Here is a 121,896-nt window from a genome sequence, read left to right as displayed (position 1 = left end):
ATATTACATTTCATATTTCACTTATAACAGATTCAAAGTTTTGATTTGATAACATTTTTTTAAATTGGGAAAACAATCAAGTGTGTTATGAACCTTTTTGAAAGAGAATTTTGGCTTTTAGACTAATCTAAAAATGTTTTTAAGCATTCTATTTTTGGTAGAAGGTTTAATATTATGTTCAAGGAAGCACATTTTCTTGGCCAATTATGTTTGCCTCCCCCCTAAAAATAGCATCAGGGCCCCCTATCATGCAGTTTGTGGTCTTTCTCCTTTAACGTCTAAGGAAATAACCTGTAATAGTAAGCAAATAACAGGGAAAAAACATTGAAACTGTTTGTAACACAGAATTTCTATTTTGACACACACCATTACATTAACATGTACATAGCATCATAATAAATTAGAAAACTTCATTGTATACATTTTGCATAACAAATGATAAAAAATATTTAAACAATTTCTGTAGCAAATACCATAGTAGTTGCTTTAAATGCAATAACAAAATACAGTTATGAAATAGTCTGTTTAATCTCAATAGGTGATGTTTTTTTCAATGTACCTAAACAGTAAACATGATTTATAAAAAAAATAAAAAGGTAAAACTCGCCTTTGTAAGGTCTGTGATGATTTTTTTAATGTACCTGAACAGTGAACACATCTCTTGAAAATGTAGAATGTTTTCTGTAAAATGAGTTATGATTTTTAAAATAAATTAAAAGAAATAATCTTCCCGATTTGTTCCTTTTCATTATTTTATTTTATTCCTTTTATTGAAAATTAAACTTTGGCTAAGACATTAACTAAGAGTTATGTGCAAATGTTTATAATAATGTAATTGACTTCATATCATCTATATGAATGGCGTTCTAAACTTTTAACTAACTATATGACCTTATTTTTCCACTTAAATAATAGTAGTATGTTTGAGATATTGTTTATTAACTAAGATTTATTTATTATGTTGTCTAATGGTATAGAAGGTAACTTGTTGACTAGATATGTAGGTATGGCCTCTTAAATACTGATAAAAGTTACTTAATTAATCAGTCGAAACTTAAATAGAATAATGAGTTTGAATACAAAAATCATAAACGATCTAAATAATTGTTAAGTTCTTTTAGAATTAGAAACTAATGTGTATAATTTAAAATTTTTGTATAGATGACTTAATCATCTATTCATTCTAAAGAATAACAATTCATACCATTTATAAAAGTCTTCCTAATACTCTAATATCTAAAGAGCTTGTATAAACTGTACTATCAAGTAGATTAATTTTTGTTTGTGTGTTACTGTGCGTGAGTTCTATTTAACAAATTATCATTTAAACTTACACAAATAAATAAATCAACCACATTCAGCATCATTTTCTGTAACTTTACTAAAGTACATTCTTTGCTTACTTAAAGATCACAACCAAAGAGACTAGAATAGAAGGGTATCACCTATTTCATTTCATACTTTCAGCTATCTCTTAGCTTCTGTGACTTACCTAGTGAGCCTTCTTCTGTCCATAAATATAGTATGGTATATTAATCTGATTCCTTGTAAATTGTAATTTTAAAATCCAATCAATTCATTCTGAACTAGAAGAAAATATAAAAATAAAACTCCTAGTATCATATTGGTTGTACCTTTGATCACATACACTACAAAATATAGTTCAGTTTAAATTGCAGTATACTAGAATACTTTATGTAATTCTTTTCTTTTAATTCTTAACACAGCAGAGAGATAAATTTATCATATGATTACATTTTTCTCTTATTGAAAGGTTAATTTGCTTATGCAAACAAGTGTTGGTTTCAATTAGTTTAGATTAGGGGGACTCTACTGTATTAAAATACTTTAAATAAAGTTAAGCACATTTCTTTGGTTATTTTTTCAAATTTAAAAACTCGACCACCATGATGATCAAAAGTTTTCCATTTTCATAACAGAGGTTTCTTTATTAATTCTCAAAGGTTAATTTATAATGCATTAGTGGTCTTGAAAAAAAAACTATAAATGTCAGCTCCTGTAAAGTTAAAACAACAGAGTGGTGTTGTTTGAAAATTGTTTATAGATTCCAAAAAATATATCTTTTAGTCATGTATGTGTTTTAGTCATAACTATTATTTCTGTCAATTACCCTTGATAACGAAATAACGGTCATCAGATGAAATAACTATCAAACAAACAGTTATGTTCTGAGTAATTCTACTCACAAAGTTTCCCAAAATTTACAGGCAATACTCTAATCATAAGATAAAGCTGATATACACATATACGACAGTGTTTATTTACATAAGACACAGAATCCAAAGGAATTAAATCTGCTAGTTAGTCCGTTTGGTTTATCACACGCTGGAGGGAACAAAATAGAGTGCTCACAAATCGAGTACCGTGTCTGGCAATCATAGAACTGAGCACTTCCTATAAAGAGTTCCTTGTTGAGAAGTACTCGCAAAAATTCAATCACTTAAATTGTTCCATGGATGCATTCAGTAAACCTTACCTTATCCATATTCATTTTATGTTAGTGATTTAAAAAAACAGTAGATGAGTCAAATTTGTTTTAATGTTAAGATTGGCTTTTTGGAACAAGGTACCGCTGTAAGATACCAGGAAATATAAATTACTATTCTAAAACTACAAAATACTTTTTTTTCAAAACTGAGACCTTTAAGTACATTGTGATTTGTGGGAAACTGACCCATGGTTAAGCAAAGGTTTACTGAGCATCTTTCCACAAGTCATCCCTACAGAGGGAACTCTTCCAGCACTCTATTTCATTCTCAATGTTTCTCCGTTTTGACAGACAGGCTGGACTGTCCAGGCAGGGAGAGATCGGTGGGAGGTATTAGAGGCCCCAGAGGTCCAATGGGTCGTAGGGGTACAGGCGAGGGTAGTCCTCTAGCCTTGAAAACATCCAGTCCTGGGGGGAAGAACCTGGGAGCCAAAGGCTGGATGTTGGGGGCCGTATCTCAGTAGCGATGAGGTGCCTCGCCCAACCACGAGTCAGGGCTTGGGGGGAAATCTGGGTAGCCGTGGGTGGAGCTTCCGTCAGACATCTCTGAGGGCGGAGGGTGCGGGTGTCCGGGACCTGGTGCAGAAAGAGTGTTAGCAGGAAGAATAACTATGGGTTATGGTGGTGGTAAGTGACTGCTATAGAAATATCCTGGGTAGAGAAAACGCTGGTCTTACTCTGTAACAAAAGCTGAAGCCTGTTGCGTCCACTTCTTAAGTGACAGTGGTAATAGTAATGGTAAAATAAAATAGTATATTTTGTACCTAGGGCCGAAAATTAGGTTTTACCGGCTCAAGATAAAACGATCAAGAGCTGCAAAACTATTTCAGTCCACGGTAGGAATGCTATTTTTCACCACACTATACCCTAATACCACTATTTACCACAATAATAATGCACACTCAGTCAACACATCTACAACTTAAGGTTGTGTGAAGAAATGATTTAAAGGAATCGACAATAGTAATAATAAATAGTTGCTAGACAGCTGTGACAATAAAACAAGTCTATTACAATGCTATAGATACTGATTGCGTATTTAATATGCAGCTGATTTTGGCCCTAGGGATGTAAAAACCTGCTTGGTTCCAAATAACAATGACAGATGGCATAGACAGCACGAGCTTTCGACCTCTAATAAACCTAAAGACATTGTAGTCTGGTAAAAAAACACTTTCCTGGGACCAATGAGTTAATTTGACATGTTATGGTTCTATTTATTTCCTAACACTGTTAACATAGTTTGTAATAGCAGCGAGGTAATAGTTTTGGCTCAATATTCAAATTCAAATTCAAATAATCTTTATTTTAAGTAGCATATAACATACATAAATAGTGTCAAAATACAGAATAGCTACTTAGGAAACTATCATTGATACTGGTTTTAATGGTTATAATAGTCAAAGGTTATACTCAGTAAACTTAAACTGTAGTGTTTTTGTTGTTTAAGTTTTATTGGAATATGGATTAAACAAAAAAAAACTACAAATTAAGTTTACTGAGTATGAATCATATTTTTCAACGAACCAACTAAAGTTTTGCCTGCTAGTCAATTAAGAAAATGATTTGTGTGTTGAAAGAAAGATAATTTTGAGAACTAAGGAATGTTGAAGCCATAATTTTAGTTTAGGGTTTCAGTTTTTTTAGAAATTAAGTTTTAAATTTTAAAAAGTCTAGCAGCCAACGCTAACAATTTACCCTAGCTTTTGATATGATACCATTTGCTTAACATAACAGCTGTAAACTTTCAGCGTTATCGACATAAATTCAGCATTTGGATGAAAATAAGATGACATATGTAGAATTGACTTATTTATACCATGTGTAATGCTATAATCATTGATTCGTTAATTTATTCGGTAAGAGGATGAGAGATTATTTAAATATACATAGTAAAATACTAGATGTTCTAATTAATTTTTTGAGCAGTCTTAAAATATTTAGTTTGTTTTAGTGAAATATAATTTGTTATAACTATAACAGCTGGTTGAATAAAAAAGTATTCTATAGAACAATGAGGTTACTTTATTTACTCTGTGATTTTGTCATTGATTATAGGAAATAAGTAAGATTCTATAACCATTGCTGTATACAAATCGAAGCTCATGAATCTTCAAAAGAAATCTTATGAAAATTATTTTACTACTCGACTTTTTGAGGAAAGGTTGGGAAATTACAATGATCACATGTTTTAATTCATCTTGGCAGCTTTTTCTTTACTATAAATTTTGAACTGCTTAAACTATGCTTGAATAAGTAATAGAAACACTATATACAGTTTTAATGGAATACTCGATTCCCGTACGTAGGACAGGCCAACAGCTCGTAAAAGTAAAAGTAAAACAATAGTATGTGTATAATTATAGTCTTACCTATAGGTGGGTAGGGTTCACCAGAGTATGGTAGGGGATGGGATGGAGAGCTGAGGTATGGAGGAGTAGAAGTGTCCCCATGGAGATACCTAGAGTGAGGACTCGCCCCTTCCCCTTCCAGCGCTAATGTGCCATAACTGTCATTACTCTCTAGATCTGGAACATACAATAAAAGTAAATATATTGTAAACACTAGCATCATACTGTCATACTATGTAACTTTGGGTTGATCAAAATAGGACAGGAGTAACCTGTTGTCAACAGATTGCTTCGTTCAAAGAACTCGCTCATGAAACGATACCCACAGAGAAGTACGTAACAGATCAACTCCATGGTACACTTAAGTGGTGTCTAGCGCTAGTGCTGGTGTCTAGGGTTAAGCTCTCAGTGGAGGAAGACCCTCTGTGCCATAGGAATTTCCGCACAGTGCTCACCGCTCAAGTATTTTTCCAGCACAACATACCAGTGAAAGGGCTTGGTTGGCCCTTTAGTAGTGTTTTCTCTGTACCTTCTTCTCTGTGCAAACAACACTTTTTGTTTATACTAAGTCATAGGTAATAAATAACAAAACTATAAAGGGATCATCCCAGGATTTAAGTTATTTTGTTTCCATTTACATAATACTTTAATTATATTTTTGTTTCTGTTGTCTGTGCCCTCACACTCACATTTCTAAGTGCTCAGTGTAGTGTTCACAACTTAACTTTTAAGACATTTTTTTATAAGTATGATCTTTGACTATGAAGCCTCAATATGCTATAACAACATATATAATAGGTCTAACAAATTTTGTCAAAAACATCTAAGTAACTTTTTTGTGTTTGTTATCTTTAATAATGATTATCTTAGAGAAATAAGTAGCTCAGGACTAATGCATAGATTAGTTTTAAAACTATAACTGATAGTAAAAGTTAACAAAAATATAGGTTACTATTTTCATTTTCCTCTACTAATTAGGCGTTGGCTACTACCTACTACCTTTGACTATTACCCTTTCAGGACACTTCTTCCTTTATGGTATTTCAAATATTAGGCATCATTAAAAATCATTTATTTAAAATATTGGCTTTCACGTCCCTTATTTTCTTTGTATACCCAACCTTGCTTAAACAACCCCATAAATAAATATTTCATTCCATTTAAAAGTGCAGTTCTTTGTTATTAATAATTTTAAAATATCGTATTCACATTTTCATATTGGAAAACTTATCGTAGATAGTCAATACAAACGGTTGCGGTTGTTTATAGAATTGGCATTTCAAGCTCTTGCTGGCTTCATTGTACGCTACGCAACCTGCAAACACTAAAGTGTACTGGACAGCATTTGGCTTGTGCAGGCGTTTGTACAATTTAAAAAACAATACTTCGCCATCGAGTATTATCATCTGTAAATAGTCCATGATTTGTTTTCAATTTGTTTGGGACCCCATTGGCCCAAAGATATGTAGAAGCTTTGATAATACTGTAGCACTGCAGATATTTGTTGATAGTTTATTGTTAGCTATTACCTTTGACTCAATAATCAATGCTATTACCCATTTAGCGATGTCTCCTATTTTATTACTTGTTGTATCAATGTTTATCTTTGTCTTATTTATCTCCTTCCGTACTGTTTTATTATGTTGACTGTTCAGCGAATTAATAAACGAGTTTGCAAGTTTGTGTGGATTGAAATAAAGAAAAATAAAGGAATAGAGATAGTAAAGAAAGGCAAAAGACGTTACTCTCGGAAAATCAGTGAACCAAAGCTGAGAATCCCCTTTTCCCCTCTCCCCTAGATCAGCGGAACTTCCCTCGAGACGGTAGTTGATTAAAGATGGCGGCTGAGGGGGGGGGAGGTTGGGGGGACCTTTGACTCCCTACAATAGCCGGCAGCCCTGATTACAGGGTACAACTATTCATCTGTCCGGCTGACTCGATCCACGAGACTTTTCATCTGGCTGAAAAGCGAAACGCCAGAATGGGGAAAATGCATTGAGCAGGATCCTAATCATTACGGAGGCGAGTTTTAGAAAACCTTGCTGGCTAACATTAAACATTCTTCAGTTATATTTAAATGTCACTCTTAAACGTATTGTCATTCATTCTTCCGTGAGATAATTTTGATTTTCAAAATGTCGGTTAAAGATTTACCCGAATTGATTCACCCAAAGATTTACTTATTTGATCGAAATTAATATTTACGTTGAATCAATATTTAAAAATTAGGTGTTACAACACGATTTTCCTGCGATGGAAATGGAAGAAAGTGCAAAGCGCAGGCAGTAGATATATTTTTATCACTTCTTTCGCCCTTTCGGCAATTGTGGTCCTTTAAAAAATCCAGAAAAAATCATTTAACTTATTTTAATTACATTAATTAAAACAATACTTTATATTGACAAAGAGGTTGGTATCAAGGATAAAATACTTAATTCGGCAACAATAACTACCAAAACATCGTTTAAAAAACGAACATCACAATTTAAAACAAAATATTGATGACATTTTCAAAGTGACATTTCAACTCTGCCGCCCGCGGGAGAAGCCGCATAGCCGCGACAGGTGGCCGATGCGATGAGTGAGGTCTCGTCACACGTGCGGCACGCGTGCGAAGCGTGTTGGGGCACTCCAGCTGATTGTGGCGCTCGTCACGCACCCTGGGGTGATCGCTATCAGTCATCCTACAAATGGCGGTGTAGTGCATCTTGTAGGCTTTTACCATAATTACTGTGTTCTCTCTGTATTGGATGTGTCCCGTATAGTAATGTACGTTTCAATAGTGTTTGTGTGTTAATTTTTGAGAGGGAATGTGTGTTTTTTACGTAAACTAAATATACTGACATATTTCACCTCAACAGATTTTTAAAACATAAAAATAATGATAAAATCAATTTTTAGCACTAACTTATAGTGTTTGTACAGTTTCATAACGAATGCAGTCGACTCATGAAAGTGATAATGTCATTAACATAGGTATCATTTTTCTCTGGTATCTCAACATTATATCTTTGCTTCTTCATACTGTACCTACACAATCCATTTGTGACCTAGTATTTCTATGCACAATCTATCCTTTCATATAAATAATCCTAGGACTAGAATTTTTGTGGCAAATATTTCCTACAACAAGTCTTAATAAACAATACTCTGTTTTGCAGTATTGCAGTGCTATATACTCATAAATAGCCAGCTAGAGATGCTTCCATTCCATCTTATTTTGCTCAAGGCCTATAAAGATGACGGGTGTAGGCACATGCACCAGGCTTAATCCTCTTAATCAAGGTCGGTTGACCTGTCAGTTCTAGGTTGGTGTCGAACGCTTCCGCATCATACCGTGCATAGCCGAACTGTTCGCTTCAAATTGTTAGCTCTATTACTGTCGCTGTCATAACGTATCGTTTGTCGGTTAAATTTAAATTTAATTTAACTGTCATAACCTAACCAAACTAACCAAACTTGCTGATAATTAAAAATCGAATGAAGGTTTAATAAAAAAAATAGTTCTGTTCATAAAATAAAACTAAAAATGCCTAAAATTCAGTTTTATAATTTTTAAATTATTGTAAAATTAAACTGTCATAACCTAACCAAACCAACCAAACTTGCTGATAATGGAAAAATCGTGCAAAGGTTTACTAATCGAAAAATATTTCTGATCATAAAATTATAAACGCCTTAAATTCTAACAAAAGATGTACAGTTAAGAAGTAATCGCAATCTAAGCGAAATCTTTGACAAAAAATTAACGCCTCCGGTTCGATTCCCCACCCCTCCTCCGGTGACCACTACCCTCAGGCCACAAATCAGGGGATTAACCCAAACAAAGATCTGGGACGCTGTCCGTCTCCCAAAGAGGACAATGTGGCAAACCTTTATGATCCAGTCACATAAATATAAGCTCTAAATCAAATCGTATAATAGCTATTTACCTTACAAGTGTAGTAAGGGCGTTTTTACATCACGCAGGTGAATGTTGTGCAACGAGCGGAAGCGAGTTGCATAATTTACCGAAGTGATGTAAACACGCTCTTGCGTAACGTGTAACGTACAAGATTTTACCTGACCCGACAATATACAGGAGGTTACGAACAATATTTTTCATTATCCATTTCACTCATCTTCTAACAGTAACGTTTATTTACAAACAAAAGCTAGGTTATGAAAAATCTTCAAAACATAACAATAAAATTCAAGCTCACAGCTGATTTCTAGCGTTGTACGTCGTTGGCTCCATAGAGGTATAATTTTTAAGTTAACCACTCAATGTTATTTAAATGGGTTTCATTACATCACCGAGTGAGTTTTTTTCAACTTTACATCACTCGAGAAGTAACGAAGTTATATACATCACGCTTGGGATAGGGAAGTTTAACATGGTGGGTTAGGTAAAATAAAAAAAATTTGGCTGCATTACATTTTCTGAAAATACAAATTACAACATGGCAGGCTTACTTGATACTTGACAAATTCGACGAGAATACCAATATAATCTCAATCCGAACACACATATTACTCGTATCAATTTTCATTCTGTTGTCTATGTACGTCTAGTGGTAAGCAGTAGTACTCACCGTGAGAATGGCTAAAGTTCGAGTCCAGATCCACTTTGAGTTCATCCTTGGGGTCGTGTCTCGGTGACCCTCCGCCCTTCATGGACCTGAAGTATTGACTCCATCTCGTCCTGCCAGCGTCCTTCTTTAACCGCTTCTCTTTCGCTCTCCTGTGGAAAACGTAAATCGTCAACTATCCCTGCAAAACTAATGTGTTCCACTCCTTGAACTATAACAGTGGTGGTGCATAACTGTATGTGTTGATACAAATTGGTTATGTATTAAATACAGTTAATACGAATAAAGCTCCCGAATGAGAATTCTTCATGTTTTACGATGCTAATTTGAAGTGATCAACAAATGTGCAAGGTAAAGTGGTAGAAATAGAGAAGTATGGAGGTAAACTGTTAAGGTGGAGGTAAGAGAAGAAATTGTGGCCGTGGAGATGAATATGCAGGTAGAAGTAGAGATGGAGGAGTAAATCGTGGTAGATAGGGGTGGATGTGGAGGTTAAGAAGGAGTTGAAGGTGGGACGGTGGAAGTGTATATAAAGGTGGAATCGATGATTGAGATGGAGGCGGAGGAAGAAGTACGTAGGTGCAGAATGAGATGGCGTTGAAAGTGTAGGTGGATATGGAGGTGGAGTGAAATTCAAGGTAGAGGCAGGCAGCCTGGACTTGTCATTCAACAGACTGACAAACGTATTGAAGCAGGTGAATGTGCAGTGGACTGTGAATGCAATGATCACCCAACACAATCCCTCTTGTAATCCCTGTACACCTTTGTGACAGAGATCATGCCTTCGGTCAAGCAGGGGGGAACAACGAAAGGCCGTGGGGGACAGGAGGGCAGGGTTTGTGTTGAAACAGCTGTTGAAGTGAAGCCCTAGCTCGCACACAGCACACACTCGCATTGGCTAAATCACTGGAGTTTTAGTGTTCCTGACAAATTTTGAAGTAAAGTGGTTGTCTGAGTAATACTTGTAAGTAATGAATAAAATGAATCTGAATGTATGGAATTGTTACAGTTGCATTGAGACAATTAACATTATTTATTGGAAAGCATGTTTTTTTTGCCTAATACACCTTTTACTGTGACTATCTACTATCTGAAATTTGTGAACAAATATGAAAGTAAATGCCTCTGCTTGAAAATCTAAGAATGACGTCACGATGTATATGGCATCAAAATAAATGTAAAAAGTGTATAAGCAATTTTAAGGCGACTTGCCTGTTCTGGAACCAGACTTGCACGACCCTCATGTCCAGACCCGTGTCTTGACTGAGCTGTTCCCTGACGTGTCTGGCAGGTTTGGGACTGTTGTTGTAGGCCATCTTGAGTGTCTCCAGCTGCTTGGCAGTGATCGTCGTCCTCGGCCGCTTGTTGGGCTGATCTCCGTCCAGACAACTGCCGTCTGTAATGTCAACAGTCAAAATATAAGAGAAAGCCAGTTGTAACAAAATGAGGTGTGGAAACGCATTATACAGGGTGATTCAAAATGAATGACCCAGTTTTAACGCTTTATAACTTTTATACTATTAAACTTACCGCTATAAAATACACATCAAACGAAAAAGCAACTCAAAGAGTTTATGTCTTCCAAAGACACATCATTTAACAAAATCGATCCAGCAGAACTGTCGATTTAATTGTACAAAGTTAAAAAGTAATCTCCAATTTTTTTTTTACCACTAGAAATTTGGAGGTTACTTGACGTTTTTGCAAATAACTTTTAAATGGTGAGGAAATCGACCAAAGTGGAGGGTAATATCCCGAAAGAGAATAAAATTTCCTACAATCTACTATTATGCATTTCTTGAAAATACTCAATAAATGTAGCTTAAATTTGGCTTAAAATAAAAAATTGTGAAATTTGATGTTTGCTATGTTTATTGTCTACATTAAAGACGGGGATTTTCAATTTTTCTTTCATTTTGAGGAAATTTTTTGTACCTACCTTTCTTAAGTATTTAAAAAAATGCATAATAGTAGATTGTAGGACATTTTATTCTCTTTCGGAATATTACCTTCCATTTTGGTCGATTTCCTCACCATTTAAAAGTTATTTGCAAAAACGTCAAGTAACCTCCAAATTTCTAGTGGTAAAAAAAGTTGGAGATTACTTTTTAACTTTGTACAATAAAATCTACAGTTCTGTTGGATCGATATTGTTAAATGATGTGTCTTTGGAAGGCATAAACTCTTTGAGTTGCTTTTTTGTTTGATGTGCATTTTATGGCGGTAAGTTTAATAGTATAAAAGTTATAAAGCGTTAAAACTGGGTCATTCATTTTGAATCACCCTGTATAGTTCTAGAAAGGGATGTTAACTTTAAGAAACGTGGGATGGGTAAGAAAAGGAGATGCAATACCACAAGGTGTGGATATAAGAGAAAAACCATTAACGACGACACAAAAGATGATGAAAATATAATTACCAAATCCTAAGCCAAGTCTAAAACAACTGTGGAGTTACGATCTCTAACACTTAATATGGATTGAGAAAATGCTACCTATAACGAGGGCCAGTTAATATTGAAAGGACTGTATGACTATTTATTTCTGTAACCGCAATACTTATCCGGACAAGAAGCAATTGACAACGTTCTAACTGGCCACATTATAAAATCATGTTTTTCCTCGTACCCCAATGCATTTATAGGCAAAATATGATTTACCTTTCGTCTTGGCAGCCTCGTAGTCGGGTTTACACACGAGTTTTCTGTCTTCCATCAGGTAGAACTCATCGCCGGTGTTGAGTTGTCTGCTGCACATGACGCAGGCGAAACATTGAAGGTGGTAGACGAAGTCCTGCGCTCTCCTCACAACCTGCGTCGGCGGAATGCCCAGCTCGCAGCCGGCGCATTTCGTGCCGAACCTCCTGTAACAAACGTTCCTGAAAATCTCCGAGATTCAACCGAGGCGGAGAAGAAAGTCGAAGTTGTGATGGGCAAGTTTAGTTAAGAAGTAACAGGGGTGGCCAAGGATAATTGCTTGGGTTGGAATAATGTTAGAAATGGATCGGTAACAAGGTTGGAGTGGTTCCAGCATGGTAGGCTAATTAAAAAATGGTTAGTGGTCAAAAGTCAGCCTTTAGGAAAATGTTAAAAGATCAAATGGACAAATATCCTTTATGGCCAGACATAAACGATGTAATGACTACGCTGTATGCAATAAGTTGAGAAAAAAACAATAATATTTTGTTTCAATTTTTTAATCGGTGAGTCGGTGGCTCGGTTAGTACACTGTATGACGGGCTGCAAAAGCAAGGCAACGATGACGTGGGTCTGCGTCCAAGTGTCTCTGTCAGTACGGCTCATAACACTTGTACTATACTGGCTCACTCCTTGCGTTGCTTTACACGTACCACGTCCATATTGGGTATAGAACTATGGTGTTATGTCCAATGCTTTGAGACACATGTGGACCGGCAAATGCAAAATAGTCCACAAGGATAACCTTTTCAAAAATTAGTTTGATTTTCACAATGTTGTTCCATGACACTGAAACCACCAAGAGAGAAAACATTCCACATTTTCACTCAAAAGGCAATTTCGATATGTCTGTTAGGCTATTCATACTTCATACTTGTAATATTTTATAAGAACAAGATAAAATCTAGTGTATTCACTTTATTCTCCATTTCAATCACAACACAATTATTATTGTTATTTACAAAATTAACAATCAGAACAAAACAAAAGTCTTTAACATCTGGAATGCAACCAACATTATAAAATCAAATGCTGCTTCTTGTACAATTAATATAAACATATATTACACTCGCCAACACTTAAAATTTGCATGGCTCATAATACTTTAAAACTTTAAAATTTCTTCTGACTCTTTGGCTTCTCAAACTTTATAGATCCAATTTCTCCGGCTTGTGCACAGTCCTCTGTGATCTCCTCAAAACTGTAGATGGACTGTATTGTACACCCCGTGGTTTCCCAACATCAGACTTCAATCTAGGCAAATAAGGTGAAGCATCATGTCTTGATATTGATGGTGATGTAGACTCCTGAAGAATAGGCAAATCTCTATTGAATTCTTGTTGATGTGCCTCAATAGTCCTTCCAACTTCCTCTTTCCGCACAATGATTTCGTCCTCCTCTACCTCAGTTGGCCTAAGATGGTCTGCATGGCAAACTCTTGTTTTGCCAAGAACACTAACCAAATAAGTAACTGGACTTTTACACTGTAATATACGACCTGGAACCCAACTAACTTTCTCCTGTCTGACTGTTTTAACCAACACCTTCTGATTTTCATTAAAAAATCTACACGCACCTCTATGCCTATCTGAGGCTCGTTTCTGCATTTCCTGCTTCTTCCTTGACTCGTCTAGTAGATTAGGTTTTAACATAGTCAATTTTGTTCGAGGTTTCCAACGTAAGAACAGTTCAGCCGGGCTCACACCGGTTACTGACGATGGAGTATTACGATATGCGAAAAGAAAGTTATCCAATTTATACTGCAGTGATGTCTGCTGAGATGATTTTTCACCCAAAACTTGCCTTAACAAACTTTTCTTAACTTCTTGAACAGAACGCTCGGCTGCTCCATTGGAGGCAGGGTGATATGGTGGAGAAAATGTTAGTTTTACACAATTTTTTCTAAGAACTCCCTGAATTCTAGACTGGTAAAAGACGTGCCGTTGTCACACACCAACTCCTCAGGTAAACCATAAGCAGAAAATAGTGTACGAAGTTTCTCAATGGTCTTCCCCGTGGAAATAGAACCCATTAAAAATACTTCCATCCACTTTGAAAAACTATCCACTACAATCAACATTTGCTGTCTGGTGGTTGGATCTTCAGCAAAATCGATATGAATTCGGCGCCATCTCTCTGAAGTTAACGGCCATTGCTGCAATGGAACTTTTGAAGCAGCATTTCTTGTACTTTGACAAATCAAACAAGATGACACAGCATCCTCAATTACTTTTTCGATCCCAGGCCACCACACGTGGCTGCGTGCCAACAATTTCATTCGAGTAATTCCAGGATGTTGTTCATGCAATATCTGGATGACTTTACCTTGCAATTTCTTAGGTATGACTACTCTACTGCCCCATAAAATGCAATTTTTATCCACTGACAATTCATCTTTCCTTCTCTGAAATGGAATTAACATTGGGTCTACAATTTCACGCCACCCATACAACACAAAATCCCGAACTTTAGACAACAGTGGGTCTTTATCAGTCAATTGTCCTATCTCTAAAGAAGTGATTGGAGAATCGTCACTCCCCGAATTGAAGAAGTTCATTTCTCTTACACAAGATTCCACATGAGATATATAATTTTCATCCAACTCCAAAGTTTCATTCTCGGGTAGTGGTAAGCGTGACAACGCATCAGCGTGAGGCAAACTGGAACCCTTCCGATATTTTACCTCAAAATTGTAGGCAGACAAAATCAGGGCCCATCGTTGTAGGCGAGCAGCAGCTAAACTAGGCACCCCTCGTTTCGATCCAAAAATAGCTGCTAGTGGCTGATGATCACTTTGTAAAATACAATTGGTACGCCCATAAATGTATTTATGGAATTTCTTCACTCCAAAGATCAGTGCCAACGCCTCCTTGTGGAGCTGTGAATAGTTCTTCTCACTGGCACTCAGTGTTTTTGATGCAAACGCTATAGGTCTTTCTTCTCCGTTTATGATATGGGACAAAATGGCAGAAACTCCTTTAGGACTAGCATCACAAGTGAGCACTAAAGGTTTCAAGACATCATAGTGTACTAAAACATCAGAACACAGAACCCAAGATTTACTTTCTTTGAATGTTTGAGAACATTGCTCGGTCCATTTCCATGGAACATCTTTCTTTAACAGTTCATAAAAACAATGAATTTTAGCAGACAAGTTTTGAATAAATTTTCCATAATAGTTTATTAAACCAACATAAGCCCTTAGCTCGTCTTTACTAGTAGGTTCGGGAGCTTTTTGAATAGCTTCAACAATACCTTGTTGTGGACTGACTCCTGATGCTGAAATGACGTAGCCTAAATATTCCACTTCAGGCTGTAAGAACTTGCATTTACTCCCATTAACTTGTACTCCAAATTCCATAAGACGCTGTAACAATTTCTCCAATCTATAAAAGGCTTCCTCTCTTGTTGAGCCGCCAACCAAAACATCATCTAAATAGGCTACAGTACCTGGTAATCCGTTTATAATTTGATCAATCACAGCTTGAAATATAGCTGGAGCTGAAGAAAGTCCAAATGGCAGACGTCTTAGTCGAAATAGTCCCTTGTGAGTTGTTAACGTCAACAGAGGTTGTGAATCCTCCGCAACAGCTAATTGTTGATAAGCATTAGTGAGATCCACAACTGAAAAATATGTACAACCAGACAGAGAAGCAAATATATCCTCAGGTTGAGGTAATGGATAATGTTCCGTCTGTAACACCGGATTCAATGTTACTTTGAAGTCTGCGCACAATCGGACACCATTAGTCTTGGGCACTGTAACTAACGGAGTAGCCCATTCTGAACTAGAAACTCTGTACGCTATACCATCCTCAACCCACCGATCTAATTCTTGTTCTACTTTTTCCCTTAACGAGTAAGGCACAGGCCTAAATTTGCAAAACTTAGGAACAGCATTGTCCTTGAGAGTGACTTGAGCCTTAACACCTTTTATTTCTCCTGGCCCCCCTTGAAACACTGCATTGTATTTTTTCTTTAACGCCTCTACTTCAACCTCAAGTTTGCCATTAGGCAACACAACTTCACAATTAGATTGCTTCAATTCACATGTGGTAACATTCACTGTAGACTTAGATTTAGTACCAGTAGTATCATACGATCTTGAAAATACAGCATGCCAATCCAACTCTAATTTTGCTAACCAGTTCCTTCCAAGCAAAATAGGCTGGTCTTTACGACAAACCTCAACAATCAATAGTGGTAACACTAGGTTCTGGTTTTTATATAAAACTCTAACCTCAGCTTGACCTAGAACAGGCACGTCACCACCTGTGTAAGTTCGCAATTTCATAGAAACAGGCTTTAATTCAATATGAGAAAAATGTTCATTAAAAACGTCTGAAGGACAAATTGATACAGCTGACCCGCTGTCAATTTCCATCTCCACCAGAACCTTCTCTATAGTTAGCCTTACCTTGTAAGCTGCCATACCTGTGTTTAATCTAAAGTTGTACAAACACACATTATTTGAAACTTCATTGCAGCTTGAGCTAAGCTCATTGACATCATCTTCGGAGATTTGATGGACTCTATTAGCACATGACTTGTCCTTCCTTCCAAATTTTGCAACTTTACTTTGGTTTCGGCAAGCTTTTAGTAGATGCCCAACCATGTTGCACCCATTGCACTTATAATTTGCATATGGACATTCATTGGCCCTATGTTCAACTGAACAACATCTGTAACACTTAAATTTAGCATTAATATTAGTCATACCAGCACCAATAGCTGAATTGAAATGACTACCAGTCTGCCTATTTTGATTCACATGTGAAGAATCGGGCTTGGAATTTAAATGACAAATTTCCTGTTTTGGATTGAACAAACTTGTCTGTTTTTCAGCCTGCTCTAATCTGAGTGCCAAACTATAAGCTTCATCAAATTCTTGATCCTCAGACAATAATTTTTGCCTTATGACCTCATTACTTATTCCTGAAATAAGCTTGTCTCTAAGAGCCTCTTTTAAGAATGTGCCAAATTTACATGAACTAGCTAAATGTTTAATCGCTACAACAAACTCTGAAATACTCTCACTAGGTTTTTGCACACGAGAATAAAAATTGTATCTCTCAGCTACCACCAATTTCTTTGGAGAAAAATAGTTCTCAAGCACTTTAACTAACTCTTCATAACTTTTGCTATCTACAGCTGCAGGTGAAACTAAATCAGACAAAATTGTTAAAACTTTTGGGCCTACAACAGTTATTAAAACAGAAACTTTAGTATCGTCATCAATCTCATTAGCTTTGAAATAATGCTTAAGCCTCATTGCATATGATTCAATGGACTCATCTTGTGGGTTAAATTCACCAATCTTACCTATTCCTAACATCTTAGTCTTTAAGTTTACCTCCCTTTTTTTTTTTTGAAGTTTATATTTATCTTCTTCAGAATCTGGTATAAAAAAAAACTTTACTTTTACTAGACTTACTATCACTCGGAACGAGGTCCGTTTAATTTGACTGCGCCATTGTAATATTTTATAAGAACAAGATAAAATCTAGTGTATTCACTTTATTCTCCATTTCAATCACAACACAATTATTATTGTTATTTACAAAATTAACAATCAGAACAAAACAAAAGTCTTTAACATCTGGAATGCAACCAACATTATAAAATCAAATGCTGCTTCTTGTACAATTAATATAAACATATATTACAATACTTAACTTATTCCAAGTGCTTACTTAAAGAAGTCCTCCTTGCAGAATACCATGCCGTTCCTCGCGAAGCACTTGTCGGTCAACTGGCCTCCGCACTCTGAGCACTTCAAACACCGCGCGTGCCACGTCCTCTCCAGCACCTTGAGGATGAATCTGTCCAAGATCAGCTCGTGGCAACCTCCGCACTTGGGTATGCTGGCTGGAAACAGAAAAAAAAACCTGTAAGTGAACTGAAGATAATCTATACAATAAATACTACAACACCAACACACTACGAAGTGTAGACAAATCTAAATACAATATTATGAATACAACAATAACAGGCACAGATGATTCTTTGGCAAGAATTATAGAATAAAATAGCACAACTATCATAATACATACTATACATACTATATCGGGTGTATTGCAAATAATTATGCAAAACTAGGTTAATTTTCTGTTTGCCTTGATTAAATCGCTGAGCTAACCATAGATTATGTTTGTGAGTTTGTTATGATTTGACTATGTACCTATTGTCTTGACTACATGATTAACTGATGGACTTGTTTTGTTGAATGGTTTCTTCAAAGAAATAAAAAGCGCATCGTATGTCGGTAGCTGGTTGGAACTGGAGTCATTGTGGCTGTTCAACGAAACTTCCTCACCTATGCAGACTGGGGAGTATCCACAAACTTGAACAGAACTGGCATGGATCATAAAAATAAGCAAATTACGTTTCTTGCCTAAGTGATAACACCAAAGATGTGCGGTGTTTTGAAGTGCTATGTAGGTACTTTCAATGATAGTTTTTGTTTTCATGACATTATTGTTATTTGGACTTAAATTTTCTAAAGAAAAAAATTAAACAGTGTCTCAGAATCAGAACTAAATATATACGATTACAATTTTAAAAATTTAGTTTTTAAAAAAAAGATTAAGAAAATTTTTTTAAACAAATTGTTTTATTTATAAAGACAATTAATAAAAAGAGCCATTTTATTGTAGATGATTTTTATTTTTTCGTGTAACATTGCTCATTCAAATTGATTTTGATTCATTAAAATAATTTGAGCGGTATTCGTAAGTAGTCCGGATAAAATATTTACCAATGAAAACTATGGGTTCATATACTAACTACCAACTATGGGTTTCATATGGGTTCATGATTAAACCAATTACCGTATCTCATATTGTAGTACGGGAATTACGCTTTAGTCAAAACAATTAGTCTAAAATTAGAGACAATTTGATTGCGCATGTCTGTAGGAAATCACTGATTGCTCAGATGCAGTCGTGATTGCGTTCCCGGTTACAGTATAATTAACAAGTCTGTAACGAGAGTGCTGCTCAGCTCAATGCTCAATGCTCAGTCGGCGTAGTCAATTAAATTAACTTTATACGACCAATCAGAGCTCGATTCGGTTTTTATTTGCATTTAGAAAATCTCTTAGTGGAGAGATATTGATTGATTAGTGGCTAAAAGTTGTTTGTTGTTATCGGAGTTGTTCGGAATTGCGTTAAATCTGAGCTTTATCAAACGTTAAAGTGTAAATTTACGTTAAACGTCATTCATATTTTTTCTAACGAGTGGTTCAAATTATTTTATGATTCAAAAACAAAAAATATAATTTTACAATTTTACCTCAGCACAGAATCAGAGACGTTTACAAGCAGACGATAAGAAATTTTACCAACCATCCTAATAAAGATACAACTTTATCATTGAATCTTACTTTTCTTTATTTGAAGCCCATGTGGTGAAACAATATAAACAAATATATTTGGCTAATGTAATATCAGCCACAGGTAGTTAAGGACTACAAAATAACATTTACATATCTACAGGCTACAAAACTATTAGGGGGACGGTTAAGGGGTTACACAAATTACGAAAGCATTAACAATTGATAAGAAAACATAAAGTGATCCTGTTTATTTTTGTTTTGTCATGTTAACTGTTGTCGTCTCTTGACAAATAGCACGTTTGTCAATGCCATTTTTGTGGTGAAATGTTGGTTTTAATTTATTTGTAAATAACTATAATGAAATTTAATTGGTCATACAGTTTTGCTTACACCATTTAGTGATGAGACCACACAAAACATTGGATGTGTGGATGTGAACGATTATTTTGATGAGCTTTTAGCTATTTACAATGTTCATATAGGTGTTTATGGATGGTTCATATAGGTAACATTTGATTATATATACAGTAAATTGTCCTCTACTGATCTCTCGAGACTAATATTGCGACTTTCAATTAATTATTATTGTTCAGTTGAGATGACATTTTTTTTCAATCGCTAGCATACAAAGTCTTTCAAACTGTAACCTAGATTGTTGTGTGGTTTACTAATCTATGTGATGCTTATGGTTAGAAATATACTCGTAAGTTATTATTAATGAGTATGCTTTTCACATTCTTCGAACCAATAGCAAAATAATAAGCTACCAGTGCATCAGCGTTATGTGTAACGGCAGATCGATGTATATAGTTATCGTTATATAGTTTACATAGGTATGTAAATAGACTATACACATAATCTATTAATCATCAAGTTCACGTTAATTGATCTCGTTCATATGATAAAACTGTGTATTTTCATCATATACTTTTTACGTTAAAATGTCATTACCTACCTGGGGATCCATGGCTCGGTATAGTTTATTTCGATTCTATAAGCAATATAAAGGAAACTCACGTGTCATTTACAACTAATTTAGGCTTTTATTATTTAAGATTCAGTGGATTTGCACTTTATTATGATGGAAAATTTAAATTGAGTTAACGCCGGTGCACTCAAACGGCACCAACACGAAACACTCATCAACACTTGTTCTATTTCCTATCGAGTAATCCTCAGTGTAACCTTTGCTCAATAGTTACAACTTATGTTTTCCCTTTGTACTGTATTTCGTAATCAGCTAGTATACGATGGAGTGGATGACTTGATATAATCACCTGTTACAAGTCTTTCGTTTACTTTTAGCGAATTTCCAGGGAAGCAGCTATTACCGTAGGTGGCACGGAAAGTCCTAGACTCGGGGCCGATTTACTGTTTCAGTTTGATGTCCCCAGAGGCCAAAAACACTATTCTTCATATTTTTTATATGTACTGTACTTTGTTGTATTATGTGTCCGTGAACGCGATAACTTGAGTAATTTTGTATGATTTTGATAAAATTTGGCTTGAATGTTTATGGTGGGATAAACTTGAATGAGTTCACGAACCAGCAAGATCGGACCATGGGACCGGGGTTTTACGAGAGGTTTTATGGGGGGATGGAAATGGGTTTCTCATTTTTAACCCTCAAAGCCCCAAATTTCCCATTTTTCTCTCTAGATCTCTATGAAGAGCTTAAAAAAACAAATAATTTATCATATCGGAGTGTTTTGTACGGTTATTGGTTACGGAGAAAAATAAAAAAATTAAAATTCATAATTCCCATGTTATCCTTATGGAGAATATTGTAAACTGTTGTAGTTTGCTTGTTTATGGATATATTTTAATCAAACTTGGCAAATTTATTAGCACATAGTAATTTTTTATTTAATTTTAAACTTTTATTCAATTGAAAATTAGCTAAAAAAATTAACAACTCGAGTCTACGCACAGACCACTGAAGTCTATGTAGACTCATTTCCATTACCTATTACATTAGTTATTGTTCTAGCCGGAGCAAACATATTTCAACTAGTATTTAAGTTTATACTATTATAACTTTATAAATTTAATTTTACTTGAATTATTTTACGTAAACACTGTACTGTATAATGCTTCAAGACTACTATATATATTCGTATTGTATTTTTTGAAAAATTGTAAATTCTGTATATATTGTGGAAATAAAACTGATTTGATTTGATTTATTAATTGTATATTATTAAGCTATTTTTTTATAGAGGGCCAGGCTTTAAGTAACCATGGGATTACAGCGCAGCTAGAATAGCTTAATTGTGCACATACTAAGCTATTAATATTTTACTAAAAAACACACTTTGTTAGTTTCCTTGTAGCAGCAAGTCTAGGTACTCATAAAACCTAATGTTTATTAAATAAATTGAATTGAAAATCAATTCAGGCAAATGGGAATTCACTTAGTCGGCAGGTTTGCTGCGGTGGGGGTATTATCAATTGGCTTGATTCTGTTCAAAACTTAAAATTGTTTTTAAAAACGTGTTTGCACCAAGGTCTTTCGATAACACTAACTTCAAAAATGCCCAAAATTTCATAATTTTAGTTTACCAATTTTATGTAACTTACGCTATTACATATTTGGTATGGATTTAACCATGTTGGCATAACCAATCTCATTTTTAATTTCTTATAAATATTAAATAGGCTATAAAAATGATGCTGGAGTAATGAATAAATGAAGAACGAGATTACTTTGTGTTTTGCAGTTAACAAGTTCAACGCATTAGATTGGCTAATAGTTTATTAAAATATTCAAAAAAATATTCCAAATCTGAAAAATTCTCTAATGAAATTCAAAACAATTCCTTAATTACGTTAATGACGTTTCACAAATAAAAATCTATAAATTCCAACGCAAAACGCATAAAAACAGTTCATCCAAATCGGAAAAATTCTCTAATTAAATTCGTCCACCTCATGATATTCACGAGCCACAGATTGTGTATTGAATGATAAATTAAGGTAAGGTACAAATATTTCATCTAACATCATAAAATGATACTAAACGTCACAAATACTCACACAGAAGATGGTAAGGGTATTTACTGCAGCCGGACAGCAGGTCGACGGCGGGACGTTGCACCGGGAACTCTATCATACTTCATGACGTCACTGTCGGAGAGTTCCTACACTTATCAGTTATCTAGGAGGTCACTGATCCACAAATTAACTGAGACTCGGCCAAAGGTCAAAGCTGAGATATCGGACGTGACGACGACGTATCGACGTGCGCGCAAGCCCACAGTCAGGGTAGTACTGAGGGTGACATAGTGGGGGAGAGGGTGGTAGTATGTAACAAGGGTTGCTATTGGTCCAGCTGAGCAACGCCACGCCCACTCAGGGGTGCCAACGTGACACGCAGTTTGCAATGTTACAAGTCGAAGTATTTGTTATTGGAGTCAATTGGTTGTCAAAAATAATGTAAAATTATGGATCGATAAGTATTTTAGCTTATTGGAATATTTATGCTTGAACGCAAGCAGGATGCTAATGAAATACGGTAATATAGTAGGCCTACAACGTCTGATTGAAATTTAGCAATATTTGACGCTAATAGTGCCACAGCATGTATGTTTTTGACATCAAACAACAGTCAGTTACCATAGAATACTGACCTGTGCCATGATCTAACTAAACAACAATAATACTACATTCTACTATAATCCTTCCAAGTCAATGCTGCAACACATCCTTTCATCGATAGGCAATGATAACTGATAATCAGTTTTCTTTGAAAGAGCTGGAGCTTCAAGACATGTTGAAACGGAATACTGTACACTATATAGGAATAACATTATTTATCTATACTGTGAAACAAGTTTTTTTTTAATTGCTAAAAATTGCACATTTTGGTAAAATTGCCCACAAGCCTGTCTTTTTTTCTATCTAAAATATAGGCTATAGCATCACAAAAACCACATACTTATAAAATACTTTAATTCATTGGTCCAAGTTAAAAACAGGGGGATTTACTGAATTGTCCTTGGCTAAGGGCAAAATCCTATCTAAACACAAAATCTTAGTCATTTTCTTCTTTAGATTTTATACAAATAACATTAAAATTTTTTAGGTAGCCTACTAGAATTCACTAAAACGTCACCAACTGTAATAATAACACAATTTTCGTTTGTATATGCAAAATTATATCATGACCTTCTGTTTTAACAAAAATGTAAACTTGAAAAAGTTCAGATGATTGACAACATAATTTAGCTACTCTGAAATTTTAAAAGCCTATAGGACGAAGGGCTTTCATGCAGCGAGCACAGAATATATTTCTATTCTGTGCTCTCTGCTTTCATGGGATATCATCCAAACCCACAAAAGGTAGTACATCTAGAGATGATAAGAGCTTTAAATTGATACCAAAAATACCTAGAAAAATACATATTTAGGGATCGATTTGTTGAAAAAAGGTTGTTACTTGTTGATCTGTGAGGCGCTGCCTTGATTTGTTGTTTAAGTAAAATATCAGTTTATTTATTTATTACTATTGTTATATTTTCTATTGTAGTATTATTATTGTTATATGTTATTGTCATTATTCGTTCCTGTTGTTATTTATTATTGTTGCTATTGTATTTGATGCTGTTGTTGTTTGTTGTTGTTGTTGTTGTTGTTGTTGTTGTTGTTGTTGTTGTTGTTATTTTTGTTATCTTTGTTGGTTACACATTTTTATTCAATGTTAATTATATCAAAGATTTATCATTGTTAGTCAACATTGCTCAGATTTTAGTTGTTGTCCTTGTTGTCAAGTTCTCTCTATAAGTAGATTCTTAAGCCCCTTTGCATGTTTGGCTTGACCCTTAGTTATAGGAACATTGAGTAAGCATTATATAAAAAAAATAATTGTAAATTGGTTTGTTTGGACCGTTGGAAGCAAAATAAAAAATAAAATACAAAATCCAACAAATTATTTTAATCATATAGATAGATACCCGTATTTATCAAGTTGAAATTTTAGCCCCGCATTTGTTCATTTTGGGGTTTACGCTTAGCAGCTGTGGAAACATTTGGGAATTAACAACCGAGAAACTGAACAGGTGAGGCAAATATAATTTTGCCATACCAAGAAATTAAAATACCCTTGCCGCAGCAACCTGCATACTAAGCGCATCTCCATTTTGCTGATAATATATTAAAAAATAGGTTTAACAAGTACCTAGGTTTGCAGCTACAGGGATGGTAATAAATTGTGTTTTTAGTAAAATATTAATAGTTTAGTATTAAATAAATACATTTTTCAAGTTTAATCCAAATATATTCATAAACAAGCAGACTACAAGAGTCTACTCACATTTTTTAAATGTTCTTCGTAACTAATAACCGTGGGAAACATTTTAATATGCAAAATTAAAACACGGTTCGGAAAGTAATTACAAAATTTATGGTCGTCAGGGTCAAAAATGGGAAAAACCAATTGTTACCCCATGAAATATCCCGATAAACCCCTGTTCTAATGGTCCTGATTTATATTGTACAATTATCAAGGACAACGCTGTCTTGTTCCAATTAAAAAGTATATTTATATTTATTTCTTTATAATTATTGTTTTTAAATTTTGATTAGACTGTGTTTGATCACAGAGATCTGCTATTATTGCCAGCCGAGCAAGAATTGTATTTGGGACAACTTATTTTTTAGTTCTTATTTATATAAGTGATGTAGTGGGGCGGGAACGCATGGGAACGGCGTTTCTACCCTTCTTTTTCCAAAAGCATATATATTAATTAATAGGAGACCTGTGTTTTTTCCGAGGCAATGGTGAGCATTTCCAATCTGGAAAATTTACTACTACACCACTAGAAACATCTTTAATTTACAATAATTTTAAATGTATTTAATAAATTACCTATTCTAAATTGTTTTCTTCAGATTCGCACTGTCCAACAAAGGGCGCTGGTTATTAATCTTTCTTTGATGTTTTTCCATGTTCCTGTAATACATACATAACTGCTACTTTAATTAAATTTACAATTGTCAAGACCTGTTGGACCCTCTTCTTTATACATGGTTCGCGCCCATATTAATTTTTTCGGGTCAAATTGTCGATCAATTGAAAATCTATTACTTAATAACTGCAAGAAAAATGTTCGGTCAGAAACATTCAAATTCGAGACAAATAACGTTTGTAGATACGCCGCCAAAAGTGAGCGTACGAATGGCACGTAATTGGCGTGGAGACTCTAATATTCACAAGCAATCTTACGGTCGGTGTCTTAATAAATAACAAAGATGGCGGGCAAAAATAAGGGGGAGAGGTGGAGTAAATCGTGGCGGTTAATGAAATTTTGACGTCCCCTTGAGGGAGGAGGGGGGAATTTATGGGTCCTGGGTCTCAGATTGTACAGTTCTTTGCTTTACAGTCTCATCTTCCCCTTGACTCCGTTTTCATTTTCTTGGCCTTCATGCTTACCCGATTTTCCTCATGTGGGCGTGAACTACCCTTTGAGCGTGACAAAACTATACAATTGAATAAATCAATTGCTTTAATTTGTTTCTGTTTCTAGGGCCATTTTCGAAAATTATCTTCATACGAAATACAATCATTTGACTGCACTGTGAATTCCAATGTCATACATGCCCCATTATTAAGGTAATGTGCAGGATACATTCAAAAATTCAAATTATATCTCCGCTATACTTATTTCGAACAATTAAACATTAACATTTGTTTGCCTGAAAATATAAAAAGTTAATAATTTAAGTTAAAAAGAAGGGGATTTTCTTTATTCATTGAAAATATTTTAGAACTGATTATTTTTTCTTCCTTGAACGAATTCTATATAGGGAAATAGAGCTATTACATTAACATCGTGGCAGACAAGGGGTGCAAGACCCTTATCAAATAAAGTACTACTGTGTATGTCAAAATATTTGTTTCCATTTTCATTTACATAATACATGAAAATTTGATTGAAATTACAACTAAGGTTTTGATAATTGTTATTTTATAATTGTGATGAAATAGGGTAGTAAGCCTAACCGTTTACAAAAGTGCAAAAAGTAGGCACCGGCGAGATTCGAACTCACGATCTCCTGTTTACTAGACAGGCGCTTTAACCAACTAAGCCACGGCGCCGCTGATCATCGTTGTAATGCAATCTATTGCCGAGATTAGCATATGACTAATCAAATTACAAATGATGTATTAAAACATTGTGCAATATAAAGTAAGTATTCAATGTGAAACAAACATATACGTGCTTTACTGCGGTTGAGTAGTATTTTTTATACCTACCTAATTTGTTGTGTGGGTACCAGAAAATCTTAACACCAAAGAAATGTGCAGGCCTGTTCAATGTTGAAGAACAAACATAGCCTTTAAGCTCACTTAATTCATAAGCCAACTCAGCTTCCTCATTGCGGAATAAATAGTACCTATGCAAAGAAAGAAAAATACCTGTGTCCGACCTTATTTGAAAATTACTACGTACCTTTACGTACTACATACAATCATACACAATCTTACAGTCGATCGAATGTGTTTCACAAAACTCAAACAGATGTGCAGGTTTGATGTAATAAGACCAAACAACCACAACTTTTACCCAAAAGCTTAACTTCCTCATACGGTACAAAGGATATGCAAAATAAACATTTACCGACCCCACAGGCTACCCGCTAATGGTAAAACGCAATACTACAATCATTCGAATGTGGTGATTTATTGTGGACCATCTGGCGAGGAAGGTGTATTAGAGCGAGAAGGGGTGTTTTACCAAAAACTGAAAGTCATCCCAGTTAAATGGTGTGAATAATAATATCGGTGGCCGGCAAACAGAAAAACACCCTCCGTCGACGGCAGGTGGCGGGATACGATTGTGGTCTTCGTGCGATTTATCACTTTTATCCGAGGCTTAAGGGAAATGTTTGTCCTAGCGAAATAATTGTAATGGGAAATTGTGTGCATCTGCCCTAGTGTCTGTTTAGGGAAGAGTATGGAGATAATGGGGTGTTTGATTTTATGGGCCAAACACAGCTTTGGGAGGGCCGTTTGCTGGGTTTTAAATTATTTTTCCCAAAATTATATTTTTTATTTGTACAATTTTTCGCTGAAGATTTGTGTATGTAATCAACTTATTTCAGCAAATAAGACAAAATGCTGTAAATAAAATCACAACAAAAAGGTCAATAAGCCGATGAAAACCTAAACTAATAATGAATACGCTACAAACCACAGTCTTGAACAAATTCAATAAGATAACACACAATTTAGGTGTGTACGAAAAGTTCCAAGCATATATTGTACATAATATGACGTGACGTAAACATTACTTCAATTTCCTAACATGTAGGTCTCATGTATGTAGCATATATAATCAAAATGTTAGTCTAGAAGTTGGTAAAATGGTGTAAAACTAATTGAGGATTTTAATGAAAAGCTAGTTTTGGAGCTATGTACAGAATGTGAATGTATCGTTGTAAAAGTAGCCAATTGACAGGTCACTTATATTGGATGTACCTACTTCTGTATCACACCAAATTGTATCTATTTCCTTTTACAGTATAAATTCAAATGCTTAATCTTGAGTCAAATAAGCGTCTACAGTGTAAACAGCCAACCAGGTAAATATTGGGCCACTTGTCAAACAATATAATCATAGTGTACTATTCAGCTGATAAAATGACATCGTCATCAAATTATCCAGGCCCATAAATCCGTGGCTTAGTCAGCCGGAGTATGACACAAGTGTAGAATGAATTGATAATGATAATGATATTCTGTCTTTTCGAGGTCTAAACCCATAGATTATACATATTTAAGGCTTACGAAGTGCTAATTAACGCAAAGAATGTATTGTAGCCTTACGAACTGCCAACAAACAAAATATATCTTAGCCTTACCAATAGTGCTAACGCACTCGTATTATGGCCTTACGAAGTGCTAACGCTAACACAAAACATATCTAGCGTTACGAAGTGCTAACGCATACAATATGTTCTAGCCTCACGAAGTGCTAACGCATAAAATATATTCTAGCCTTACGAAGTGCTAACGCATAGCATATATTCTAGCTTTACGAAGTGCTAACGTATAACATATTTTAGCCTTACCGAGTGCTAACGCATAACATATATTCTAGCCTCACGAAGTGCTAACGCGCAAAATATATTCTAGCCTTACGAAGTGCTAACGCATAGCATATATTCTAGCTTTACGAAGTGCTACCGCATAACATATTTTAGCCTTACCGAGTGCTAACGCATAAAATATATTCTAGCCTTACAAAGTGCTAACGCAAAAAATATATTCTAGCCTTACGAAGTGCTAGTGCACATAATGCAATCTAACCTATCGAAGTGCTAACGAATAACATTCTAGCCTCACGAAGTGCTAACGCATAACACATATTCTAGCCTTACGAAGTGCTAACGCATAACATATATTTTAGGCTTACGTAGTGCTAACGCACAAAATACAATCTAGCCTTACAAAGTGCTAACGTATACACACCGACAAATCACCAGGTCCGCATTTGTGGAAACTATGTTTGGGAATGAAACGGCCGGGAGATTAAAATTTAAAATTCATGCGGTTTGCTTTTCATTTCTTTCAGTTCAAATACAACTTGCTCCTCGGGGAAATCACGCTTCAGCAAATTAGCATTGCGTGCAGCTTGATACAATCAGAGGTGAAGCCAGGTAACAAATACAATGGTAGGTATTTATACCATTCTGTAGTTGGTTAACTATACTTTTGGGTCAAAATGTAGAGTATTTTGTATACTATATAATTTAAAGCAAGCAAATTAAAATTGTTGTCATCCATTTTAGAAAATGTTTTAGTAAACGAGGTATTATATACTTAGGATTTGTGCTATCTACTGCATTTAGTGTTTTGCAGACTTTATGATTTTTTTTCAATAAAAGTTCAAACTTGAAATATTAAATTGGTGTACAATCTTTGTAATGGACGTGGAGACCGGAAAGTTGCAAATGTTATTAGTGTTAGAGTATAATTATTAATCACTATAGCATGATGTAAAACTCACTGTTTGTCAATTATTGTAGTAATGATTTAACCTCAAAGTTTAAAGCATGTACTGTAAAAACTGTGATTTTGCCATAAATAAATACATATTGGTTAAATAGTTTTGCCATGTATTGTTTTTAGGTTGGGATAATATGATAGCAACACCATTGAGAAATTTAGGCTACTTGCACGTGAATTTAAATTTTTAGCTTAATAACTCGAATATTTTAAAGGCTATATCAGGGTCTATAAAATAAAACAAACCCTAACAATAAATAAATAGTTGGGACAGATTGAAATGCTGCTACGTAAAATGACACGTGGACGAAATAAAACTTTAGGAGGCACGTGTGTTTCCTACATACAATTCAATATTTAGGTAACCCACTCAGACCTAATAGAGTGCAACGTATAAATATTTAATGTATCATATTGGTTCAATGTAATAGTTTGTTTATTGTTTGTACGGCTAAAGAATAACACCATTTGCACTTATGTGTACAAACAACTTTTACAAATGAATACAAACGCTAGACAACACCAATGAATGATAATGAATGAACTGTTAATTAAATAACGAATTACTCACTATGCAGTTTGCACTCACTATATTTACGGCCAATAATTACTACTTGTTTACAAGAATACAAACTGTTGTTTCTCGTAGTGTTTGCTTTTAATCATACTTACTCCAGTGTGTGTTTAACTCATTCTACTACAATAGACTGGAATCTGCGTTTGTCCACTAGGCAAAATAAACAACCATCGTTGTTTAGGCTATCTTTTCATTCCATGTACTTAATGAAATAAATTATTTGGTATTTATGCAGTTTTATCTAAATGATTTTAGAATAAGTATTTATTGGTTTTATTAGTTTGTTCGATATAGATTTTCTAAGTACTCAACCTTAAGTGGTAAGAAAAGTTTATCATGTGTTGCTTTAAAATCCTTAGTGGTTGATAATAAATAATATAATTGTAAAGCGATTGAAATTGTTTAATGCAACGATTTGTTTTTCAATCGAAAAAACAGGTTTATATACTTTATCCTCAAAAAAACTTTATTCTCCACTACCAAATACAAATTTTAGAATTAAACTTCGATTCTATAGGTATCTGGAAAATGTATCTAATCTTTATTCCATTTTCTCCATTTTCTAAGACTGAAAATTTTACAACGAATGAATCCATGTAAAATTTAGATTGCTTTATAGGTATTCTGTCTCAGAACTTTTTTCCACATGTGCCATTGGCAATTACCAATTTTAGACTTTTGCTTCCATTTCTGTTAGATTTGAAAACTTTAATCTGTAGCCAAGCTAATCTAAAACTTTTTCTTCCAACATTACGAAAGATGTTCCGGGACCAACTTGATGTACTTTACCAACTTGTAAAGTATTAAAGTAAAGTATACTTTAATACTTTACCTTTGAAATAGCGAACATTTGAATGTAGGTATTTTGAGCCAAGTATGAATGGATGGAGATGAGTATAGGATGAGTGACGCAATCTTGTAGTCTTATTAGTGACTAAGACCGACACATTCCTTAGACACAGCTGTTAATTAATTAAATCTCACTAAAAGCCACCCTGACTATTCCTAACATTCTTCACCCCTATCAAACTCTTTGCCGAATTGAAAAATCCGAACAGTATCCTGACCGGACAAAAATTGATAGCCTAATTCAAATTCAACACTCAACTTAGTAGCCACTTGCTGTTAGGGTGGTGGCTTTACTCGCTCATTCGGGTGATTTAATGCGAACCGGGGAGGGCTTAAAATGATTTGTCGTCTGCTACAATGCCACTTTGCACCCCCTCCCACCCTGGCACCCTGGCCATGAATAGTAATGTAGACAATGACACAGAATGTTAAACTCGAGCCTTTACCATACACTTTTATACCGAGTGAAATGATTAAGTCAAACCGGTAGAACCGAGACTTGTTTGCATTACTTGTAATGCTTACAGCAAATTGAGTGGAGCGAATGGAAAAGGATGCTGATACCATTGATTATACATCTCTCAAGATTCTCCTTTGAAAAAAACAGACCGTCAATGTTTCAAAATTTCATTCTACGCTCAAAGATGTAAATTATGAATCTCAATTGCACATGACGTGTTTTAGAAGCTATAGTTTTAAAGTTGGTTTTCCATTCACCTGAATCAGTTGGTCTCAATGTCTGTAGAAATAGCAAAATCCAAATAAATTGTTGATAATAATTTTTTAATTCATAATTAGTCCGGTGAAAAATGTTTCTTACGAACTTGCGTACTGATTTCGCGTCTGTAGCAACGTTTGCAAGGATGCCAGGAACACGGGTCAAGAAGTGTCACTGTAGTCCCTCATCTACTGTATCTGGCCTGCAACGTATCTGTAATGGAAACTGCAACGTCTCCGAAACGTCAGCATTATAGCACTTTTAGCTCAGCTCGGCCACACGCCCCAGCCCAGAATACGATTACAGTACTGTAGTATGAAATAATTATACGGGGATTATCGCGTTAAGATTTTGGATTTTTACGAAATATATAACGCAACACAACTTACTACGTTACTACTTACTAAAATATTAAGACAACAGTTAGAACACTCGTAATATTCCCAAAGATAGATTTGGCTTATTTCATTTACTGTAGTTTACATTAATTAACTTTATATTTGACGTAGCTCGGTAGCACAAGAGGTTATAGTGGTTACCTGGTAAAAGGTCGTCAGTTCGATTCTGAGAAAGTCAGAAAACAGTAGAGTGGTTCGAATAATAATAATGGTTACTATATAAATAAATAAATAAAAAATAAAATAATAAATAAATAATAATAATAAACTCATATCTCCTTACTCTATAATAAATGCCCCTGACTAGAGAACCAGCTGATTTTAGTCAGTAACAAAGATATAACGTCATTTAATTCTACTATCATTTATTTAAAACCCCTTATCTTTCACTCAACTTGACCTTACCATACAAACACACCCTGGTATGTCATCGCCTAATCAAATGCAATCTAGTATTTACAACGTTGTAACCTCTTTAACAGGTTCTGCTACACTTTGAGAAAATATTCTATGGAAAAATAAAGCATATGTTTCCCAAACACATTAATCCATTGCAGAACGTTCAAACATAAAAAATCAACCCTTGGTAAACCAGTTAAGATTACAAATCCTCAAAATGCCCTCCAAGTTTCCAAGGCTCAGTACCATTTCCCAGGTGATCGTAGAGTCGGCGAAAGTAAAAGCCGACTTAATTATGCATCCTTTGCCGAGATTAGAGGCTAATAGAGCTGTTAGAAGGTGCGGCGGGCGCGCTAAAATATTAACGCCCATAGAAAAGTGTCGCCGGGCCAAATGGGCGGCTAATCCTCATGCATAAGGGATGGGCACTTACCCTTCCTCCCCACGTTAATGGCTACTGTGTCACTTTACGTGCTTTATACGATGTAGTAACACTTCGGCCCAGTAACATTTCGGCCAAACTCAAATTTCATAGAAAAACAGTATCACTTCGTCCCACTCGCTTTTACAGATGATTAAATAAGCTAATGGAGTAACATTTCGACCCGACGAAAAATTGACAAGGGTTGAGGAACGCAGTTCAGGTAGTAAGAGGTACATAACCTGTATACTTTGCAACCACCCTCTGGTGGAATGTCGCCCAACCGTCACTCCTTGCATCCTCTGACCTCACATGACGGAGAATCGGTGGAATCTTACCTTACCTTACCTAACCTAACCTAACCTAACCTAACCTGTCAAATATTTTGTTGGGACGAAGTGTTACTAGTGGGCAGGTAGAGAGTTGGACCGTAGGCCACATCTGAGGGTTTCGGGCCGAAATGTTACTGGGCCGAAGTGTTACTTGGGCCGAAGTGTTACGACACGCTTTATACACCATACACCATACCAGCAATGGGTGGTTTAGGGTAAATGTGTACACAAGGTTGTTTGAAACGGTTGAATGATACACCTTTAACATTACTAAGTTTAACATGATGATGATACATTTTTTACACGTGCAACATGGAATTTTTAGTAGGGTAAATTGAAGGACACTGCTTTTCATGGTTGTTCAAGTTATATTTAATTTTAAATTATTAATCTCCTAAAATAGAGATTGTGTTAGGCACAATGCATACATATATTTTGTAGGATAAATTTTTAATTAGGCTCTGCATTTATTTATTGTTATGAAAATAAGAAACTATCGAATATGTGTTTGATGCTAAAATTGTATACAGAGATTGGTAGTTTGAATTTAGAAACCCTTAAGATGAAAACTAAAAATTGACGTTTTACGTATGCTTGTGGATTGTAGAGACACATTTCCTCGAGAGAACAACTTAAAGGGGAAAGAGTTAGATTAGAAGAAATAAATATTTTTAAATGTTCATCAGATTCAGTTTATAAGTGAATACGCGTGGTCTTCCAGTGGTCAAAAACTCGACCAAAAATATTTAATGTACATGCTTCTCTATTTTCATCCCAAGCTGTAAATAAAACATGTGATTGGAATTTCTTCAATTTGTTTTGATTTTCTGTTTATATTTCGTTGTTAATTCGTCACCAACATGGCAACCCACAAGGCCCATGTAATTTTCTTAAAATTAAAATTAATTTGTTGTGCTTATTTTTTATCCTATTTCAATTTAAAAAAGGATTCTGCACACCTACAGTAAAATATTTTTCTAACAGATTCGTAGATTTTCCATGTGATGCACACGAGCTGAGAAAAAGGTTTTAAAGAAACATGCTTGCCAATCTATATATATAAAAGGAAAAACCCTCACTGACTCACTGACTCACTCATCACTAATTCTCCCACTTCCCATGTACCTAGAAAGCTGAAATTCAGTACACCGATTCTTTGGGCATTAAATGGGAAAACTAAGCTGTTTTTATTCTGATCGGACTCTCGGGCTCCGCCCCAGTGGCTCTGGAGTTTCTCATGTTAACCTTATGAGTACCCATATTTAAATTGAATTAATAAATCTTAACAGCTGTTCCAATTAAACAAGTTACTTCTGTTCTATGATGTTCAATAGCATTAAAGTTACAAGTATTACCAACAGGGTGCAGCACTATTATTTTTTTTAATTTATGACAACAGCCAATTTGCAACCAAAAGGTGAGTGAGCGTAGCGAACGAACTTCAACCAGGACGTGATTGAGCCATGCGAACGAGCTTACTTATGAAGTTAAACGGGGCAAAGCCCGCGGGTACAGCTAGTTAATATATATAATAAAAGGCAAAGCCCTCACTGACTCACTGACTGACTGACTCACTCACTCACTCATCACTAATTCTCTTACTTCCCATTTACCTAGGAGGCTGAAATTTGGTACACTGATTCTTTAGACATTAAATAGGAAAACTAAGCTGTTTTTATTCCGATCGGACTCTCGGGCTCCGCCCCAGTGGCTCTGGGGTTTCCCATATTAACCTTATGAGTACTCATATTGAAATGGAATTAATGAATCTTTACAGTTGTTTTAATTAAACAAGTTGGTTCTGTTTTATTATGTTCAATAGCATTAAAGTTACAAGGATTAAAAAAATTGAAAGTTCTGGGAGACAGTATTTAATTTTAGGTCAGTATAAATTTCGCTATTATGCAAAACTGACTGATGGGACATTTTCTTGGAGATGTTGTACCAAAGATTGCAACAGTTGGGTTAAAACGGATAGTGATAAAACCCAAATAAAATCATCCTTTTAATTGTTTGTATTCTAAGACAACTTCCCTTGTATACATTCATTAGTAGATCTATGGTATGATATAGTCGAGTCATTGAGAGTGTTTTTGACAAATGAAAGTACGACTGTACAGTCTGCTAGTCAGGGGTGCGATCCCGACTGAGTGAGCATGCACAATAGAGCACCAAGCACCATCTGTGCTACTAGGGGACATGACTACTGCGTACTGCAGGTAGCGCACAATACCACTTGTCCGACGTCTGTCAACCTTTTATTTCGGTCCGATTGTCCCTTTATTCCTTTTGTTTGCCGACTCCAAATAGTAAACAAAGCTATGGTCCAATGGTTATAGTTTGTAAACACAAGATGGTTATTAATTTTTTTTATGGGTAGTAAAATTTCATAAATTTACGGTGTTTGCTGACACTATCGATAACCTCACCTGAGAGCGGGTTAAGGAGATGAATTTGAGTTTTGAATTTTAAAAACAGAGTTAGTTTTTGTTCATAATGTATTTTGGCTAATTGAAAATTAATGCTGATAAACATTATTTTCGTTTCAGAAAATCAGTAAAATATAAAAAACAAAGGTAAATATAAAATAAACACATAATTATGATATCACAAAAATCATTGTAGACTAAGCGTAGAGGATTTGTGAGATGATCTTCTATTGCTAGGAAAATAATTTTAACAATACGGATACTGGATAGAAAACTGAACACATTATAAAAGTAGTCATTTAAGTTATCAAAAGCTTTGAATCATCCCCTTAGAAAAAACAACAAAAAACAGTAACTGAACATGACTGTGTTGTAAGACTTTTGTATTAATTACAAGTCAGATAATATTGTGGATTTTTCTTCCTTAATTTAACTTTACTATTAAATATTTATGTTTGACATGTTTCATGTGTACGAGATGCTGTATGAGATTGATATGTCCGACCAACACTGTGTACATCTCCGGACATAGTGATGTTTCTTCAACGTGTCTCCTCCATCGATGTATAGCGGTCTCCTCTTGTCTCCTTCCAAGACTTGGCACAATAACGACAACAACAACGCAGGACCATTGCAATTGTCTGGACTCCGATGACGTCATCATAGTATCGGATTGTAAACGCACACACGAAACACCTCTGATTGGTTTCAAATAAACTGTCAATCAGTATTTTAATAGCGAATTCTATTGAATTGATAAAATATTAATAATAATCTAGCCACAGCAAACCTGCAACTTGAGTGGATTTTTCATAATTTTGTCTAGATTTATTCCCTTTTTAAATTGTATTAAGGTGTGTTTTATTTAAATGTAAATGCCTTTCATTGAAATTAATATAATTGCCAAATTTGATCAAAATATTTTTATGAACAGTGAAACTTTGACAGTTGATTTATTCTCCATAGACCAGAATACAATAAGACAATTTTTATTCTCATATTTTTCGCTTCAATATACACAATTATTTGCTTTTAAGATACTTAGATACTGTATTAAGGTCATATTAACTAACATTTTACGACTTCTAAGCGGATTATACAGAGAAATCTGAAGAGCATCCCCGAAAGGCACGCTAACGCCCAACGCACACAACCATAAGTCAGCATTAGACAACACGAGGGCGGACTTGTAAGTTGATTACGTTCCCGCCAGAACGGTGGTCGCGTGGCGGGAGATAGGTCACGTGACTACCAGCTGGGACAGCCTTTATTCAATCAGCTGATCGGCCGCCGAGGCCTTAGAGATGTCTCTGATGTGGGGTTTCGCCGTCAAAACGAGATTGAATGAGTTGGGGCTTTTCGGCGTCAATCAATATTGAAGTTGAAAATCGATCATTGCAATCGTAATGGTGAGAGTAAGACATTTTTGCAAAAAAAAAAAACAAAAACATCTATATCGTGGTATCTGGGAAGCTCATTGCCTTTGTTGCCTGTCTGACAACCAGAAAGAAGGTATAATCCTAAAAACGTCAGTAGCAATTTAATGGTATAAAACTGCTGGACCTAGCTTTCCTTGATCATTGAGGTTTTAATGTATGGCCATGGCCGAATAAACAGCTGATCTCAGGCTAGAATAGTGCATCGCAAATCATCTCATTCTTCCCACAGCCATTTTCCAATAATATGTTTGTTAAACACAGCTGGATGCCCATATAATAAAAGTAACATAGGTAGGGGTTGGTTCAGGTTTCGACATTGAAAACAGTTAATACAAAGTTAAAAGTAGTTAAAAGTGTTTACTAATTCTATATTACCGTGGAGATCCTTTGTCCAATACCCATGTTGAGAATGTGAGCAGTTTTATAGTTTTGGAAATTTTAATACATTATCAATTATCAATTATCAATTATTTAAGATGGGGACGCCACTATCCGTTATACAAATTTTCGAGCGACAAACGTCATTTCAACCTACTGAATGTTCAACTGTGGTATTAATTTTCATGAAAGTGCATTTTACACCCTTTATAAGTATGACATTATAATGAGCAATATATCCTATGAATTAACGAATGTTGAATTTTAAACTCACCCAAAAAGTGATAATCAACCCCATACAGTTTAGAACTTACAAAACACTAATTTACACACAATTCAACGCAGGGAAAATTCAGCAAAAACCTTACACCTTCTTCCCCTTCCACCCTAATGGAAGTTTAACGAGTGTTTTCAACGTGGGAACTCGATTGTGTGTAAAATAACAGACTTATTTGATTTTACCCGCGAGCGCGCGCTACCCGGCTCTGGTTTCGGCTCCCATGGTTATCATTTTTAATCATCTCCCTCCTCGGCCACGCGCACCCCTCATCATATTTCATACATAAACTGTTTATATTATTTTTTGCCCCAAACATCTTGCCCCATATTAAAGTATTTAGCGAGGGGCGTGCGCGTGGCGAGGCGAGGCCCGCCCTCAGTGGCAACAACATTGTAAGCTTTGTGAATAATTACACAGAAGAGCTGTAATCGCCGGAGTCGAGTGTAATCTCGGTGTTCGTCCTATTACAATGCAGATCTTTGTGGAGTGTATTATAATGATTTAGTACTCGTGTATGTACTGTTTTGGATATCGAAAATGTTATAGTGAAAATAAATTAAGAGTGCTGTTTTTGAGTTTTTAAGCCAATGCCATTATTATAAGCTAAGTACGCTTGTACATTTAAGTGACGGTTACAAAGATATAAACCCTAACCACAATTTCGATAGTAGTTATCTATTCAGAAATTAAAATAAACGGGAATTGCATACAAAAAATACATGAAAATAACACGTGGAATTTATACAGCAATGGCGTTATTTTTTAAGCGGTTGTCATTAATTTTATATCCGTGATTTATACGGTTAGCTATTAATACAGTACAATGGCTTGCAGCGAAAACTACTACTCTAGTGCCCTAATAAGATATTATTTCCAGGCTCTTGTTTGTTTGATTTTACTTTATTGGAATTTGTTACATTTTTTATATAAAATCGTCCAGACCCTGGTATAGATAATGTCTTGCATCGATCTTTTGTTAGACAGTATTATTAATTTATAGCTAAGACGACAACAATTGGCATCTGGTTCCAAGATGATCTTGCTAGGAATAGAAACGGCTAGCTTCTTTTTTGCAATACGTAATAGTAGCCTACTATACATGTATATGCTACCCAGATAATTGGTGTTAACAACTAACTTGTTCTTGAATATTGTTTGACTACATTACTGTGAAGTACCAAAATACTGCGTTAATATTGTTATCATGCATACTTATTACTTATGATACCTTACCTCGTTACATATAGCTTTTATCTACGACAGTTTTTTTTAAGTAGCCGTTTCAGTTCAGTTCTTAGAATCGAAAAGTTTCACATAACAGCATAGTTTTACTCATAACATAACAACACGGGTAACGGGCCAATGAGGTTCAAGGATTGAGAGAAAACAAGTAAAATTATTGTAATGTTTCTAACTTCAACTTATCAGCTGTTTAGGCCAATTTAATTGTTGATTGGTGCAATTAGTGTTTGGTACAATGTTTCGTTGCATCACTGTCAGTGGCAATTAAATGTTATAAACGAAAACATAACCTCTCTTAGAAGTTGTGAGTAGTGATTTTCAGTAATTAAAACACTGTCGTTTCATAAAGTTTAGTGTACGATAGTCGCGTAAATAACCGACACTCGTATAAATTTTCTACTCGTGTCTTCACGCAATCGTTGCATAAACTACTATAACCTTACGAGTTTACACCATCGTTCAAAAGCCCTTTATTTCGTATTTCGGCAACGATTCCTTCAACATTTAAAATAGTTTTCCAAAACCAAAAATATTTCTACTTACCCTTTTATTCCATGGCTGACATATGGTAGTAATTATAAACAGTCAAATCACTGTTAACCACGTGGTGGTCAGTTTTTGACTACGTGACCACAAGCGTGACCAGACCGGGTCACGTTCACCCTTCCGTGACCTGGTCACACTTCCGCGCCACATGTCATCCTCCTTGCCCGCCAGTCTATGTTATTGCCGATTCATTGTCACTTTCATTCCGTGTCCAAAAACAGATTGCACGGATTTTTTACTTGAAAAAAAATGTTCGAAAACTGAGACAAAGGTGATGGGGTTATATCTGTGAATATGTGAAAATCTTAGGCAATTAAGGGTAGTCCCATTCCCATGTTAAAGTGGTATAGGTTTTAAAAATGTATCCAGTATTGTTTCCAGTTATTAGACTTATTAACTTCGTTGAATTTAGAGAACGTTGATTTAGGCCTACATGATTTATATATGTCGAACCTATGTTTTATACATGGTCGAAGCAAGCCAAATTATTTACGAACCAAACTGAAGCAAAACTTGTAATCAACTATAGCATCTTTCGTGTCACACAAATAAGCAAAGTAACAATAATTAAAAGTGAAGGTAATACTACCAAGGTTAAGTTAGGTTGGGTTATACTGAATTTGGATTACCCAAAAATCGTTATTTTCGGCACTATTTTTTACGACTTTGCAAACCTGGTTTTCTGGATGAAAACGGCATTTGCCGAAAATGTGACCGAAAGAAAAATTGTTTTAAATGACCTAAATAATAAGAAAAACAAAAAAGGAAAAAACATTTTTCAAGCGCACAAAATTGTTGATTTCTAGCGCTTTTCGCGAAGTTCAAACGCGATTTTAAGGGTGAAGTAGTCGTTTCCCCCAAAAGTTCCAAAGTAAAAAGTGCTTAAAATAGCCTAATTTTGGTAGATAATATAAACAATGCAATATAACATAAGTAGTAAGTTACCAGTATTACCAAAGTGAACATCGAACTATAGAATATCTATGAGTATTGAGAACTTTTATAACAAACTTTTTGAATAAAGAAAATAATGAAATAACACACTCCCTAGCAGTAACAGGAAAAAATGTATCACCCTACGACAATATAGTGCATAATAACATGATTTAAAAAAAAAACAAATAATCAAACACCTATTATTCAATCAGCTATACGTTCTAGTTTGAAATGGAAAAGAATTTGGGTTTTATGGTGGTTCAGTGGTCATCTATAAGCTGTTACAGCTATATAGATTGAATGTATCCAAAAGTCAATGGTAAGCATTTAATGACGCATGAACTGCAAAATAGACTTCGAATAACAGATAGTAAGGATTGCAACAGTACATACAAGAGAAGAGATGTTATTTCTCTTGACTAGCAGTCCTGTTATCATACTCACCTCACAGACACTATAGTAACCTCTAGTACGACATTTAATACTTTTCATTGAAATGGCGACCATACAAAGTCAAGTTTAAGCCATGTATGAATGGAGATGAGTGTAGGTGCTTATGTAGAGAAAACATTTTAGACCCTAGCTACTAACGGTAGCAAATTATCTACGAGTACATATGAGGTATCGGGGCTGTAGCCCCGATGAGGTATACTGGCGCTGTCCTTACCTGTTTGGTATTTTTCCGTCTACTGATCTTAACCTAACCTCAACATATCGTTATAAAGCATCATTGATAGCCGGATAGCAAATGGAATCATCATACGTCACTTTCATCGTTAAGAGATCACACGAATATGGTTAGATAAAAAAAATACTAGTGTAATCAGACAACATTGCATCAACCCTAGACCATTTCCATGTGGTCTCGCTGCATTATCTATACCAACCAGTGACGTCATTAGATCACGTGGGATTAAAGCCAAAATATGCTAAACTATTGAGACAATCAAATAATATCTTGGTCACACAACACTTTCTGTGGTGACACTACTTTCTATATAAGTTTAGTCAGTATTTATCTTGTCCATTGAGCCAATTATAAAAATACTCGTCACAACTACTAAAATATTTACAATGAGAGTTATCGTAAATAACACGCTGTTTACACAGTTTTTCCATAGTTATGGGTTCCAATCGGCAGGCCCCACACAGGTTATTGTGGGCGAGGTTTAAAATTGGCAAATAACCGGCGGTTAGCAATTCGCTAATTCGGTCACTAGTAATTATTGCTGAGCCAACAAGGGGTTGCTGTGGGAGGGGGGGGGGTGGTTTAATCAACGAAAGTGCGACGCCCGCTTTATGCATACATGAGTAGCGGACCACGCTATGGACTGTAGTGGTCAAATGGTTGAAAGCGGAAACGGAAAAGTTGGGTAAATGTGTGTTTGTATAAGGTTGGTAATATGTATCCACGTGGTTGGTATGAGGTGTAATTGGTTAAGTTTCAATGATTGAATTGGAATCATTAAAGATTTGTGGCAAATGTATAATATGTATATGTATAATATGTATGCAAATGTATATGTATTTGTATAGTTTGTATAAGGTTGATGATATGTATCTACGTTTAGGAATAATTAAAGATAAGTAGCAAATGTACAGTTTGTATAGAGTTGATGATATGTATCTACGTTAAGGAATCATTAATGTTTGGTAAGGGAGTATGTTTAATCTATGGTACTACTGTACATAGTACCACCATGGTACATAACATTTAGGTGCCAATTGTTTGCATATGGTAGTAATCAGCGAGCACATAATAATAATAATAAGTAGTAATAACCAACATCATTGCAAACGACAGGTAGTGGTGATAAAGTAATTCGCACGATAATAAAAATAAGAAATCACTGTAATGGACTAAAACTGGGGGGTTTTCATATAAGTGAATCCAACAGCAAGAATTATTTTGTACTAACATTTTTAGAAATGTAATTTTTTGAATAACAATTTTTTGGACCCGAAAAGAGGTTTTCTACGTCTCGTCATGCACTTACATCAACAGTTTACCCAAGACTGCTGAAGTGCTGAGTGCTGATGGTTATGTCACTGCGTCAGCATCCGCTTACAGCAGCACTTATCGTTATCTTGCCACATCGCTACGTAATAGGGAAATACAATTCCTAAAAAAAACTACTAATTCCTAACAAACACTGGATTGAGTAAAGGATCGAACAACACTGCATTGTTTTATTGAATTAAGATCCATGCTGTCGATGATGGTGTGTAACACTGGTTCAGAATCGGCTTACCATCGTGATTGTGATTATATATTTTATTTCATTGCATATGCACTCTAGTTGTTTTTAGCTCACCAATGTGGCTGATGTGTTTATATATCATTGAACGTTTGATTGCAGGAACATACTTGACTGGGACGGGTGGCGTAGTAATCCAGCTACTATGAGGTCACAAATTGTGGATATTTATAGGCACGCACTGTGGATGCGATATTCCCTGTTGTGGATTAACGTAATCAGATCCGCAGTAATATCTGATATTAGACCAATTCGTTAGTTACAAGGCAAAGATGTGTTTCGGATTCTACTATAAACTGTAGGTCCGTTAAGGTTGCTATTGGCTGTATGATCTATTAATTAACAGCTTTGTCTAAGGAACATGTTGACTTTAGTCACTAACAAGGCTACAAGATCGCGTCTCTCATCGTACATTCATCCTTCACTCATATTTGGGTTAAAATAACTACATTCGTACGGTCGCCATTTCTTAAGAAAGTATATCACAGGAGTATTAAAGTTAAGTAAACAATATTTTAACTATTGTTTGGTTTACGGACTAGTACTGTAAATACCCCATACACTTTTAAACCAAGAGATAAAGGGACATTTAAAGGCGCGTCTCTAGACACAATGGTTTAAAACTCCCTCTTAACAATGTCAGTTCAATCGATCGTAATACTTTGCATAGATCTGCATTCACATACACAATTCAACTTTTAGACTTAAATTAAACTTTGACTAAACTGTGAGTAATTATATGACTTGTCAAACTTATTCCCCAGTTACACTTATCCTCTCAACCCCTCTTCACTCGTGACAAGTCCAAGGGGGCGATAATCCTCTAGGGTCGGGATCCTCGGCTTTCGATAAATTCGCCGTGACATTTTGCAACTTGTCGCGATTTGGCCGGCTTATCGGCTCGGAGACATTACCCAAAGTGAAACATTTGGATGTATTTCACCAGCTGATTAGTGCCGGCCCCCCGCCGCGCGAACCCCTTCCCATTAGTTTCCAACAGCCCCATTCGCCATTCAGCCCCATTCGCGGGTCTTAAGTGAATTGTTCGCTGATGTGTTCGCCCGACTAAGAAATCATCCGCCATCTGCCTCAAATACGCAAAACAATCACATTTGCTGCCTTTGCGCGGTCCCGGGCTTTGTGAGGGTTGGATCTTATCGATTTGTCCGAGAGCAGACAAAAGATTGGAACATCGGGATGGTGGTAAAAGCCTTCTTATTACAACCATTGACTATGGATGGAACTACGCATTCGATTCCCATGAGACTATAAATAATTAAATATACATAAATCTAAATAAATATAATGGCTGTGGTAGTGAGGTACACCAATGCCACTACGTACCTTTGTATGGTTTTCAATTTTCTTAATATTACAAAGTGACGTATGATAAAAATCAAATTGTATGGAAATTGGTACTTTCAAAGCATGTTAGCTTCAAAGCACTGAGGCAGAGTCTAGGAATTTTCAGATCATCAGGAACAAGACAGACACATTTTTTAAAGGAAAATATGAATTTAAAAAATGATCCAAGGAAAACTTAGATATAGAATTTTATTTTGTATAACCATAAGGTATAGGTATAGGTGACATTGAGTTTGAAAAAAATATGAGGAATTACCAACGATCAATATTTTGTCCTGAAATAAGAAAAAACATATCAGTCAACTGATTTTGGATTTTTGGCTGTTTTTAAAGTTTTAATACATCTTATGAGACATTTCCACTTGTTAGAAACACATTCCACATTTTTAAACATGTTATTTATGAAAACCTTCCAATAAACAGATCCAATAAACAAGCAAGGAAACAGTAGACAATATCGTCAAAATAACGGCATTTTAATATTACTCTTTAAACTCATCCTCTCATTGCAAAAAACCTGTAAACTGATGACAATTGGTGATTGCAAAACACCATTGATGAAGAGGAATATACGTTTACTTCAATTTCGTGAATAGTATTACCTATTGATTCTTAAGAATTAAACTAACAAAAGTATATGCAACACAATAACATGCAATCATGTTGGAGTATTTATTCACTTTAGTAAAAAAAAAAAAACAGATTCTACAATAAATGTCATTCAAAGTAAAAACACTAATCAGTGGAACTAATTGCAAATGTGAACTCAAAGATTTTTTACCAGTCCTAATCGTCAGCTTCTGAGTTTTGTGAAGTGGTACGTGGCTTGCCACGATTGAATCTAATGATATAAATATTGACTGAGTTGCCTAATTTGATCAGACCCCTCCGGCGCGCGGCTGGGGCTAGATAGGGGACGTCGGGTGGAATACTTCAGGCGTGGATTTTAGCTTCTTTATACTGTATTTGTATAGTCTGAAATGTTTTTCAATACCAATTGACTTAACTTATAGCATAATAATAATTCATACAAATTCAAAAAATTGTATTAATGAGAGTTATTTTTTAGCAATAAATACTATATACGGTGAATCGTACGATTGAGCAAATACTATGGGCATGTTAAGACTGTTTTTATCATACAGTTCGTAAAGGTGTTAAGAGTTTAATAGTTTCACACAGTTATTTTATCAAATACTGTGTGAAGTATAAATCTATATAAATAAAATTAGAGTTTTGTCTGTACATTGCTCAGAATCATAAATTTTTAGGTTATTTTTACGTTTTATACATTAAAGAAGCCGAAACAAGTCTCATCTAAATTTCTGTCTGTCTGTCTTTCTGTCTTTCTGTAACACTCAAGATGGCATTTTACGCAATCTTCTCCAGGAAAACGAGAGTACCTATCCAAGTCATTTGTATTCACTGGATTGGCGAGAGTGTCTTTAGCCATTAAAATATGGCCTCCCTAGTTTGTAATTAAAATTACGGACGTTCAAAAATGCAGTTTTGTGCGATTTTTGTCAAGTTTTCGTCCAATTTTTATCACATAATCATCTATGAAATAACGAACAGCTGTTCGGATCAAGATTATTTTTTCTAGCTGTCACTGAAATGTTTACAAATGTTGTTTACAAACACCACAACCATTTCCGATCACGTTTTGAAGGCAAATCCCATCCAAGTGAGATTAAAAACGTTTTTCTTACATAAAGGATTTAATTAATCGCAAGTGGAATAATATAGTGTAACCGTAAATTAAATAACTAGGCATCATCCAGAGATTCTTTGTGTATAAAATTGTTCTGGACTTTTGATAACAAGAAAGAAGACATTAATTCAGTGTTGTATACGGCTGGGAAACATAAATTTATTAATGATCGTCGCCAATAGCTTAGAAACAAGGTTCCACCATCGACATATAAAACTAAGTTAGTTTTACATGTCGATGGGTTCCACTCACTGATGGTGCTTCAATGGCGGTTGTGTAAAGTGAAAAGTAAAAAATCACAACTGCAGTGGGTGATTGTAACAGAGGTTTACGAATGATGCTAAACTCGATTTTCCAATGTGTCACTTTCTGTTCCTACCATTGACTATATATAGTCAATAGTTCCTACTCAACGTGTGATGCAATCGCTGGACCATACAGCCAATAGGCCCATAGCCCATCTCTTGGGTACGTAGGCTCACCATAGATTAAAGGAAGGCTTACCCAATTATTTATAACAACCTTTTGACGACGATCCTTGATACCGGTACTTTTCCCTAGAATACACGGCCTACCTAGGTACTTAAGAAATAAAATTACAAACGTCCAAAAACCAACGTTGTGTGATTTTTGTCACATTTCCTTATAATGTTAATAGATATACCAATAATTGTTTAGAGAATACAGACAGAAAGTTGTTGTATAAGGTTGTTTTTTTTTCAAACTGGCATCTATAAGTTTGCATTAAGAGTTGTGTAGGCCTACAAATAAAGCAATTAATGGGAAATAACTTTGATTGCCGATAACTTTTTACGAGAAAATCCAAAACCAAGAGATCAATAACCTTGATTAGCCTTGAATAACCTTGATGGGCATATAATTGGTCGGATGTACAACAGTTCATAACTGTAAACGTTGGTTTTTGGTACGGTACTGGTTCTTTTCCTTTTAACCATTGGTAGCAGCAAGAATCATTTTTACGTACCAACACATCACAGTAATTTACAAAATTAGTTATCGTTGGTGTTGCACCTTATTTATTACAGGCGTATTCAATTTAATTGATGTATTAGCTGTATAAGTTTTGCTTTTTCTCTCTGGATTCCAAAATGTTAGTTTATGCTAAGAAAACGATAACGCATTTTAGTAAAACATTTATTCAGCAAACCATCATGAATTGTTCAAACGCTTTGAACGTTGTTTATGTATTAATAGTTCGTGGCCTATTTTGGTAATTTTTATTATAAATTACCAATCTAAATCGTCTACTGTACTTTCTACTGTACTTTCTACTGTACTTTTCTGTCTACTGTACTGTCTGTAGTACTGTACTTCATTTCATATAGCAAACCGATTCAGATAGCATTTCGACAGAATTTCGGGTCATCTCCGGTCCAAGCAAATACTGTAGGCTTATAAATTGTTATGATAAAGTTTTACGACATTAACAAAGATTTCAAATGCTAATTATATATGTAATTTGTTATGCTTAAAGCGTAGCAAATTCCCTAATTAAGTTCTGTATTTTTGTGTGTATGTCTGTTGGTAACACATTAATGTCCCTATTTCTCAGTGTTTCACGGAAAGGACAAGAGCACCTTGAAAATTTCAACCCGAATAAGTGTTAAATTATGAGGTTATGAGGTTGAGGTAGTACCTTAAATACTTTAACCATTATGTTATAGTCCTTTAAATTCTGAACAAAATTGTACAAATCCCATTTCCGTATACTTACTCTCACCACTTACACATGATAAGGTTGTTGGCAAACTTATGGGAGAAAGTATGTGTCAGAATGCTGATACCGTTTATTTAGTTTAATCATTGGATTTAACATATGGACCAACAAGATCCGGGTGACATTTAATTGCGAAGCATTAGTTTTGGCTGGAAACTGTCAGATACTGTATTTGCGAAGGAATAGTTTTGTCAGCATTATCTGAAAGTATGCAAACCAACTGCTGTGCTTTATATAAGAAGGTTTTAACTGACTATGATAAGATCCCCGTGCGTAGAACGGGCACACAGCTAGTTGTTTTATAAATGTATTACTAGTTATTATGAAGTAGCTGTTACCTTTGACTATTGATACAACTAGACATTCCATCCCCATGTAAAATTTGTAGCCAGTTTTTTTTTTACCAAAATCGTCGTAGGTCTGTTCATTCATGTAGACAGGAATTCAGAAACTCCGCCAAAATTATTTTTTTTTTATTATTTTCTGTTTCACTACTGGGCGATGGAAATTGTCACCAATAGTCTTACTGCATGAACAACAACATAAAGTCAAAATCATCATCAACGAAGTCGAAACAACTTTACACAAAACATAATATTTCGTTCAAGAAGTTCATATTCAAATGCAAAAGACAGTTCAGCCAAATAAAGTTTTTTAATCTCTTTTTTACGATATTAAATTTATATCAACACACAATATCTAAAAATACCATAGATAAAAGTAAATCCAATTAAATTCGTGCAGTGCCAACTATAATGCATTCCCTCAAATCAGTTTATTGAATTTACTCTCGAACCTGTTCAAAACAACCCCCGCAATAGCCCCAACCCTTGTCAATATTTGGTCGCTAGCCGCCAGTTTTTTCTATTTGCTCTTTATTATTTGAAGTCGCTCCCCGCATATCTTTGCCGATATTTCAATTGATAAAACCAACAGGGGCATGAACCACTCTCCCCAGAGACCACAAGACTAGCTCTGCACACAAATTAGCATTGGTAAATACTCGCCCTCCTCTCCAATAAGCTTGGTTATGTTTCAGTACACAAAGAGAAAAGAAAGTCATGGAAAATTCAAAACTCGCGTTAGATTTAAAGAGGCCTTTTTGTGAATTTATGCGTTTTTGAGTTTATTTTCGTTTTATTGACAAGGTTAATTGGTTACAGCAATGGGGGGTTGCACTATTTTGTTTAGAATTATTTGGTCCATAGCACATTAATATTAAGAAACCCCGGCGTTTTTTTTAAATCATATTTTTGTTATTTTATGGGTTTTTAATGGGAAAATAACATAAGTTACAATAACTTTTGAACCGCAATTTTACGGAAATGGGATTAGTAACATTTTGTTCAAAATTTAAAGGACTATAACATACTAAATGTTTATAAACATCGTTTTGGACATTTTCAGAGAATCCGATTTTTCCGTTATTTTATGAGTTTTTATGGGAAAAGTCACCATTAAAAATAGAAATTTAAAAAACATTTTAAAAAAATACCTGGAGACACTATGGATTAACACCTACATACCAAATGTCATCAAAATCGGACTACAGATTGTTCCGTAGCTCTGTACACATCCACACACACAGACATAACTTTCAGGGGGAATGAAAACGGATATATCCACTCAAAACTCAAACTCGAAAATTTTGACGAAAACAATACTTTCTCCATATACTATGGTATAGGGGGAGAAAGTAAAAGAAAGGTTGAAAAAGCGTACAAAAAAATATTTTGAAAAATGTTGTTTTAAATGGCAATTTACGTATCGGAAGAGTAGGATAATGGCTTATTCCTAATTTATTTTAAAATTTCCTATTCCCACTTCTGTCCTGTATACTGTTATAATTGCAATGAACAGTCACAGGTATATCAGCCACCTTCTTCTAATAATTGTAATTGTACTAAGCTGCCTCACTGCTTCAAGCGTGTCCATTCAGCGTACTCAATACAATACAACCTCTAATGTTCACACTGCAATTTGTTACTTCAGCATTTCGACACCAATATTGTTTGTTTAGCAATCTGATACCATTGTCTGGTAAATAGAAACTTGCCAAGTTTAGGGTCAAGTAACTACCTCTCCCGCTACAATTTGTTATTTCATCATTTTAATTCCGCTTATGAAAAGATTGTTTGTGGAGCAATCGGAAACCATTGTTGCGCTGTGGTCGCGTGGCTACCGGAAGTGACACGTGCCCATTGTTGCAGCTTCCGGGGCCTAAACGGCCGCCAAAGCGGGAAAATTTGTTGATGTTCCTAACAATGGGGCGCCCGCCGGCGCATGTAGTACATTGTCTAGTGCGAAACTCTTTAAACCGTGTTTAGGTTGCCATCCCGCCGCCCGCCCACTAAATTACAGAGGGTGGCTTTCATCACTGTTACTTATAGCGTAAACAGTTTTTGGAGTTTCACGTGGGAAAGAGTCCGAAGGGTGAATTTTGTTGTGTGTAATTATACTTTTGCCAAACATGCTGGCACATTATTTCTAGAAGGAATATATGTATATTTTACAGTGTAAGAGGGTGATGCTTCAGTTTATATTGTGGCGTGATGGATAAAGGTTTAAATTATAAAACAAGATGTAGTAAAAATTCGATCTTTTTAAAGTTTGTGATAACAAAATCTAATATTGACAGTTTACTATTGCATACATTTCTATCACAGAAGGTAATAATTATCAATCTTTTTACGAACATAGGTAGCCAAACAAGCGAAAATAATAATATTTTACGTTACTGCATTTAACTGTTGTGGTTCAGATCAAGTGTTTCATGCTAGGTTGGTCTTAACTTGTTTGGTCTTATGGAATAGTTTCTGGTTAGGATGAAAGAAAAGAAAATACATGTAGGAACCAAAAATAACCAAGATGTTCAGGAAAACAGCATGGAAAATGCTCTCCGACTTCAAACGAAGTGTATCGAAGAGACTGTGCTTCAGAAGTAAAATAAATAAAAGGCAGTCTAACTTGTGTAACATTTTGTCACCAGATGTTACTGCTTGACCCGTTCCTCACTGGAGACCCTACACTCTACCTTCTGTGCACGTATTACTTTCTAATCACCCGTGAATCAATTCCATCAAAAGTTAATACCCAGATTATAGTGATACCGGGGGCAGTGGCAGATGTGCAGATGCTATCTTCGCCGACACCCCGACCCCCATAGACGGCTATGGTGATACCGACATTGATAGTCACTCCCCGTGGTCAGAGTGGATGATTAGTAGTGGACGATACTCTCAAGATGCCGTATGTCGTTACAGATAATTCCGACGTCAATTTGCGTCATGGCTATTACCACTCGGATAAATATGAACAAAGTGAAAGTAGAGGGTCACAAAAAAATCACTGAACGTAGAAACTATGACGTACACATACCCAAGATTATCAGGTCATAAGCATTCGTATGTTAGACGTTAAGAATTTCTACAGTTTCTCCAAGGGAAATTTTTTTCTGTAGCTATACTCTACAGCAAGGTAGGCCTAGAGGTAAAGCTACCAGTACTTGTAATTCAGTGTAGAAGGCATAGTTTCAGGTATAAAACTATTGTAAAAACAAATAATTATCTCATTGCGACTATATCAGCCCTTTCGTATTTTGAGAAAAGTGTTTTACCACAGACAATGGAATAAACCATATCAGGGTGATATACACTTTAACAACATGAAACCTATATAAAAAAAGTTATAGATTTGACTATTTTACAATAGGATGATAAGTCTACTTGCAGATTAAAAGTTCATGTTCGAGGGTCCCGTAACAAACACTAGATCAATAATTCAGAGTAGAGAAAGCATATGATGTCGACATTGATATATAAAATTTAATTTCAATAATAAGGCGGTTGATAAAAAGAAACCCTTCATCAATACACCTAAGTTGATTCTCTATCACAAATGGCACTTTATTTATAGTTGTCCATTCGTCAATATTAAATGTTTACCTTAGTGTAGCGAATTGATAAAAGGTTGCAATTGATTGCTTCACGAACGAGCATGACAACAATCAAGGTTCTGTGCAATCTCCATAACCATATGAATAAAGTCCAAGATAAGTAGAAGGAATGAAAACATCGGGCAAATGCTGAAACTGCATAAGATGCCATATGTTATCATGCTACTGCTTGGCTCGAGTTCAATATATCCACGAGTTTATACATTGAGCGATATCACAATCTCCAAACTAGGGCATTGTCGTTTTAGACTGTTTCTTTCATACAACAGCATTCATCGAAACAATAAACAATTTCTTCGTGTTTTGGTTTTTTTCACAACTATACAAATAGGAAATAAAACAAAAGTGTAATTGGTGAGTATTCGAAGGCTAGCATCAATAATAAGTTAAAAGTAGTGTACCGTAGTTACCAATCATACAGGCATTGGCACTCATTTAAAATTTTACTTTTTATTATACCACAGCTGGTAAATAAACAAACCATGTTTGAAGGTATAAGAGGGTGTTTTACAGCTTAGTTTACAAAAATATACTGAATCTATAGTTGTAGCCTATAATTAAACCGTTAAGTAAAAATGTAAAAACCCTCAATTGACGAAACCTTCAAATTATATTTCTCCTCAATTTACATACAACGGATATACTTACATATGACGAATAATCAAAACACAATATCTCAACATAGAAAATTCGATAAATCAAATTTCAAAAGAAAGTAGGAGAATATTTCAAATTCTTTCAGCGAGCAGCAATAACAGTTATTAGAAATGAAAGTAAGGAGATGAAAATTAAAACCAACAAATCATTGGACAAAATCACTCTTAAATTTCTCAGAACTGTTTCATGACAAATTTATATGAGTTTTAGGGCATGTGTGTTCATACAATAATACAAATTATCAAACCACCACCAAAGCAAAACAAAGGTAAAACTCTCATTAAAAACACACCTTCGATTTTGCTAGTTTCCCTTTAAATTTTAAAACCCCGTGCCAAGAGGGGTTATCTCCGAGATGACCTGATTGCTCGTCAGCTGTCAGCTGTTTCCAGATGACGTCATAACCAGGTGACCTCCCAGCTGTTACATTAACTTATTGATCCCCCTAGGAGCCCTGTGTGTATTTCTTGATTACCCCCTAGGGCTATCCCATTTATCTTACACCCACCCATTGACTGGTTAAAACTACTAGTGTTAATTAATTTACTGACTTACGTCAACTTTACGGACCAGCAAAAAACTCGTGTACGTTGTAACGTTAGTTTTTTATGAGTCCTCGTATATTATGCCGCTTGTTACTTACAGTAAAACCAACTATTTAATATTTTCAAATGTTTATCACACAGTTAGTTACCTAACACAATTGACTTTCAATAGATTTGGTGTTGAACAATACATTGAAGGGATTAATGCCACATCCTTCTCCAATTGTCTTTATGTTATGTTAAGATTGCATTGATATAGATAATGTATGAAACAATACTTCTCATCCTACTGTATTTTAAAATTTGAATTATTTTTGTACTTGTTTCAAATCCAAACAATCCATTATGTACTCGTCGACTAAGATTTTGTTTCATTTTAGTGTATATTTTACAATTTGATGCTTTACTGATTGGTTGTAATGCTACAGGAAAAGCTACAGTTTCAAAATTTTAACAACAAAACGCCCTTAAGCATAAATCAGACAGTACGTAATTTCGAATCGTCTTCACCTGATCCACAACTTCACAAGAATCTCAGAAGTTGCCTATGTTCAAATTTTGTTGAAACTAAGTATTCAGTAGGCTACTGACCCATACGAATCAATCAAAATGATAACCTCCTTGCATTAATCATTTTAAAATGAAATTGCAAATCAATTATAATTTCATTCACGAATTTGACATTTATCTGCAATAATTGACTGAAATATGATAAACTGGACTAATATTGTGAATTTACGTTTGTTAACGTACGAATTTACGTTGGATATAAAACTTAAAAGTATTTGATTTTTCGTCTATAAATAGATCAGTGCGAATAAGCGCGGAATAGCCGTGATCGTCTAGTGGTTAGGACATTGCGTTGTGGCCGCAATAACCCAGGTTCGAATCCTGGTCACGGCACGCTAAATTTTTAAACTCACATAAATTAACAGGATTATCATCCCAGATTTTGACCAAGACATATATTTTTGTTTACGATGCATACCATTTCTGTTCTAATATTCGTGCTTTTCATCCAAACCCTTTTAGGGCATATACAAGGCATATACAAGGCATATACGAGTTAGCTAGGCGCACACGAGCGAGTATTTTGAGGCGATTTTTTCATCGGCCGATCTGTGCATCATGTATTAGAATAGAAGCGCGCACACAGGCGAGCAAAAATTGCGCCGATTTTAAAATCTGCAAAATGCTGCAGATTCGTAGGCGAGGCGATTGTCGCACATGCTCGACTAAAATCGGTCAGTCGCTTGTTCTCCACTTTTTGAATAACACATTAATTTCTATTGAATAAATGTGGTATAGTGTGGTTCAATAATGACTTACCTAAGAATTACTGACAGCCTTTCCTCTGATGGAATAGGTAGTTGCATTGTGGTACTTTTGTAATATATGTTGTCCAACAAATAGTAACATAACTTCCAACAGACATTCTATAGTAGTTAAAACACTTTTTACTGTCATCACGTAAACAATAAAGTCTCCGACTTACTATCGGTTGAACCCGATATTTACGTTGTCTTCTTTTTTCGTTGATCTAATTAGAAGAGCACAAACACAGGTTAATTCAACAAAGACCATTTTAGGATAGCTTAACACACTAAAAAAATCCATTTCTCGAGTAAAAAATCGCCACGTTTGTGCGCCTCTAGACATATAAATCAAGGGCGATTTATATCTACTTAGTGCGCTTAGTTGGCTTTTGGGATTGTTGTTTGTTTTTGCTTATTTTGAGGATCACAATTTTCATCACGTTTAATATAACAGGGTTAATAAACATTAAAAAAAACTTATCCCAAATGTCTGGGAAACTAGCTGTAACAGCTGGTTTGGACGTTTTTAGGGAGTTCTTCTAAGCTACATCAAGGCCACACTAAAAAACAGGCTGTAATGCTCGTCAATCATGACGTCACGATAGAAGACTGCAATGACGTAATGTTTGCCGTTTGTGGTCAGCTGCTTGTTTTAATCTTTCCTTGGAAAATAAATAAATAAATACCTATACGTCATTGCCGTCTTCTATCGTGACGTCATGCTTGACAAGCATTACGGCCTGTTTTTTTAGTGTGGCCTTGGCTGCATAGGTAGGCCTACTTATAAATACATGTATACTTTCGGTCCAGTGACGTCATTTATTTTACGTTATTGATACATACAGTTTCTAGTCTAATATTCGCGTAAACTCCAAACCCTCCTACTATCTTGAAATCATTTTAACACTTCTTCAAATATTCTTTTATTACAATTTGTAAACTTATTGTAAGCCTATGATACCATTACGCTAGTTACAAAATCATTAACCAAATTATGAGTTTCTTTCATTAGTGTCAAACTACATTGGCATTGTTACGTCTGGCTTACATAATCACATTGTTTGAACAGCTGACATAATCAACACCAGTAGGGCCTACAATCTTAACCTTTCAAAACAAGTGTTTAAGAATGCTTCCATAGATGTATTCTATAGCCCCGAGATTAACCACAGCTAGCATTTGGCTTCAGTTACGTTTTAATAGTTTCAGTAACGCAAGTAAGTTGGTTAAAATCTATAATTGGAATCAGTTTAAAAAAAATATTCATGATTAACTTAGTTGAATGCGTTGAAATTGTGTAAATTATGGACCCGGAATAGAGAAATGTAATTAAAACTACAAGTTACGGTAAAATGATACGAGTGATACTTTTCATTGAAAACTATTTGTTTAAAAAAATGTTCAAAAGCGTTTCGAGCTCCAAAATTACTTCACTCTTCACTGCAAGTACGGTATCGTGGTTCTACCGTTGATTCTGTATGCCTTCATTTATGTAGTCTATAAATACACAGTATATCTGTCCTATCTGCCTAGTCACTTGTGATGCCACCTAACGCTGGCAGACATAGTTAAAGTCACTTCCATTGATTTTCTGTGTTAATTCTTAATTTGATTCAAAATCGATTATTTTGCTGCATATGATCAGCATTTGCAATCATTCAGGTGAGATTTGTGTTCATAAGCACATTCAGAAAGAAACCCCACTACTTTTCTACACTCACAGAAAATGCTGATAAGACAATTCTATCGAGTGATAGCTACGCGACGGTGCAGCGCTCTAGTAGAGACAGCTTCAACTACCCACACTTTCTCTAGATGCCGAACGCAACTCTCTCCAGCCACTGTTTGGTCCGCAGGGAAATCATGACAAACCATTGATTGTGCGAAATAATCAAGTCTGAAAACAAATCATGTCAAATCTATGTTTGTCGGGCGGGTGAATTATTGCTCTTGAACACACTACGTGCGCTGGGCGGGCTGCCCTTTGTACTTGATTAACAGAAAATCCCCCCTTTGACTGAATGTGTGTATAATGTGAATGCAATGTGTTTATTTTAATTATGAATGCGTTTCAAAGGTATTTTCTCCGGAATAATATTTATGGGACGAAGATGTGAAACCTGATTACACATTTTAAATTACAGTTATTTAGTTTAGCATGTATGAAAGGTCGCTCATAATTTTTATGTTACTGCGGTATGGTTTAAAACCAAACAAATGATTTATTAGGATTTATTAGTCCATCCATAAGTCCACAATTCAATCAAAAAACTTCGTGAAAAGTATGTGTTCAAGCTGTTTTGGATAAATAGATAATTATAAATTCTGTAGTTACTTTAAATAACGTTATCAGGAAAGGAATTACTTAAAGAAGACGAGTAAAAAGAAGTTAAAATATTTAAGTGAAATAAATTAATTGTATAGTACCATAGATTAAAGAGTATACCACTCTCTACTCTTTAATCTATGATAGATCCAATTGATCTATGTAGCATTACGATCCAATTAGAAACGTTGGTGAACACATATATTTCATTTTAATTTGTAATGTGAGCTATGACCACTTGTATGTCATATTTTTTCCAGGGGAACGACCCGAATCCTCTTCTCGGAACTGTCGCCAACAGATTATTATAATAGCCCAATAACTTCAAAATGTTTTCGGGGGTGTCCAAAACATCAAAGCAACAAAAATAATCAATTTCAGAGTTTTGAAATTAATTTTGAATGTGTTAACTACATGACAAACAAGAGTAAAACTACATTGTTTAAATTTTCACTAATTACATTATTTGTATCGTTTAAATTTGCATAGAGTTGTTAATTTTATTCTGCTACTCAGCCAATAGAACTAACCATAGAGAATGATATAAATAAAAGCTGTACGATGAAACTTTCTTTCTATAATCAATGGCGGGTGTTAACCTAATTCTGCTGTAGATCCAAAGAACCACATTTGACCCATTCTACGTTGTCAATCCATTGGGACTTTTTAGCGAATTTCCCATATAGGGAATAAGCTATTACCGTAGGTCTCATGGTAAGACCTATACCCGGGACAGATTTACTTTTTCGTTTTGAGGTCCCCCGAGGCCAAAAACACCATCCGTTCAAATTCATATATATACTTAATATATACTTTTAATCTAATATATAAAATTCTCGTGTCACAGTGTTTGTCTGCAAACTCCTCCGGAACGACTTCACCGATCGTTATGAAATTTGGTGTGTAAATTCTGTAGGTATGCGAATCGGACGTAAACTATATCCCGTTTCGAAATTCTTAAAAGGGCTCCGCCCCAGTGGCTCTGGAGTTTCCCATGTTAACCTTATGAGAAATGGAATTAATGAATCTTAACAGCTGTTTCAATTAAACAAGTTGGTTCTGTTCTATGATGTTCAATAGCATTAAAGTTACAAGGATTACCAACAGGGTGCAGCACTATTATTTCTTTTACATTAATGACAACAGCTAATTTGCAACCAAAAGGTGAGTGAGCGTAACGAACGAACTTCAACCTGGAGGCGAGTGAGCGTAGCGAACGAGCTAACCTGAAGGCAAGTGAGCGCAGCGAACGAGCTCCAACCTAAAGGTGAGTTGGTTCTGTTCTATGATGTTCAATAGCATTAAAGTTACAAGGATTACCAACAGGGTGCAGCACTATTATTTCTTTTACATTAATGACAACAGCTAATTTGCAACCAAAAGGTGAGTGAGCGTAGCGAACGAACTTCAACCTGGAGGCGAGTGATCGTAGCGAACGAGCTAACCTGAAGGCAAGTGAGCGCAGCGAACGAGCTCCAACCTAAAGGTGAGTGAGCGTAGCGAACGAGCTCCAACCCAAAGGTGAGTGAGCGTAGCGAACGAACTTCAACCAGGACGTGATTGAGCGATGCGAACGAGATCATCTTAAAAATTAAACGTAACGGTACTTTCTTTCCATCGGTCTGTCTTAGGGGAAACCTATAACTTAGGCGATACGAAGTTCGCCGGGTCAGCTAGTATATATATATATTTATATATGTGTCCGTTAGCGTGATAACTCGAGCAAAAATGATCCGATTTTGATGAAATTTGGTACAAACGTGTAAACCTACGTTTATTCGAACGAGTTCGCGAACCAGCATAATCGGACCATGGGAACAGGGGTTTATGGGGGGTTTTATGAGGTAAAAATGGGTTTTCCCATTTTTTAACCTAAAAAAAAAGATTTTGTATTTTCTTTCTCAACCATTTTGTAGAGCTTAAAAAATAAATAATTTAGTATATTGTAGCGCTGTTGTATGCCTAACGGTCACGGAGAAAATTAAAAAAAGTGTAATTTAAAATTCCCATGTTATTCTTATGGAGAAAATGAAAACTTGTAATTTACTTGTTTATGGATATAACGTTGATAAAATTTGGCAAATTTATTTATTTCATCTTATACTATTGACATATTAAAAAAAAAAAACACTTTTACCTTCCCCGAAGCAGCAAACCTAAGGACTCGTTAAATCTAATGTTTTTTTAAATGTTATGGAAATATATAGCTTATGTTTTATTTATGGGAATATTTTAGTATAAATGTAATCAGACAAGTTGAAATTCGCTTAGTCTGCAGGTTTGCTGCGGCGGGGGTATTTTATTTCGTGCCGATTGAAATTCACAGCAGACGGTGACTGTTTAATCGGTCGCGGGGGTTTTGCCTTGAGAGCCACTTGGGTAGAATATGTTTGTAGTCCCGCGGGGTGCGCAGTTTGTATCAGTTAGCGACACTCGGGGCCGATTTTGAGTCCCCCCCCCCTCGGGGCTCTGTGGGTGTCAATTACTCTTAATGAACAGGCTTTGTTTGTATCCAAAACAGACTGGTTGACTGGCCAAGTTGAATATTTACATCGACGGTTGAAACACAGGCGCAAAAAAGAGCTTCGAGTTGTCAATAATTGATCTATAAATCTATATCTGTCTGAAGAGGACATGGTCCTAGAAAAGCCTCAGTCCAGTGAAGTTTCGGCTCCGTGGACTGAATCATTGTGAAATAACGTCTACAAACTTAAATACTGTAACCTATACAGATTTTGAAAAAAGCTGGCATGTACAGTATAATCATTTACGTCTATGTTACATACATAGTTTTAGTGTGAGCATTGCACTACATAGTGCCATTTACTATACACAGAATATGATAGTACTAATAATAGACGAATTCCCTTGACGAATGTTTTCTATTTTGGACAACACACTTATGAATCACGAGTTTTAACAGGAAGCAGTTTGGAAATGTATCTATTTAATATTTTACATGCATTTTCTTCATGCTATGATTTAGAATTTAATTTTCTCAATATGAGTTTTCAGTTTCCGTATGTAACTATGTGTATGTAGTTTTTGTATGTATGTAGTGAATGGCGTGTAACTATTTACAGTTTTGTATAATTTTTATGACGGTTCGTAGTCTTTTTATGTTTAAGTGTTTTGCATGCTACGGTTATTTTTATCGTGTCTATATTAGTGCTTCTGTTATATTAGTTCTGTTCCTATCTATTTTGAACTTAGGTCTTAGGTGCATTTGTAGTACAGTTTGGATTTTTAAATTCAAGCAAATAATGGCCAAACCACTATAACACATAAAACATACACAAATATTATTTTTGAGAAACTACATAGATATAAATTGAATAACATGTTTTTCAAAGTAAGCGAAAATGCAAGAGAAGTGAAAAGTCGACATTATATTACACAACCCTTGTACAGTGAAGCGACCGAGGTAGCGATAAAGTGGAAATCCAACGAGCAGAAAAAACTCGCCCATGTGAGCCAGTATATGGCCAGGTCGTTGGACCCTTGAAATACAGTTTAATTTGGCTCTGTTTTTCCAGCGGGTGGTTTTAATTAAGCTGGATCCGGGGGAAGAGGGTTGCCGTGGAAACGTACGATCGTGAATCAACCCTCCCTTTCCCCCTTTCCACAGTTCCCCCGCCCCTCTTCCCCCATTGTCGACAATGAGGCTCTGTACCAGAATACTCTGATCAAAAGACTGTCTCATAACTGGGAATGAATGCCTTTACGTCAAAAGCCGAATTTCTCTGGTGAAATTCTGGTCTTTGTAAAGGCCAACCCGTGTTTTCATCAGTCTGTAATCGGAGTTTGATACGTTTTTTGGACCGTTCAGTGGAAATTGAAATGTCAAAGTTGGGAATATATCAATTGAATCACTAGTTGGTTACAAAAAGTTTGAAGTTATTGTATTAATATATAGTAACATCAAAATACTCTATACATTTTATTGAAACTTGTGAGTATTTGTTATAGCCTGTCAGTTACAATTAGCATACCCCCTCCACCTAAGCCCATGATATAGAAATAAGGGTGCATTGAGTGCACCGTGTATCTTTGGTAGGATAAACAACTGCAGAAAAAATAGCGTTTGCATTGACACAAGAAATACTTAGTGATAAATAAACAAAGGACAGGAAAACAAACAACATCGAAAGGGCAGTTTATCTTCTGTGCCAACCCTAGGGGCGTACGTCCTGGTGGTTGCTTTGATTTAAACTGCAAAAAGAAAAAAAAACTCCTTATTTCTTCTTAATTGAATTTTTTCTATGTATCGAAAAAGGTAGTTAATTTATGAAATCGAACTTTTATCAATTCAATTCTTGTGCTGCATGTTTGTGAGAAAACCTCAATATGCGAGCTATCAAAACAGGTTAATTTTTAAACCGAATTAACTCAAATAAATGAAACATCAGCTTTTGAGAGGCTGAGTAAGGAACTTAAACGCTAAGTATGAATGAATAGTATGTTTTATCTATGACTAGCTGGCCCGACAGACGTCGTCCTGTCCTATTGTGGTTTTCTGTCACATGCTCGTTCATTTTCAAGATGAGCTCGTTCGCATGGCTCAATCACGTCCTGGTTGAAGTTCGTTCGCTACGCTCACTCACCTTTAGGTTGGAGCTCGTTCGCTGCGCTCACTTGCCTTCAGGTTAGCTCGTTCGCTACGCTAACTCGCCTCCAGTTTGAAGTTCGTTCGCTACGCTCACTCACCTTTTGGTTGCAAATTAGCTGTTCTCATAAATTAAAAATAAATATAGTGCTGCAACCTGTTGGTAAACCTATTAACTTTTTAATGCTATTGAACATCACAGAATCAAATTATTTAGTTGCACCAGCTGTTAAGATTCTTTAATTCCATTTAAATATGAGTACTCATAAGGTTTACATGGGAAACTCCAGAGCCACTGGGGCGGAGCCCTATTGACGGATCTGCACCAAACTTCACACAAACCATCCTTGAATAATGCTTAATAATGCCTGAAAGTTTCATTACAATCTGTCGAGCGGTTTTGGAGTCCATAAAGGACAAACATACAAATATACAAACATACATTGGATTTTATATATATAGATAATAATATTACGTTATTTCCCACCTCATATGATTTTACAAGGCAGTTTTAGAAATCTATTCAATATAATGCTGTAAGCGAATCTGTCCCAGGAAATATCTCTAACTAGGTTAAAGGTGGCATGGCTGTTGAGGGTTCATTTTGAAGCTTAAAGCCCAAGGACAGTGGGAAAAATATAAGAAGTGTCAAATATTTCCCATGCTCTGCCCCACAGGCTGTCAAAGATCCAGTCATTTCCTAATGAAAGTACTGTAGGCCTACCGTGTTTCTAGAAGCTGTTTTAAATATACCAGCTGATGTAAACATTGTGTATTTGTTTGTCTATTGATTTTAGTGTTCTGTTTTATGGTTAGAATGGTAAAACAGTGTTAAAATTTGTCGTGTTAGGGGAAGACCGCGACTACGAAGGAGAGTATTTAGGAATAGTGCACAGCATAGGGAAGGCCAAATTACAACGGAGGTAAGGACAGCAATTGCTGCTATGGGCCCCTAGTTAATAATTTAAGCGTTTCTGAAAATAAGCAAATAACCCATCGATACATACATAAGTTCGTTTTAACTCAATTTCGGATCCTTGTATTTTCGACTTTTTAAATACTTTGAACTTTTCAACGATTTTCGCTATTGCTCTGATTACTACATGCATTGTCAAGGTTCCAGCTTGCCAATCATGTAGTTGGGGTGTTAATCCATGACAAATGACAAACATACTAACGGTTATCCCGACTTTCGTCATGCCACTTTAATCTATCTACCGTGATACTGTACCGGTACAACTTTTAACGGTATATCGATATTGACTTGAAATAGGCCTACAGTGGCTGACAGCAGTTCCAAACGTAACTATCAGCTATCAGCATAGACAAAACATACTCATTGCTTGAATCATAGCTATGATCCTAGCTATTCCTATCAGGGTTATATGTGTTTCGGCAAGACGCCATTGTCAATCACAACTATCAAAGAATACACAAATCCTCAATCCCAGGAAGGAAGAATGTTCCTGGGAACATTCCTGGGAATAATGTTGCCTGCAGAAGAGGACATGGTCCAAGAACAGCCTCAGTCCGGGGGTTCGGCTTCCTGGATTGAAACGTCACGAAACTAACTAAAATCGGCTTGAGTAGCTTCGTTCATGAACACACTTGACACGTGACATTTACACCAACAGGTTTACTGCTAACACGATGGCATATCAAAACACTGCCGCTTCCAGGCAGCAGGAACTAACGTCACGTCGGTGGGTTCGTCGTTCAAGTGTGGTGTTGAATTTTGAACACGACATCCCGCCGAAACACAAATCATCCAGATTGATATGGTTGGAACTGGAAATGAATCACAGAAAAGGCCTATAGAGTAGCCACTCATTTTAGTGGTATTACAATACTAGTTGTCTCCAAATTGTCATGACATTTGATAGTATTGGAAAGTATTTAAATGAGTGCTTTTTTATAAAACTACATTAGACAGTCAAACAATTGCAGATAACTCTACTATTTTCAGCTCCTACGTTTAAACGTTAATTTAATTACTTTGACAATCTTATAACATAGAAATCGAACGTCATTTAGCAATCTGACAGCTCTATGTGGAATCTGAAGTAGCGTCAGCATCTGCAATTTTGGCCTTGTAGTTTCTAGATTAATTCAGTATGAGTTTTAACATCGATATTGTCATGTTGAAGTCAAGACCTACCTTCCAACGTCTTGTTCCTGGCTAGCAGCGCCAGTAGCACGTCTGGGTTGGGTGTGTGCGGTGGCGCTGGGGCGTGCGCCGCGTGCAGATGGTAGAGGAGGCCTGGTGGCGCTGGTGGCGCCCCCTGGTGTACGGCGGCGCACATGTCCGCGGCACCCCACCAACCAGAGTACCCGAGGATTTTCGAGTCGGTCCTCAGGTCCTGGGGCGCCGGCCCAGCGGAGTCAGCGATGGCGTTAATCTTCGAGTCCTTACCGAGTCCTGGAGTTCGCAAACGATCTGCCACTTGGGTTTATATCACTCACGGTTCACACACTTATGGGTTGATCCATTGAGGATTGTGGGTTATGTTTTGAAAAATCCTTTCAAGGTTCTGAAATGTTAGAGAAATTGTATTTACTGAGAGTTTTGTACAAGACTTCCCATCCATATGGAAAGTTGGATTTAGCAATTTATTTAGTGTGAGTCCGGGTCCTAGCACGACACAGATTGACTGAAATGTCAGCTGATACACGGTTTGTTGTCTATAAATGACTATATTTATGTGTTACGTATACTTCTGTGGCCGTAAAAAAGGTAAAATACAACTTGATTCGCGTTCTATGAACTAACTAATAAATTCCTTATTTGTCCTTCTTTCATAACCTTCATTTTAAGGTTTTGAATAGACTGGAGATGTCTCCATATATGGAAAGCTAATATTTTCCATCCAGTATTTGGAATGATTTTACGTGTGAATACGGATTCATTCATTAACACGCATTGGGCAATCAGCTGATTTAATAATAATATTAGTTTGTATTTTATTATGAAACAGGCCCAAGATGTATTTTCCCTCTTATTTAGTGATATATTATGATTACGTATATAGAAACTATGAATCTCGTTGTTATAGTTGAAGTTGACAATCAGCTGATTTTGCAGCCAACATTTGTCCTGCTGGAACTCTGACCTACAAAATTTGGCTACAACTTTCACTACTTCTGTGGCACATCTACATGGCATGCTAGCTTGTCTCAGTTTGGTCACAGAAAACATATTGTAGTATGTTTTCTGTGGTTTGGTTTAGTATAATTATTTTTACAATGTAGCAATAGCTTTTTAGTATAGCAAACACGAACTGTTAAACATGTTCTGCAGTAATTTACACCAAAGATCTTCCATAAACGTACGATAATAGTATTAAATGAGAATGAGTGATGTTAAATTGTGCCTTGCGACGGCTTTACGGAATGAAACATCTCTAAACCCAACGATATTAGCTAAATTTGGTAATTATTACAATTATTTTATTTCCGCTTACTAGCTTACACATTGTATATGTTATATTTCCATGTTACACTCCAATTCATGAAGAAAGCTCGTTTTATATCAGCCCTAAATAAAAGGTTAATCCTTACTTTTGGAAAATTTAAAGGATTAAATACGTCGGAAATGAATAATAATTATAACATTTCTTGCTATTTCTGGCTTTTCTGTAGTGTAGGTACTTCGAGAGGAAAGATGTGTGAAATAGAAAGTTGCACCGACAGACGAACGTGGCTCGGTGGTCTAGGGGTATGATTCTCGCTTAGGGTGCGAGAGGTCCCGGGTTCAAATCCCGGCCGAGCCCGCTATATCTTTTTGTTAACTTTTTTTTAAAGGAAATTAATTTGTATTAAATGGACATTCTTTTCAGTAGATCTTTTCATTATACTTCATGTGATTTCCTACTGTAGTGCTGTTAGATCGTTTAAATATACCAATAAATATACAAACTACTCTAAGTCTATACCTAGGTTGGTTAAAGTTGGTTAGAGAGTTTGATCTTCCAAAATCTAAATAAGCCTGTCTATTTTATAGGATACCTAGGTGACTATTTTATGTAATTGGCCCAATTTTGTAATAAAACCTTAATTGAAATCATTCGTGCAGATGCAGAATGAGAATATAAGGTCCATGAGAATATGTATGCTACCGAGCATCATATTGTATAATTTTTATGTGAAAATCCCCTTATAATTTTGACATCTTTTCTTCCATTGCACTAATTTTACTATCAACTTAAGCTCGATGCTAAATTTTAAAATTTTGGCCAAGTTTTATTTGCAATAGTAAACAATGTGTTTATACGTAGTTTATGCATATATCCCGTTTTAAATTTATTACTGGTCATAGTGCCTACACTGTAGACAGCAACATAATATGGTAGTTATCGAAATTGTAGAAAATATAGGTGAGGCATATTGTACTATAAACTATACATAATTATTGCAAACTATCACATATCCCATTTACATCATGTAACTAAAACGACGAATAAATAAACTTTTGTTCAGCTAGTATTACATATTTACCAAGTGCTTATTTACCGAACACGGTATAGAAAATAAATATATTCGATGAGCCAAGGATACGGCATTTTTTCACTTCATAAAAAAGGCAATTGTTTTAGACTATAGACATTTTATACATAATTGTGATACTTTTAGGGGCCATACTGAAGGGTGGATATCGTATCCTACAATACTTTTCAAATAAGCAATACATTAACAGTAATAACTCATTCAAAATGCGAGATTATTTAGATAGGTAGGCTACATGTTAAATAGGAACCAATCCATAAACAACTAGTCATAGCATGGTGATACAATTAATACACGTTTGAAACATTTAATTTGTATTTATTTCGTGTGTAGTAATTTTTAAAAGTATTGAACCAATTTTGAATTAGAATGTATCTATTTGCCGAAATTTAACCGTGATTCCATATAAGTTCTATTGGACAAAATCCAAAATGCAAATTTTTTTGATAAATCTATGTTTAACCTAAATGTAGAGCTACGAGTTACGTATTTTGAATTTTGAAATAAGTCATCACAATAACTAAAAACACAATCTTCTTAGTTACCATTAGACCAAAATATTACAAAATGGGATCGGAAATACGAATTGTTGTAAGATTGAGGAACAACATGAGTCAGTATTAGAAAAGGTTTAAACTCATTTACTGTACTGTAAGCTTGTAAACTAATGAAAGTATTTATGCTAAAACACATAACTACATTAGATAACTAAAATCGCTAAAGAAAACACGAGGCACAAAGTAGCGTGCTTGAGTATGATCATAAAATAGGGTTGTGTTTTAAAATATAAAACTCAATCATATAACTTCTTGTGGAAATTATATTTATAAGAGATTCCCTATAGAATTTCTTACATGTAACAATCTCAATAAGTTTATAAACTAAAAAATCGCAACATATTTTTTCTCTAATTTACTACTGAACCAAAGAGCGTTTCATAAGTCAATTACCTTTGTCAATTAACTGATACTGCAAACTCCTTATCGACCTTTACAAAACGCATTAGGTAATTAAATCCCAATAGAACAACCCTTTCACCTCAAACCTTTTCCTGGTACAAAAACGTCGGCGAACCGCACGGCGCACACACGTCAATACCGCCTTTCATACAATCACCACACTACGGGAAACCGCACTCGGGAAAACTGAATAAAATTACCGCAATAAAATGCGGTCGAATCACATAAATAACATCAGAAAGAAGCGGACGGTCGAAGGCGGCTAGAATCGTCCGTGTTTAATTTGCTAAGTGAGTCGCCATCGCGGTGCATCAGTAGATTAGCGCCGGAGTGCGCCGGCGTCGCCAGGATCGATGCTGGCACGTGATTGGTCCAGCGTGCCGACGCCGCGCCGCGAGTACCCTACACTCAGCGGCTTCTGCGGATTTTACAGAGGGATTTTTGGTTGACATTGTATTACTTGTTCCGCACGTTGTTTCGATAATTAAAGGACGGTCTGTGGGTTTCACGGGTTTAGAATGTTTGCACATTTCAATATTGGGCTGTCAACTTGACCCGGAATTAAATGTTGACACCAAGTTGAGATCAACGAATCTCTGGGCGGAGTGGCCTGAAATGGAATTTGATTCGTATTCGGAGTATGAGGTTTATATGGGAAATGTTTTAGAAGGTACTACCTCAGTAAGAGACCTGTAAACGTTATAGGTTAGTTGGTACTTGGTGGAATCCTTCAAACAATAAATAGGCTAAGATACTGGAATTACAAGACTAGTATTTCCAAAATTATTGACTACATGTGGCCGAGTCGCGAGTCTTTGGTGAAAGTATAGGTGTTCCCATAGGAGACCCCGAGCACGACTAATAAAAAAGCATTCTAATGAGAGAGTGACTGGATTTACCTTAAAAGAGTCGAATCGAGTGTATTTGGAATGTCCAAAAAAAAACCTTATCTGACATTTACCAATGAACCGGTGATGCACTAACCATCCTGAATGATTCATTAGTTGGCTTAAATGACTACACAGGATATTACCATTCAATGTCCACATGTTTCATGCACTTTCCTGCAATCAAACACAATATCTCGCCAGGTTAAATGACTAAAGACTAAAGCAAAGTAAACTTTTAGTGTTTTTTTTTTACAAATTGGCAATGCTATATGATTTACACCATGTAACTACAGTATGTTCGTATTTTTCACGATTGCTTCAAAATAGCAAAACAGCAGCAAGTTGAGCAAAATCCTTTAGGCTACATCTGTAAAGGAACACGATCAGCAAACATGAATATGCCACTGAGAGGGGACTGTCATTATACGAGTAATTCTAAATTCCCTTTACGTTTGTCACCAAAGCAGGGTAAACGAATGCAATTATGTTTCACGACGTTTCTTTTTTTAATTTCTTCTCCGGGTTATTATAAAAAACGAATGAGTTAAGTACAGAAAGAGAAAGGTTGATTGCGCCGTTAAACCACGTTGGCCACATACAGATTGGCCAATGGTTTAAGGGTCGTTTCTAACATACAGATTGACCAAAGGTCCTAATGAGTAGGGGCAAAAAATGGGGGCGGAGCTTACAGCATTGATGTCCCGTGGGGGAGGAGCTTGTCTATTCAAGTCAAGTGTTTGTTGACGTTTTCTAATCTTACCTGTCACAGAGGTGGCCAAGCTCAAGAGACGAATTTTACTTTTTAAAACACTAAGTTTTATGTAAACTGTTAAGTAAACAAATAAGGTTTTTAAATTCAACTTTAGCATAAACAACACAGTGCGGTATTCTAATACAAATAATAAGCTGTAAAATATAACTAATTGCTTATTAACTCACTATCAATTTCTTTTCAAGTACACAAAGTACATTTTTTGGGAGGTCGAGTTGGTTACGAAATTGTTTTACCTAGTTATAGCAATAGGGATAATGTTATCATTTAAAAGTCCTGAAGTGGTTTTTAAGATTCAAAGCATAAGCATTCTCGTTTTTATGTGTATACCCGTTGTTTGAAAATTACCTTGAATATCTGTCTTAGTATTTCGCACACGATGTTCATTATTTTTAAGTTCACAAAATCAATCTAGCAATATTCATTATAGGAGTAGCATTTTAACAAAAGTTCAAAAAAAGAAAGAGATATTCTATTGGAAGTGAAATAACCTGAATAAAATGTTCTACTACCACAGAGTATAAAAATCTACTCACTTACCGTATTCAACATTTATGTAAACCAAAAATTAAAATTCTAAACTTCAAATAATTTTTAACATTTTGCCTTAAAATCCTGAAATAAATAACAATTTGTTATTAATATTCAGTCAGATACATTTTCAGTTGCCGCTAAAAGAAAATAATAAATCCAAATTGGAGGTACTGTATTATTCCGTTTGGATGATATCCCGTGAAAGCATATAACCTCGTCATATTAGCTTTTAAAACTGCATAGTTTGTGCTGAATTCTGTTGTCAATCGTCTGAACTTGTGCAAGTTTACAATGAAATTTTGTTTACATCAAAACATATGTCCATAGTACAATTTTGTTTACATCCATACGAAAATTGGGTTATCTGTAAGTCGGTGATGTTTAAGTTAAATCAAGAAAATGTTGTATTATCTTTACTACAGTATTATATAAAAATCTAATGGTGTCTGTCTGTATGTGTGTTACTAATAGGTGCAAAAACTACTGAACAAACTGGGCTTAAATTTTACAAAATTATAGCTACCACAACAAGGAACATTATTGGACTATTCTAGTAGGCTTTTGCCCCTTTGGCTTTAAACGTTCTGAGGTGAACATTTTAAAAGGACAGTAAATATTGATTGGTCTCAATGGCTGCAATGAGAACACTAACAATGTTTGTTTACATTTGCTTTGACATTTAAATGTAAACAAGAAGAACTGCTAAACTGCATATTTCACAATTTCAGACAGCTGATACAAAGAAATTAAATATAATAGTTTCCATAATTATGAGGTAGGTGTATTTTAATCTAACATTTTATAATGGATTATTTATTATAAAACTATGTCAATGATTATAGAAAAGAAAAGATTCTATAACCGTTGCTGTATCAACTCCGGCTCTGCTTTGGATTTTTTAAAGCGTCTCAAGTTATGAAAATAATGTTATTGATATGTTTTCACGGAAACAGTATGAAAATTACAATGTATAGATGTTTTGTATGATTTTGGAGGCAACGTTAAATAAATTAAAACTGTTTAACTTGTGTTAGATTAACTTAACATAACGTGCACATCACATTGTTTTTTATATGTATATTTAGGTAAATTAAGTTATTGTGTTTTGCTAAACCTATGCTTAAATTAAACTAAAGAATATTATCATCAATAACTAAATTGTACGTCGTTGATTTTTGTTCTAAAATCTGTTGTATATGTGTAACTATATTTAATTATCAAATGGTAATACAAAATACTCTTTTTTATCTTAACATAGCTTTCAGTTCACATTTACTTTATTTGATACATTTATTATTTGTGTTTTGCCACACCACTGATTAAATTAAACCAAGGAAAATATCATAAAACTAAGCATTACACAGTGTTCTTTTGTTTCTAAAATCAATGAAATATCTGTTACTATGTTTACTTAATGGTAGGTGTGAAAATGTAAAGGCAATGGACGATGGAACTGATTAAAAGAACTGGTTTGTACTGTATATTAAGTTGTTTGTTGATATTTTTTATAGAGTAGAATCAGACTTGCAATGAAACATATACTGTATTTGCTATTATATTTTTTAGTCCTTGATGCTTTGATAATCATATTAGTTTTGTCTGCTGTCTTTAATGCTGAATTATTTGTTTAAAATTTGTTATAGTACCTATAGATATAGTTTCTTTAATATTTCAAAAGACTGTATTGATAAGGCACAGCAATATTTCTTAAGTTTATAACAGCTGACTTAGTTTTGCTAATGATTTATTGTGAGTGAAGAAACAGAAGATGGATTTGTGATCTAAATATATAAAAGGCAAAGCCCTAACTGACTCACTCACTCACTCACTCACTCACTTATCACTAATTCTCCCACTTCCCATTTACCTAGGGGGCTGAAATTTGGTACATTGATTCTTTAGGCATTAAATAGGAAAACTAAGCTGCTTTTATTCTGATCGGACTCTCGGGCTCCGCCCCAGTGGCTCTGGAGTTTCCCATGTTAACCTTATGAGTTCTCATTTAAATGGAATTAATTAATCTTAACAGCTGGTGCAACTAAACAATTTGGTTCTGTTCTATGATGTTCAATAGCATTTAAGTTACAAGGATTACCAACAGGGTGCAGCACTATTATTTCTTTTACATTTATGACAACAGCTAATTTTCAACCAAAAGGTGAGTGAGCGTAGCGAACGAACTTCAACCTAGAGGCGAGTTAGCGTAGCGAACAAGCTAACCTGAAGGCAAGTGAGCGCAACGAACGAGCTCCAACCCAAAATTGAGTGAGCGTAGCGAACGAACTTCAAGCAGAACGTGATTGAGCCATGGGAACGAGCTCACTTATAAAGTTAAATGGGGCAAAGCCCGCGGGTACAGCTAGTTTGATATAAAGAAGAGTGAAATTTAAAAAAAGTGTTAATTTAATTGAATAGGTAATTAGTATTTTTGCAACTTCAAAATTGATATTTAAAATGTCAATAGTAAATTAAAAGATATTTAATTAAGGGAGATGAAGGTAAATCATGCATGTCAAAGTTGTATTCAAAGATTTTGTCAGGTTTTCTCATATCAGCCTACACAAGATTTAAAATTAATCGAAAACAAAATGGTGCTATCCGCTACTTAGCAGTTTTAAAAGTTATAACTTAAACTTTTCTTTCAAGGCCATAAAAGTTGAACTTTGTTTCTAAAAGCGTTTGCGGATGTGTAACTATTATATACAACAGAGGTAAAGATTAAAATTAAAATGTTTCTATTTTGTGTCCTCTTCCCGTTGCAAAGCACGGGTACAACAGCTAGTTTTTTGGTATAAAATGTAAAGAAGAAAATGGTTTACGTTAGATTTTATCGTTTTCATTGTATGTGTCATTAGTATTATTAATCTTTCTGACGTTTTCTTTGAAGAGATGGCGCACGCAATGAAAATAATAGAGATATGATGAGACATCATGTTTTTACCCTTAAAATCTACAATATATCGTAGTACTAATATTGTGAAATTTTGTGAGTTTGTTCGTTTGTTTGATATCCAATCACGCATTAACTACTGGTCGGATTGGGATCGGATTGGGTTGAAATTTGGTATGAAGATAGCTCACATTCCCGGTTAAAATATCTAGACATATTGTTATCCCAAAAACCATTTCGGGCTTTGCCCCAATGGCTCAATAGTTTCCCATGTTAACCTTATGAGTATTTATATTTAAAATGAATTAAAAAGTTTTGTCAGCTTTTTCAACTACACAAGTTGGTTCTACGATATTCAATAGCATTAAAGAGACCACCTCTGTATGTGGTAAGATTAGAAAACGTCAACAAACAGTTTACTTGAATAGACTAGCTCCTCCCCCACACACATCGCTGCTGTAAGCTCCGCCCCCATTTTTTGCCCCTGCTCATTAGGACCTTTGGTCAATCTGTATGTTAGAAACGACCCTTAAACCATTGGCCAATCTGTACGCGCGCACCACGTTAAACCCTGGCCTTGAGGGTTAATCCAGGACTTGCTCTGAATCGACTTGACTCTTGTCAGGATATAGCAATTCAGTGTAAAATTCAATCATGAAGAGTTTATGTTTTTCGTAAATCAGTTTCGATAAGTTTTTGAATAATGTATATTTTCCAGTGCTGTAGATAGGGTAAATTACTAAGGCGTAATCTGTCTATTATGGTTTTAAAGTGATACGATAAAATTTTATGTAAATGGTAAAATTAACCGTACACAAACCATTGACCAAATAGGCATATGGCACATCAAAATGAAGCTCTGAGTGTGTAGATTTGCCGAAAAGTGTTGGTATGAACGAATTCTCTTAGGGCTCTGCCCCAGAGGCTGATCTCCAAAGGGCCTTACACGTTTTAGAAGTTAACGTTATTCGATTAATTTAGTGAAGAACAGCTGGTCAATACAATTGACATTAGTAGTTTGTTTACATTTTTGTTTACTTATATTATTATCTACTTTTAGCGAATTTCCCTATAGAGAAGTAGCTATTACCGTAGGTCTCATGGTAAGACCTAAGCCCGGGACAGTAGATAGATTTGCCCGAAGAAGAAAGTTCCGGAAAAGACTTGCCCGAGGAAGAAAGTAAAAGTCCAATACGCGGCTAAAGCTCGATCTGTTGGGATAGGTCGGCGGCGACCTTGTGCGGTCGAGCTGCAGTAAATTGCGCATGACTCGGCGAAAAATGCGGTCATTGTATGTCTGCGTCTGCGCCTTATGTAACGCAAAACCTGCTTGTGTATGACGTTGGAGTATTACGACGATTATTCGACGACATAGGATTTTTCGACGATATAATAGTTAATGCTTGTCATTAATATAATGTATTGTTGGTTAGTATTTAAAGGTGAAAATATTAATTTTGTGTACGACGTTGGAGTATTACGACGATTATTCGACGTCATAGGATTTTTCGACGATATAAAAGTTAATGCTTGTCATTAATATAATGTATTGTTGGTTAGTATTTAGAGGTAAAAATAATAATTCAATGTTTTCAGGAAAAAGAAGGTTTATTCGTTCTTCCAAATCTTTACATCATATGAGGAGCCTGACTTCCCTAGGCACCTCAGACGATAAGTATGGGGACGCGTTAAATCTGCCAACTCCTCATTTGTTAGCCCTATGGCAAACCGTTTCGGTAAGAACGTCATTACTGCTCCCCCATCCTTTAGAAGTTCTACGGCAACCGCCTCTCCAAATTTCGTGTTGATTCGTCTTGCGGCCGTGATCGGATACCCCTCCTCGGAGGTAAGAGTCCCGAGATTCACTCTAGGGACGTGGGGAGCTGACATGAGAGTGTTAAGCTTGTTTGAGAGGTCCATTCTGAAATCGTAAAAATGTTGTTAGAAGATAAAAAACTGCAAAATATGTGTTAAAAGTACAAAAGCAAAGTAATATGAGGACCCAATGGAATATTACAAATTGTAAACTGTCTATTTGTAACTGGAATATATACCTGTCAATAATACACATAGGATATGTACAATGTCGTTTTTGAAATATATCAAACGTGTACTAAATATCATACTAGTAACCCAGCGATGTAATACAAAGCTAGTATTGTTCGATTGCAAACCAGTGGTGGACGAATGTCTACTGGGTTTGTAATATCTCCTTTTGACGAACCTCAAAGAACCTTACAGTCTAAACCCAAGTGTTTTGCTGATTTTATGCTATTGCACAAGTAGCCCATTGACACATTATGATGCCAATCTAGACTACGTAAACTGAATTCATAGTTTCTACTCTAACGTATGCTGTGGAATAAGGTTCAGTCAATATGTGTTGTAAACCCAAGACCTGGGCTACTGCTATTCTAGTGTATGATCATACTATTATGTCATAATGTCTAACCAATATTTTAAGTAGTTTAATCTATACAAATTTAAGCAACATCCTACGCTATGTCTACTTCATGGGTACACTACTGTGTTGTCTAATTCATAGTCTAAGTAATCTTATGCAATATCTTATGTTATTTTTACATCATTGTATGAGTACACTATTGCGTAATAATGTTAAGCTTAGTTGCGATAGACTATGCTATCTATTGTATGAGTATATCGCCGTGGTCTAAGTAATCTAAAACTTATGCTAATTTTATTCTATTGTTTGACTATACTACTGCGTAATAATGCTTAATCTATATAGTTGCGAACACCTATGCTACCTTTGCTCTACTGTACAGTGCTATGTTAAATCTAATCCATAGTCTAAGTAGTCGTAAGCGATAACCTATAATACCTTTGCTCTATTGTATATTGCTATGTGAAGTCATTTCATAGTCTAAGTAGTTGTAAGCGATAACCTGCGATACCTTTTTGCTCTATTGTACGTTGCTATAGTCATTCTATAGTCTAGTCGCAAGCGATAACCTATGATACTTTTGCTCTAATGTTAAGTCTAATCTATCGCCTAAGTGATAACCTATTCTATAGTGAGTGCACTACTGTATAACAATGTAAATAGCTAATACTATAGTCTAGCTTATTGTATACTTCTTCCAAGTACTACTATGTCTGTACTGTGAATACCACAGTCTAAGTCAAAAATATAACGATATTCTACTCCTGTTGTGCTAGTAAAATCTACAGATAGCCTACAGTGCCGACAATATCAAGTGCAAAAATATCAAGACTCTGGAGTGAAATGTTACTATCTCTCAAAGTAAAAAAGAGAAATGTTTTAAAAGCTAAGTTTAATTTGAAAACAATGATGTTTAGTGAAAGGGTACTTACTTCACTGGTATGGAGTTCGAGTGCAAGTGATGCAGGTCTCTAGACGAGCTGGGTTTATATACATGCAGTCGACCGCCTTTCACTAACTACGCCCAAGTCCTTTAAATAGCCAGCCTGTGTACAGAGTCGACACACACACTCATCACCTGCAGAGGTACACACACCATGCGGTACTACCAGTGCGGTAGCTGTAGGGAGGCTTATTTTTTATCTGCTGACTCCAGAGATAGACACAAGCGGATTTGTGCTGCCATTAAGAACTTTTTCTTTCTGGAAACTCCTCCTGACTGCGATCAAGTAACTCCAGCTCCGATTGACTTGAGTATACGGACCTCTATTGGCGCTGCTGCTGTCACCAGACCCATCCCTGATGCTGCTTCAAACCCTCGGACTGTGGCTACTTCGAGTCAACAGACTGCTGCTGCTTCGAGTCAACAGACTGCTGCTGCTTCGAGCCAACAGACTGCTGTTGCTTTGAGTCAACAGACTGCTGCTGCTTCGAGTCAACCGACTGCTGCTGCTTCGAGCCAACAGACTGCCATTGCTTCGACTTCGAGTCACCAGACCGATGCTGTTTTAAGTCAACGGACTGCTACTGCTGTCATCCCGTCTCACAGAGGTGCTAAGATACTACAGAAGATTGGAGGTGGACATGTTATTGAGCAACCCAACTCACAACCATCAACACAGCCTGTGAAACAGCTCAAACGGAAAACAACAGAATCGAGTCAAATTTCAGAAAAAAGACTCAAAGTAGCCAACACTACTCTCAGCTATGAGCTTAGAAAAGCACTATCGAGTGCCAGGGAGTATACAATTCGAAACCCTGGTATGTTCATCGACCTCAGACCCTTTCTAGAGGAAGCGCTACTTGTGGTGTCTGCTATTCTACATGACGAACTTGATGTTGCCACAACATTCAAGTACAACCTGGTCCTCGAGGCGGAGTATCACCATCCTGAGGGGCCATCCGAGGTGTTCAACTTTAAGACGTCCACTAGAATGCTGTCATCTGCTGATGAGCTGCTAGACACACTGCAAACAGACGAGGACAAACTACTTCGAGAGGAGGCAGAGTTGCAGACCAAAGGCAGTGGCTGGAGTCTGGTCGCACCAACATCCCTAACCTTAAGGGTAAGTCGCTTTAAGTACAAGCAACCATCTGGAAGTGCTCATATAGTCTTACCCAAAAAACTTGAAAACCGTAAAGCTACTATTAATGTGTTAAATAGCGATGATAAATGCTTCCTGTACTGTATGTTAATTAAACATCTGCCCCGTACACACACTGGCACGATAATAACTGAGCGATCGTTTGATAATATAGATAGGGAATGCTACGACTTTACTGGAATAAAATTTCCTGTATCGATAAACGACGTCAGAAAATTTGAAAAACAAAATGTGAACTGCTCGGTGAATGTTTTCGAAAGTGGACCTGAAGGAGATATATTTCCTCTAAAGGTTGTAGAGCGCGAGCTAGCTGATCATACAGACCTTTTGCTATATAGAGAGCCGTCTGGCAAATCGCACTATATTCTTATTACGGATTTCGCCAAGCTCATTCGTCCACAAATTACGAAAGGAACTCATAGGATAGTCATATGCAAGCGTTGTAGTACATACAAAGAAACACGACGCTGCAAACCTGACGCAAAATCATGGCTTGAAGAGCACACAAGACTGTGTATAAAATACGGACCCACTCAAATTCGTTTGCCAAATGAAACAAATAATTGTGTTAAGTTTGAAGCATATGAAACATTAATAAAAGTACCGATTGTAATACTGGCGGATTTTGAGGCTACATTACTCCCAGCCGCTAGCACGAACAACACGTACCAGTTTCATGAAGCAAACAGTTTTTGCACCCTAATCAAGAGTACACTTCCTGAGGAACTCCTTAACGAATATGGACTTTCAACTGAATTAAACCTTCATAGATCGGACAATGCTGGTCACGAGTTTCTTCATCAAATGAAACACATCGCGGAGTGTGTAGAAAAACTCTATATCCGACAAGTACCGCTAACAGCGATGACGGAGGAAGAAAAAAGAAGACATGATCAGAAAACCGACTGCGACTTGTGTCAGCAATCATTCAATGATACAACCAGTAGCAAAATATTAGACCATTCTCATATTACTGGCGCATACCGGCACACTCTCTGTAATCGGTGCAATCTTCGTTGTCGGACACCAAATTTCATTCCTATATATGTACACAACTTCAGCAACTATGACCAATCGTTTATCGTAAAACATCTGGGAACACTTAAAGGATGTGAAATTAAAGCGATACCATCTAATTCGGAAAAGCTTATATCAATTTCAATAAAAATTGGTAAGATATGGCTTAGATTTCTCGATAGCTACCGCCTTATGGCGGATAGTCTTGGAAGACTGGCAGAAAACCTTTCACTTTCAGAGCTTATTGAAAGTTCCAAGTTAGTTCCAGCCGAGCACTTGAACTTGATAACTCGTAAAGGAGTCTATCCATATGACTATATAACCTCGTCACAAAAATTTAACGAGACAAGTCTACCGCCTAAAGATGAATTTTATAATAAGCTAAATGATGAACATATTTCATCAATAGATTACAGTCATGCACAAGCAGTTTGGGAGACCCTTGAGATGAAAACGTTAGGTGATTATCATGACTTTTATCTTCGCCTCGACACCTGCCTCTTGGCAGATGTATTTTCCTCGTTTCGAAAGAAATGCATTGATACATATAGAATCGATTGCGCTCACGAATACACGGCCCCAGGACTGGCGTTCCACAGTATGCTACTAAGCACAAAAATAAACCTGGAATTAATCACGGATGCTGACCAGTTTTTGATGATTGAATCGGGTATGCGTGGTGGTCTGGTGCAGTGCAATATAAAATACTTTAAAGCAAACAATCCACAGTTAGAAGAACAATCTGACTACAGACCAGATGAACCGTCTAGTTATCTACTATTTTTCGACTGTGTAAACCTATATGGACACATCATGGGAAATCATCCGCTACCAACAGGGGACTTTCGCTGGATCGACTTGGAAAACATGCCTGATTGGACGAATCTACCGGCCGACAATCCGTATGGACTAATAATGGAATGCGACGTGGAATACCCCCAAAGTGTTCATGATTATTTGCAGGATTTGCCACCGTTACCTGAAAGTCAAGTACCACCTGGAGCAAAGAGCAACAGCAAAAAGCTTCTTGCGACTCTTGTCAATAAAACTAAGTATGTAGCTCACTACCGCGTGTGGCAGCAGGCCATTCGACTTGGACTAAAAGTGACAAAAGTGCATAGAGCTCTTAGGTTTTCTCAGTCACAATGGATGTCAAAATTTATACATCTCAACGCAACACTTAGAGCGCAGTCTACAGACGAATTTTCTCGAGCTTTTTACAAGCTTCTCAACAATGCAGTTTTTGGCAAAACTATGGAGTCTGTGCGCAACCGTGTGGACGTTCGTTTTGTCACAACAGAGGCGGCATTTCAAAAGTTGGTTCGTCAGCCCAGATTTAAGGAGTATAGAATTATTTCAGAAAATGTAATCGCCGTTCAAATGCGTAGAAACTCTGTTTTACTAAATAAACCGATTTATGTAGGAATGACGGTACTGGATCTGTCTAAAACACACATGTATTATTTCCACTATGAAATCCTAAAGGAACATTTTAAGTCGCCTGAATGCGAACTCGAACTGGCCTACCTTGATACTGACGGGGGCATTTGGACATTAAAGACTGAACGTGACATTACTGAAATAATGCAACAGCAATCCTTTGCAAAAGTGATGGATGGATCTGTATATCCTATAGGACACCCACTTAGATCTGACGTCAATAAAGGGAAAATTGGAACATTTAAAAATGAAACAAAGGGTCGTGCTCTTTTTGAATATGTGGGCCTACGCCCAAAGATGTATTCGTATAGGTTTGGATCAAATGATGTGCATCCCATTGCTAAAGCAAAAGGAATTAAAAATAAGTACGTATCAAAAATGTTGACGTTTGATAAATACAAAGATGCTCTTCTAAACGGACCAGTCGAGAAAGCCGAATACAATTTAATTAAATGTAAAAGTTTTAATCTTACTTCACAAACTGTATCAAAAAAGTCCCTGTCCTCGGAAGATGACAAGAGACAACTATTGAACTGCAATGTTAAGACCCTTCCGTACGGTCATTACAAGCTTGAAACTATCGCTGAGGAGGACAGCAGTAACGACTCAACATGAATTTATACAGCTTGGCACTTTTCGAAACTTGTCGTGTCTTAGATGCAGTGGTCAACGTAGATTCCATTGACGAGCTACCAGTACTATGTGATCTTCCGATTCCACTTCAGCGTGATGTCCGAAAAGAAATGAAAAGAATATGGATAAAAAACTCAACACCATCTGAAAACCCATACTTATATGAATACCGTGATTTAAATTTTGATTCTCTAGATAAGCTTGAGTTTATAATGCTTATGCGACATCCAAGAAATTTGTATCCAGACTTTTGGCCGTCGTACAATGGAGTTGCCCACCTTACGACTGACTACTATGAACACCACATTGGTTTCCAGAAACCCTTTTTATATTGTCGGCCTTGCTTCATGAAGCTATGCGCACCTACCTATGACGACGACATCGACCATCAAGAATATTGGAAAAGTATGAATTGGCGGTTTTTTCATGTTGTTAGACACTATGAAGTTGAGCCCAGATGGTATGTTTGTAATATTTTAAAGTCAAGAAAAAGTTGGTGCGACTGGTGTATCCTTACACCATTATTTCAATTGTATAACTTTGATGGTTGCACTGATAATACACACTTTCATGATGACGACAGCAACAATAGTGATGAGTCTTTTGTAAGAGTGTTTAATACCACAGAGTTGTACAGTCCTTATCACCATTAAACATGTTTGTCTTTGCAGACATTCTATAAGCTTATCCCTATAGCTATCGCACTGGGCCGCCAAAACAATCTTATTACGTTTCTGTAACATTTTTCACAATGAACTCTGTGTAAGTAGCAAATATACTCGTAAACCACTAAGAACGTTTTGTCAAATGTCTTTTTGAAAACCCACCCTTTTTGTGAATTCTACTGTTTGTGTATTGTTCCATACAAAAGTATCGTCAATGTGTTTGCACATTTCAAGCTAGTATTGTATAATATTTTTACTTTGACTTCTTATGCAATGTACGTATCCTAGTGCAACTAATATTGTATTTAGTAAAAATTTGCGTTGTAATTTCAAGTGTAAACATTGTAAATAAATCGTTTTCTACTAAATGTACATGTTTTACTTTAAACTATGTAAAATAACTCTATGTCTTTGTAGAACAAACTTTCTCGGTGGTAGTAAGTGTTTGTAAATAAACTATTATTGTGTATTTTTTCTACTTTAAACTGTTTAAACTGTTTTGTAAAACCATAATTTTATTCAGCCATTGTCTTTATATTTCAAAGGTTTATATTGTACACCTATTTTGTTAAATAATATTTCAAATAAACCATCTTAACAGACCAAAATTATCTTGTACTTTAATACACCTTCCTTCATTAGTTGGTCTTGAAAAACTACAACTAAGTTGATGAGCTTACAGACTTATATCTTGTGTGATACACACATAAAATATTAGGTCTTTGTGCCACCAGTATGCAAGTAATAGAACTTTGTTCACAAAACCAATGAGTGTTTTGCAATAACCCATCTCTTGTAGTCACTGTTAAAGTGCTCTTTACTCTTCAAGAAAATTGAACTCTGTTGTTGACACCTTGGCAAAAGGAGAAAAGGAGATAAATAAAAAAACAAAAGATTATAGTAAAGATATATTACAATAAGAGACATTCAATACACCAGTTACCATTTTGACAAATATTTCATGTTCTCCAATACAGCCTCTATAATGTTTGCTACACAAAAGCGGCGAACCTCGCTATCAATCCACGGCAACATCGATGTTCTGAGTGCTGTCCGTTCATACCAAAAATCTTGAGTCTCTGCAGGCAATCTTCTTTCATTCAAGTCAGAAAGTAATCGTGGCAAATCACTTGTTATGTGGCGAACGAGTTGTTTGTCCAATGACATTGAAGCTAAGTCATTTGTAGTGTTTGAAGACAGTAGGGCCATTACCTTATAGTGTTTGGTAAAATACCGTGTGTAACGAGAGATCAGAAACTGCACAGTTGGGTTTATTTCAAGTAGGATATTAAAGTAGCTCTCAAGGGATGGGAACAATCGTTTTAAAGAAATCCATCCATCATTTTGAAGAACCACCCTGGGAGTCTGTCGAATGATATCAGATTCACTTGAAGGTCTTGAAAGTGTAACAGAATTCAAATTGTGATTGACCGGCTTGTTTCTCAGACGATAGTTACAAAATGATACTAATCCATTTGGTCTAGGTTCCAATATGACTGTATGTAGATAGAATGCATTAAATGGAATTTCATCGGAGTAAAACTTGTTGATAGAGTGGTGAACTGAAGAGCTTTGCAGACTCAAAAGATCTTCAAATGTCAATTCAATTGAGGTTTGATTGTTTACCAAACAAATAGAAGGAGAAAAGTCTTTAATTGAATCAAGACCAACAGCTGCATGAGCCTGGTTTGCAACTTTATAAATCTGTCTAAGTAAGAGATGTGGTTCCCATGAGTTAGGCTGCTGATCAGAACGCACAGCTGATTTGTGTGGCTGGTGTATACTATGAGAGTGACTCACCACAGATGTCGGTGTTGACGACGAAGACGTATATGACACTGAAGACGACGTTGAGGGTGGTAATGAAGATAACTTAGCTGTTGATGTATTCTGTAATAGTTGTTGCGAATGTTGAGGTTGTGGCGGCGGCGGCGGAGGCGGCGGCATTTGTGGCAAAATTGAGGTATGTAGATTACCTTGATGATCTTTCTGGCGAAAAACCTGGCTCGACCTAGCACGTGTGGTAGATTTTGTTGTTGATGAGTTGGATGGTGTTTTCTGATGTAGAATTGATGGTTGTTCTGGCCGGTACTCTTCCACATCCTTTGAATCCTTGTCCTCTTCCACTGTGTTACCATTTTGGCTGTGAACTGTTGAGCACTCGCGAGTATAGTAATTTGTTTGGACCGCACCTGCTGTTGTGTGTACGGAATCAGATACGTCTTGTAGAGTCTCACCAGTTAAAGATGCAAGAAGCTGATCAATGTCCATAGTATTTACATCAGAGTATATAACATTATGCACTGGAGGAGCTTTAGTACGTCTACGTTTCACTCGCGAAAGATCTTTACGCGGAACTGGTGCCGACCGCTTCACTGTCGCTTCCATACTGGCTAAACCAGCAAACCAGTTCTAGGTTTTATACGGAGTGCTTATACAGGTCTGGACATGTACGATCATCGACCTTGTCATGCAGATGGCGAGCGTCAAGGACAAATCCATTGAACTGAAAACAAGTCTTGACAGGTCGCGCGCACATGCTGGATATTTTAAGAGGAAGATAATTCTGTTGTTGTAAGTAATACAGTAAGCTTTGCGTCAATAGATGTAAGAAATTTTAAAGTTTTAATATCTGATTCATCCAACGTGTTTATCCTTCTATCATAGGTTTCTAATAATTTTGATGTTTTCTCATCTGATTCTTGCAGTTTCTTTATCTCGTCATCCAAAGATACCAACGATTCAGATGTTTTCCCATCTGATTCACGTAGCTTTTTGATTTTTTTATCCAAAGATACTAAAGATGCAGACGTTTTCTCATCCGAGTCTTGTAGCTTCCTGAGCTTATCATCCAAAGATACTAACGATGCAGAAGTTTTCTCGTCTGATTCATACAGCTTTTTGACTTTTTTATCCAAAGATAGCAAATGTGTAGACGTTTTCTCATCCGAGTCTTTCAGCTTCTTGAGCTTATCATCCAAAGATACTAAAGATGTAGACGTTTTTTCATCCGAGTCTTGTAGCGTCTTGAGCTTATCATCCAACGCTGTAATTAATTTAGATGATTTCTTATCTGATTCTTGTAAGTTGTTTAGTCTATCGTGATAGGATACCTGTTTTTCCTTTATGTCGATTAGGTCGGTCTTAATAGATTCCTCTATGGAGACTATTGATTTTTTTACATCCTTAACTGCTTGATGGAGCTCTTCGAGGCTAACAGCAAATGTCTTTAACTTTCCTTCTACCTCTTTCAAATCGTCTTTGTTCACATAGAAACGATTTAAATAACCTTTAGACACCTTTTGATGTGATACATCAGGGTCCACTGCAGCTCTGAACCTCTTGGTTCCATCATCACTCAACACATACGCATCGTCGTCTTCATCATCAGATAAGTGACGCTTCTGTTCTTGATACAAAGCGTGTCCAAACTTGTCTATAACGTGTCTTCTGATCATAGCTTGTACAATATATGTTTATCATAACAATATCCAAACCAGAATGGTGAAACGAACATGTTATTAGCCTATTTAAACCCACTTAGGAAAAACCAAGGCGTTTGACATAAATCTTGATCCTGTCAGACGTCCTAGCTAGTTTGTGTAGCTCGTTTTTACTATACCCAAGAGTTGAACCGAGATGGAAATCCCAACCACTTTACGTATATTTTGTTTCCTTTACGTCTGAGTACTTTTTCAACAAGAAATGTGTTGGGATAGTTAGTTTTTTGTAGTTCAGGCTCGTAAAATGCGCCCTTTATATCGTTTCCTTCTTCGTCTTGTAAGTAGTATACAGGGGGAGATGACTGACGTACACGAACTACTTTAAAAAGCTCGGTACTCCAATTTGGAGTGTAGCCTTTTTCAAACAACGTTTTATATTTTGAGATCCTCACTTTGTCGTTTACTTTAAACTTAGCGACACTACTAGTCTTAGACATATTTAACTTTTTTACCAAAAACTGTTCATTTTGTTTGGTGACGTCTTTTGGTTTCATACCTATCGATCTGTGCACCCTAAAATTGTACTTTTTAATCAATTTAGGAAGTAATTCTAGCCACTTGTAGTTACCCTGTACGCTAAATTCTTTATACATCCAGTTCTTTATCGTTTTGTTCAGCCTTTCAACGATTGAGGCCTTTAATGGACTATACGTACTATAGTGGTTGATACCATGTTTTTTCATTAGTGTTTTAACCTCTTTATTGTAAAAGTCAGTGCCGAGATCACTTTGAATGTTGCGTGGTATCCGACCGCTTCCTTCAATCACACTTTCCAATGCTGATGCAACCGTTTTTCCAGCTTTGTTATTTAACGCCACTGCCCATGCATATTTTGATAACACATCTATCACCATCAAAACATACTTTTTCCCTCCATTTATCCTAGCATAAGGAATCATTTCTATCAGGTCGGCTTGCCACAAATCATCTATACCACGTACAAAAACCTTTCTTCTAACGAATTTCTTTCTGGCTTGTCTATGCAGCTCGTTGACAATTCCTCTCTTGGATGCCGACAAAGACTCCTTAGTTGATCTGTCACTCATTGTGTCAAGCTATTATTCCGTTTAATTTTAACAAACCTATTATATATTGTATTTCTTCACTGTGAGCTGTGTGACCTGCTTCTTTCGAGAGAATTAAGGTCTTAAGTCGTTTTACCAGTAGATTGGCATTGCTTTTATACGGTTCAATGTTTTCCACAGTTATTCCACTCCCAGAGGGTGATGCCGATGTTGCCACACTGTACTTTGGTGGAAACAGCACTGAAATAACAGTTGAGTACTTTTTACCTCTGTTGCTATTTATAGGTTTTTCTGCGGAATACATTTGACGATGGGCGTTGGAAGCTTGCAGTATCTCCTTATAAGACTGTAGGTCTTGTTGTGTAATGGAACCTTTGTCGGGAACCTGCATGAAAAGAAGTTCCAGGAGTCCTGGTGTGGCCTCGTAGCTACGATCTTTTACAATTACATGCGAGTTGGTAAACTTTATCCTTAAACTGCCAATGGTCATATTACCTCTCCCATCGAGTTTAACTCCATATGTGGAGTCTATTTTGTCCTTATATGAGGGGCCGGAAAGTCGTTTAAGGTATTTTTGTACTTGACTAAGTGTAGGTGTTTGTGTAGACATGTCCATTGACTTATCCGCTTCACATTCTTCATTTTGTATCTTTTCTATTAAAATGTTTTCTTTTTTTACATCTTCCGGTTCTTCCTTCTTAATGTATCTATAAGAGTCATTCAGACGTGTTTCCAAAGTCTCTTGTAGGGGTTTTACAAGCGGTTTGGCTTGGGCTTCCAACAATTGTTCTACATGCTCAGCATTGTTCCTTAGTTGTCTGTACTTCTTTCGAACGGAATCGGTCAACCTCAGCAGTTCTCGTTTGATCGCCTGTTCTCTACTCGGTGGTCGTTGGTAGGTTTTCAAATTAAGCTTGAATTTTTTACCAACCTTCTTCCTAGGGCGTTTTCTTGTCGGGACACTAGTATATACGTCCATTCTCTTAGCCAATCTGATACTGTTATAACATGTGAAGGCAAGCAGTTGACCTTATATATCAGTAATGAACGTGTCTATACCACACCTATAACGACCTTTGTTTATTTCACAGTCCTTATTGATGGTTACAAATCCATACTTTTGCTTTTGCCAACAAGCTCTACAAAGCGTTTTAAATTTTTCAAACGTCATATCGGTGTTTACGTGATCTTTGTAGACATGATGTAAGTTGAGCTCATCCTGTTTAAACAGAATTATGAGATTTGCATTATCTCTAATTAGATGTTTTGGCAAGCGGGTGTAGGTTTGTATGAGATAGAATGTGTCTACATTTCTATGTCTACCCATACTAAAGTATGCTCTCATGTTATCTTGCTTGTCACAAGCCACGTCGTCAAAAATCATTATCGAGTCCTGTTTTGCCTCTCCTGGATCCGGTACCTCTTCACTGTTGTTAAATGTGAAGTACCCAATATATGGAAGATTACTAATTATTTGCTCTAACAGCTTATACTTTGGTTGCAATAGTGATTTACTAAACACATATATGTTGGCATATTTTAGTCCATTCGGTTCAGTCAGAAGGCTGAACATTAAGTTGGTTTTACCACAGTTTGACGGTCCACACACAATAGACCTAATGGACCGAGGAAGGAGGCTGCCATGTTTCTCAACTTCACTGTCATTGGTGATCAGTTTGTCCACTGAGTTGTCCACAGTGAACGTGTCACGTTGCTTTTGAAATTTCATCCTTACACCACAAGCGTCACACACAAAGTGCTGCTGTGATATATAAGGATTCAGTGATATATCACTAGCTCAGTATGATCAGGATCTCGAGAGGTCGAGGACTACTTAATCGCGGGATAGACTCTTTGCCTATCGAACTTCACTTGCCCGGGTATCAGTACTGTGGTCCTGGGTCAGATTTGAGGAAGCGTCTGGAGCGTGGGGATCAAGGAATTAACTTGTTGGATCGTGCATGTAAAGAACACGACATAGCTTATAGCAAGAACAAAGATCTCCCTAGTCGTCAAGCTGCAGACAGAGTTCTTGCTGACAAAGCTTGGACACGTTTTAGCTCTAAAGGTGTACCGTTTGGTGAGAAGCTCGCCTCCTGGGTCGTCGCCAGTGCAATGAATGCAAAGTTGAAGCTCGGTGCGGGTACGGTGAAGAGAGGGAGAAGAGCTCGCAAAGCCAAGTCTGGAATGGGTACAACCACTAAATGTAGAAGGACCGTTTGCAGAAAGAAGAGGAGAAGTGCTACTAAGAAACTAACCTCCAAACCTTTTACCTTTTCCGACATATTGCGACGGGCAAGAGACGCTGTACAGGGCTCAGGACTGAAATTTTATAAGGAAAGTAAAGATGGAGGTAGACGTCGTTTGAAAAAGGCCGCCACGTCTGCTCTACAAGCTATCAAGTCCATGCGAAGAGGAAAGCGTGCTGCGTTTGACCATTTGCGTCGTAGAGAACGTATTCTCGCATTACCCAAGTCAGGAGGTGTGTTGCCATTATTGCCGATTTTCGCGGGTTTGAGTGCACTGGGTAGCTTGGCAGGTGGGGCCGCTGGTGTGGCTAAAGCAATAACTGAAGCCAAAGATGCAAAGAAACGCCTGGGAGAGCTGCAGAGACATAACGAAACCATGGAAGCTATCGCTTTACGCAATGGAAAGGGTTTGTTTTTTAGACCTTACAAAAAGGGACTCGGAATTTACATGGCCCCATACCAGAAGCAACCAAAAAACTTATAAACTTCTTGCCCAAACGTGCTTTATACGATTTTGACTTGGTGTATTGGGCAAGGAAATTAAAGATTCCACACTTTAGAGGGGTATTTATGCGGGATAGACTGCCACAAAGCCCGTGGAAAAATGAGTCTGCAATAGTGAACTTGGACGACAGCACTGGTCACGGCACACATTGGGTCTGCTACAAGAAGAATGGGGAGTTTGTAAGGTACTTTGACAGCTACGGAGATCTTACACCACCATTGGAACTTCACAAATATCTGAAGGGGAATTATGTCTCCTACAACAAGACTGCTTATCAGGATGTAGACAATAAGAGTGAAAACTGTGGGCATTTGTGTTTATATTTTTTGTCTACAACCTAATAAATATCTGTTATAAATAAGATGTTTTAGTCCCTTCCCGTCCAGTCATGTCTCTGACGTTTGTGCTTTCGGGTAGGAGTTCTACACTCTCTGTTGACTACTTCCCGCCGGTTGAGTTGGATCCAAATTGTGAGTACGAGATTGGCCTTCTTAGCTTTGAGACTTACAACTCGATACCTAATATTGATGAAACCAATAATATGTTTCATTTTGACAATGGGAAAGTGATTAAAATCCCTACCGGCACTTATGAGGTACAGGATATTGAGAGCTTTATAAGGGAGAAGTTTAAGCTATTACCACAGTCGTCTGAGAAAAAGTATTGGATACGCCTAGGGACTAACAATAATACTTTACAGACCTCCATGAAGAGCACTGTACAGGTGGATTTCTCTCAACCAAACTCTGTAGGATCTCTTTTGGGTTTCCAAAAGGAAGTTGCAGAGCCAGGGAATGAAATTTACTCAAAGAACGTAGTAGATATCTTTAAAATAAACACAATAAGACTGGAGTGTAATATATCGAGTGGGTCCTACGTAAATAATCGACAAGCGCACACCATCTATCAGTTTTTTCCCTCTGTACCTCCCGGATATAAGCTGGTTGAAGTTCCAAACTCCGTCATTTACCTGCCGATCACCACTAAGGTCATTAGTAACATTACGCTTAAGATTGTTGATCAGGACGAAAGACTGGTGGATTTCAGAGGTGAACGTATAACAACCTGTTTACATATTAGAAGAGTCACAGGATTGAAATAGACAATGGGTTATGTTTATTTCCCACCCACACCTTCAAAGTGTGCTTCTAATCTGCAGAGAGAGAACAAAGGCTATTTATTGGACACCCGCAAGCCAAGGGTAAACAGTGTTAGTCAACCACCCAAGCGGTTAACACGTACTAATCAACGGTTTTTACGCTCGTTGGGATTTCAAGTACTTCAGTAATGGATATATTAAACATTTTGGGAAGTGTTCCATTTGATGATACAATATCACACATGGAATACCACACACATTTCCCATATGCTTCTAGCACACTTGAGAACAACGATGAAATTAGAATACCTATACAACAACAAGATCTGTGCGTTCTCCCTTCAATGAGCTATTTGTACATCGAGGGGAAGCTTCTTACTAAAGACAACGCTAAGCCTGCAAACACTGGATTTACAACAAACGCTTTTGCCTTTTTGTTCGATGAAATACGATATGAAATCAATGGTGTAGAGATCGATCGTGTAAAAAATCCTGGTATAACATCTACACTTAAAGGTTACGCCTCATTAAACGAGATTTCGTTGAAGGGATTAGGGAATTCAGGCTGGCCATCTACAGTTGACCGATTGTCATCAACACTAGAAGCACATGTAGTAGATTCCGAAGGAAATTTCAGTTTTTGCATACCACTGAGTAAACTTTTAGGGTTTGCAGAAGATTACAGAAAAGTAATTGTCAACTGTCGCCATGAACTGGTTCTGATCAGATCCGCAGGCGATAAGAATGCAGTTTTGTGGACTGCTGCCAGTGCCAGTGACACAACTCCTGAAGACGTTAAGGTTAAACTTGAAAAACTGTGTTGGAGAGTCCCATACGTTACACTGAGTGACAAACAAAGGATCGCCTTGCTTCGCCATTTGGAACGGGGTACAAGCATTCCTGTAGAATTTAGAAGCTGGGAACTCTATGAGTATCCCTCCCTACCTTTGTCTGATAAACAGTCATGGTCAGTAAAGACTGCTTCTCAACTGGAAAAACCTAGGCATGTTATGGTAGCGTTCCAGCAAGGGCGCAAAAACAACATCAAGAAGTCAGCAGCATGTTTTGATCACTGTAAGATATCCAATCTTAAGCTTCATCTTAATTCAATAAATTATCCTTATGATGATTTAAAACTGAATATCAGTAAGAACCGGTACGCAATCTTGTACGATATGTACACTCGTTTCCAGGAATCATACTACAATATTCCTTCACAACCACTTTTGAACGTTAGCAGTTTCATAAATCACGCTCCTGTAGTTGTAATTGATTGCTCGAAGCAGAACGAATCCCTCAGGTCTGCTCCGGTCGATATTCGTTTGGAGTTTGAAGCCAGTGAAGCTTTTCCCTCCAATACTACTGCATACTGTTTAATCATACACGACAAGTCTTTCACATACGATCCTTCCACTAATTTGGTTCGCAAAATAATGTAAGTGTGGAGGGGGAAAGGCTATATATCCCACAGCTTCCAGTTAGTTCACTCAGACGTTTTCCTACAGTTGGTGCGGGCAACACAATCATGATTGCTAAGGCAGTAATAGATTTCAGTGCTTTTGTCGGAAACAACAAGAAGGTTATAATCAAGGAGCTTACAATTTTGGACTTGGCTTCTAGATGTGCTCAACACTGGATATTTAAATTACCTAAGGACACAAGCACATCAGTATATACTGGACCTCAACCTGACTGTGGTGAATGGTACGCCTCGGCGTTTGAAGGACATAATAGGTGGCTGAGCAAACACTATCACGGCATCGGATTTGACACAGGGAGTGTCGAATATGAATCTCTACTTCCTGCACTGCAAGACATTTGCTGTAGTACACAGCTACTTTATGCTGCTTCAAATGAGAAGGCAAAAGTTTTAGAAGAAATACTGGACCACCAACGAGCGGTGATCAGTCTCGAGACTTTGGGATGTCCACCGCTTTCTAGTGACATTTTAATACTCCCACCCGTTGATGAACAACAAGCACATCAGTGTTTGTTTCATCATTTGTATGCACCCAGTTTCTACTGCACACAGTCCAACGCTCACATTCTCGCTGATTGGTGTTCAAAAAACCCTAAACTAATAGACATAGACGATCCTGCAGTGAGGGAGAAAACATTTACTGACTGGAAACTCAAATCACCTTCAGCCAAACATCTTGCCGAAGGAGGCTTCATCAGAATGGTCAGTTTGAAGGATACTACCAAATGTGTCTATTGCGGAGTAAGACTTTTCAAATGGGAAGAAGGAGACGATCCCATTGGCGATCACAACTACAACTCACCGTTTTGCGCATACCTTCGCTTCAGAGATCAGCAGAGATCAGAAAAGGACGAACAACAACGTGGAGATATTCCACCAGACCAAGACGTCACTGGTCGATACATCTTATCTCCAGAAGTAACTCATCAAGATCTGTTAAATATGTGTAGGGCTTAAGACCAAAATATATGTTTCTTACTCAATTTTTGTCTTTAAATACAATACCCCATATTCACAATCAGCAGACCTATTCCAGCTCTCTTGCAGCATGTCTCACAAAAAGGAACTCACCTTTTCGAATCCCCTTGACACTACGTTTTACTTCTCCAACTACGAAGATCGGAGGTGTACCAGCTTATTGGACCGATATCGTTTCAGACAAAGGATTCTTCAAGTTGAGTCAGTTTTACACCAATCGCTTTTACTCAAAATACAACATATTAACCAATGTTCTCTCAATGATCATTCTATGTGCTTTAAATTAATAAATACTTGTAAACATTAATTTAACTGTTTATCACTACTCCTGTTCTTTCCAAACGTGTAATGCGGTCCCTCAGACATGAACAACTCACTGCGGCTCGACCGCACAAGGTCGCCGCCGACCTATCCCAACAGATCGAGCTTTAGCCGCGTATTGGACTTTTACTTTCTTCCTCGGGCAAGTCTTTTCCGGAACTTTCTTCTTCGGGCAAATCTATCTACTCGGGACCGATTTACTTTTTCATTTTGATGTCCCCAGAGGCCAAAAACACCATCCGTTCAAATTTATATATATATATATATATATATATATATGTGTGTGTGTGTGTGTCCATCCGCACGATAACTTGAGTAACTTTTGTCCGATTTTGATAAAATTTTGTTTGAAGGTGTAAGGCGGGATAAACTTGAATGAGTTCGCGAACCAGCATGATCGGCCTATGGGAACGGGGGTTTATGGGGGGTTTTATGGGGTAAAAATAGGTTTTTCCCATTTTTGTCGCTAAAAACACAAAATTTTACAATTTCTTTTTAAACCACTTTGTAGAGCTTAAAAAAACAAATAATTTAGTATATTGAAGCGTTATTATGCGCCTAATTGTTACGGAGAAAATTCAAAAAAATTGTAATTTTAAAATTCCCATGTTATTCTTATGGAGAATAAGTCAACTGTTGTAGTTTGCTTGTTTATGAACATATTTTGATCGATTTTGAAAATACTTTTATTTCTTACTAAACTATTATCATTTTATAAAAAAATCTTTTTTACCCTCCCTGTTGCAGCAAACCTAAGGTACTTGTTAAACTAATTCTATTTAAATAGAAAATAAATGTGCTATTTTTATGGAGGCACTTTAGTGTAAATCCAATCAGGTCAATGGAAATTCGCTTAGTCTGCAGGTTTGCTGCGGCGGGGGTATTATGTAGAGGTGCGGTAAATAAACAGTGATTCTATTTCTAGCTGTTTGATACAAGTGAGTGTTTTAGGGTGTTTGAAATAAAATACTATGGAGATGAACAATACATGTCTGTTGGTCGTCCAAGAGGCTGTCATCGATCTGTACAGGACATCGTGAAGAGGACACGGGGTTCAGGTAACAACCGTAGGCCTATTCACATCAGCCACTTCAGTCACATGTATGAAGGTCTGATGATGATTTCTCGAACTTGGGACCTTTAAATGAAACATAAGGTAAAAATTATTTTAATTAATTTAATAGTTGCTGATGTACACCCATGAATTCTCGGGTAGAACCTCTTGTATTTATATATTACATGATAGGATGAGATGAGACATTGAGTTGATGTAATGATATGTAGTTCCGTTGGGCTTGAACAGTTTAGTCAATAAACACCATCTCAAAAGAAATCGTTCCTTGTATTTGTTGGAGTAAAAAAAACACACAGTGGGTTATCTACTTTGTTATAATAGTTACAATGCAAATAGACTATACAGTGACAGTGGACCATACAGGTTTAACTAAGCCAGTAAACCTAGTATGATTCTGAAGGCATGGACGTTTGGTTGTTTGGCCCTTTACTCTCAGCCACTGTCATACGTACAATTACAAGCGTTTATTATTCAGCATTTTATTATTTGTCAAATAAATACTTTTACATCCTGATAAAATTATACAAACAAAAACCCAGTCACCCAACAAAGTGGGGTTGTTTCTTGCACAGAGTGTAGTACAGAAAGCCTTACTTTGGCTGGCTCACACCAGTATTCCAACCAAACAACAAAAACAGCGTGCTTTTATTATGCACGTAAACCGTGTATCGTATCCGCTTGATAATAAATTGGCAACACTTAAAGATGTTACGATCAGCTGGTGCAGCATTTCCAATTTCGTTCAATGTTTGGATTAGTCCAGGAGCAAACTGCACATATCCAGCTTCCGTGGGATTTTTTGTGAAGCAAATGTGTGACTATGTGGAATCTCTTTATTATATGTCACATAATGGTGTAGTACCGGGTGTTTACCCTCAAATTGCGGGGTTTGGTTTTTATGACGTCGTAAATCCAAGATGGCCGCCATGTGTGACATCTATTCACTAAATTAATAATAACTCTTTTCATAGTAAAATAATCGAATTTTAATTTACACCATTGAATTCAGCTCAAAAAATCAAACGATTTTGTGTTTTTGAATCATTGCTCTATGACCATTGGTTACCGAGATATTGAAGGCGGAAAACACAGAAAATTGTCGCCATGTTATCCTTATGGGGAAAAAATAAAATTGTATATCTAGCTTATTACTCAGCATATCTTAATAATAATTGGTATGTGGCTTCATTTAGTAGAGATCTACTTGATTATGGCCTAAAATCCCCCCATTTTTACATTTCCGTGGCAGCAAACCTGCATACTAACTTCCAATGTTATTCTTATGGACAATGTTTTGCATGCTTGTTCATGAACATACTTTGAGAAATGATGATGTGTGGCTCCATTTTAATTATTTATTGAAGCATTTGTAATTCGTTGAGTATACAGGTCTGCTGCTACGGGTAGGTCTGCTATAAACAAATTATAGGTATTAGAAAATAAAATAAATTAGACTATAGTTGTGAGGCATATGTAATTTTGTAGGATTTTGAATTAAGCAATTGTATGATTGTTGGCGATTGATAGGTAATGACATGTAGAACCGTGTACTACCGAGTATTTTGTCTGAAAGTGTGGCCAAGCTGGTGTTTTCGGTCGCCATCTTGGATTCGCCATATTGGATGTTAATAACTTTTTTATACAATGCTAGTGTTGTGACACATCATTATGAACTAAATTTTCACGCTGATTTCAATGCTGAAATATGTTTTTAAATATATTTTTTCGTTTGGAAGATATATTCAAATAAAAACTATGATTGGTAGTGATAGATAGGCTAGGTAGTGACATATAGAATCGTGTACTACCGGGTGTTTTGTCTGAAAGTGTGGCCAAGCTGGTGTTTTTGGCCCGCCGTCTTGGATCTACCATATTGGACATTAATATATTTTTTTAAATGTAATGCTGATGTTGTGACTCATCATTATAAACTATAGATGTTTACGCTAATTTCAATTCCGAAAAACGTGTAAATATCATCTTTCGTTTCGAAGATATATTGAAATGAAAACTCCCCCCCATACATTTTTTACGGACGTTTCGTACTTTGATAATTTTTCAGATTATTTTGCTCATATATCCAGTTCTTATTATCGCTTGCAATTCGTTATAGTCTTAAAGTATTCAGTGATGTAAGGGCTTTTATTTAAGCTATCGATCATTAAAATCGGACGAGTTAGAGTTGAGCTATGAACCACAACACAATATTAAATTTAACTTTTTCCAAATCAGTTTTGTTAAAAGATTTATATCTCGTACGGCAAAAGGTTCATTCTAGTCTTAAATTACTCAGTAAATGTCTGGTTTAAAATGTTATTAATCACTAAATGAAATCTGACTAATTGAAAATGAGTCATGGGCCTTTATTTAACATTAATAATTTTTTTTATTTAGAAATTTTTCTTTGGTTAAAGCAATTAAAGACATACAGGGCTGGTCATCAGGGTTACAACATTTGTTTGGTGTAAGTACAAAGTAAATTATGTGTGATGAGGCATATAAGACTAAAAGGTTCCACGTCTAAAAATTGTAACACTGATGACTAGCCCTGTATGTCTTTAACCAAAGAAAGTTTTGGACATAAAAATAATTTAATGTTAAATGATGGTTCATGACTCATTTTAAAATAACTTATTCAGATTTCATTTAGTGATTAATAAAATGTTAAATCAAACATTAACCAAGTAATTTGAGACCAGGAAGAACTTAGTGACGTACTAATAACCCGAGATATACATCTTTTAATAACAACAGAACTTTTTTTCTTTTTTTTCTGAACTCCTGCATCAATCTTTGCATATTTCCAAACTTTCTATTCATTGCATTGTTATTTATTTTTGTTAATATAGTCTATCCTGTTGTTATTGCATTGTTATATCTTGTTCTTGTACAGAGTTATCATATTGTTATTTTTCTGCAAGTTTTATCTGTTTTTTATGAAGTATGTTCTGCCTCTTTACTGAAGTTTCACTCGGCTACTGGCATCATTGTTATTGTTCCTATACTGGTTTTGTTTTTCGAATATCTCGTTTTGTCAACTTGTTCAGATAGTTTGTTATTTATAGTTGTTACTCATAGTTTGTTATTCATAGTTTGTTATTTATAGTTTGTTATTTATAGTTGTTACTTATAGTTTGTTATTCATAGTTAGTTATTTATAGTTTGTTATTTATAGTTATTATTTATCTTTTTATGTCTTGTATTGAGGTCTTGTTTTCCAGTTTTTTTTCACTACTTTTGTACTGGCCTGTGATTTTTTCTGATTCTTCCGTATGTAAGATTATTGTATTATTCATGTAAAAATGGTGCAACCGTTAACAAATAAATAAATAAAATAAACAGATTTGTAATAAGTTAAATTTAATATTGTGTTAGGGTTCGTAACTCGACTCTAACGCTCTAACTCAACCGCATTTAAAGATCAATAGCTCAAATGAAAGCTCATACATCACTGAATATCTTAAAACTAGAACGAACTGCAAGCGTTAATAGGAACTGGAGATATAAAAAAATAATCTTAAAAATGTTCAAAGTACGAAACGTCTGTAAGAAAAGTATGGGGGAGAGTTTTTATTTGAATATATCTTCCAAACGAAAAAAATATATTTAAAAACATATTTCAGCATTGAAATCAGCGTGAAAATTTAGTTCATAATAATGTGTCACAACACTAGCATTGTATAAAAAAGTTATTAACATCCAATATGGCGAATCCAAGATGGCGACCGAAAACACCAGCTTGGCCACACTTTCAGACAAAATACTCGGTAGTACACGGTTCTACATGTCATTACCTATCAATCGCCAACAATCATACAATTGCTTAATTCAAAATCCTACAAAATTACATATGCCTCACAACTATAGTCTAATTTATTTTATTTTCTAATACCTATAATTTGTTTATAGCAGACCTACCCGTAGCAGCAGACCTGTATACTCAACGAATTACAAATGCTTCAATAAATAATTAAAATGGAGCCACACATCATCATTTCTCAAAGTATGTTCATGAACAAGCATGCAAAACATTGTCCATAAGAATAACATTGGAAGTTAGTATGCAGGTTTGCTGCCACGGAAATGTAAAAATGGGGGGATTTTAGGCCATAATCAAGTAGATCTCTACTAAATGAAGCCACATACCAATTATTATTAAGATATGCTGAGTAATAAGCTAGATATACAATTTTATTTTTTCCCCATAAGGATAACATGGCGACAATGTTCTGTGTTTTCCGCCTTCAATATCTCGGTAACCAATGGTCATAGAGCAATGATTCAAAAACACAAAATCGTTTGATTTTTTGAGCTGAATTCAATGGTGTAAATTAAAATTCGATTATTTTACTATGAAAAGAGTTATTATTAATTTAGTGAATAGATGTCACACATGGCGGCCATCTTGGATTTACAACGTCATAAAAACCAAACCCCGCAATTTGAGGGTAAACACCCGGTACTACACCATTATGTGACATATAATAAAGAGATTCCACATAGTCACACATTTGCTTCACAAAAAATCCCACGGAATACAGTTTGCCCCCCGACTAGATTTAACATAACCAAAAAATTGTTGTACTGTGTTTGAAAGTACGATTTATGATTTATAGTAACTGTAGGAAAAAATATAATGTGTAACACGAGTGCAAATTGCCTTTGCTGCACTCGAGAAACTTTCCACACTCGCTTACGGTTCGTGCGTAAACATAATAGTGGCGTCCCCATCTTAAATAATTGATAATTGATTTCTCTCGTGTGCGGCAGCAAAGTGCCACTTCGCCCAATATTTACAAAAATAAATATTTTCTACAGTTACCTGACTAAGTGGGCTTCCTTGCACTGATTATAGCACGCAAAGTAGCTATTGCTACTTTTACAATAAAAGGTTAAATTACCTGTGTCCGCCAGTCGATCCTTATGTGCTGTATCCTATTACAGGAGATGCATTTCGGCAGAATAAATTGCCATTATCAGTCCTAATATAAAATCTTGATCTTCCCCATTGGGTGCGTCTTGAAGTTTTGAAACACGTACAAGAACTTTACTACTACTTTTACTGCTACTTTTACTTTCTTTTGCCGCACTCATTTTTTGCCGCACAACAGTATTCCAACCAAACAACATAAAACCGTATGCTTTTATTAGGCACGAAATAAGTGTAGCCTATGTTTGAAAATAAGTTGGCAACATTAAGATACTACGATTACGATCAGCTGGTGCAGTGTTTCCCATTTCGTTCAACGCTTGGATTTAACCTGACCTAAAAACGTGTTGTAAGTGTTTGAAAGACAAATATACTTTTTCCTACAGTCACCCGACAAAGTTGGCTTCCTTGTACTGTTTATAGTACAGAAAGCTGCTAATTGCTGCATATTTATACTTTGCCGTACGGTTTATACTTTGCCGCACATCAGGATTCCAACGAAACAACACAAAACAGCGTGGTTCCATTATGCACGTAATCCGTGTACGCTTGGAAATAGGTTGGCAACACTTAAAGATAATTATACTATGAGCAGCTGATCGACTATTATAACTACGATTTAACCTGTCATTTCGTGTTTATAGTTTCGGTATTTCTGAACTTTCTGGACTTTTCTTTTAAACGTTTTTAAAACCGTCCTACGATCTTAATAAACAAGAAAATACCTTTTAAGCATTTTTTTTTAGGCGCGGAAACCACTTCAAATTACAAAAACATACGGAACTATATTATCAAAACGCGGAGCACATTTCTTGCCGAGGAAAAATAGCGGAGTGATATGGACCGCGGGTACTACTTTCTCTAGGGCACCATTTGTGTTGCCAGCTGAACCTAAAAACGTGTTGCATATTGTTTGAAAGACTAATTATTTATATGCTTTATAGTGACTGTAGGAAAAAAATAATGTGTAACACGAGTGAAAAAGGCCTTTGCTGCACTCGAGATCATTCCACACTCGCCTGCGGCTCGTGCGTAAACATTGCTCTCGTGTGCAGCAAAGTGCCACTTTCATCACTAGTTACACAAATAACTATATAGTAACTGTAGAAATATACTGTACTGTAATGTGTAACTATTGATGTGTTTCATATGAGAAAATGTAATCAAACAACAAATCTTGACAAGTCATCATACTTCCTTCATGTTTGACTAGCATAGGCGAGTAGGCAGCCAATTCGGATGAATGACTACTATCCTGATGTTTAACCATATGGTCCATGCTTATGTCATTTTTTCTCACCAGATAAATTACGTCCCGGGATGCTCCGGATGACCTTTCACCAGACACTGGAGGGTAGTAAATGAGCCGCGGGGGAGACGACCCCCTCAAATTTGTCCACAGCTTCACTCTGGCATCTGCTCACTTGGAAAACAATAACTAATCAAGTGGTTACTAGTAGTGCAGGTCCTTCATGGGATGTTTGGAGTGGAAACATCATTAGCTCTCGAGTAAAGAGGCAGCTTGTTGTTGAACAATCAAGTTAGCTGTTTAGGACTTGTGTTTTGTGGAGTAGTTAGGCAAGTCAGTTAACTTCAAAAGCATCTTTTTGCTGTGAAATTATTTTCGTAATTTGTGGGGTTACTTTTTGTAGTGTCTTGTCCAGATTTGTGGGATATGGAACATTTGCAAAATATTTATTTAAAGTTTTTTGTGATACAATATTGTTCAGTTTCAGGTTCCACTGTTAATAGTATTGAGGGTTTCTGAAGTTTTTACTTTCTCCTCCTATACATAGTAGGTATATGGAGTAAGTGCTGTTTTCGACAACAATTTTCGAGTTTTAGTTTCGGGAGGAATCCCCCCAGGGAGTTCCCCTTAACCCAAAAAGTGGCGTTCGAAGACCACACCTGTGGTGCGATTTCGATGAAACTCGGTATGTGTGTATCCATGGTATCTCCAAGCGCTTTTCACGGGTTTTTCACATATTGATTGTTAATGGTAGGCTAATACAAATAACGGAAATAAGATTTTAAGAAAAACGGCTGGATCAATTTTGATTAAAACATAGTATGTTGTGGTCATTTAACTCTAAACAAACTGCTACAAGCCACAATGCTGTAAAAAACTGTTCAAAAGTTTTTACAAATTCTGGAAAAAAGGTCATACCTACTCCCACCGCTTAGCCATTATAAGGTTCAAGCTAATGGGAGAGAGTATGTGTCAGCTTGCTGATACCGCATATTTTATTTTATAAAAATATTTATTTAAAAGTTATACCTGTTAACTCACCTTTTAAGTAAGAAGATGAATTATTAATTATGTCTTGATTTTGCATCTTATCTTACCGGTAATGTTAATATTTCCTTAACAAATTTGAAATAGGACAACCAAACAGTATAGTGTACTTCGATTATAACATTGTATATATCTTTTTCAAGTGAATTACTTTTGGAAAACATATCAAAAATAGAGAACTACGCATATAAACACAATACAGTACCTATAAACAAAAAAATTGCACTGAGCAAAAGCAAAGAGTTAACGAAAATATAAACAGTGTTCTCATCGGGAATGTTGCTGGAAGTCAACAGTCCCGGAAGATCAAATAATTTATACCTGTGCCGCTAGGTCAAAACTACAATGTTTGCAGTGTCTGTAGATCAAAAGTCCCAGTAGGTCAAATAATACAGTCCGAACTAAAAACGTGGTCTATGTTAAAGCAATTGACTTATTGGGAATTTGACCTAATGCAACAGCAGTTTTAATATAACGAAATACGGTAAAATACAAGTTCAGTTTCGCTGAGTCAACAGTGCCGGAAGATCAAAAGCAATAAAAGTGAACGTCGATTCAGTGTAAAGTAGACCTCCTGCAACGCTTACTACACAAACAAAACTCGCTTTTAGTTACTCCGTGTTTTGTCATAATTAGAATAGAGCTAAAATTATCATATTTGGTACATAGCTTATCTATTAATGCTTCTTGCCAACTGTTTGGTCAACACTGTAAATAGGTATAGTTTATGTAATGAAAAGCCTTTCGTCGAAATTTGTGGCATAAAATACACGCAAGGACGATTTGTAAAAGGAGATCCATTTAATTTTAGAACTATTTTATAAGTTATAATGTAGTCTACACATAAACTGTGTAAATGTATTACGCCTCGGAAGGGTTGAAACCTGTCCAAACTATCATATATATTATTAAAACTTAAATATGGTTTTTTCACATTCTGAATCAACCAGTCGACGGATTTTCATTATTTTTGTGTTGAAAGAAAGATAATTTTGAGAACTAGGGAATGTCAAAGCCATAATTATAATTAAGAGCCCCAGTTTTTTAGAAATTAAGTTTTAATTTTTTTAAAGTCTAACAGCCAACGCTAACCTTCTAAGCCAGCTTTTAGTACAATACTAGCAGAGGACCCGTCCTTCGTCCGGGGTTGATGTATATGGTGCTTTATGAAATCTGACATAAAAAAGAGTAAAATAAGATTAAATTTCAATAAATGTACCTATCAAAAACTTTAAACTTACTAATTACATAAAAAACATTTTCAAACAATAAAAGAAATAAAAAACTCAAAGCTTTTACTAATAAGACAAACAATAATTTACAACATCTGGTTAATATTACAGTTTGAATTAAATGCAACAAGACGTGATCTTGTTTCTAAAAAGCATTGCTCACTAAGCATTGATTATAAAAATATCTCATTATATACTATGTGAACAAACAAAAACATCAACACTCTTACTACTTAAACAAACAGAAATATACTTCGCCCTACTATTTATAGCTCCTACTATTCATGCACCAAAGGCAATTGCATATACAACTTAGGTTTTTATTGTTGTCTTTAAATTGCAATATTTGTATATCAGCTTAGAATTAGGAAATTTAACGTCATTCAAACAATGTTTATGTCGAGGGTAGGTTAAGTTAAGAGGAACTTGGCTAAAAATAAAAAGTGATTCATTATTAGAATAGACTGTGAAATCTACAGAAGGTGTCAAAAGTTATAATATAGATAGGTAGTAGCTACCTCTGGATTAGAAAACATCATAACTTACCAATCTATGGGTAGTAATATGAAATTATGATTTAAACATTTGTGAAAAGGAAATGGTGTGAACAATATTTCTTTCAAAATGGTTGAAATATACAATTAATTATCTCCTTGAGAAAAAGTTTCAATTTTTAAGGTGTGTGCCCTACTCTAAACACATGTTAATTGAAGAAAAATGTTAAAATGATTGAAGTAAATATAAACTTTATAATTTCACTATTTTGTACACCAAAATCTTTCAATACCTTATACACATTAGCGAAATTTTAAATAATTAATTAGGGTTAGATACAGCAACAGATATACAATCTGACTTATTTCATAAACTCAATAATCAATGAACCATCAAATTATAAGAATAAATAAACATGTCACATGATTGTAGACAATATTATATGCCTATTTATAAGTCAGCTGTGGTTATTGTGAATTAATGTGGTTTGACAGTTCAGCTTGTTTACATTTGGGTGGCATAGCAAATTGCAAACATTGTATTTGTTCTCATGGCAGCCATGGAGACCAATCAATATTTACTTTTAAAATCCTCACCACAGAACTTTTAAAGCCAATGGGGCAAAGCCCACGGTCAGTGTCGAATTGTGAATAGTCCTATAATGGTCCTTGGTATGGTAACTATATTTTTGTAAAATTTAAGCCCAGTTGCTTCAGTAGTTTTTGCGCCTATTAGTAATACACGTATACAGACAGACACCATTAGATTTTTATATAATAGTATAGATAATTTGCTTAGCATAATACAATATAATTTGATTAGCATAACAGCTGTAAACATTCAGCATTTGTGACACAAATTCAGCATTTGGAAACAAATTTAAAGACATATTTAGAGTTGACTTATTTATACTATGTGTAATGCTGACCATTGATACATTCAATTCCTAGGTATGAGGATGGCAGATTATTTAAATTTGCATAGAAAAATAGTAGGATGTTCAAATTATTTTTTAAAGGAATCTTTGTAATCATCGATTTGTTTTAGTCCCATATAATTTGTTTTAACTAACAGCTGGTTGAATGTAATATTGTTCTATATAACTATTAGGTTTTTGGCGAATTTCCCATATAGGGAATAAGCTATTACCGTAGTACTTATGGTAACACCTGGACCCGGGACCGATTTAATTTTTCGTTTTGAGGTCCCTAGAGGCCAAAAACACCATCCGTTCAAATTCATATATACAGGATGATCAACTCAAGGAGGCCACCATTGGGAAGTCGGAAACGGTAAGAATTAGAGAACACATTAAATGGGGTCATTCCTTTATTTTTTGTGGCAGTTAAAAATATGATTTTAGTTTTTTTATCATGTTTTCGGATAGAATATGCAATTTAAAAACTTTTTTAGCCTTGACACTTTTTCGATAAACCCACTCGTTTAGGAGTACAGCCTATGGAAAAATGACTTCCGGTGTACATTTTACATCATGTAGCTCCTAAACGAGTAAGTTTAGAGCAAAATTGCAAAAAGTAAATTAGTCTTAGAATTGCATCTTCATTCCTTAAAGACTATAAAATAAAAAGTTTTCCACTTTTCAAGTTTGCCGCCATTTTTTTAAATAATATAATTTATATTTTTAATTAATGTTATGGTCTTTTTGGAATTTGGATGCAATTGTAAGACTTTTTTACTCCTCGTATTTTTGCTTTAAACTTACTTGTTTAGGAGCTACATGATTTAATATGTACACCGGAAGTCATTTTTCCATAGGCTGTAACTCCTAAACGAGTGGGTTTATCGAAAAAATGTCAAGGATAAAAAAGTTTTAAAATTGCCTATTATGTCCGAAAACATGATAAAATATAGGGTGTTCGATAAGAAATTCCAAATTTGGCCGCCATTTTGGAAAATGGCGGCTGAATTTCAAACGACTAAAATCATATTTTAAAACTGCCACAAAAAATAAAGGAATGTCTTCCATTTTAAGTTTTCTCTAATTTTTACTGTTTCCGATATCCCAATGGTGGCCTCCTTGAGTTGATCACCCTGTATAGCCTATATTTATTTATTTATATATTTTTCCTGGGGGGAACCCCAAGACCCCCTCCTTTTTGGGGGGTATTCCATACCCCCCAGGCCCCCGGTGACCCCCCCCCCCAAAATATATGTCTAGGAGCGCCCTTGTCTTCTTTACCTATAAAACACATGGGATACAGCCTTTTCTTCACTGACCACGTAATGCGTGATTTTCTATAAAGTCTTGGAAAAATAAAAGGTAAAATAGATAGAATAAAGGTGTACTGTATGTGGTTTACACACAAATATTCATCAAACTGTGTGACATTTTGTTATTGCAATGAACAATTTGGGAGTATCGTATTGTTTAAGTCGATGGAAAATCTCTGTTGATCCTGTTTTACAAGCAAACCAAAAAGATACATTAGTCACCACTCTATGCGACATATTCTAACCAGAAAATTGTAATCGTATGATTCTATAAGCATTGATAGGATTGAAAAGTTCTTCACAAACATTATTTCAAGGGTAATAACAGTCACAATTTCCGCCGACTTTAAGAGAGTCAACTAAACTACTATACTAATGGACACACAACTAAATGAAACAACTAATGGAACAACTCACGATGTACATATAACAGTTCGATATAAGCATTGAGTATACACGTCAGTGGATACGTGTATACCGTACCCAATGATATAAGCAACGGTTCTTGCAATTTATTGCTTATTGTTTTTTAGAGTTGTTTTCGGACTTACTCTGTTTTCGGACGTACTCACACTCGTATAAGGTTGTCCACGTTTGTCATTGATAATGTAGCCATGTTACATGGTTACACCCGTTGTCAAGAATATGGTTACAAGTTTTCCGTCTGTTTTTGAATAGCGATACATTTTTTCACATACTTAAGAACCACCTGATTTCGTGCATTACATGTTCGTCTCAATTTTAATTGCTTTAGTAGGCATTATTTTGGTTGATGAGGACTTCAATCGGTCCTTTCAATGATAGCTCATGAAATATAGTACTTTGTCCATTAATTTTATTGTTTGGTAAAATGGATTAAATTATCCTGCAAACCCAAATAGAAATAGTAAATATAGTATTTGAAACAAATCAGTAACATGTTAATAATGTAACCTACATTATTTCCTTGAATTGCATAACAGCAATTAACTGGGCTGATCCTAATATAAATAAATCAATATGTTCTTCATAGGCATAACATGGGTTCATAACATGAGCCGCTGGGGCTGAGCCCAAGGGATTTAAAAATGTAAGGTTGGTTTGCAAATGTACGTGACACGCTCTTTCTAATGAGACATGAATGGTCAAACTCACCTAAGAAATTCGGAGGAGTTCAACGGAAAAATTTCGTGTTGGCGTTATACAGTATGGTTGAAAAGTCCTGGATTGGCTATATTTTTTTAACAATATAGATAAAGTAGTGAAACTTGGTATATCAATAATATAATAGCCATAAATATCTACTGTCTTAAGCTATTATCACTGTTTAATCCCTTAAGGGGGATGGACCACAAAGACTAAGATAAAATTTGTATATAATTTTAATACTATTTTACCTGTTTTTGAAATGGCAACCATACAAATGTATGCATTTTAAGCCAAGTATGAATGGAGTTGAGTGTGTGATGAGTGGAGCGATCTTGTTGTCCTGTTAGTGACAAAGGCCGACGTAATCCTTAGACACAGCTGTTAATTAATAGTCCATACAGTCAATTAATAGCAACAGAGGTCAAGTTTGGTAGGTATCAAATTAAAGGTTTTAATTATAAAAATACATTGCCGCAAACCCAAACTCAAACGATGATGATGATAATAATGTTAATGATGAAGCTAAAACGTATCGTTTGAAATTTAACAGCTCAAAATAAGTTAAATAGAAAAGGTTTTGGTTAAATCCATCAAATTGTTATCGGACACTAGTAAGTACTTGTGCACTTTTTTATATTGATTATATGATTATATAGATTTACTTTGGATTTTAAAAATGTGAACGTTTTATTTTATTAAAGATTTATGGTGATACGTAAATATTGTGGTGTAGTAAAGTATATTATATTGTAGTTAAGTGTTAAATTTTGAAATTTTAGGGTGAATCGAGATGAAACTTTTTTTATAACATGGGTCTCTCCTACCTACATACCAAGTTGGATACATACCAAGTTTCATAAACATCGGTTGGAAAAGTGTAAAGATAAATATTTGTATGTAAAAAATACAAAATGGCGGATATCTGGTTAACGAAACGATTTTGGAAAAAATGTTATCCTTCATTTTCTGTTTATTTTGACCCAAGGAATTACTAGGTAAAGTATCTCCCCGCTTATTTTTAACACCCTGTTTATGATGTATTCTTATAAGTGAAAAATGTAAGCTGGTAATACAGAAAGATGTTTTATAAATAATATGAATGTACTGGTGATCTGTATATTCATCTTTTTCTTGTTCTTAGAACTGTAAATTAAAAGTCCACTCAGCAGTCGCATCGTACGATGTAGTTCTTTCCATGCGTTGCGAAATGTTAAATTTGCCGTCCTCTTCAACCCAAGTTATCTATTGAACCACTGATTGTAAAAAATTCAAAAAAATATATTTTACGCATCACACTTTTGGCTACAACTTTGCCACAGACAAAACCTCCTTAACCCAAAAACAAACAAAAATCTCGCATGCTAACTTTTTCATGCTAGAAATCACGATTTAAAACTATTTCACCATACATATCAATTTGTATTAATTAGATCGGTAAATAGTTTAAAGTTCCAACAAAATAGTCATCGAGTAGGACTAACCAAGAAGCTCTGTGCCAATTTTCAAAATTTTAGCACAACTTTAAGTACACCAAAACACGAAATTATTTAAGAGTCCTTGGAGGCTGGCGGCCATCTTGAATTCGGCCGCCATAAGAGCAATGTTAATTTGTAACGATCGCTGAAGAGTTATTTACCATCCTAAAATATTGTTTCAGGTACCAAAATGATCGTAATTTAAATATCTTGTACACCATGAGATTAGAAATGTAGTTTGTTGTTTTGTAATCGTTTGATGACCGAAAAATAAATAATAAAACAATAATAACAAATTTTAAAAACCTTTTCTTTTTTCAAAGTTTTTTTTTCATAGTGTACTTAAGAATTTAGTTGTTAGCACTCTGCTAAATTTTCAAAGCTTTAGGTGTAAAGGTAAGATGGTAGTGAGCGTTTAAATGACACATTGTTACGTTGGTTGCTACCCGTCTCACGGCAACTGGAAGTACGCAGCTAGTTCCAGCTTTTTCCGCGAGACAGCGGGCCTAATCGTTTGATCCTGACCTTGAACTGCACGTGTTACAGGTGTTTCTGTCTCAATCTCTCAGTATAGAACGATTTAAAAAACCAAAATAAAGCAGCGGAAGGTTTGCAATGTACTGTAATACGCATCTGTGTCAGTAGTGTCAAACGTAAACTGTGCAAATATTTTTCATCGTGCATCTGTTTTGGTTTTAGCACAAGTGAAGTGAATAATTGTATAGTTAAAATTTTATACGGGTTTTAAAACTTGTTTTTAATTGCCCTTTAATTTTTTTCAACTAACAGAACTAAAGGTATGATTTTAGTTGCTTATTGTGTTAACAGTGTTTATTGTGTTAGTCATGGGGAATAAACGGAACAAAACTCGTAGACTGAAATGTCGAAACGGACAACGGTTTGAGGAGTGGCGAGTGCTAAAAAGCTTCGATTTAGCTAAAACCGGAATCGGTAAATTATCTAAAAGTAGAGGCAGTGATCAAGACAATCAATTGTACAATGTTACTAATTTAAGTGAAAATTCCACACCTCCTTCAGCTTCTGATAGTATGCTTGCCATTGAAAATAATGGTCAAGGTCAAGTAGATACCCCAGTTCCCAATGATCTTGTCATTGAAAGTGATAGCTCTCCTGGTGAAAATTCTGTCGAACCTTTGTCTGGGAGGCGTATTGTAGACATTGATTATTTTTTTTAAAATATTGTTCAAATGGGATGTCACGGGGAACAGTATGGTTGTACTCTACGCAACATGGTGTATTCGCAAGAAGTAATTAGGGGGTTAAAGTCGGGGTTTGTTTTCGTCTGCAATATGTGCGGCTTTAAGTACACATTATGGAGTGAACCAGAAAAAGAAGACTATATGGATGTAAACACAGCTGCCGTGGCGTCGGTGATGAATATTGGAGGAGGATTCACCAGTTTGCAACAGCTGATGTCTGGTATGGAGATACGTTGTATGAGTGTAAAGACATACGAACATTATCACTCGACAGTGTCACGGGGTTGGGAGGAGACAGCGATGGTAGAGATGAAGTTAGCAGGGGCTGAAGAGGCAGCTCTGGCTAGGCAGCGCGGAGACGTGGACAAGGAAGGTGTTCCATTCATCACTGTTGTTGCTGACGGAAGCTGGGCCAAGCGGTCATATCGCACCAACTACAACAGCTTATCCGGAGTGGTAAGAAGCCATATAATTGCATTTATGCTTTAAATAATACATAGAGTGTTTAGTTATGCTACATCTAATGTTTTAGCTAAAATTTCCAAAGGACCTAAGTCAAGTTGACCTGAATTACAGTAGTCGCAGCTATAGTCTGGGCGCGCGACCGCGCTAGGGCGGGGGGTGTAGAGGGGAGTGTTTATTGCTCATTTCCAAAAACATATGGCCCACACGGCTCTCTGGGGTTGTTCAGCGAGACTGTGGGGGTGAGCGAGCCGTTGTTCTCAGCACGGTTAGTACACACTCAAGGGTCCGCGCCCCCAGACTAGCTGCGACTACCGTACTATGGTGTGGCTTATTATAAAATTATAAACTCGTAAAGGCCCGCCGCACATTGGAGCGAGGCGAGCAGCAGGCGAGTTGCAGGGTAGGTGCAGGCGGGAGCGAGGACTTTTTCGTGTCACCGCACATTGAAGCGAGGCGGGACAGAGGTTTCCTAGCTTTGATCCTACTATTGCGAGTAGATGAAGATTCTTAGGACCTTTGCTCATTCTGATTGTGAGTTTAATAATTTAGTTTGACTCTATTAGCTATCCGAAAAACTGTAAAAAATGTTTTTGAAAACACGAAAAAAAAATTAAGCCATGGAGATTATGTTTTAACTACTGAACTGCCAGAGTGGTCTTTTAGAAAATATTTTTGAGTGAACAAACAACAGTTTGATGATATCCATAACTTGATTAAAAGTGGCATTAGTGGAAATGAATGCAAAGCTCAATAACTTATAACCATCTGAATAAATGCTCCATTTATATATATTTCACTTACAAAACACTAGAAACCCAACGCAGGCGCGAGCGAGGTGCAGGAAAACTGTATTCCAACTACAACGCCGCGGTGGCCTGACAGAGGCTCCAGCTGTGCTGCGCGGAGGCTGCGCGCAGCCTCTGCTCAATGTGCGGTGCTCCATTTAAACAAGTGAATTACAGAACAGCCGCGCCTCGCTTGCACCTCACCTCGCTCCAATGTGCGGCGGGCAAAAAGGTTTTCACAATTTCATACAAAACTACATAATCTTGGTTTATCCTGTTATTGACTAAAATACACTATTTTTGCGGTACCTTGGTATTATTCGGAGGTTACCCTTACAGCGCACTGCGGCGATTATGTTAGGTTGGGTAGTCATAAATATGTTTGTCGGACGTTCTTCGTTTCGTTATGAATTGAACGATACCAGATGAGTCATACTTTTGCCCGCCAAATCCCCTCAAAGTAGGCCAAGGTCATAGTCATGCCGTTGACCTCGCGCATCATCTGTCACCACCTGTATCTGGGTGTGATTATACATCGATGGGTCTGTGTCCGGAGTGATTTATTGCCATGCACTAGGTTTATTTTGTCTCCATAATAAGTGACGTTCTTTTGGACGAAACCAGGAAAGTAATACAAATATATTTATGATAACTCAACCTGAAATAACCGCCGTAGCGTGCTTATACAAGTGGGCCACAAAAGTCGAAACCCGAAACTCGAATATAAAAATCAAACAGCGAAACCAGTTTACATAGTTGAGGTTACAAATAAATTAAGATAGGGTACTTAGTAATAAAATTTTTTTATTCAATCAAAACTGATATAAGAAAATGAATTAATCTCACTAATTTCTATGTCCGAACGGGGGTTAGAATTCTGGGAGAAAAAAACCGGGGAAAATTTAAAATATTGGGTAAAAAATTCAAATTAACTGATTGGCAATGTGTACCGGTATCGGCAAGTAAAGAATACAGGGATACAAAATAATGATAAATAAGTTTTGTACGGCAGTTATTTGGGTTGCGCTAAAAAATACCCTGCACATTCAGCGTAAAAGAATTACCGTGGAAATAAAATATGAATAAAATAATACAGTTAGTACTACAAAACGATTTGTCATTATATTATATTTCAAACATTAATCAGTGATGCGACACCTCCTTAGTAAAAGTGGTTGTTAGTAATGAGAGAAATAATACAAAAAACTGCTGTAATTTGTGAATATTTTAACGTATAGCCATAGTAACTATTTCCAATTTTCCATTCCAGGGAGCCATTGTGGGGTATCACACGAGAAAAGTTCTTTACTTTGGTGTAAAGAATAAGTACTGTTGTATGTGTGCTCGGTACACTGGGAAACCTATGGACCCACCGCCTCACGCCTGTTTCAAAAATTGGGACAAAAGTTCTAGTAGTATGGAGGCGGCAGCAATTGTGGAGGGCTTCCTTTGTAGTGTTGATATGCATGGCGTCAAGTATAAGAAAATAGTAGCGGACGGAGACAGCAGCGTTTACCAACGGATTTTGGAAGTGCGACCTTATGACAACATGCAAGTCGAAAAGATCGAATGTAGGAATCATTTGCTGCGCAACTTTTGCAATAAGATAAAGGAAATAGCTACAACAACTGACAGAGATCAAAACACCGACAAAGCGACCCATTGCAAACAAAGAAAAACCATCAACTCATCAGTCATGAGATTAAGAACTGCTGTTACCAAAGCTATTGCATACAGGAAGAAAGGAATATACACTATAGAAGAAAAGGCTAAACAGTTGAGAGAAGACATAATCAATGGGCCTAGCCATGTTTTTGGTGAACACCGTCGTTGTAGTGAACTCAATTACTTTTGCAAAAAGACTGTTCCTGATGAAATAAATCACGTTCCTGTTATGAGGCAGTGTGGACTATACCAGAAAGTAATGGCTGCCGTTGATGCGCTTGCCGATCAGAGCAGGCATCTTATTCAAGATATTGACAGCAATGTTGTAGAACACTATAATGCTGCGGTAGCCCGATCTGTAGGAGGGAAAAGGGTAAACTTTTGCTTGAAAGGTTCTTACCAAGCTAGATGTGCTGCAGCAGTGGTACGTCACAACTCAGGACGCTCCTACTATAGCCTATACAAAACCATGTTTAAGAAAAGCCCGGGAAAGTTTAGCAAACAATCCGAGGAACGAGCTAGAAGATGCGTTCTTTTGGCAAGATTAAGGAGAGCTCAAAAACCTAAAGCTCGGCGTTCTTTAATCACAAACACGAATGATAACAAAGATGAACATTATGGACCCCTGTGTAAAAAGCCCGACTTAGATGCAGATGTGTATGAACGAAAGGTTGCAGATCATATGAAAAGCCTCCAGTTACCTGAAGAAGGTCGACGTAGACTAGAAGAAAACACGAGGGATCAGTGTAACAGTGAGCTGTGGCGAGAAGAGCGGAGAATCCGTCTTACAGCGTCCATCTTTGGAAAGGTGTGCAACAGGAAAGTGTACTCAAACTCTGCCCCTGTTGTGTCTGAGATTTTATACAATTTCCCCAAAGACTGCCCAGCCACTAGGTATGGCAGAGATATGGAACAGGAAGCCAGGAGGGAACTATCGCTTGAATTGGGAAAGCCCGTAGATCCTTGCGGGTTTTTCGTAGATGAAAATCTTCCCTTTTTAGGGGCAACGCCTGATGGCCTTATAGGTGATGATGGCATTGTTGAAATTAAGTGCCCTTATGCAGGAAAGGACCTATCACCCGATGATGTAATTAGTAAAAAAGTAGGGGAAGTAGGTAAAATGTTTGTAATGGACAAGCATTCCAAAAGCTTAGTGGTAAAACCAAAGCACAAATACCATTACCAAGTGCAAGGACAATTACATATTACGAAAAGAGATTTCTGCGTATTTGTGTTATGGACACCTGTAGGTATGAAAAGATTCATAATTAACCGGGATGACGACTTCTGGCGAGTTGAAATGGAATCTAAGTTGACAGATTTCTACATGAACTGCCTTTTACCCGAATTAGTGGACCCAAGAAAACGTAGGAGTATGCCCCTAAGAGAGCCTTTGTATATTTTGGAAGCGCAAAAGTCAAGGGAGGAAAAGAAAGAGCTCGCAAAACCACTGCCATGCCTGTAGAGTCTGTAGTATTTTGTAAATAACTCCACATGAACCATTTTACAGTATTGCAACGTTATTTGTGATTTTTTGTATTATAATAATGAGTTATTTGTTTTGTAAAACTTTGTATATCTGTATGAATAGGGGGTTTATACAGATATTTTCGAATTTGTATACTTTATTTAATACTTAACTTGTTGTTTAAGATTGTCCGTAGTATTTTGTAAATAACTCCACATGAACCATTTGACAGTATTGTACCCTTATTTGTGATTTTTTATTTTGTAATAATGAGTTATTTGTTTTGTAACACTTTGTATATCTGTATGAATAGGGGTTTTATACAGATATTTTCGAATTTGTATACTTTATTTAATACTTGACTTGTTGTTTAAGATTGTCCGTAGTATTTTGTAAATAACTCCACATGAACCATTTGACAGTATTGTACCCTTATTTGTGATTTTTTATTTTGTAATAATGAGTTATTTGTTTTGTAAAACTTTGTATATCTGTATGAATAGGGGTTGTATTAAGATATTTTCGAATTTGTATACTTTATTTAATACTTGACTTGTTGTTTAAGATTGTCCGTAGTATTTTGTAAATAACTCCACATGAACCATTTGACAGTATTGTACCCTTATTTGTGGTTTTTTATTTTGAAATAATGAGTTATTTGTTTTGTAAAGACTTTGTATATTATTGTATGAATAGCGGTTTTATACAGATGTTTTTCAATTTTTATACTTTATTTAATACTTGACTTGTTGTTTGTTGAGCGTCTGAAAATTACCCCATGATTATTGATGAAGTTTTAAGAGCGTTTCATATTTCTCATTCGACAATTTTGGTCATTTGAACTATTTTACATAATTATAGATTTCATTTTCCAACATGTATAGCCTCCGGATTACCAACATACAATATAAGTGGTTTAAATACTTGTACAGTAATCCAAATGTTAATTTCGTTAATGCAAGTAAGTTTACACTTACGTGTAAGCTTTATTTATTTATATATAGTGTATAGTTGTTTATTTATATATATATTGTGTATAGTTGTTAATTATTTGACAGTAATTTTAAATATTATGTTTCCTGTAAATAATAGTGTAACGATTTATATTTCATTTTAATTTATTACAAAATATCACAGTGTACATTAATATGCTTACCGCATTATAATAAACATATAAGGCCAAACAATGTTTTTCAAATATACAAATTATTTAACCAACAGTTCGAAAAATAATGTTTTAAGCTGTAGAGCTGAAATAGGGTAGCCCTTACTGTATGTCATGTTTCTGTAAGACTAAATGGGAAAATATATTATTTTGAAAACTGTTTGCTATGTATTGATTGATTTACATAATAGGCCCACATCATAATTATTTGTATCTTGTATTGTATTATTTACGCAAATATGATGACTAAAAAATGTAAATGCAAAAGTTAGCTGTTCGTCAGACAGTAAACATGAGTGGAAACTGAGCCATTATTATATAATATCATTGACTATATATACCTACAGTAGGTATATATAGTCAATGATAATATTTGAGACCATTTTATGTTTGAAGTATGAGATTTATCGAGCACTTTAAATAAGGACGAGAATATGTTTAGACCCTTTTTCACTCGCTCTTTGAACGTTACTTTTCGCTACAATACATAAGTACTAAAGATTTTTAATAACAAAAACCAGAGCACAAAAGAAAGAACTCAATTAAATAGCTGTTTATACAGTTAATAGGAACATTAAAAACCGCATTGAATTTTTTAGGTTATGACTTCAATTTGAAGTTGATATATTCTTTGGTTGTACAGTTTTGGTTGTTAAAAATTGAAATAGTTGACTAGTTGACAAAATAATAACAAGTTTTTGTTAGTTTACGTTCGAAAAAATCAAAAAAAGATGGTTAACAATACTTTTGCATAGTACTAAATTTTGTTTGACTGCAGCTGGAACACCTAAACATAAGTGAGAGTTGAGAGAGGAACACAGCAACAGCAGTTACAAAGGTTGTACTGTTGCTGTACCGAGAATGTGTGAGTCACTACCATCATTTTCCCTTCCCACAGGTTCCGCTCGACAACCATTCTGCGTTTAGCGCAATCGCCGCGCGTCTACGTAGTTCTCTAGACGGCTAAGAGAAAGCGCCACCGCCGCGTGTAGTTCTCTAGTTGACCGTGTGACAGCGCCTAAGTCGATCTCGCTGGCTGGGCTAGGCTCCAACGACTCTTAAGTCATGCGTCGAGAGGACTATCGCTGTTTTTAACAGATTATACTTTTGACCTTCCGGCACTGTTGACTCAGCGAAACTGAACTTATATTTTATCTTATTTCGTTATATTAAAACTGCTGTTGCATTAGGTCAAATTCCCAATAAGTCAATTGCTTTAACATAGACCACGTTTTTAGCTCGGACTGTACTATTTGACTTACTGGGATTTTTGATCTACAGACACTGCAAACATTGTAGTTTTTGACCTAGCGGAACAGGTATAAATTATTTGACCTTCCGGGACTGTTGACTTTCTGCAACGCGTCCTTCTCATCTTGTGAAGAATGTTGCTTGAAATTGTCCTGCCCCAATCATGTTTCGCCTCCAGCGCTAGGATAATGGGGCTTCATCTTGTTCAGACAAGTTGTTTCTATTCAGTTTGCTCTGTGTTGATTCGTCTCTGTGAGAATAAGAAGTTGCAGCCAAAAGTCTGGGCGTTGGCTCGTCATTTGGGGGGGGGGGGGGGGTAAAGACACGTTTCACAAAGTCGAAATATGATGAAATGCTGATAAAAGATGTTTTAGCTGTGAGCAATGTATCGAGTTAAGTGCAAGTTTTGATCGAATATCATTTGATACTTTTGCCTGAATAAACTTACAAAATAAAGTAGGTCTACAGGTATTAGGTCAATAAATAGTTTCGTTTAACATGTTTATTGTAACAATTTCTATAATAAAAAATTGGCCCAAGCTGTAATCTTTAATAAATGTGTAAATACTTGCAATTTAAACTGTAAATTTATAAACAGTCTGGCAATGAGTGTATTTTTTGGGAACATCCCAAACAATGGCTAATTTTCAGATTTATTTTTTCATGATGAATGGACTTGTAGTTTATGGTTTAACAAAACAATGGCCCATGGCTCCAAGCCCATTTTTTTTATGTTTCCAACACTATTAACCGAAATTGTGCGGTTTTGGTGTGTGGTTTGGAAATCAACGAATCACTGAACATTATATTTTTCAATTTGATGATCACAATACTTATATACTAGGCCTAGCACTTACTAATTGCGAAATACAGCGTCTGTTTTTGAGTCTATTTCTAAACTGACATCATAGTATTTATGAGTTGCCCAATTGTTAATGTTACTGTTGTTGTCCACTACGATTATCGATGTTAAGAAACTCGTTTGTAAAAAAAAAACACACAAGGCGAATTGTAACTACACTCACCATCCACTTTGTATTTTTGCGTCTACAGTATTACAAATCTATTGAATTGTATATTATAAACTCAATTAATGCCATTGAAAACCCGTATGATTTGATGTTATGAAACTCGTTTGTACAAGCCAAGAGGCATATCGTAGCCCAGTCACCACCCACTTCGGAGTCTCCCTCTACAATTACGCAAAGTGCAGGGGATGAGGCAGTTAGGGCCTACCATTGCTGTCTTGACTCATCCACGGCCTAGTCTGCGAGCGGCACTTGGCAATGGTTATTGGCACTTGGCACTTCATCGGTGGCACTTACCTCGCACTTAACCTGCGTCCCGGCCTCATTACGGTGTTAATAAGGGTTGCTTCCCCGACGATCAGATTGGCTCATGAATTTCTTACACGGTGTGAAGTTTGTGTTCGACATTGGTGTATTATTACACACTGTAATATTACTTTTGTTTACAGTATGTTGGTTAAATGTAAAATCTAATTTCAAACCCAGATTTATTTAGATTTAAAAGGACTATAAGATACTAAATTTTAACTGAAATCGTTTGGGCAATTTTAAGAAAATCCGTTATTTTATGGGCTTTATAACAAGTTTAACATTAAAAATTTAAATTACAAAAATAAATTAAAAATGAACTCCTGGAGATACCATTGATTCAAATCGTTTGGGCAATTAAAGAAATCCTTTTATTTTATGGGATTTTTGGTAAATTTACCATTAAAAATCGAAATTTCAAAAAATAAAGACCTCCTGGAGATGCCATAGATTAGAACCCAAATACCAAATACAGTAAAGTATCATCAACATTAGACCACAGGTGCAGTCTGTAGTTCTGTATACATACACATACACATACACCGCTTCCAAACCCACTTTTTTGGGTTTAGGGGGGTTCAAAAAGGGCACATGCATCCAAAATTCAAACTCTAAACTTGGAGGAAAATAATACATTTTCTCCATGTACTATGTATAGGGGGAGAAAGTAAAAGTTTGCGTTGGACGTTGAAATAAATAAACAAACAAACAAAGTTTTAAATACCAACCCTTTTATTTACCTAAAATTCCAAAAAAAAAAAAAACAAGTTCTATACATTTTTTAAACATCTATTCTGACTAATTATTACTTAAAAATAATAGTTAACTGTCCATTAAACTTTGTTAGCAATATCAGTGTCAGATGAGGGGGACAATTGGCAATGCCATAAACTACCACGATCGCGCTGTGTGTCGCAGCACCCTGGACCCCTGCATTATACATAAACAGTCTGTGCCTAATTCGATAATAGCCCTTACCTCCCTCACTACCCCTCTGATTTTATTGCTTCTCGCGCATTAACTGAATCATAGCAGATACCCTTTATTAAATTAACATTACTGTCGCTTCTTTGTAAAGTGTACAACAATTTTTCATATTTATTTTTAAGTACTTTTTTTGTTGTACTTTTAGTACGTGGATGTAAGAATATTATTTTCAGAACTCTAAGTTACTTAGTTGGTTGTATTTAGCACTACATTTGAATGGCTACTTCAAGGAGCATTCCAGCTTTCTAGTTCTCAAATGAACTACAGCTCTTATTTTTACAATGTTTTGCGAGTGAATCGATTGGTGAAAGTAATCACGATGTATACGGGAGTTTTACAAGTTACATGTGGTGAACTGATAACAATCCGCGATAGAATAACAAAGTATTTTCACGTTCTAAATAGGTTTCATAAATACTCTAATTTGTCCATGAAAATCTGTACCCAGTTCGATATTGCCTTATTTTTACCGAATTGTAAATAAGATATTTCAAACCCTGCAAAATATCCAAATTTTATGGCAAAAATTCTTATGGTAATGATGAGTTTTTACTTTTTACCTATATTTATTATAGCTGTAAACTAGTCTTGGAAACCTGTTCATCATGATACAGGTATATATTCTGGACCGTGCGATTTCTTACTGGACGATCACGTGATAGTATCTATCAAAAGGTTAATGTTAGATAGTAACAAGACCAGGGTTTGGACCGTTCCCTGAACTGAAATAAATATAAAGTGCAATAGTGTGTCGTAGAGTTCCAGTGGGCTGAAACCCTACTGACTTCAGCTTGGGATGGGATTGTTGCTGCGTTAATGACGTCGAACACACAACAAAATATAGAGTCAGATATGGATTGAGATTAGTTTAAAAAGCAATTACAGTATGAGAACATAATGAAGTTTAATCAAGGGTTGTGTTTTTGCATGAAGCCCTCTCATTTAGACATGAAGCCCTGTCAGCCACCTGTTCTAGAACACCTCTACAGTGAGGGGGTGTTTGTTTTGTCCCGGGGTTGTGGCTTGGCGAGGGCACCACCTGTGGAGACAGCAGAAAGATCATTACTGTTATATGATACGGCTTCCCTTCACAGCTGGCCTAATTAGATTTAACTTAGACTATATGTACTGGTGTCGTTGACTTTGGATACCGCTAATAGACCTCTTTTTATATTGTATCTGTCAATCTGTGTTTGATGTGTTACATAGGTTATGATTGAGTGCGATGTTTTCTCTTATGAGTTGCAATTTTCTACATTAGAAAACAAGTCTTTATTTTACCCATTAAAATGACATATCTATCAGGGAGTATATTTCACTGATGTGTATATATACTTAAGATACATCAGTCTCTCTGATAGATCTGTTGTTCTGATTACCTTGGTTTTACTGTGTAGTCAAATGAGTAAAATATAACGCACTGTTACCATCAAGGCAATAATATGTCAATTAGATTCATTAGATTATAGTAGATAATTAGATGAGTACTTGCATATAATTAGGAACACATTAATTTTCCTAACTAAACTCGAAAGAGACTCGTTACTCTATAGTCTGTGCTTAAATGTTGGCTTAAATCAACGATCACATAATCTAACATCCTACAGTGTCTTTAAATATACTTACAAAGACGCATTTTATTAATTAAATTCCTCAAACATATAGCTTTCATAAATCGGTGTTTCATGAGGTAAAATAGAAAATATTTACGTAACTAAATTCCAATAATGGAATCCCCTGACATCGATACAATGGTACAGAGCGGACAATTCTGATTGTCCGGTAAGTTACTTAAAATAGTATTTTTTATTTTGAGCAATTCGTAATTAATTTGTATAATGAACCATACTATTCTTTACTTGGAAGAACATGAGGCTGTTTTAGCCTAGACAACATCGGAAATATTATTTACGATAACATACACCCAAGTATGGTTCACTCACACTATAGCACTTTCGAGTAGTACAGGGGTGATAGGGTGGTTGTTGACTTATTGTTTGTGTTTGCCATTAAGTTTTTCCCGACAACTCCGATGACATGTGTATTTATGGGTACAAAGCCAGCGGTAGCTCCATCTCCCGCAGTGCTATTGTGAGGCCCATCTGCCATACCGACACGACACGCGTGTTTGGGCTTCCCTCCATATGGCACGCCGCGGGCATGCAGAGTCAAAAACACTGTAAACACGCAGCAAAAATGTCTGATTTGTAACTTTAACGGAGTATATGAGGTCATGTTACATCTTGATTAGTAGAAAACGAAGTTTCCACTAAGTTTCGGGATCTGGAAAATTAGTTCTCCCCAAGGTAAGAACATAACAATGTTGAAATAGTTGTTGCTGCACGGTTTCAAGAATTTGAATTATACATACCTTTGGGTTTTAATGCCTGCGTTTTGTAAGATAGTTTTAAGTAATATGTTTGTGTCGCTATGCATTTCACGAACTTGATTGGCATCTTCAGAGGTCTTCTTGTGAATATTCACCTTCATATCAACAACACTATAGCATTGACTATACTGAAGTAGACATCCTATCTATATGGACCAGCTGTCACCAGTTTTTTTTTTCAAAAAGAGCGTAGGCCTAGTTGTTGAGTCAGTATAGTCAAAAACACAGAATGCGCTAGTGCCTAAAATTCTATTTTTTACCGTACTTTTTGCTGACCACGTTAAGGGGTCATAAACGTTGCTAAAGCTCACAATATATCATTTAATTAGTTTGAGTTGGTTAAAAAACTCTTGAGTTCGATAACAATTAGAGATTTAGATCAGCACTATCTGTTGGTGGCTCACATCAACTACGACGATTTCGATTAAAAACCCGGCGACAACTTTAACATGCGAATGGAATGTCTATCTGTATGAGGTTGTATCAATAGTCAAAGACTATATAGTCTATATTTCAAAAAATATTACTAAACTATAGTACAAAATAATATACCTAAGTAAACACACCCGAAGTAAAAATAGTAGTAAAAAATAGTAAAAACAGCGATTGTATGAATATTTTGTAAATATGGACTATAATAGTGACAAGATGATGAATTCACAAGACACATGAAGATGCCACACAAGGTGGCGAAATGCATACTGGGACATAAACCTATATCTTGCAAGAACTCAGGCAACCCAACAAATATAAATTGAATACAACAATGTCAACCCACAAAAACAAGAAAGCTGGAAATAATTAAAGAAAACCCACTCAGAGAATTGTATAGTAGTCAAACCATGAAACAATAAATCCTGACGAAACCCATAATTTGATATAAATACAAATTACAACTTACAAAACACGAACTGAAATTTGATTTTTGGTAGTGGTTCACAAAGGACACCTCCACACCTCAAGAGTGGCTCAAAACGAGAACGAGACGAACGATTCTGAATGGTCTCTATTTAATGTGTCAAGACAACAATAGGAGTAAGTGTTAAATTTGCATTAGACACACAAGATTTGCTAATGACAGCGAAAGTTCTAAGTTTTTCAAGTAGTATGAAGGAGAAGTGCATTTTCAATGGGAGTGGGGAATTAGTATTTTGTTACAGCTGAAAACGCACTTTTTCTATTAGAATTTTATTACAAACCATATTTTTGGGCTTCACCGACTCCAATTTTTCTCTTTAAAAACGTTTACATTATACTCATTTGTCTTCTGAATTATTTGCCTGACAGTTAATAATGGTATTCAAACCATTTATTTAATTACTGAAGTGATTCGGAGGCTAACATCACGCCAATGTATTAAGACTTTTAGAAAAACTTCATCGTTCAAATGCAATTACGTTTTCTTCTTTTTCTTTTAATTATTGTATTTTTCTGTGTAATGACAATATTCAAAGGCCGGAAGGTCGTCCGAGGTTTTATAATAAGCAATCTTCTCTTCCTAAACAGCACTGATAACAATTATGAGGGTCTTTATAAAATTAGTTTTTATTTTGTTTAAGTATTAAATTTCATACTTAAATGATCATTTTACATAAACTAAAATATTCATGCTGCATCGAGCTTTTCAAAGCTTTTCCAAATGTTCAACCTAGCTGTCCTCCCCTTGTCAGTGCCCATGGAGATATTTAACCATTTCTACAAAAGACAGTGGTAAAACTGTTTAATTATTTACGAGTACGATCGATTCACCGACCCAAAAATTGACATCGAAAGCTAAAACAACAGATCTACGAGTGGTGGGGGAAGTGACGCATTGATTTCCTGTCATCGGAACATCTCAAACTTCTCATGGTGGCTGAGCAGGCAACCGCAACATAATAGGCAAAGCTTTCTACCTCAAATGAATCTATTGATATACTTTTAAGCCTTTAGGAAGGTTTGACCACAGACAATATAATACTTTAATGTATTGTCTATTGTATATTGTCTGTGGTTTGACGTTCAAATTCTAATGACTACAGGTGTGATTTTTTAACTAGTGGTAGGCCTACACTACTACTATCCAAAATCCTCTTATTCTTGTTAACATTTCCCGATTTGACTTATCACGTATTCCACAATAATTCAAAGTAAATTATGAATATTATGTAGGCCTATCATAGTTTGATTTATTGTCTACACTACAAGTATTGTATTTTCTTAAGTGACCATTTTAGCATACAAGTATGGATCATGATTGTAAACTTTATTGACTCTCTACGTCCCCTTCTCTTCAAAATATCAACTTTCAAGATGTCGTCAAACAGAAAATGTATCAGTGTATTTTATTTTAGGCTAAACCTACAGCATGCTCTCCACGAAGTTACTTCGTGAATAAAGTCCAGGTTCAAAGATCTTGTAGACTTTCATACCATGTTTAGATATACACTGTTGGCAACCCTGGTGATCAATAGGGGGTGGCGAGGGAGGGGGACCGCCTCGACCAATGAGGTTGCGGCTTACTCCAGGCCGCGACGACCGCCATTTTGATGAGTCCGTAAGCCCAGGGCATTTCGTCGTCCGGAAATACAGTTTCAGGATATTATGATAATCCGAAAAGCTTCCCGGAATATGTTCACCGACTTTTAATCAGCGCTTTAAACCGAAAAGAGCCTTCATCGTGTTTCAACTCATGGAAAATAAATTGCGGTCTGAATATTTAAAACACAATGATAAATTATTATTCTTACTTGCTTAAATGTTGATAAACGATAGGTGGAAACTAAACATTAGTTTCGATGGTAAAATATACGTTGCACTAATCTACATTCTGAATTGAACAAATATTTAATGATTTAAGAAACAAAATTTGATCACCACTATAAGGTAGTATAGGGTCAGTTGGAATTGGTTGGAATCTAACTAAGTTAACCGACGTTATGATTAATACAAATTACCAAATAAAGATAAATAGTGAAACAAAATCCCTATACCTCAATTTAGAGTTATCTCTGTAGGATAAAACGATTTAATTGAGGATAGTTAGGTTTATCCATTTCGGAAAGCATTCCATTGGTTTCCAGTAAGCTGTCAGGGATAAAATTATGACAAATCATGATGATGTAAAGAAGACTTTATTGGATGTTGTAAAATAGCTGGATTAGTTTTGTTCGCAGATGATATTAAAACAGCAACAGGCATTTCTCGAGTGCATTGAAGTAAATAAATCTGCTACAACTCCGTATTTCAACATAGGGATTGACGATATATTCAATCAAATCACTAGAGGCAAAGTAATATAGAATCTTCACGAAGTTTACAATTTTGCATATTTTAATATTCGAATTACACATTGAAAATATCCTTATATATAATTCTGTAAGACCAAATTTTTACCAGAAAATTGTGGACGTCTGGTAAGTCGCAGAAAAGTGGGAGAGGTCTTATATTAAAGGTCT

General features: G+C 35.9%; 1 protein-coding gene and 3 non-coding genes across 7 annotated transcripts; 2 read left to right on the top strand and 2 right to left on the bottom strand.

Annotated features, from left to right (window-relative positions):
- Positions 1–358: 358 nt before the first annotated feature.
- LOC129000710 (LIM/homeobox protein Lhx3) lies at positions 359–66,541 on the bottom strand. 4 transcript variants are annotated; one of them, XM_054427678.1, is made up of 8 exons: positions 66,346–66,541; positions 63,051–63,423; positions 17,820–17,994; positions 12,091–12,290; positions 10,644–10,827; positions 9,435–9,583; positions 4,882–5,037; positions 359–3,085 (listed from the first exon to the last, which is right to left on the bottom strand). In XM_054427678.1, the coding sequence occupies exons 2-8, from the start codon at positions 63,193–63,195 to the stop codon at positions 2,967–2,969; spliced, it is 1,128 nt and encodes a 375-aa protein (XP_054283653.1). In that variant the 5' UTR covers positions 63,196–63,423; positions 66,346–66,541; the 3' UTR covers positions 359–2,966. The 4 variants fall into 4 exon arrangements, with proteins under 4 accessions (XP_054283653.1, XP_054283651.1, XP_054283652.1 ...); XM_054427676.1 differs by having other exon boundaries at positions 12,091–12,293; positions 66,346–66,539; XM_054427677.1 differs by having other exon boundaries at positions 12,091–12,293; positions 66,434–66,539.
- Trnat-agu (transfer RNA threonine (anticodon AGU)) lies at positions 26,485–26,558 on the bottom strand. Its single transcript has one exon. It is a non-coding gene; the product is annotated as a tRNA-Thr (tRNA).
- Positions 53,476–53,547, top strand: Trnah-gug (transfer RNA histidin (anticodon GUG)). Its single transcript has one exon. It is a non-coding gene; the product is annotated as a tRNA-His (tRNA).
- On the top strand, positions 64,591–64,662 carry Trnap-agg (transfer RNA proline (anticodon AGG)). The gene has a single exon. It is a non-coding gene; the product is annotated as a tRNA-Pro (tRNA).
- Positions 66,542–121,896: the final 55,355 nt, after the last annotated feature.

This window comes from Macrosteles quadrilineatus, unplaced genomic scaffold (genome assembly GCF_028750875.1).
Source record: "Macrosteles quadrilineatus isolate MER2022 unplaced genomic scaffold, UCM_ALF_1.0 Scaffold_8__2_contigs__length_117827958, whole genome shotgun sequence".
NCBI classification, from domain to species: domain Eukaryota; kingdom Metazoa; phylum Arthropoda; class Insecta; order Hemiptera; family Cicadellidae; genus Macrosteles; species Macrosteles quadrilineatus.
Note: the sequence above shows the minus strand (reverse complement) of the source record. Positions and strands in the feature narration are given on the sequence as shown.

What these genes read in the sequence shown, in the direction of transcription:
- LOC129000710 (XM_054427676.1), bottom strand. Translation starts at nt 63,195, where the DNA reads ATGTGCGCCGCCGTACACCAGGGGGCGCCACCAGCGCCACCAGGCCTC. An exon ending in TGCAAGGAGGACTTCTTTAA is followed by an intron (nt 12,294 to 17,819) that starts GTAAGCACTTGG and finishes CGTTTGTTACAG; the next exon opens with GAGGTTCGGCACGAAATGCG. An exon ending in TGAACCCTACCCACCTATAG is followed by an intron (nt 3,086 to 4,881) that starts GTAAGACTATAA and finishes TTTCTGCACCAG; the next exon opens with GTCCCGGACACCCGCACCCT.